The sequence below is a fragment of the Atractosteus spatula genome, chromosome 4 (assembly GCF_055471065.1).
Source record: "Atractosteus spatula isolate fAtrSpa1 chromosome 4, fAtrSpa1.hap1, whole genome shotgun sequence".
NCBI classification, from domain to species: domain Eukaryota; kingdom Metazoa; phylum Chordata; class Actinopteri; order Semionotiformes; family Lepisosteidae; genus Atractosteus; species Atractosteus spatula.
Genome location: NC_142709.1, coordinates 56022544 through 56135761, shown reverse-complemented (window position 1 = coordinate 56135761; position 113218 = coordinate 56022544). Strand labels below are relative to the sequence as shown.

General features: G+C 43.1%; 2 protein-coding genes and 3 non-coding genes across 13 annotated transcripts; all 5 read left to right on the top strand.

Moving 5' to 3' along the window:
* Positions 1-31096: 31096 nt before the first annotated feature.
* On the top strand, positions 31097-50291 carry psmd2 (proteasome 26S subunit ubiquitin receptor, non-ATPase 2). The gene is made up of 21 exons (XM_088914351.1): positions 31097-31254; positions 32090-32146; positions 32637-32801; positions 33844-33965; positions 34961-35185; positions 35895-36053; positions 37002-37146; positions 37559-37619; positions 39352-39498; positions 40448-40554; positions 40794-40921; positions 42109-42196; positions 43006-43168; positions 43408-43509; positions 44383-44528; positions 45420-45503; positions 45715-45883; positions 46923-47017; positions 47193-47319; positions 49222-49340; positions 49794-50291. Exons 1-21 carry the CDS (start codon positions 31150-31152, stop codon positions 49974-49976), a joined length of 2697 nt encoding a protein of 898 aa, XP_088770477.1. The 5' UTR covers positions 31097-31149; the 3' UTR covers positions 49977-50291.
* A 3717-nt stretch (positions 50292-54008) lies between these two features.
* eif4g1a (eukaryotic translation initiation factor 4 gamma, 1a) lies at positions 54009-109915 on the top strand. 9 transcript variants are annotated; one of them, XM_088912784.1, is made up of 34 exons: positions 54012-54036; positions 54243-54460; positions 69721-69799; positions 70683-70800; positions 71546-71632; positions 78892-79071; positions 80866-80956; positions 87459-87577; positions 92530-92622; positions 92801-92885; positions 93673-94470; positions 95769-95860; positions 95978-96173; positions 96538-96671; positions 96952-97071; positions 97925-98107; positions 98403-98600; positions 99226-99372; positions 100884-101117; positions 101484-101588; positions 102290-102452; positions 102981-103075; positions 103602-103704; positions 103993-104110; positions 104202-104500; positions 104792-104913; positions 105187-105359; positions 105698-105823; positions 106187-106268; positions 106416-106514; positions 106733-106867; positions 107329-107410; positions 107815-107955; positions 108513-109915. In XM_088912784.1, the coding sequence occupies exons 4-34, from the start codon at positions 70726-70728 to the stop codon at positions 108692-108694; spliced, it is 4857 nt and encodes a 1618-aa protein (XP_088768910.1). In that variant the 5' UTR covers positions 54012-54036; positions 54243-54460; positions 69721-69799; positions 70683-70725; the 3' UTR covers positions 108695-109915. The 9 variants fall into 9 exon arrangements, with proteins under 9 accessions (XP_088768907.1, XP_088768910.1, XP_088768906.1 ...); XM_088912780.1 differs by having other exon boundaries at positions 102978-103075; XM_088912783.1 differs by having other exon boundaries at positions 69721-69802.
* On the top strand, positions 96265-96336 carry LOC148836630 (small nucleolar RNA SNORD66). Its single transcript, XR_016091035.1, has one exon. It is a non-coding gene; the product is annotated as a small nucleolar RNA SNORD66 (small nucleolar RNA).
* LOC148836629 (small nucleolar RNA SNORD66) lies at positions 98664-98741 on the top strand. The gene has a single exon (XR_016091034.1). It is a non-coding gene; the product is annotated as a small nucleolar RNA SNORD66 (small nucleolar RNA).
* Positions 103135-103211, top strand: LOC148836628 (small nucleolar RNA SNORD66). The gene has a single exon (XR_016091033.1). It is a non-coding gene; the product is annotated as a small nucleolar RNA SNORD66 (small nucleolar RNA).
* Positions 109916-113218: the final 3303 nt, after the last annotated feature.

The following is a 113218-nucleotide window of genomic DNA, read 5'->3' as shown; positions in this document are numbered from 1 at the left end:
TTCTGAAAGAGAAAGAGGAAATGCCCGGCCCTCTTCCCAGTTCCTGAGCACACTCTTCTGATGAGGGGAGAGAGAGATGGGGGTTGGGGGGGCTCAGCAGTAACTGTGTCTCACTGTTTCTGGATTACGCATTGTGACTGAGACATTCACAGAGCGCCCTCCACAGGACAATGCAGCCACTGTACAGCACCACCGTGCCAATCCCGGTCAGCACATGCCCCGCATCTTCTCCTGTGACCCCATAACGGCAAGCCCAAATCATGCTCTGGTCATACAGGCTTATCAGTGTTCACCCACCACCATCAGTCATCCTCTGTTCCAAGTAATCAGCCGAACCAGTGCAAATGAACCAGAGCTTAGTCTCAGCGCTCGCTCATATCAATCAGTTCATCACTCAGCTGGAGGAGGGGGGACTCTCATAGCAATCTGAAAATTCACTTTAGGATAAGGACACAGTTAATACCATGTACCGCTACAGAGAAAAGTGTAAACAGTACGTTTCATGAAATTAAAATAACCACAATCCAGGACAAATGCTGGCTCACACAAACACAGTATGGGCTCTAGAGATAGTCCTTCTCATACTGTTAGTGCTGTGTTAGAATACTGATTAGAGCACACTTTACAGTTTATAACATTTTATTTCTGTGTTTAATGCACTGGGAGGTTCATGTCACAGACTAGGCCATTTTCCACAAGTCATTGAGTCGTCCCAGTGTCGCCAGCATCAATCACCACACTGCGATGTCTTTTTTGCTGCACATGTACAAATATTCCGCAGAATCAAAGAATCCAATCATCCTTAGCTCTGCTGTCAGACAACATCAGCTGACAGGTTTATTCCATGCTGAAAAAAAGAAGAAAGAGAACACAACGTTTCGGCCGTGGAGCCTGTTGTTCTTTAATGAAAAAAAAAAGTAACCTATTACTTGTTCCTTTGCAGCCTACGCATGCTGACGCAGCTACCCACCTGAACATCAGCTGACGTCAATTTCCAAATGTCTCTGACAAGGTGTCAAGTCAAAAGAGCGTCTTTCATCTCAGGAAGAGCTAAAACATGCTTATATTTCTAAATTGTTTGAAACGGCCCCAAGAATGTGAATTTTGGAAACAATCAAATCAGATTAAGTCATTTGGGGATCCTATTAAGAGACTAAAGGTATGTGCTTCTTATATATTATTATATATGCTTATAGGTCAATATAAGCCCTTAAAGTCAAATCTGTCCAGTTTAGTCTCCCAGGTGATAATGTGCCAGAAAATCCTCCGTGGTTTACAGTAATAAATTATGATAATCCACAGAATGAATGCTTTATAATAGATCATGTATTGCAGCACTACCTTTTCCCCACATATGTATGTTCTATAGTGCAATGCACCCCATATAAACATTGTAAAATACAAGTATTGTGTTTTACTTTGCAAGAAAATCTTTCTTCCAGTGGTCCCAGGATGTGTTTATGGCACTGCTCATGGAGATTGTGTTTGGCAGGAGCTCTCTGGTGCTGACAAGTGTTGCCACACGCGTCTCCCTTGTGAAGACTATATCACAAAGTCTGTTGCAATCTAGCGTACACATTCAAACAACAGCAGAGACACCAGGAGAAAGGAAGGAAGGGAGAGAGCAGGCTGTTCAGGCTGAGATGAGAGAGAAGCCCATCTCAAAGAGGGAAATGTTCTTGTCATCAGTCTTCCTCAGTGAGGTGTATTTTCCAACATACCATCGAACAAATGACTACTGCTACACAGCCCAGTAAAATGCAACACTTAAACACAGCAGATGTACTGTAACACTAATGTAACACTGACACACTGCAAAGCAAATTGCAAAACTGCTAGACACACTAACACACAGCAGAACCACCTACAACTGGCACACAAATAATGTTGCCCACAAAGGGTTGCACATCACAAAATACTCATTATCTGCCACACATCTCCTTTTCAAAAGTAACTTATCACCTTAGAAAGCCCACTGAAACACCCTGCTGCATTAACAAACACAATGACTCAGTGACACTCAACAACCATGAAACAAACAATGCCAGCCCTAAGTCTTTCTGAAGGAAAGAATAAACAAGAATTTACCTTTTTACTAATCAGCTGAAAGCTATGACAGCCACTACGTTATTATTTAGGAAACAGTCTTGAGCTGTAATCCCTGTACTGGAGCAGTGAAGCAGATCGACTACCTTCCCCATCCCTCCCTCTTCTCAACAGACTCGACTGAATAAGCAGGGAAATGAGCACTGAAGAAAAAACTGAGAGAAGGGAAGGCAGGAAGACTGGGTGAGAGAAGGAGAAAGATGGAGGGAGAAAAAAACAGATTGCAGAAGAGAGGGAGGCAGAAAAAATAAGGAAAATGAAAGTGGAGGGAAAGCGAGTGAGAAAGAATGTGATGGGGGGGGGGTAGAACTGAAGGTTAAGGGCACCTTCTGAGCCAGTTCTGGGAAAAGGTTACCACAGTTAATCATGGTATTCCCACAGTTCGTCCAAGTTTTAACCAGTTTACCAGGTTAAAAAGCTTATACTGTGCCTATAGTCATCCCTTATTGAAACATGCATTATTCCTTCCTTTGCTGTGGTTTCCTACTATTAGTGTCAAACTCTCCTTTGTCTTCACCCTGGGCTTTCCCACTTTTCAAAAAGACTGCTTGCAGGGTCTAGTCTCACAAGTGGTTTAGCTATCAGGGATGATTGCTTGGAGTGCAAGCTGATCCCTACAGTCCAGATGTCTCTAGTTTGAGCCAGGCAAGTCTGTGACCACGATTCCAAAAGCAACAATGAGGAGTTGTGGATGGACTGGACTTGATTAAGTTTTGTTTGATTTGCTTGGTGAGTACTGGGAGTTGGTGGGCAGACAGAGCTCCACTTCCTGGGGGCACTGAAGGCACCAGAAAGCTGCCATCATGACAGGCATGTAGGAGGAGAGCAGACTTCATCAACAAGTAGACACCAACCAGAAATAATGGGTGTTCCCAAAAGTAAACCCAAACAAGAGTTGAAGGCATCATTTCTGAAAAAGGGAAATAAACAACAAGTCCTTCTGCTGCTAAATCATAAAGCAAAAATATTTTACATGAACCATACAACACACAAAGACCAGTCCGCTATCATGAGAGGCACTGACCCAACCCTATTATTCCTCCTGCTCCAGTGCAGGTTAAGGCACGCAGTGGGATTCCCATGGTTGGCTCATTGTTGCATGTCGACACTCCAGATTTCAGAACATAACTAGCCCGTTTGGTACTTAGTGGCTAAATAATCGAAGGCTCTCGCCCATCTGTGTCTTGAAAGAAGCCGGGGTGTCAGTTTCAACAATACGACTGAGCAATCTTGCAGACACTCACAAATGCCTGGAGTTTTTAACTTGATTTGCAAATAAACAGCAAACACAGATGAGTCTCCGAAGCAAAAAAAAAAGTGAAAAAAGATTGCCTGTTATTCTAACTGTCAAAAATTAAAATGTGGAGACCACATCTCTACGATGTGGGGTGGGTGTCAGAACTAATGTCACTCAGGGGATTATGTGGAACTGGTGTACTAATTTAACAGCTTGCCTTTTTTGGAAGTAAAGCAGCAGACAATCATGCTAGGACCCCTTGTATAAAATGTATTAACTCACCTGGGAGTCTTTACTCAAGCTAGTACACATTTGGATGAAAGAATCCATTTGGATGAAAACATCTGTTCAAAAAAATTACATCAATGATTAATGACTGTATTTAAAGAAGCAGTGTTTAATGGACGCAAACAAATTGGTGCCTAATACTGTTGCATATGAAGCGTTCAAACACTGGTGTCTGGGATTATTGTATGCCTCACCTACAGCAGAATGGGACCTGGGTGCTTTATCAGGCATGTCCCTGTCAGGCACTGTGACACTGCCCGTCACAAGGCCCCGACTGCAGGGCACTGTGAAGTCTGGAGGCCTGCCACTACACACTGGGTAGCAAATGAATGTGTTAGTGTTTTGAAGAGGACAGCAATCCCTGTGCATTCACATTCATCTGTAATGAGGTGTTATGTAAGGAGAGGGTGGGGGGGGGGGGGGTGCTCTTCTAAATGGTTGCTTCCCTGTGCTGTCAGGAGGACAGAGAGAAGGGGGTTGTTGAGACATGCGGCAGAGATCTGGATCCATACCATCGCACCTCCGCAGAACCTGCTACCAGCCTCCCAGCAGCTGCCTTCGGTGACACACAGTCGCATTCTCAAGAGTTTTTTTTATTTTAGGGCAAAAGTGTGAAAGTAAGGGCTGCTAATGACTTCCATTCACACTGCAAAGAGGGACTAGCTAGGAAAACATGAAAAAACTGCAAATCAAAAAAGGAAACGATTCATAGCAAACCCACAGATTACCTAGTGTGAAATTCCCTTCTAAATTATTTTTATGGATTACAATTACCACAGGATACCACAGCAAAGCTTCCATCACAGATTCTGCAAACAAGTTATAGAACAGCCTTTTGAAACTTTGTGAGAAGCACAAAACTTGTGGTGAGAGTACACAGAGAGAATGTGGTAATCAAGGGATTACTGCACACCCACCACTCAAGGCATGGTGCTGGTACAATGCCAGTCCATCACACACAGAAGCACACTGGGACAATTTAGACATTTCATTCAGCCTGAGTAGAACATTTAAATTCCACACAAATGGAGCCCCAGTTCAGAATTGAACCCAAAACCAAGAGCTGTGACATACCACCATGCCACCCTTATATTGTTGTAGTTCTGCATACATATAAATGTTGGGGAATTACAATAATTTTCTATTCATTTGTATACATACAGTACATTACAGTGTATGCTAATGTAAGAAAATTCCCTTTACTAAGTAATTATTTGAATCTTAATCTTATTTTTTGTAAGCATGCGGGTTTTGCAAATATTTTTCACTTATTATGTCACTTATTCACTTATTACATTGTGATGTATATTTATGTTACTGTTCACCTCCAATAATGGCCCAGACAGTAAGAATAACTTAATATGGCTATGACATTCTCAGGGGTCTGACATGGACACAGGGCTCTCACACATGAACAGTGACAAAATCTCACAATGACACAGAACTCTCTCATGCATGTAGATTCAGAGCACTCATACTGACAGGGCTAAGAAACCTAATGCGGGAAATGACATACCAATATCCTTTTCAAAGCAACACTTCTAAAATGATTTTCACTGCATAATAAATAAATTCCTAAAAGGAATACAAACATTTTGCAGTTGAAGGAGAAATAATAGGTTCTGTACAAACCACCAAACTCCTGAGATAATGTCCCATTTGCTCTCCAGACTAAAAAGCCTCAGCTCATCCCCATCCTCTAAGTAACAAACTTTTTTTTTCAGAAGCTGAATGCAACTGATATTACGCAACACACATAATATCACCATGTCATGAACCGCTGATTGTGTGGGAGGCGGCAAAATAATCACACAGCTGAATGTTTAAAGGAAAAACAAGAGGCAAGAAACAAGACATAATTTCAATTAAATATCATGACAATGAGATGATATTGATGATGTCAGTGATATTGCATTTCACCCCCACAGTTTATGTAACAACTGAAGCAACAAAAAAAGGCTTGGGAGGGATAACAACAGCCGAGAACAATCAGCCTCAGCTGTTGGTAATTCTTAATCAATCCTGACCTCATTTCTTCACCTTAACATTATAAATATGATTTTTACATCCCTCCTCCAACCCATCTCCACCTCTGCAGCTGCCCCTTAGTCACTCCTCGTTCCGCATGGGGATCCCAGCCTCCTCATCCTATGGCCAGGAGGTTAGCCCTCAGCCAGCACACAGTAAACCTTTTAATACACCTAATTCTTGGGTTCTTGTCATTTTTGGTGAAGGTGGTACTTATGCACTTAAGACTTTCACAAGACAGTCTGAACATTCAACATTGGGCAAATGAATAAGTAAACACATACAGTATATACAAATAATTTCAAACCCTCTGACAAGGATGCATTTTATGGATGGAAGCAGTGATGCACACATATGCTCCTACACTTTTTATCTGAACATCAGCTAGTGGGGCAGGTGTCTCTCCACACACCAGAGCCCCAGCTCACTGAACCTCCACAGGAGTGCCCTGGAAGAGGCAGTTGGTGGACAGGTTTCACCAGATCCCAGACCAGTGCTCATGGGATATCTCCACTGCAGGTTGTCTGCACTGTATGTGGGCCAGTGCCAGCACCATCTACAAAACAGCTGCAGGGACATTCTATCACTATCCCCCCTACCTCTCTTACTGTTCTTGTCCTCTTACCCTTTCTTCTCTGTCTCCTCTTTCTCTTTCTCAAGTATTTCTTGTTCTTTCTCCCTATAACTTACACTCCACCTTTATCATCTCTCTCCTTGTCCTCCTGCTGTCCTCTCTTTTCGACTCTCACCATTTCTCTCCCCGACTTCCTCTTCCTACCTCGTTCTAATCATTTTCCAAGTTTGATAGCAGGTCGCAGCGGAGGAGACCCTGTTTTGTGCGGCGGGGTTTGAACTGCATAGAGGCAGCCTGCTCTCTCAATCCTCAGCCGGAAGACTTGAGAGCCCAGTCTGCTGACTACACGCGGTGCTTGTGTTTGGTTGAACAACGCTGCATTTTCACGCTCTGCTTTCTCCTTTCGAAAGAATCTCTGCAGTGCGCAGTTGGCAGAATGCTAAATAATAAGGGCGGTAAAATTCCTATCAACAAAAGCACCCAATAACAAAAGATTTTGTGCAAAACTGTTCAGGTATTCTGTTTGTAAGAGGAACATCACTGCACTTGCAAGAGCACAGAGAAAACTGAACAAAGTCCCTGTCAGTCAAACACATACACAGTCAAGGGCCAGGGTCTGTAGCTGTGGTCACACAGATCTGTAGTACTTTCTGATTGGCTTCCTATGACCCGACGTTTGGAAGTTAACATTTTAACTTGATCTCTTCTCATTGACCATATGTAGGTCAGGTTGCCAGGTCTGCAAAACTACAAAATAATTACCTACATTTTGATTCCCTGTCTGCATATATAAGCCAGATATCTTCAGCACAATACTATTTCAATAACTGAGGTGATAGTGCTGTTCAAGGCTGAAAATGAGTTACCCCAGTGAGTTTGAGTAGCAAGGGCAGAACAACACCATCTTCTCCTTCAACACCACCAAGCCTCAGCTTTCCCTGGCTGGTCTTGAGGAAGCAAAGTGTAGCAAAGATCTGTGCAACATAATTCTATCATGCATACAAAAGGAACAACTGGCATCTGTATCTTATTTCTGTACTGCACACTGCCTCAGTGTTATATCTCATTGCTCTATAAAACAATATTCTTCCATCCAATTCCAGATAAACCTTAAATAAAATGTATCTTCTAAACCTAAAATGTAGCTTCCACTCTTGGTAATAACATATGCAATAACATATCCTTATTCCACTTATATTTCAGCATACAGGTTTGGCAGCAGATCCTCAGGTAGGTAGTACTGTACTGGCACTGCACTGTCTGTCAATAGGTGAGTGTTGTAGGCACTTTATCCTCTTCTCCACTTCTATATAATTCAAAATCCACTGCGGCATAGTTAATTGTTTAAGAAATGTTTAACTCCATTAAAATTACATTTGTCTTAAATGAGTACCCATGTTAACCAGCCTATTGTGTTAGCTGTGTTAGCAGATGTTTTGTGATTTTCAAAATATTCTCTTCGCCAACCCTCCTCTGTTGAATTCTGCCTACCTACTCTGGGAATCTCTTGGCAGCTCTGTATCATGTCTAGAACAAAACTCCAAAAAGAATGCCAAGGACAGGGAAAAACCTCAAGTAAATTTACCAGAACAGTATGTGATAGTTTTAAGTGCAGGAAAGCACTTGTCATGCTGAGGAATGTCAAAAGAAAAGGGGCCTGACAGCAGGTCTGGCCAGTCAGGACTGAACCAGGTCCTGTCTGGTGTTCTTGGAGAAATTGGAGGACCCAGCAAAATCCCAAACCAATGTGTAGACCATGCAAACTCCACACAAACAAGTGCCTGAGGTTAGTATAAAATTCTGTGAGAACTCTGAAGCAATAACACCATCCATCACATCCATCATGACACCACACTACAAGTTTCTCAAATCCTGAAATGGATTGGCAAAGTCAACTGAGCAGTCTGCTTCAGAACTCACAGTGAAACAAGTGGAAACACAGAGGGTGTAGCTTTAAAGACTAAAAAGAGGAGGTATGACTTGTAGGTAAAGGATTGTGGGGGTCGGACATAAGCTCTCCAGTCACATCATTGAAGGTGATTCCTTGTAATCATTTATGAAACATTCAAGAAATGGCCTTTAAAGTCCTCAGATCAATTAAGCAACTAATAGGCAGACAAACAGGGTAGGGCAAGTGGCCTCTCTTGTTTTAAACATTTCTCACATACCATGTGGTCTGTGAAATACAGTAAATGCTTTGGTTGATTTTTATCACCCACATCCCCAAACAGGTGACAAAGCAGTAACTGCCAAAGATATCAGAGGGCACAAAGCACCCAAAGAGCTTCCTGTATTTTTTAAAAGCTCACTCACCTCAGAGAAGCACAGATCACCTAAATAGCAAAAGCACAATTAATGAGTGAAGATATGTTGAAAATTAAGTGAAATAGATCTACAGTGAGAAAGGCTGAATGTTCACTAAAAGAAGAATTACAAGTATGTTTCTGCAGTGTGTAGCAAGATGTGAGAGTGGCACATGTAATTACTTGGTCTGTACAATCCTTCAAAAAGCTATTTTGCATACATGGACAATTGTAAACATTTAGAGCTGGAATGCAAGCAGATCACATCTAATATCACGTACAGTGCAAAAGAAAACGATCTAAAAACAGAAATGCAGTCTGCAGCCATTAGAATGAGCGACTGTTTATTCTAAATGTAAACTTTTGTTTATTGAATTTGTCAGGACAAACAGTAATCTGATCTTATCAAAATGTCAGTTTTTACATCAGCAAAAATACATGACAGAAAAACAGGCAGGGGCTTCAAAGATACCCAACCCACAAATTCCCTCCCCCCCGTAGGTTGAACTCTACTGTACACAGGGGCCGTAACCGGAGATCACTGACTCAGTCCGAGCTCCTCTTTGAAATCCCCTAGCAACGGGACACTATCAGCCAATTGCTGCTGGGATTGGGCGGGTTCGATGTTGGTCAGGGTTTCATCGGCTTACAGATGTGTCAACAGTGACCCCTGTTAGCACTCAGGCTTCACTGCTGTCATCTGTGGTGATGTCAGTGTGAGCTGCAGGAGTCCTCCGTCCCCTTCCTTAGCTTTGGCCTGCCTTTAGTAAGATGAACCTTCTGTTGTGATGTTTTGAGGCATTGGCTCTGATCAAAGGATAATTGGACACAGTGCATTCTGACGGTAGCAAGACAAAATAGCACAAACTGTTTCTGAATCATCCTGAAATCAAGTCACAAACCTGATGACATTAGAAGCATACATATTTTAAAATATTTACATGGATTAAGGTAGATGAAAACAAGAATAGGACAAATTAGAGGCCAAAATCAGGTCATTTATATTTTTAACCCTTTTCATTTGTACAGTTAAAGCAGCTTGTCTGTATGAGACTTGTTTTTACTCCAGGTTGCTCCGACTGACTATTGCAAAACAACAGCCAAAGCTGAACATTGAGGAGAGGTAGTTATAGGCGTGGGATTCTTCCTCAGCACTGAGCAGCAGTACTGTATGCTCCTGTTTGTGGATGAGTGTTATGTACAGTATGTAATTGACCGTATGCTGAGGAATACAGTTGCAGTTAAATAGAATGACCACTAGAGGCTTGGACACTTTCTGGTGTTTTCATTCTCACTTGGATTCATTCAATTGTAATTAGTGGGAATGTAACACAAGGGAATTCAAAGTGGTTCCCCTCTCTTACAGATGGGAGAATCCAAAAGATGTGGCACTTGTTTGTAGTATCTCAAGTTACAATAATAATAATAATCGTACATAGCACATTCGATAAAAGTAGCTTCTCAAAGTGCTTTACAGGAAAAGTAAAAAATAGTTTTTTTTAGAATAGGAGATATCAAAATCAACACAATAATCACAAGGGATTAGAAATGCAGTACAAGGGGCAAGGAGAGACAGACACAGACACGAGTTAAAAAAAAGACTTTCTGAAGAAGAAGGTTTTGAGTCTGGATTTTGAATGTGCTTAGGTCAGGTAACTCTCTGATATCCTAGGGCAGTGGTTCTCAAACTTTTTGGACCAAGTACCACCCCTAATCCAACCAAAGCATCCAAGTACCACCTACAAGTCATCATCTCATAGGAACCCCAGAAATTCTCAATGACCAACATGAGCGTGCGTGTGCGCACACAATCACACACACACACATATAATAAATATTATAATAATAAACTTTATTTGATATAGCGCCTTTAAAGGTGGCTTCTCAAAGTGTTTTACAGGAAAAAAAACATTAACAACAACTAATAAAAAAGCACCATTTCAGTGAGAGGGGTGAGCCTGTTTAGTTGAGCAAAGCAGAGGTGAATTAATTTTTCGAGCCTTGATACAATTTTTCGAGTCTAACAGATATTAAATCGTCAGGCATTTTCTTGACGGCAAAGGTCTCGCGGTGGATGTTGTTTATCCAGTCGCATTTTATCCAGTCGAGGCCATTCTCTTCGATAAATTTATTCAGAAGCTGAAATATGTGCTCTCCTGTAGTTCCTGTTGGTAGCGGTTTACAGAACAGAAAGTCTTCATGGGACGTACCCTCAAACTCGTATCTAATGTAAACGAGCAAATTGACCAAATCGACTACAGACTCATCTAATTGCAGTGAAAAACATCTGCTCATCTTAACGCGCTCTATCAGTGTACGTTTGATATAATCCTTCATTTCAATAATTCTATGAATGACTGTGTCTTTCACGGGGAAGGGGGCAGCAGGTCGAGCTGTTTAGCAGCTTTTTCTCCACACTTAATACGTGTCAGCTCTTTTGCCAACGGTAAATAAGGTTCTTGAAAATAGTGTAGCTTACCTGCTTTAGCAATCCGCAAGCTTGCATTTTTCCGCGTTTCCGTTTTTATTTCCGTATTTATTTAAAGTTTTTATTTCATGCGCATGGGAGCGAAACACAGAGACGCTCGGTGTATTTTTCTCAAATTAGAACAGTTATTAAATATTTTTCTGGTATCACGCTTTCGTGTGCTCACAAAATTACCTGCGTTCGTAGCACGTATTTCTATGCATTCCTGTGTTTACAACGTTGGCATTGTTCCAAAATCACGCACATTCTCCTTTTTCCCTATTTGCTGGAGATACAGTAGCTTTTTTTAAATACAATTGGTCACTTGCATCCGTAGCACGCATTCCTATAGAGTCGTATAGAATTAGAGAGTATCTCTTGTGTCCACTGAAGTATTAGCACGCAATGTATCGTAGTACATAGGCTGCGTATTCGACACGTATTAAAATACAAAATATGAAAACCCGTCCCGATTTTTCAGCGCACACAACACAGTTCCAGGGTCATTTGGCGTACCACCGGGCGGCACGCCACGTACCACTGCCGGTACGCTTACCACAGTTTGAGAACCACTGTCCTAGGGGATAGAATTCCAGAGCTTTGGGGCCTCTGTCACCCACAGAGCATCAACGAACTTTGAAGACAAACAAAAGACCAGAATTGGAAAGATGAAGTTTGAGACGTAGGAAGTAAGAAGATAATAAGTCATATACACACTGGTACTAAACCATGTAGTGTTTATAGGTGAGCATGAGGATTTTGAGGTCAACATGAAATCTGATAGGAAGCCAGTGTAAGGACTCCAGGATGGGAGTAATGTGATCACTTGCATGTGACCAGTCAGGATTCTGGCTGCCAAGTTTAGGACATACTGAAGTTTGTTCAGTGTGGATTTAGATACCCCAGTGGGTAGGGCATTGCAATAGTCAGTTCTAGTGGGAAACTATGCTATGAAGCTAAGAAATCTGTTTTTAAGCTCTTTGGCTACAAGAAATGCTCAGAGTCTGGACCTAGAAATGTCTTTTTGTTGTGGGTAAATACATTGGGTGAACCACACACATTTGTCTATCCTGGGAGCAATAAGTTTGCCCCAGGCATAGCTTACCTTTAAGCACTGTTCTCTTTCTAGGAGTAGAGAATTAAGTGGAACAGAAGAATGTAGGTGCAGACTCTGGGACTTGACTTGGGTTCAAACTTAGGATGAAAACTTTTCAGACCATCTATTGATAGAATTTCTACCTATCTACAACCAGACTGTCTTACACATTGGTGGTATTTGTGGGATTCTAGTTCCCACCCTAAACCCTTTTTATTTGAGACATAGAAGTCATACTTTGTCTCAGAAGCATTTTATTTGGCTGTAGGCATTCTTACCTTTTACATCTGTAGACTATAAGAGACATTGTAAAAGCTTTATACAAGCTGTAGAGGCACAGCAAGAAACTGAAAAGACACTGCAGGAACACCCTCAGGCCGAGCAGGAATCTACGTTTACTAACAACAACCTATTACAAGGACAACAAACTGCTCCAAAGGAGACTAAAAGTGTGCAGACATATTATTTCAAAGCCCACTGAGACTGCCAACATGGTTCTGCATCTAGTTGTTAAATTACCTAACAGTCCTGATGCCAATTTAGTAGTCCCAGTGACTGTGTACAGTATAACGTAAAATGACAAATAGTGATGATAAAGCAACAGAAGCTTATCTCTTATTTTGATTTGATTTGAGACAATAGCAGAGCATCACAAGTGGCTGATGACCAGTGGGTTGTGATTAGCGACACCACACACAAGGCTTCCCTGCGTGAAAATATTAATCCGGGGTATATGCATGATCACAAAATCATTGATATCATACACCTTGCGTGCAAAATGTTACAGCCAGAACTAAACACTGCTGCAAAAGAATCTAAGAATGTAAAAAAAAAGTAGTGTGAAATTAGTCTAAAACCTGCTGAACGTAATATTTTGTTTTTTATATGTCAACCTTCACAACAAGTTGCTATAAAGTGCTTTATAGACATACTTACATTTTACATAAAGATGCAGAAGACCACTGGGTACAGAGGAGGAAAAAACAGCAAAAAAACTCCCCGGCTAGAGAAAATAAATCTCTCAGGGTCCAAGGCCCAGTGCTTGCCTTCACACCAGGCAATGAATCTTGTGATACATGCAGGCCTGTAATATTTTAACGAGAACAGGATCAACTGGTCCTTAAATTTACATTGGTGTCGGGAGTGTTTCACACGTGGAAGTCACACAGCCATGCCAAAAGAGACCGGGAACTTCCAGAGCATACAGAATGGAATAGGAAGGGTCTCTGATCAGGTGTTTTGCATCGGAGGAGTGGGGACACATCTTTGCCAAATGAAACCAGGGAGGGGCAAATGTGGAGCCTATTGATTCCAAATGACCACAAAGAGGGGCAATCGCAGAGGCTCTGGACTGTACTTTAATCAAGCTGGAGGAACTTGTCACCCACCCTGACCTTTCCAATAATAGCAAATGACCTTCCTCTTTACTGTACTGTCGCTGACTGAAACATTTTGTGGTGCCAACATTCACCAAGAAGTGCCACCAAAAAGAAGAAGAAATCGAATTTATTGCAGCGTTTAACTGGACTTTACAGATTCCCATCTCAGGGTTCATGCACCCATTATTATAAATAAGTAATAGGTTTATTCCATGCTGAAATGAGAAGAAAGACAACACAACGTGAAGCCTTCTTCAGGTTTTGTTTCTTCTCTTTTCAGCATGGAATAAACCTATTACTTGTTCCTTTGCAGCCTACGCATGCTGACGCAGCCTCCCACCTGAACTACTTCAACCACTATTAGAAATTGTCATGCATTAGAATAGCCCCTTCGCCCTTTGCAGCATGGCTGTCACTGTTTTCACAGTATTGATACAATATTGATAGCAGAGCTGCAAGCCGATTGACCCACAGCAAACTTTAGCCCAAGCGGTTCCATTAGCGAATGAAACACTGACTGCAGCCGCATGAGGATGTTCATTTTAGTGCTCAGTGAAAAGTTCCCCTTGCTCTTTCTGGAGGGGATGCTTGAACAGCGTCCAAGGAGCCCAGTTTGACCTCCACTGCAACTCACAAGAACCCTGCTCCCTCTAGAATGTTAGTCTCCTGTTCCCCACAGGCACCATATGGAACATAATCGGGTTATTAATTGTGCTTTTTAAACAGATAATGAAGATAAGAGCAAACACCCTCAGTCTAGATGCACTAATTGATTTACAACACATTCAGGGTTGTTAATTAGCACAGAGAACACTGTACTTGGCTATGGCTTATTAATAATCACATGAATTGCTTTTTATTTCTATCAGATGCAGAGCAGATTATAAAAATCTTCTCCTACTCTGCCACATGCAAGTAAATGCAAAATAATCACCTGAAAGGGGAAAATGTCACAAATCGGAGCTCTCCACCTCAATTCTAGACTATCCATGTCTGATCTGTTGTGAGCTGTGTCAATGCATTCAGAGGGAACAGAGACTGCGCACTTTCTGGGGCTCCTCTCCGTTTCTCACTATCTCCCCCCCTCTCTCTCACACATACTGTTACTCTGAGATCTCAAGGAAACAGATAATTTACACTGAACAGTAACACACTGAAACGCAACCAGCTACACATACATTGGTCTGAAAACCAGTTCATCTGGGAGGTTTGACCTGCCAGTGAGGGCACTGAAGGAGAAATTACATAGGGCTTTCTACACAGTAAAAAGGAGGCTCTATAATACAACCCCCCTGCAGTCCGCAGACTATTAAGACCTGTAATTAAACTATAACCACCTTATTACCTTAATTCTCAATACTGCCCCACCCCATCCCAATGCATTTTCCACCAACATTTCATACACATCATTATGCACAAGTATGCGCACAAGGAAGCTAAACCAATAATATACAACATTAGCCCTGGAAAAATGGCACAGAACCCACTTCAGCATCCCAAGGCACAACATTTTAGCAGCACCCGAGAGAGATCACTTGAAAACAGCTAATTGACAGAAGTCAATTTTGTTAAAATCTACAAAAGTGTTAAAACTGCTTTGACGTGTCTCGTGTTAACAAAACTCCGTTTTCTCGGCATATATTGAATTTAGGTAAAAATACTAATATTCCGGTTAGAACTTAAATGGTGTTGAAAACAACCTCAGGATTGTTAAAACCACACTGTGCGGGGTGACATTTGTTTCCACGCTACGGTCAGCGCTCTCTTGTTTTTCTGCATTGACAGTAGTACTTAAGAGGAGACCAAACCACGCTGGAAACTGAGATGAACGGGATCCTCTAGGACTACTGTGCTCGCAGCAGACGAACGGCCAAGCTGGACCGAAGGCCTTCTCTGGCTTATAATGTGTCTTCCGATGAAGACTGTAGGGCTGCGGGTGCTCACCGTGAAAAAGCACCGTCCGTCCGTCGGACCGACTGAATGCAGAAAAGAAGGCAGACGGCTTAGACTAATGACAGTAAAGCAAAAATGCGCGAGTACGTCCTGGTAAGATCTTCGCAGAAACACCCTTTATCTCAGTTTAAAATAAAAGGACTGTGTAGTTGGTTTACGTTAACAAATTTGTTTTTCTGAAAACGTTATGTTCCGCACTCCCATCATAAATAATAAGGGTAACGAAGGCAGGGACCGTTCTCTTCAAACCTCGGTAACCTAACGGGAAGAGAAGCGAAATCTTCTCACCTCAATGAATGAAACGTACTGCTGTTTCTCCTGAACTGTAACAAGTCGTTTTTATAATGCCGTCGTCCATGCGCCCACTTGAACGTTTCTGTAGAATGTACTGTGTGCATACTAAATGTAGCCAGGTGCACTACTCAGCCAAAGAAAATACAATTAATGTATTACAATGGATTGAATCGCATTCAGTTGTCATCTACTGGGTATAATCAGTATTTCATTAAAAAAATCTGCTGAATAAGATGATAATGTAGCAAATGTTTTTCATCAGTTCTGTATCATTACTATTAACTAGTTCTTATGCTACGTTACCACTTGCTACTCCTATTTCTACCACAAAACAAATAGTAGCAACAGCAAACTAACTAGCAAACAGATGAAGGATTGCGGTTAATACGATATCTGTTTTTAATTAATGTCGCAAAAGTTTAACAATTCCTCACAGGGTGAATTTAGAATTAAAAGTAAACCCAACTCAAAAGCGCAACACGTTCCTACTCGCACTTGCTGCGGCAGGCACCAACATAAATTCGCATTTCCACAACGTACAGGAATAATGGGTCTCCTTCTAACTTGAACAGGATAACTCCTTTCCCAGCGCAATTTAAAAAAAACAACAAGAAAATCATTGCATTTCCGTGTTTATCTGTAGAAGAAGAAGATGAAGAAGACGAAAAGAACACAGCGGACTCTACACCGCTAACTATGGTAATACAGCGCTGACATATTGAAAAGCCCAGAACACCCGAGTCACAGGCAAAGAGACTGAGCAGGAGCGACAGGTTCTGCCTGTTCCGCAGCACCTTGGGCGTCTCGCAGCCTTACCATTTCTGCGAGACAGGGAGAGATCAAAATGACCCAAACGTCGCCACTTACATTGTTCCGCAGGTCTTGCAGAGCCACGCTCATCGTGCACACGGGAGCAGCATGGGCGAGCAGAGCGCCGCGGGAGTCTACCTCTGCTGCGGGTGATGGTGGAGCGGAGACACTCCGCGGGCTCGCTTTGCCATCTCGCTTTAAAAGACACTGCACGGGCTGCTGGAAACCGCCATCAAGCAGCTATTTTTTAAAAAATTGACATTTAAGAACGGCGATTGCTGTTCACACGGCTGTCTTTTCACGTATGACACTAGCTATGTCCTCTTCAAAAGCTGCGCGCGTGTGGGGAGGGGGGGGATAATGATAAATCACATTTGATTCGTTATAATTACCATTGTTTCCCATTGGCAGAAATCTGCCAGATTCGTCTGTCATTTATTTTCTCTCTCTCTCTTCTTTGTGGTCAAAACTGGCAAAAATCTACCACCGCTGCAGATCGCGGTAGAGATACATAATATTGATCCTTGCCCTCCCAATCCTCTCTCTTTCACACATACTCTCTCATCTAGCCTGTTACTATGACAGACCAAAAAAAACATCTATTGTAGCTACGAGACGATTGCCTACCAGGGGCATCAGGTGTGGTCATAGGGGCGCATTAGCAATTTCGATCAGTGTAGCTACAGACCGTGTCGTTTGATTGGCTGTGTGCGTTGAGGTCCGTGAGCGCATTACAGTACCGGAGACAAGCTGGTAAAAACAGCGTCTGCAGCACGCAGTACCCCATGTGCGCTGCTATTGTGGGGGTATGGTTTACAGCGCTGGTGTTGCTCATGTTGCTTACTATTATTACATTTATTTATTTTAAATTTAAAACAACAGCATTAGTTATATGATGGATAGAATCGGGGGCACCCTTGACAGACGGAGATAGGCTACACCGTTGAAACCTGTTTTTTTTTAAACAAAAGGCTGGATGAGATCATCTGATTTATCACCTACTACCAACCTAAGGAACAAGCTGGACCAAATGTTTTCCTCTGGGTTGTTGAATATCTTACACCTCTTGTGCAGGTGTATAGACCACACAATACTGAGCACAAAGCAGAGCAGGCACAAGCACAAAAGTGTCTGGTAGCTTGTCATGTGTTTCATACAGGATTGGATGTACAGTGGTGTGAAAAAGTGTTTGCCCCCTTCCTGATTTCTTATTTTTTTGCATGTTTGTCACACTGAAATGTTTCAGATCATCAAACAAATTGAAATATTAGACAAAGATAACACAAGTAAACACAAAATGCCGTTTTTAAATGAAGGTTTTTATTATTAAGGGAAAAAAAAAAATCCAAACCTACATGGCCCTGTGTGAAAAAGTGATTGCCCCCTAAACCTAATAACTGGTTGGGCCACCCTTAGCAGCAACAACTGCAATCAAGCGTTTGCGATAACTGGCAGTGAGTCTTTTACAGCGCTGTGGAGGAATTTTGGCCCGCTCATCTTTGCAGAATTGTTGTAATTCAGCCACATTGGAGGGTTTTCGAGCCGTAACCACTTTTTTAAGGTCATGCAACAACATCTCAATTGGATTCAGGTCAGGACTTTGACTAGGCCACTCCAAAGTCTTCATTTTGTTTTTCTTAAGCCATTCAGAGGTGGACTTGCTGGTGTGTTTTGGATCATTGTCCTGCTGCAGAACCCAAGTGCGCTTCAGCTTGAGGTCACGAACAGATGGCCGGACATTCTCCTTCAGGATTTTTTGGTAGACAGCAGAATTCATGGTTCCATTTACCACAACAAGTCTTCCAGGTCCTAAAGCAGCAAAACAGCCCCAGACCATCACACTACCACCACCATATTTTACTGTTGGCATGATGTTCCTTTTCTGAAATGCTGTGTTACTTTTATGCCAGATGTAATGGGACACACACCTTCAAAAAGTTCAACTTTTGTCTCGTCACAGAGTATTTTCCCAAAAGTCTTGGGGATCATCAAGATGTTTACTGGCAAAACTGAGACGAGCCTTTATGTTCTTTTTGCTCAGCAGTGGTTTTCATCTTGGAACTCTGCCATGCAGGCCATTTTTGCCCAGTATCTTTCTTATGGTGGAGTCATGAACACTGACCTTAACTGAGGCAAGTGAAGCCTGCAGTTCTTTGGATGTTGTTGTGGGTTTTTTTCTGACCTCTTGGATGAGTTGTCGCTGCGCTCTTGGGGTAATTTTGGTCGGCCGGCCACTCCTGGGAAGGTTCACCACTGTTCCATGTTTTCGCCATTTGTGGATAATGGCTCTCACTGTGGTTCGCTGGAGTCCCAAAGCTTTAGAAATGGCTTTATAATCTTTTCCAGACTGATAAATCTCAGTTACTCTGTTTCTCATTTGTTCCTGAATTTCTTTGGATCACAGCATGATGTCTAGCTTTTGAGGATCTTTTGGTCTACTTCACTTTGTCAGGCAGGTCCTATTTAAGTGATTTCTTGATTGAGAACAGGTGTGGCAGTAATCAGGCCTGGGTGTGGCTAGAGAAATTGAACTCAGCTTTCCAAAGATGTGATAAACCACAGTTTATTTATGTTTTAACAGGGGGGGCAATCACTTTTTCACACAGGGCCATGTAGATTTGGATTTTTTTTTCCCTTAATAATAAAAACCTTCATTTAAAAACTGCATTTTGTGTTTACTTGTGTTATCTTTGTCTAATATTTCAATTTGTTTGATGATCTGAAACATTTCAGTGTGACAAACATGCAAAAAAATAAGAAATCAGGAAGGGGGCAAACACTTTTTCACACCACTGTACATGCTAATGCAGAAAGCTGAATTGTATCAGATGCAGAAATTAAACGGTGAAAAATTCCACTGTGTTTGTTGCACTCAAATTGAAAGGATTTTCTGTTGTTGAATATTGTGTATCCCTTTCATGATATGACAGACTTAAACACACATGAATGATTAAAATTTTTTGGTATATAAAGCATTCTTTGTATACATAGGAAACAAAACATTTTCTCCCACTGTTTTTTTTACAATACTAACCAGTTAACCTAATTTCTGCTTATGTCTGTTTCAGTGTGATGTTAACAGAGGGTGTGATACTCTTGTAGAAAATCACTCACATGACCAGATCATGAGATGACAAGAGTGTGAGAATGCATTTTTAGTAAGACATATACATTTCTGTACTTACGTATAATAGACATTCAAGTAAGTAGCCGCGTCAGCATGTGTAGGCTGCAAAGGAACAGGAAAAGGTTTATTCCATGCTGTAAGGAAAAGAAAAGAGATGCAATATTTTGGCTGTGGAGCCTTCTTCAGGTGTGTGACATGGGAGAGGTGACGATATCAGAAGGAGCTCTAAGATAAGCACAGACATCATGGCGACTGTGATCAGCTGGTTGGTTTTTCACGGAACATGGAGCGTTTTCCTGTAAGGGAGGCTCCCACGGTGACATCAGGAAAAGAGGATTTATAAAGGGAAGTGATAAAGGCATCGTAGGCTGGAACTTAAGGTGTGGCAGCTTGGACTCCAAATTTCTCCCTCTCCCAACAAAGAACAGAGTTCATAACTTAAGAGTTAAAATACACATTGACTTTAACATGTTACAGTCAAGCTTGTAGGTTCTGTCTGTCACATGTATGTTCTCAGACACAAGTAAATATGCACTGATTTTCACGAATTAATTATCAGACATGCAATTGGAATAATAGTTCAGCTCTCAAGAATTAGAATTTGAATAATGAAATTATACTCAACAATCCGTTGGCACAACATTCTTGACAAGTTTGAACTTTGCACTGGTAAAAAGGAGCTGGGTGGATTTGGCCATGGCAGCTTCTCTGTGCTGGGAGGCTACCAGTGCAGACAGAAGAGAAAGAAAAAACTTTTGCCTTGCCCTGCTTAGCAAGTTGCATTGGCCTGAGGCAGCTCTGTCAAAACAGTGTCCTGCTGACTTCAGTCTTTAAAAACTGTCTGTGTACAGTTTCTCTTCTTGGGATCCTCAAGGTAGACAAAAAGGGAAGCTTAGTTCATTCCATGATATATCTTTGCTCATGGATTTCTTGATTTTGAAAGAGTCTTAATTTTGTTTATCAGGCAATAATAACATTGGGTTGGGAACATAAGATCTCTTATGTTCAGGAAGAATATCCTGGGCAGAATTCAGAATTATTTACTGACTCTCTTGGCCTGGTGTCTTGGAGAAAAGTCTGGTCCTGAAATGGACTGCTTATAGTCACATGTTTGGAAAAGTCAAGCAGTTTATTTGGAGAGATTGATATAGCCGGTAGGTTAACCTGGCGAAAATGTGTTAGGTTACAGTTGACATGGGGTGACATCTCCAGGTGGTGATTGGCTGAGATTTCACAATTGGTGGATCTTCTTTTGGGTGATGTAAATTGATCTTTGATCTGTGTTTTTTGGGAAGAAAACAGCCTGGAGACTTGCTGGAGCCCTGAAATATATATCATTAAATGTATAGCATTGATACAGCTTTACAATGTCTCTTATCAGAGGGGCCTCTTTAGCCACATTCTTGTGCCTTCCATAGACAGGCACCATGCTGCTTGGTCAGGCACACAAAGATTATTAGAAATCTTTAACAACAGTTAATTCTAAGTTAAATAATAGGCCTTGTCGCTACAGCATCTATAATCAACTCAGACCCATCATTTCTGTAACACAAACAAGGAGCAACTATCTGGAGGATTACTTTTAAAGAGGAAATATGGCTGCTAATGCTGTTTGTGCACCATGGAAGAGCCATAAACCTGACTACAGTTATACTGCAGCTGCAGACTCAGGTATCCAATACATGTCTAGGGGTTGCACATCTTTAATATTTACATCAACTTGGACGTTGACCCAATTAGAACAAAGACCAGAGTTTTCTTATGAATTCCGGTTCATCTGTTCATCATGATGGCACATCTCGTGTCTGAAAGAAAATAGGAATGGCTGTCTTTGGTCTTGTTAAGGAACCTATAGTGTTTTGGTGGAGGTAGTGTAAGGGTACCGGGGGGAGGTGAGGCAGACATTAATGTCAACTTTTGGATTAGACATGTTGTCAATAATAATCAATGGCATCTCACTGCAGTTCAAGCCCTATTTCAGCAATATCAACTTGTTTTAGAATTGTGAGCAAGAGTGCTAATACCTCATAGACCTTAGAATGTTAGTAGGTATAACCATCTATACATATGAAATGCATAGCCCAGCTCTGTTGCTGAAACCAAAACCCCTGGCTTCTTTCTGTAGACATCTGGATGAAATCCTTGAATCAATTAACTGCTAAATACCTAAAGAGCTTTATGGGCCAAACGGACTCTTCCTGTTTGTAACTGTTCTTGTAATTTCATGATAGATTCTGCCTTTTTTTCAAAGTTATTACTCACAGTATGAAGAAGCTACGGGGAAAGATTTGGCAAGAATCCTGTTTCAGTGTTCAGTGCATGCAGGGTAGCTCTGCCACTCTACTGCTCTGCAATGCTATGTCTCTTGGCGTTTCTGCATGAAACCAATCTGCTTAGTGCCAAGCCGCAGTGGAAGTGCTCTGTTGGACTAGGACCAAGACATTGATTGGGACTTGGCATGGTGAACTGACTACATGTGCCAGCGAGATAAGTCGGTATCCTGACTCTGGTCAATAACTCACAGTCTTTGCTACTGAATTGTTTCTACGTGCCATTCTTTCTACTTTTTTTATAGCATCATCCTTAATCTCCTAAAAAGCCAAACATAAATACACATTTAGCCAAGACTGGAGGTGTACACTGTACAAATTACTGATTATTTATTATAATAGCCAAGAGTCAGTATTCTTATATCATATTTAAAGATCAGTTCCATAATATAACAAATCTGAACAATATGACACATTGGATGTCATATTTGCAGCAGTACTACACCTCAAAAAATAATATTGTTCATGCAAAACAAGAAGACTTCAGGCTATCCAAATCGGCAAATCTTGTTGTATTAGTACAGAACATCATGGAAAAAGATGCTGTCATCTAGTTTCCCTTAAATTTCCTTGATTATTTTCTTATAAAAATGGAATGAATAGCATACAAAATATTTTGCATACAATAGCAGGGGGCTTCTTGAATGACAGAAGGCTGATATTTAAGTAAAAATTATTAAGCACTGAAGTAGGGAATAGTTTTTCACTTGTATAGATGCCTATGAGGGAAGATTACCAGCAGTACTCAGAAATGGTAGCAAAATAGAACAACCTTGTATGCAATGAGTACACAGAGAAGACTGGTGCACAGTGTTTAATGGCATATAGGCAGAGGGCATCATGAGAACAGTTCAAGTGGCTCAAGGAGCTCTGAGCATGCAGTGTTGTGTCAGCTGTCAACTGGGATGTCTGCCTCCAATCTCCCCACCTTCAGACTGGAGAGAGAGGAAACCAGTGTTTAACTGACCCGACTTATATTCTCTGCGACCTTAAGTCTATTGATGTTCCACAAGGAGGAGATGATGTCTTTCTCTTTAGAGGCCATCCAGTAAGCTGTGAATGTCAGTTTTCACATGAATAAATCATGATTTCTGCTTAAACTATATTTAAACAGCTCTTAATAACTGTTTTGCTTTCTTTCTGGATGTCTCATTACATAACGCTGCTGTGGAAAGCCTTAGAGAGTCTGAATTTGCAATGGAATTTGGACCGTAGTACAGCATGTGGAAATATTTTGGTGCTGGTTGATGTTTAATATGAAGGAGTGAAGTTTTCTGTCACATTGCATTCCCACCTTTACAAATCTAAAACTTTCTTAAGAAATTACCTACATTTCTGTACCTGAAGATGTGTATTACCTTCTTTGTGTTTTTCTGTGACATAAATATCTCTTCCTCTCAGCAACAAGACAAAAAGCTCCTTTCAGAGTTCCATTGCGTTATCTTCTTCTACTACTTCAGAAGTTTTTAAATCATGTCCTCATGGAGGTTGAACCTTAATTTATTAACACCTTGTCCTGAAGCAGAGGATGCACTTACATGAAATTTACTGCCCAATCAATAACCAGAGACTCAGCACCAACATGGCTGCAATTACAGAGATCGTTTTTTCTTGATGGAGATCAAAGTCTGTAAACAGACACAACGATATTGTAGCGGATTGATGTCTATAATGCATAATTACTGTACATTACATTACCACCCAAGGACTTGTCTTTCCCATCTTATTCCCTCAGCCTGGTCATTCAGAGGATCTTGAACGCTGCCTGTAAACAGCCCTTGGTGTTCTCAATACACTTAATAGGATACCCCTCTCCTCACAATGAAAATAAAAAACAATCTACAACTCAACACAGACTTTACACAGAGTCTCTCCACAAGCAGCACTGAAGCATTTGGCTCTCTGAAAGATTAGCTTGTTCAATTTTTTGCCAAGGTGCAACAATAGCTTGGGCGGGTATTTCGTTTTAAAATCTTGTACCAGCCAGGAGGTGAAGTCTGCTTTCTTTCACCTCCTACAATCTTTCTTAGGTCTCTGAGAAGTGTGTACCTGTTGTCCAAGCAAATTCATGTAAATCATTCTGTGACCTCACTTTTAGTAGACCACACAAGCACCAAAACTCTGGAGCTCATTTTGCTTTGACATCAGACATGCTGCTTTCGTACTACTCATCCATCCATTTTGTAAACACTTCTTCCAATTATGGGTTGTGGGGGGAGCTAGAGCCTTTCCCAACAGGAGCAAGGGAGGATACCCCCTGGACAGGTCGCCAGTCCATCGCAGGACAGACAGACGCAGACACAAACACACACACACACTCATACCAGATCCAACTTTTCCCAGAAGCAAGTTAAACTACTACTAGTATGTTTTTGGACTGTGGAAGGAAACCAGAGCTCCCAGAGGGGATCCACCTGAACAAGAGAAAACATATGAGCTCCATGCAGATAGTATCTGAGGTCTGGAATTGAACCCAGGACCCCAGTACTGCATGGTGGCAATGCTAACCACTACACCACCATACTGCCCTTCCCTACTACCCAATCTGTGCATTTTCATCCATTTATGTCTGAATCTTTAGAGCGTCATGTTGAGTCACAGTCTAAACCAACAAACCAACAGACCACCAGGCACAGGGCACAAGACAGGAGCACCGCCTACTGTAGATGGGACTCCATCTCAGCACCTCTGACCCAGGCATTCACTCACACGTGAAGAGAGACAGAGTAACTCAGACACCATGTCTGGACTTCTGGAGTACCTCGAATGGCTTTAGCACTAAATCCTGGAAGTCTGGAGTCTTCATTCCTGCTCTCCACAGGACCTTGCCATGAGTACCAAGAAACTCACTCACTCAGACACCAGGAGTCTGCTGGCTGCCGTCACAGCACTAACCTTCCGTCTGCCTTGTTTATCACAGTTTTCTGTTTTCCCCTCCAGATGCAGGGCACAGGCCTTCGCCGGAGAGCACATTCGCCTTGAGAAGGGCCTTGCGTGCAGCTTTTAATCTGTCATCCTGAAGAGAGAACAAACAGATCTTGTTGTTTTACTTTGTGGTCTGTTCTGGTTCTCTGATGCCTTTAAATAAGCAGATGAATTACTGACAGTTAAATATGAATTGGATTTTTTCATATTTGTAAAATCAATATTAGTGCTATTAGCATAGTTCTTGCTCCTGGCTAGGAAAACTGCCCTCCCCCACACAGCCCCTGCCAGCAGCCTTGTCTTGATTGCACCAGGGGAGCCTGCGCACAGCCAGCAGACTGCCGGAGACAGTGTCAGCAACCTGGCCCTTCACCTCCACTCCAATCTGCAGTGTTGGGGAGTCTACTAAGTACAGTTTTCTTGACTACAAATTGGTGCATGATGTTGCTGTGTTCAATTAGGAGCTGTTTCTGACTTGGTTAAGGCTGTGAACAATGTATGGTCCAGCTAATTGCAGAATTTATGCAAGATAGTTTGTACTGTTTTTTATGTTCTACATTGTATTCGCATTATACAGCTTGTTGTTAGAACATTATACACTTTAAATTAGTTTGTGTGTGAGTGTTTTATACTCTGTTCATAGTGCATAGTAAGTGTGTGTTGTACTGTTTGTGTTTCTCAGCATGTTCTAAGGTGCATAGACAGTTTATGATATCTAGTGTGCATTATACAGGGTGTATTTATGTTACACTACACAATGTGGTCTTATACAGAGTTTATAATACACAGTGTTTTTCCTGGTGTGTGTTTATTTTATCCAGTGTGGTGTTATACAATTTGTCTTTATGCTATCCAGTGTGGTGTGTCATACAGAGTGTGTGTTTATGTTACCCAGTGTGGTTATACAGCATGAGTGTTTATGTTAACAGGGTGCTGTGTTATACAGTATGTGTGTTTATGTTACCCAGTGTGGTGTGTTATACAGTGTGTGTGTTTATGTTACCCAGAGTGTGAGTGTTGCACTCTCAGAGCCCTAGAGCTGTGGTAACATTTTCATCTGATGTCAGGCTGTTAGCTCTGCTGGCTGCATCTGTGACAGCTCTTGTAATACAAGCCAGCTTCTTGACAAACTGAGGTCTTTGAACAATAAATGCTTTAGTCTACAAGCATCTGTGGTTTTCTCAAAAGAGAAAAGAACTTAAAAGTAACATATTGAATGATTGGATCTTGGGATGAGATGAAACTCTTTGACTCTTTTAACTGGCCTGTAGCTGATTGATCCCTGTTCTTCATCAAGATAAGTTGTAAAAGATCACAGTTCACACAGAACTCTCTCTGTGTTTGTGACTACATTTTATCTGTACAGCACCTTCACCTGTGTTGTGTTTACATTTTTTTAAAGAAAAACAACCACCTAATCTTAAAAAATCAAAAAGAAATATTTAAGGTATTTGGATTTGGGATTCTTCAAATAGTGACCTTGCTACCTTAAAGAAAAGATCAGGTGTGAACACAGAACACATGCGGCTCACGACTCTCTTGGTCACCCTCTCTGTCGTCTCTTATAGAGGTTCTCCTTTTCTTCTTCCTTTTGTTTGTTTTGATTTGTCACATGTTACAATTTTGGTTTTTGTCTGTCTTTCTCCCTGTCTCTCTCCGTTACCTTCCGTTTCTGTCTCTCATTCTACTCTCATTCAGCCTGCGAGAACACAAAGGAGATTGGCTCAGGAACTGCAGACCAAGGGAGGCGTTGGCAGAGGAACAGTAGTACAGCACAGAGATGTTTAATTCTTGGAGGTAAAGAGCAAAGAAACCGGCCTGGTGAGTCAAGACTGTCCCAAGAGGGGTGTGGTGCAGTCTATAGGAGGACTCCCGATATAGCCCAGACAGAGACTGGGGAAACTGGACTGTGTGACATCCCTCTTCTATGCATGGCTGTCCTTCTCTGTGACACCAACACTTTCTAACGCCTACAAGGACAGCTGACCCTCAGGAATTCATCAGACCCTTGGAAGTACCTTTTCTTGCTGCAAATGCTGTTTTCGTTGTGTCTTGGTCTGATAGTAAATGTTATTGTTTTCTTAGTTCCTTAGGGAACTTAGTACATAAACACATCAGTATTAAAATAAATTAAATAAAATAGTAATGCCCTACATACAAAATTAAATGAGATGTTTCATTTTCATGCAATATTCCTGTAACATCAAACTAAGCATCCTTGATTTAGAGATCATACAAATGGGACTGAAAGGAGTCACAGTCACAAACATACGTGGAATAGCTTGATTTAATGTGTAATGGACGATATTCCTGGAGAAGACTGGGATTTATACTTTGAACATGCAAATGCAGTAAAATTGAGACCATTCCAGAGCATGTATTTGTTTTTACACGCTGGAGTTCTGCTTGTCAATCCCCGAGGTGAAAGGGAAACACTCTGAGTCTGGTATCAATGTGTTGTAATGGCTTGTTATCCTGTTTGAGGATTTCCAGTCCTGCCTGCTTCTGCTACCATCCCCACCCCCATGCCTTCCCCCTGCATCACTGCTGTCTCCCTCTGGGGCAGGCTGCTCGGCCAGTGATTGCTGTCTGTGTTCATTTGGTTGTGGGGCTGTGGTGGACATGGTGTTGCCAGGGAGATAAGCAGAGGCGTTGCCATAGTATTTCCATAGCAACTGTCTCCTGTGAATTGCCGAGAAGGGCTCTTCAGAGCTGAGGCCATGCCGGCTCCTGAGGGACAGAAGAGAGGTCTGGGGGGCAATCTGAGGAGGGGGAGGCTTCATTGGCTTAAACGATGAATCGATTCTGCTCTGAAGACACTGAGACAGTTCATCCATTTTGCTGGGCGCATCACTTTCCATTTTTCTCTACCCCAACCCCCCACCATGGTCAGCTGCAGGTCACCTGGGCACTTCTATCCATTTCCCTTGCATAGTTTGATGCAGCCAGGCCTTTCTTCAGTTAACGGAAGGGCTGTGACCTTGCTGATGATGATCTCTGTGACAATTGGGGATAAGCTGGAACAAGGAGTGAAGTGGAACCCTGTGCAAATGACCAGGCCACCAGATAAGACAAAATTATTTACTGAAAGAAAAAAGCTGCAAAATAAATAGCCCATCCAAAGAAGTGCAGGTGATTCCGATTTTTGCAGTCTTCATTTCTGAAACAGCTCCCCCCGCTGACCCCCTGAGATATAAACAAGCTATCTGTCAGCAGGACACTGCCGGGGCTGAGATCAGGGAGGGCGCCCACTCGGCCTCCGCTAGTCCTGCTGCTATAAACACCCAGAGGGCTGTAAACAACCTGCTGTGGTCCAGACGTTAAACAAAGTAACAGATATGAAGATTAATAACAAAAGAATTTACCTTCAACTTCACAGTAGTTGAGGATGAAGGTGTGTTTCATGCTTACCTGGTGGGTCTCGTGTTGCTGCTATAAGACTGTGGCTCTGTGTTTTCTGCAGGGGAGCTTCTCTCTCTTGTTTGCAATTTTCCCTTTTCCAGGTGAGTTTGCTCCTGAGTCATGTGGCTCCTTTTTTCTTCCCAAGTGGGTTTGCCATTTTGCCTGCACATTCCTAACAGATAGAACAGTTGACAGTTTCGAGCTGCAGGGCGATATGATCTGCTGGTTCACCTCACTCACTCAAAATGACAAAAACTCCCTTCAAAATATTGTAAACCTCAGCTTTAAAATCATTGGTGAGCCTTTAAGACCCCTGGTACAGCTGTATGCCCAGCAGATCCTGATGAAAGCCCGTGCCATCATCGAACACAATCGTATCCTTCACCAGTCTTTTGAACATTTGCCTTCAGGAAGCCGTTTTCACTGTCCACAGTGCAAGACAAATAAAAAAAAAATGAGCTTCATTCCAGGGGCCATCAGGCTTGCAAACAGTGACTGTAAATTATGTCTATTGGACAGAGCCCACCACCCCCACAAATGTGCATGTACTAACACCTTCCTCATACTACACACTGTTACTTTCAATCACTTCTTTTTCTGTCCTTTTGCTGTTATACCTATGTATACTTTTCCGCAGCAATGTTTTGTTTTGTCTTTGTTTTGGTCTTGTGTTGTATGTTGTACCTCTTGCTGCTAAAATTACCCTCCCCCCGGGATGAATAAAGTACTTGAATTGAATTTAATGTTCTATTAATGTTATTTTGAACTGCCTGCATGCCAATTTATAGCACTACAATAATTCTATGCCATAGGTATAGGTACAGCAGAATTTAAATTTGCAGCAAGATTTAAGGAGTGGGACTGAAGTGTTCAAACATACTCTTGTGCACTCTGATAAATGGCAGTAATTGCTATGCTGTGTTCTACGACCGCCACTAAAGGTTCTTTGTCCATTCCTCAGGCCACTCCCTCTGGCTTCACTGTGAAAGATGAGCTGGACTCTGGAGCTTGAGCATTGAAGTATTGAAGCAACAGGACCTTTCAATAATTCATCTTTGTTTTGATGGGTGTATTGTATTATTAATCAGATGGTCACTGTGGAAGCCAAGGTAGCTGTGGCTTGGAAATACAGAAACAAATTAATCCATGCTGAAAGATGCCTGGGGTCTTAATGCAATTCCTTTAAAATTATTTTTCAGTGAGGCTATGCTCTATTTTCCATGCTGCAAATGATTCCCGGCTGGATTCCTAATGGAAAAACATAGTGCCTGTTTTCAAAAAGAAGATAAAAAAATCCAAATCGTCCTGAATCACCCGGAAAAAGCTCCTGAGTGGAACGTCCACTAAACATGCCGTAATTATTAATGTTCCATGTGTGTTCACTGTGGGATCACTGAAGAGGTATTTACAGAATTTTGTTCTACTGGAATCCTATAGGAAAATATAGGAGCCCTATATTTGGGTGACCCGAACCGTGCCTGGCAAAGGATGGCAAACATTTTTCTGTACAATAAAAATAAAACATCTATAATAAGTTAAAATATGTTGAAGTAGATTATAGCTGCCTGTAGCTGCATGTCCCACCAGCAGACAGGATGATCACCTCTAGGTTAGTGTTCACTGTCACATTCACAATTACTACCCCTAGTCTGGAGCTAGTGGCATGAAACACTTTCATTTACATCTACTGTTAGTGATCCCCAGAAGTGCAGCTTAGGTGTAAGGGTGGTAAACAGAGCAGTTGAATTGATCAAAATCAGTAGTCCAGTTAAGGGAAAAGGAATCTCTAATATACTTAAAGCATTTACTGGTGTGTTTTATAAAACCTCTGGGTCAGGATCTGTTATTTCTTTATTTTGCAGCCACTTTTAATTCCACCAGGGGCAGACTCAAGTACCTTATTAGCATGTCAGATCTCAGAAGGTAAGCAAGGCTGGGTCTGATAGGATGAGATTTTGAAGGGAATCTCAATGAAAGGTGGGTTGCCGCTGTAAGTGGTGGTGGTGTAGTGGTGCACCAGCAGGTGATATTCTTAACCATAATTTCAAAAATAGCACCTCACTATGGTAACTGGGGACACTGTGCTGTAAAAGTCACCCTTGAGTTGTAATGTTATACTGATGTCTTGATTACTTGGTCATTAAAGGTTCAATGGCAGTTTTTGGTTTATACTAGTAACTCTGGTGTCCTGACTAAATTCCACAATGGGGTTACACGATCTTGCAAGAGAACCCCTTTAATTTGCCTGGTAAGCAATTGCTTTTCTCTCTTACTGATATGTTGTGTAGTGGGACTGCTGGCACTGTTGTTCAGTCGTGGATGAATTTAGTCCCTGTCTGTATATAAAGCTCATTGGGATGAAAACTAATAACTAATAACTAACATATGCTTAAAGTTCAATTTGTGTAAATATGGGATCATTGTAATATGGAACAAAATCATTGCTGCTCATTTTATCTTGAAATATGAAAACAATACACGATTAGGTTTAACCTATACAAACGAAGTAATGCTAATTAACCTGAATTTAATCATTCTAAAAATTCCAACATAAATCTTAGTAACAGCACAGTATAGGAAAAGATAAGGAGCATAGGATGCTTGTATATTTAATGTAAAATAACGGAACAACAGCTGCATCTACTGGACAAAGTGTCACTTATACTTTCCTAACATCTTTTCGTTTTTTCCCCTCGAAGCGTCCGACGGGCCAAAGAATGAGTTATGTCCTTCTTCGCTTGCCGTTCACCGCGTTTCCCATCCTGCCCCGCTCGCTGCTTGGCAGCCACAGTACCGGAGCGCCAGAGGAATAGACAGAGAGGTTGCAGCAATGGAGGAAAGCAAAAACAAAGAGAAAACTCAGCCGGAAAAGATAGAGGAGAAGGGGCAGCAGTCGGCCGGGAAGGACAAGGAGAAGAAAGAGGAACAGGAGTTGGTGAGCTGGGGGTGTCCGGGAGAATTTTTTCGGTCTTTGATTATTCGGTTAGAGTGGCAGAGAAGTGAGCGGATTATACCTGAGTCACTGTCCGTCAGCCTGATATGGTGGAGTAGGCCGAGAGAGCTTTGTCATTCGATAAAATAACACACAGCACCGACTTTCTCTGTCAGAGTGCATACTGAAACTCATGCCTTCCTGATGCCGAAAATTTAAGTTACAATTTGGAAAAAACGTCTCGGTGATCAAATGAGGTTAAACGATTAAATAAGTTTGTGTTACTAAAAACAGCCAAAACACAGCTATGATGTCTTAATTCATTTCAATGCAGCAGGTGACGGCCAGAAGTTGCGTCTGGCATTCTTCACATGCTGTGGGATCATTTCATTTTGTCCTTGTTCACATGGTAAATTCACCTGTATTAATTAGTGAAACAGTGCGGTGACAATATTCCCTGAGGCACAACACTGCGTGGAGTTCAAAAGTTTTACCGGCTGCGGGGTCTGGAATACATGATGCCGAATGCAACTTTAATTATAATGGTGATTTAAATTTAAATATCCTACACGCAATTAATGACTTCGTGTAGAACAGTCTACATCAGTTAAAACGTGAAATGAATCGGATTGCTATTGGGTCGGCATCTCATCTGTTTTTCTTTAAGTGGGCATCGATCTGCCAAGCAGTGTAATCTCAGTGGTTATGAGATTGAGCCCGGCTTCAATAAGTAAGGATTCAGGAACTGTAAGGATTCAGTGCAAGTGTGTGTGTTTATGCTTGCTTTTAGCTGGTGTAAAATGTGCCTGTAATCCCTGAGATTTTTTGTATTTTGCAGTCAGAGGAGGACAAGCAGCTGCAGGAGGAGTTGGAGATGCTGGTGGAGAGACTCAGTGTGAGTACAAATTTGAGACTTAATCCGGGAGTTTAGATAAGAATGTTGTATCGAGACATGCATTGATTTTGTTAAATCAAGTTTCATTTTCCTGTTGTAGTAATATGTTCATGTATATAATTATTTGTATGGCATCAGTGTATAATAGTTAATAAAATGTCTTCACTGCATGATTGTCAAATTAGTATAAGATTGAGTTTTTTACAGGTGAGACAAACAACATCAAAGCTTCCATCTCCTCCCAGCTTGTTTCCATTTTCCTTTTAATGTTAACCTATAGCTTTGAGTGTTTTAAATTGAAAATGTTATGCATGCTGTAGTTGCAATTTACAGTCCCCCCCACAACCCTTTGACTGTTTGCTTGTCAGAATGTTTTATCACCTGCACTCCAATGTCACTGTCGTTTTATTCTCTTTAGCATAAAGGATAATCTGATGTGTGTGTCTGGGTCTTCCAACTCACTCTTTCCCACTTCCTTGTTCTCTCCCAGGAGGAGGACACCTCCCTTTACCGCCCAGCACTCGAGGAGCTCCGGCGCCAGATCCGATCCTCTACGACCTCCATGACGTCTGTGCCCAAGCCACTCAAGTTCCTGCGGCCGCACTACGGCAAGCTGAAGGAAATCTATGAAGGGATGCCAGCAGGAGACAACAAGGTGAGCCCTGGCTGCAGCAGGCAGCTTGCTGTGTAAAATATTTGGCTGGCAAAACATGAAAAAGAACATCATAATAATTCCTTAAACATATATAACCCTTTTCTGAACACTCCACTCAAAGTGCTTTACAGCTAATGGAGACTCACGTCCACCAATGTGCAGCATCCACCTGACTGTTGAGATGGCCGCCAAAGTGTGTCAGTATGTTCACCACACATCAGCTATAAGCGAGGAGGAGAATAGAGTAATGAAGCCAGTTCACAGAAGGGGATTATTAGGAGGCCATGATTGGTAAGCGCCAGGGGGAAATTTGGCCAGGATCCCAGGGTCACACACCTACTCTGAGATTTTAAATAAATAATAAGAATCAGGACCTTGGTTTTACATCTCATCCGAAGGATGGCACCTTTTTTACAGTATAGTGTTCCTATCACATCACTATACTGAGGCATTAGGACACATCCAGTCTGTGGGGTGAGTGCTCCCTACTGGTCCTGCTAACACCTCTTCCTGCAGCAACCTCAGCTTTCCCAGGAGGTCTCCCATCTGCTTAGCTTCAGGAGTTGCCAGTTGTGAGTTGCAGGGTGATATAGTTGTGAGGGAGTGAGGTTAAGTCTGTGGGTTGTGAAGCTGCTGTGAATGCCAGAGAAAAATCTGAATATTTGGGGCATAGTGGGACTGTCATCATTGGCCTTGTGTTAGTGTAGGTGTTACTGATCTCAAAAAGCCTTGCAGTTCATGATGACTTGGTAGTCCAGAGGTTAAAAGGTGGTAGAAGGCTTGTTACCTGGAGGTCCCAAGTTTGGCACCTGGTTTTAACAGGGTCTTGCTGTTAGTCACTGTACTTCACAGGCCTGGTAGTAAGTGATGCTGTCACAAGCAACTGATATCTTTCCTTTCTTCCTGTTATTTTGGACTCAGATTTGACATTTTTAAGTATGTGAAGCAGTTATTGAAGCTAATGGCATCATCTCATTCATCGTGCTGCTGCTGCTGAGTGTTAATGTTTCTCTCTCTGTCCTTCTTTTTGTCCCTTTCACAGCGCTTCTGTGCTGATGTGGTGTCAGTCTTAGCCATGACCATGAGCGGAGACCGCGAGTGTCTGAAGTACCGGCTGCTGGGTTCCCAGGAAGAGCTGGCATCCTGGGGTCATGAATACGTCAGGTCTGTTCTGGGAAGGGGAGTGCAGGAAGCTGGCCATTTTCTGTGCCTCTACTTTATGGTGAATGTAATGTTGTTGGATATGATGATTCAATGTGAGGATAACATGGATATAAATTTATAGGAAGCCAGTGTGCTTTTCAGCATTGCTGCAGAACCTTTGTTGAAATGACTTTAAATAAGTCAAACTTTATGAATCAAACATATAACATATGTGAAATGTATCATATATGATGTGCAGTACAGAACAGGATATTAGCATCATAAGGTTGTCACAAGGCCTATGACATTACATAAGAACAATTACTAAGAAGAGGAGGCCATTTGGCATTTGGCCTTTCTTACTAATTGATCCAAGGATCTCAACAAGCTGTTTCTTGAAAATGCCAGGGTATTACCTTTGATAACAATCAGGTAGCCTGTGTATGTTTCATACTCCCATCATCCTTTCTGTCAAGAATTGTCTCCTTTTTTGCTTTACAGTACACTTCCACATAATTACCATTAAGATTGACATTAACTCATTTGTTGGTGTGCACCACTATGTGGGGGGTCAGTCGTGTTGTTTTTTTGTGTGGGATTTTGTTTTTATTAACCTTGGGCTGCTCCTCCATAGCCTGCCTCATGGGGATCAGTCTTCAGTATCGAGTATTTTTAATCATACAGATAGGTTTGAAGACGAATATCCTTTTCTCCTAAAATATTTTTGAAGTTATATTTCAGTATAGAATGAACACATTTCCTAGAATCGGGAATCAACCTCCAAAAAATTGCTGTTGAATAAATTGACAGCATGTTTATTCAGTAGACCTAACCTATTGGAGAGTAGCTTGGCTTTCAAACTTTTCTTTCATAGATGGACTAAGTGACTGTTGCATGCCTGCAAAGTCTTGATTCCAGTTTTTAGCTAGATCTGTGCCAGAATGATTGTGAGCAGGGAGATAGCAAGCTCTGATGGGCATTTACAGTGTTCGTATGTGCCTGTGGTTTTCTTTCAGGCATCTGGCGGGGGAGGTGGCGAAGGAATGGCAGGAAGTGGAGGAGAGCGACAAGGTGCAACAGGAGACATTATTGAAGCTGGTGAAGGAGATCGTGCCTTACAACATGGGCCACAACGCTGAGCACGAGGCCTGCGACCTGCTCATGGAGATTGAGCGGCTGGACATGCTAGAGCTTTACATCGATGAGAACGCCTACGCCAAGGTCTGCCTCTACCTCACCAGGTGAGCAATCCCTCCGCCCCCTTGAGTCAGGAATGCACAAACCTAGGCAGTTACCAGATTCCCTGCAGCAGAGAGAGGGTGTTTCCACTGACTGCCTCCCTGTCTTCATTGCCACACCTTAACCAGGTAAATCAAACCAGCTCAATAGTAGACATGCTTCCATTATCTCTTTGTCCCAAGGAAAAGATAGGGAATGATGCATGTCTAGTATAGTGTCACCACAAGTGACTATTAATAATATGGAAGATATCTAATTGAATGCAACATTGGTGGATAATTTGACTAGTATTTTGCACTGGAGTTCCATTTAAATATAAATTCTTCAATACTTCAGTAAATTTAAGTATTAGTAAATTTAAGTCAGTATATTAGTAAGAACTAATTTATCTGAAGGGTTTCATTCAAGAAACAGATGGCTGAGATTGTTGAATCAATTGGTATCTGCCTGTCGGATCAAATAGGCCAATTGTTTGTAACCGTACTTATGTTCATAAGCGTACTGTCCTGTTCCCTTCTTGCCAAACATACTGATTCTAATGCTTCAGTATTACAAGGTTAATCTGTCTCACTAGGTGCCAGACTGTACTGAAAGCTAATTGTAGCCATATGGTGGGAATTGCACACTCTGCCTTAGTAACAGTTGAACTTAATTGGTACATGGAGGTAACAGGTGACTGTGTGACAGAGTTGGTCTCTCCCCCTATCTCAGCTGTGTGAGCTATGTCCCTGAGCCGGAGAACTCTGCCTTGCTGAAGTGTGCCCTGAGCATCTTTCAGCGGTTCAACCGTTACCCCGAGGCGCTGCGCCTCGCACTGATGCTGAACAACATCGAGCTGGTGGAGAACATCTTCACCTCCTGCAAAGACATGTAAGTCTGGCCCTGCTCTTCCCCCTCCAGCTTCCTCCCTTCCTGCCTTCCTGGTCAGGGGAGCCGGTCTGTTGTCTAACGCTCTGGTACTACATCTGCGCCCAGTGTGTTTTTAAGTTGGCGGTGGGTTTGCTGAAGTGCAGATCTTGTAGTTTCTGGAACTGAATAAAATTGCCACTTTTTTATGGAGCCGTAATATTCAAAATTGCTTTACATTTCCCTTTGCTTCCTGTATTCCACCTTGTATAGTATAATGTACAACTTGTGCATTATAAGTAGTTACATCCAAAGATTACATGAAAAAATTCAGCAAAAGCAAAACATTGATGGTATCACTTTCTCCACATCTCTGTAAGGATTGCTGTCCTCACTCATCACATATGGATCATGCTATAATAATGCCATCGATCTCATGAAAAATTCATTCTAAAGTACAGAGAAAAGGTTTGTGAATGCCCAAAGACAAATATGGAAGTTACATAGTTTAATCATGATGGCTTTCTTGAATCCAAACCAGTCTTTTTGTTTATATTAACCAATCATGTCTCTTGAAACAAAATAAAGAAATAAGTTACCGAGGATGTGAATAAAAGTGAAAACTCCTTGTTTCATTAGCTCAGTTAAGGGAATAATAAGAAGCAGGTGTTGTAATTAGATCTTGATACAGTAGTTTAGAAGGGCCCTCCCTATATAAAGAGCACCCTATATTGGTGAAGTGATGTCTAGAGTATAGACTGAACTACTTTTTTATTAAAATCATTTACTTGAAAGAAAAATACTTCTAGTTTATTTCCTAACTTTAAAATAATAACTTTGGAGAGAGCTCAGGACAGGGGCAGCAGTCTTCTATTTGATTCAAATTGATTTGTGGGCAGCCATTGAAGATTCTCGAGTTGAGTGAGTGTGAGTGCGCTGAGATCCCTCTGACCCTGGTGTGTGCTATTCCAGTGTCATCCAGAAGCAGATGGCTTTTATGCTTGGAAGACATGGTGTCTTTTTGGAGCTGAATGAGGATGTTGAAGACTATGAGGATCTGACTGAGATCATGTCCAATGTGCAGCTCAATAGCAATTTTTTGGCCCTGGCCAGAGAGGTGAGTTGAACAAAATACGAGGAAGACAGATGTTATACCATAAAGGAAAACTATTAATAAAGGAAAAGTACCTTAAAAATTAAGATTTGACGAGCACAGGGAATGAACGTGGGAGGTATCCTGTCATATACTGTATGTACCAAAACCCTAAGACCTGGAGATAGGTGCTTTAGAAATGTATTTAAAATATTTGAATTGTGATGTCAATGTGGATAGGTTTTATATTTCTGTCACTGCTCAAATTGCCAACTCTAATATTTCTTTCCATCTGTTTGCATCTTTATGTCTGTTTGTTTGCATCTAGACATCTTGTTTTTAATCTATAAAACAGTATTGCAGGATAAAATCTTCCAAATTGTATTTTTAAAAACGTGTTTAACTCCATTCTCTTCTCTTTGTTTGTGTTTTAAAGTTGGATATTATGGAGCCCAAAGTTCCAGATGACATCTACAAAACACACTTAGAAAATAACAGTAAGTATGACTGATGTATTTGTGAGATACAAAAATTTGAGAGAATTATTTCTGTACTTCTGCTAGTTTTATCACATTATTGTTAATGAGCTTTTGAACACAAAACACAACATTGATCTAACTTCACCTCCAGTTTGTATTAATAAACATTAAAGCAGTAATTTTACGTCAGATGGGATTTGGTTTATTTTGCTCTAGTATTCTTTCGCAGAGACTGCTCCATTCACACAGGTTGCCAAGTGTGTGTGATGCCATGGGTAATGCTCCACCACTGTTTTTAAGGTGTGACATCCCAAGCACAGGGATGGGGAAAACAGAGTTGAAGATAATTCTGGTAGACTAAATTCTGTAGGACGAAACCAGTAATATTACATTTCATTAGGCTACTCTCCTTATTTACAATATGTCAAATTGGGATGGACAATTCTATTGTCTCTAGACTTTTTAGGCCACTTCAAAGCACCTGAAGGTCTGAGTTACTAGTACATTACTGATGCAAGTGTGAAGCTTTTACAGCATTGTTGTGAGTCTGGATGTTGTGTTAACGGCTGGTGAGCGAAGGTGCTAAAAAAAATCTTACCTTTAAAATACATCTTATGTCTATTTAATACACTTGATACTGCGGTTAAGTTAACATGATTTGTTTCAGTTGTTAAAGTGAAAATGACATTATGCACAGTAAGGTGTTACAGTGGACATAAGCATTTAGCAATTAATTTAAACAGTCGTTTTCTGCACAATCTAGAGCAAATGAAATATGGAGAAAGGGGTAGTTTCCTTTAGCCTAACACAGGACTAACTGTTGGATTATATTTTATGTTCATTCATTAATATAAAAATGTGTTATGTATACTGGTTTCCACCACATATGAAACTCTGTGGGTTTGATGTTGAGTGTGTGATTCAGCAATGGGCATCATGTTGCTGTAGTTTGAAATCGGGAATATAGTGTCCGAGATATTAAGATGGCACCAGAATAGCAATTGGAGAAATTTCAATTATATTTTAGCCAAATATTTTATTCCTTGAAGAATTTCAGTTTCTCCTAATTCTCTTAGATATTGTGTTATTTCACCTCCTCACCACTGGAGGTAAGGGTTTCTTTTGTGATTTTTTTCCCTACTTTTGAGTGGGGAAAGTGAGTGTTCTCAACACACTTTCAGTTTGTTGGTCCTGTCAGCAGTTAATAAAACTGTGGTTGGATTAAAGGAGACTATTTCAGTAAAGGAAAAGCACACCAGAAGCAGTTTCTGTCCTTTGTTGTACAGCTTGGGGTATTTCAAAGATGTAGTTATTCTTTGACAGTTGTTAAAAATAAGAGTCATGTTTTAAGTTGAAGTAAACATCACTTTTGTCTTGTGCCTCCTTTCAGTACAAAAAAACAGTGTATGAGGTTCAGTTTAAGCCACTCTGTTACTGTTACATGTTTTTTGTGTAAAATATAGTTACTATCCACTTGGACAACCAGACTGACTTGTATTACAGTATCATCAATGGGTTCTACACTGTAGTTATCCTATTGCCACTATTATAAATCTGTTCATCTATATCTCCTGTAAGGCATGATTTCAATATATATCTGCCAAAATTCAGGCAGTCCCTGTCATTGTGACTGCAGCCCTGTTCTCCACGGGTCTTTGCCTTTTCCTCTCCCTTTTCTCTCACTTCTTTCTCTTCCTCTTTCGTTCTTGCTGGCATGACATCCGTTTTCCTTTCTATCCCTTTGTCATAGGGTTTGGAGGCAGTGGCTCCCAGGTGGACTCTGCACGGATGAACCTGGCTTCCTCTTTCGTCAACGGTTTTGTGAATGCGGCTTTTGGGCAGGACAAGCTGCTGACGGACGATGGCAACAAGTGGCTGTACAAAAACAAGGACCATGGTGAGAGGCTGGGGCATGAGAACGGAAGGGCCCTGCCCATATCAAGTGTGGCATTTTCTGCTCTCTTCTTGCTTAAGACCAGTGCAGTCTGCCTTTGGCCCATCATGCCATTGCGGTTGTCAGTTCTCAAATTCTATTAAATCCATCAGGTTTCTTCTTGAGTTCCACTTCTTACTCGGCTTGCATCTAACAATCTTGAAGAGAGAATCCATGCTTGCTGGTAAACCTGGAACATTGTTAATTCAGTTTTGTGCTTGAAAAAGTATTATACAGGGAAGGTCAAAGAAACTAAGGACAAAATCTATATATAAACACTGAGTCAGATGGCTGTGAATAGTGTTGGAAATAGCCAATGTTAATGTCAGCAAATGTGTGTTTTTGCAATATACTCGGAAGATCTCTTCATGTACAAAACATCTACAGCCTATCTGAAATCAGAACAGAGACCAGATACATGGTCTGGGATTGAAGGAATCCCCTGCTCAGACAGGCTAATATAACTGATATTTTTAGTCTTCAACTGAGACTGTAAGGGCACCTGATCCAAGTATTCAGAAACCTGAAAGACTTTGACAAAGTCAGCCCACTAGACGTTTCCAGAATTATGGGGACACAAATGGAACTACAGGAATGTGGATTTATATTTTAGGACGGGGTGCACCTTTTTACACAAAGGGTTAGCTGACCAGCCACACTGTCAAAATTAATACCCTAGCTTCTTTCAAGCAATTGCTTCTAGCAATCAAATGAATGGGTTGATTTTTGTAAGTTTTGTTCTTGTGTGCTTTATTCATCATGAACAGGCATAATAGGTTTCTGTGAGTGATATGTGTGGAACTGTTAATGTATGATGCTGTGTGCAATTAGCTTGCAGTGCTGTGGGAAATGAGCAGCCACAACATGTGTGTTATTCTGTGCTATTACTTAGTGTTCTTCTCTCGCTGTGCAGGTATGCTGAGCGCTGCTGCCTCCTTGGGGATGATCCTGCTCTGGGACGTAGATGGAGGGCTGACACAGATAGACAAGTACCTGTACTCCTCTGAAGACTACATCAAGGTTAGGGAAATCGGGCAGTCTTCTCAGCTCCAGTAAATCAAAAGGCATCCACAGAAAAAGTGCAATATGTCTCAGGTTTTACAAGCTGAAAATGACTGAGTGTAAATTAACACCATTTGTTTAACAGTGTGCAGGATATTATAATAGTTTACTTTAATATAATCTCTCCGATTGTGCTGAAATCTTACTTCCCCTTCTCATCAGGTTTTTTGCTTCTCTCTTCCCCTCTCCCCTTGCAGTCAGGTGCCCTGCTGGCCTGTGGAATTGTGAACTCAGGGGTCAGGAATGAATGCGACCCTGCCCTTGCATTGCTGTCTGACTACGTGCTCCACAACAGCAACATCATGAGGATAGGGGCCATCTTTGGGTGAGAGCTGCCTGCTGGAGACATTCACACACTCTTATCTACACAGACTGTGCTGTGACCCTTGAGCTCAGACCTGGTGCAGGGGTATCTGGCATTGTCTGGATTTTGTTTTGGATGTGCTGTATGTAGTTTCAGTGAATTCCCCCTCTGTTTAAGATGTAGGTTTACTCTAGGGTAGGGATGGCCTACCATGATGCTGGAGAACTAAGACTTGGAAAATGTGAGTTACTAAATTGGTCAAACCTGTAGTAGTTCAGTCCAGAAAAGCCAATAATGGCACAAGGTCTTTCTGTTTTTATTTTGAATGGTTTTTAAACTACTTAATTTGAACATATTATATCCTCCAGTGGCCAAAGCTCAATTGTTCTGTTTAGAAATTGATGATTTATAGTCGACCCCTTAATCCCTCCGTTCGTGACATCATATAGTGCTCCAAGAAGGCACTGGTGGCCCTTCAGATCCAGGGCAGAAAACCACTAGGCTATATTGTTTTAATGCAGTGTAAGTCCCATCCTAAGAAGGATTTTCTTTTTGTGGTTACAATCAACTGAATAACACTGAGCTTGTTGCCAACCTGCCAACCGGTGATATGCTGAAGATTTTGTCTGTGATGTTGCAGATGTTATCTGTGAAGTTTATCTTGATCAGTACAATTATACATTTCTGTTGCTGGCCTCTTGAAGTGTATATATGCATATGAGTGTGTATTCTTAAATATTATGAAAGTATTTGTAAACAATTTTAATCAGATTTAAAACAGTCTATCAGATTACTTTATCTAGAGTTACTGATCCTGAATATATAATTACCCAGTTGCACAGTGAATTAAGTTTATATTGTATATTTTTAGCTGTTCATGTTATATGCCATTCATAAATTATGCATAGGTGAAGAAGTCAGAGTGCTTTAGAATTTAATTGATTTTCCACATGTAAAAGTAAGTTTTGTGTGGTTACCTTTCTTCCATTGTATTTAACAATTCATGCTTTTGAAGATTTTTAACACTTCAACATTTTTTAAGTTGCTTCTCGTAGTGAGCTGTTCAAGTGAACGTTGCTGGCTGTTTGTTTTTATTTCACTTGAAAGATGGTTACACAATCACTGGGCGCTTCTGAGCCGGAGGTTGGAAGCTGCAGCATAGGCTGGTGCGCGATGCTGAGCGACATGTGTGTCTGCTGTCTCAACAGGCTGGGGTTGGCATACGCTGGTTCGAACCGTGAGGATGTGCTGTCTTTGTTGCTGCCTGTTATGGGTGATTCCAAATCCAGCATGGAGGTAAGAAGCCATGCTGCCAGGGGCGTCATTACAGGATCCCACTGTACAACTACGCAGTCCATTTCAAGGTTTATTATACAAATCGATGTGATGGAATGGAAAAGAAAAAATAATGCATATGCATTGTTTTTTAAACGTTTTCTGTCTAAACTTCTGACAGATTACTGAAAACCAATATGAGGTACTAAAATCAAGGTTGTGGCTTATGTTTGTGAGCCTACAGCATGTAAAAACTGGAAGTGCTGTGCATTATAAAAAAGGTTGAAAACAAGAGGAGGGCATCTAGCCCATCTGTCAGTAGCTAATTAATCCAAGGGTCTCATCGAGCTGTTTCTTCAGAGAAGCCAGGGTATGGGCTTCAGCAATGGGTAGCTTGATCCCTACTGCCACAAGCCTTGGGGTAAAGAAGCCTTTGTTCCTGGTTTTAAATGCACTTCCACATTGTTTCCTTTTGTGTCCTCTGGTTTGTTACACTGTGAATTCTGAAGAAATCCACTGGGTTAACTTTGTCACTGCCTTAAGAAACACAAGGCCTATTCCCAAGTCACATATCTGAAGACAAGCAGCAGCTGTACAACTGCAAAGCTAAATTCACACTGGACTTCTGTTGCCAGTCTTCAGTAACACACTTTTAGTCTCAGTGGCATTTCAATTATTTTGCTCTCCGTCTAATCTTTTTAAGATCTGTTTTGATCACTGTACATCCTCTTACTGAGTCTCTTTCAATTTTGTGCTACTTCTCCCTTGCCCCTGTAGTTTCTGTCTCATGCCTTTGTGTCTCACACTCCCCCCCTTCTTCCTCTCTCCAGGTAGTGGGTGTGACGGCGCTGGCCTGTGGGATGATTGCTGTGGGCTCCTGTAACAACGATGTCACCCCCACAATTGTGCAGACCATCATGGAGAAGTCAGAGCAGGAGCTAAAGGACACCTACGCCCGCTGGTTGCCCCTGGGGTTGGGTCTCAACCACCTGGGTGAGGGGAGAGGAGGACTAGAGCTCTCTGCCGGTCTGCCTGTCTGTCTTCCTTTTTGTCTGTCGGCAGTCCCTCATCAATATCTTTTATAACTAATTGTTTCTGTCTCTTCTCTCATCCTCTCCCCCTACTTCTATGATGACTGTATGTGCCAGCAGCCACAGTGCTGGTAGTTCCTTAGCGAGGAGGCTGTTGTTGATCGTGTTATTAAGAGTTGTATCTCTCCATTTGTCTCGCAGGTAAAGGGGAGGCCATTGAGACCACGCTTGCTGCCCTGCAGGTTGTCCCAGAGCCATTCCGCAGCTTTGCCAACACACTGGTAGAAATCTGTGCCTATGCAGGTCAGTGCCCCACATGTGTAAGATAGAACACACTTCACAGCTTAGACTTAACCTACTGGGTGAGCTCCACTTACACTTTTTTCTTACACTATTTTGTGTTAGAAAATGCACTATCTGCACACTTGTGTACACAGATTAAGATATCTTAAATTAAGAGCCTGTATATATTGCAGTTTCACAGGCACTGCAGTACAGTAATTTTGAACCCTCCATCACTCGAGGTTATAAGCAAAAGCCTGCAGTTTGTAAAAACATGAAATGAATCAATAGATTCATTTTGCTGAATTTTTACAGCTGGGGATTATTCTGAATCATTCCAAGTGAAATACCTTACTCAGCAGTAAAATACCATGATCCCTTACTCTGGTTGTACCCTTCCTGTTGTGAGTGCAGATGCCAAACCACTGGTCCACACTGCTCCTATTGTAGCATACCTCATATATGTAAGCTTATTATTAATGAGTTATAAGCAGTTTCAGGCATCCCTGTGCTAGTTACTGTTTACTCATTAAATTCCAGTGACCAGCGCTCAGGTTGCAGTGATTTCCTTGCTGCTTTCATCTCAAACTGCATTATGCACAGTGACAGACTTCAGTCCTTACTGATGGGCCAGAGAGAAATTGTTCACTTTACAGTCACTGAATTAAGTGACTTTATAACAAGATTTCTGTATTTTTAAGAGTTTACATAAATTCCAGCATTTCACTCCCCTTTCTGTCCACGCCTCTGCACTCTCCTCTCATAAGAATATAAAGTTTAAAAAGGAGAGGAGATTATTCAGCCTGTCTTGCCCTTTTGATTGGTAGCTAGTAGCTGATTGTAGTTCTTTTCTTTCTGACTCTCCTTGTTCCTCCTTTCCCTCTACCTCTCCAGGCTCAGGCAATGTGCTGAAGGTGCAGCAGCTGCTCCACATCTGCAGTGAGCACTATGACAACAAGGACAAAGAGGAAGATAAGGATAAGAAAGATAAAAAGGAAAAGGAGAAGAAGGAGAGCTCTCCTGACATGGGCTCTCACCAGGTCCGGCACACAAGCCTTGCTGTCCAGCCAGCACCAGCTCTGGCCTTCTCAGCCTAACACCTAACAGCCTTTTCAGTGTAAAACCTGAAGTGAGCCGTCTCAGTGCGGCTTGTTACCCACTAGCTCTTTTGCCAAGTTGAATCGAAATCAAACCACAGAGCTCTGGCATCACCCTTGTCGTCATCATTGTTGCTGCAGTTAGGAATTATTGGTGTTCTAATTTTTTGTATGCTTCTTATTGACTTTTTAAATGTTCAGCACTATTAAAAATTCGACCTGTGCCTCATCTAAAACTGCTAATCGAATTCTTTGCTTTTTCAGAAATGAAAAGGTGGAAATAGTCCCTTAAATATTTAGTGACCAAACTTTAAGATTCCTATTCATTACTACTTTGATATTTGATATTGTTTTGTTTATAGTCTGCAGAATTTGGTCTCTCTGCTGTTTTTACCTGGTAGTTACATACATTTTGTTTCCTTCAACACCCAATAGGTGTTATGATATCTGTATTTTTTATTATTTTTTGTTTTCGTTGTTTTTTTTACCTAACCTTTAGAATTTTAAACAGTGCTTTGTTAAGGATCTTGTTTACCCAGCTACCGACATTTCATGAGTTACTGAAAATTACTGAATGCACACTATTCCACATGTATAATAAGGCAGTTTTCCTCACATACAAATGTTTTCCCATTCACACTTTAATTTGTTTTATACCAGGATAACACATGGAAAACCCTAGGAAATATTTAATCAAACGGGCATTACAAGAATTAAACCTTGTTTGTGTATACTATGTAGCAACAGTGCTTCATCTTTGGTGACAGGACGATGTCATAAGAAATATAGATGGTTGATGATTGTCTAAGTAATGCTCTCTGTGGTCCCCAACAGGGTGTTGCAGTGCTGGGAATCGCACTGATTGCAATGGGGGAGGAGATTGGGGCAGAGATGGCCCTTCGGACATTCGGACACCTGGTTAGTACCGACACTCTTACCTGCAAGAAGAAAGAATACAGTTGAAAAATCAGAGTAAAAAAGTGCTCATTTAGCGTGCCCTGTTGACTTCAGGGTGGTGATTTATATTTGATTAAAATGTTAAAATGTGTGCAGGCATTAAATTTGTTTTCCATATAAGATGAAGAAAGTGGTTTTATGCTTTGTTCTGCCCAACTCTGTGTGCCATCAGCTGCGGTATGGGGAGCCCACCCTGCGGCGGGCAGTGCCTCTGGCGCTGGCACTGATCTCCGTGTCGAATCCACGGCTCAACATCCTGGACACACTCAGCAAGTTCTCCCACGATGCTGACCCCGAGGTGTCCTACAACTCCATCTTCGCCATGGGCATGGTGGGCAGCGGTGAGTCTGGAGGGGGGCATTGCTGCCATTCATACTTCTGAGTACTTCCAAGCACCGCTGGTGTTCACAAAACAGACAGCTGTGAGGGTCTTCCGTGAGTGACACGTTGAAGACTAAGTAGTGGTAGTCTAGATATCGAGGGAACGTTTTCATAGTTTTACCTTTAGTAAACCTTTAGGTTTGATATTTAGTCTGTAATAAATGATTTTATTAGGAGAAGCATCAGAAAAGGAAATGCTTTCACCATGACATGTTTTGTTGCAAGCCAATGCCTGTGATTATTCAGCAATCTGTTTTTTAATTCTTAGCATTGATGCTAACCATTGGTGCACAGAAAAAAAGTATTGTTGGCTTGTCACTAGAGGGCGCCCCTTACAAATGCCACATGCAGTGGTTTCAGTCACAAACCACAACATGTTTTCTGGAAAAAATTTCTGAAACCACATTGTCTGAAATGGAGGTGCAAGCGTCATATTCTTATGCCTACTGTTAGACATGCAGCTTATTGTTGTGGGTTTGCTATGACAGTGTCTGGACAAATTCTTTTGGAAATGATTTTGAATTTCTCAGTTTGATAATGGCTTTTCCTGATATTTTACATTAATCAATCTTCCTTATTCCTGCAGTCTCTCTGCTTTCACTGTTTCATTACATCTGCATTAAGTCATTATTTTGGTTGGCCGGGCTTGTAAGAGCCATGAGACCTAACTCTTAGTAAATCTCTGGTATAATCATAGCTGAGTGTGCTGGAACAGTAAAAGCGGGGTAGAATGAAAGAAGGCTGGGGTGAAAAGTAGAAATTGAAATATCTGGAACATTTAAATAGCTAAACCACATTTGTAAGGGCTAAGGGATTCTTCAGAAGCATTAACTATATTCTACAAAATGTGTTAAAAAGAAACCGCATTCCTTTAACTGAGTTTTGATCTTCTGTTAATGGAAGAAGTATCAACTATATCTCCAGTTCTCTCTTTCATGATATGCACTCATACAAAATTTCCATTTCTTATCTTGTTTTGTCTGCTGTCCACACTGCCAGGAACCAACAATGCCCGTCTGGCTGCCATGCTGCGGCAGTTGGCACAGTATCATGCCAAAGACCCCAACAATCTCTTCATGGTTAGGCTGGCACAGGTGAGGGAGCTATTGTAGTTGGTACTGATCCCTGCAGCATGTGTCTGTATCCCCTTCTGAACCTGCCTGTATGTTGGTTTAAGTATGTATCTGTGTATTTGTGTGAGTCTCTCAGGCTGAGGGCCTTGGCTGCTCTGAGTTCTGAGTGTGAGGTGGTGTCATGTTGTGTTCTCAGGGTCTGACACACCTGGGTAAGGGCACCTTGACCCTGTGCCCCTATCACAGTGACCGGCAACTCATGAGCCAGGTGGCCGTGGCAGGACTGCTCACCGTCCTCATCTCCTTCCTGGATGTCAAGAACAGTAAGTGCTAAGACTGCATTAGCTCTTTTTCCATCTTGCTTAGTTTTTCCCTCTCCCCATCTGTTATCCCTTCTCTTTTTTTTCCTCCTTGTCCTTGTTTCTGCCTCTTTGTTTTTGGTGAAGTCCACAGTCCTAGAATTAGGATGATTTATGGATAAGTGGATTTTGCATCCAATTTTATATAATAGAGGTATTCTTACCTCAGCATTGTTGGATTAAATTGTTGGACATAATTCTAGTTCACTGTAGTATTAATCAGGATATTGACTAACTGCTGTGACTTGGTAGCATTTTCCAGGCAGTCATTGTGAGCATCTGTCCCTGAGTGTGTGTGTATGCACTAAAACATTATAATTTATCCTATTCAAGCAAAATGAAGCATTGAAATAATTTATCTTTAAATGTTTAACTATATATATCATCATGATGTGTATGTCAAGGCTAAAAAGTTTCTAAAAGATCCTGGAAATGTCCCGTAGTAACTTTGTGAAAAGAGTGGAAACCCTATATTTCCAGCACATCAGTAAAAACAGTTTAAATCCAGTTCTCATAGAATATGAGAAAAACTGATGAGGTGAGAATCAGAGGCTGCTTTAGAATACAAATTGCACAGGAACAAGTAGGTGCTAGTTCCGTGCTGAAAAGCAAAAAAGGACGACAAAATGTTTCAACTGTGAAGCGTCTTCAGGTGTATAAGGAGAGCATGAGAATAATGAGTGAGGAGGACAAAAGGTGTGTGAGAATGGAGAGGGACAGGCAACAAAAGGGGACTAAAGATATGAAAATCTGTGAGACATACTCCAGGGGAGCGTAGTGGGTGGAAATCTGTAAATGAATGGTGAGATTTAAAAATAAGTCAGTCGATCCATGAGAGCTGGGGGAAGTTGTGAGCCCTGTTTAAAAGTAATTTTGCAAAAGAAAGGATTGTTTCTTTAAAAACACCAGGAGCAAAGGTTCTCTTTAAACTGGGTTCACACCTTCCCCCGCACTCAACGATTGACTAATTTCCATTTCTTTGGACCTACTTTGTTGCTTTTCCCGGTCCGTGCTCACATATTCTTTCCTTTGTCCCCTTACTCATGCCTCTGTCTCAGATTCTTACATTCCCTCCTTCCCCCACACACCTAAGGAGACTCAACAGCTGAAACATTTACTTCTTCCTATTTCCTTTTCAGCATGGAAATGACCTCTTGTCTGTTCATAATAAACTTAATTCCAGCTACTTAAAAACTGCAATTTAAGTTTCCGTAAGGGTCCGTAACCCTCTAAATTGCAGTTTTAAAAATAATTCTGGTACATAAGATGTTTTACCACTTGGAGGATAATAAGCAGTACAAAATAAATAAATATCCATTCATTTTTAGGCTTTATCTAATTCAGGGTTGTGGGGGAGCCAGAGCCTATCCATGCAGACAGCTGGTGCGAGGCAGGGTACACTCTGAACTGGACACCAGTCAAACACAGGGCAGACATACATAAAACACAGACACTCACACCAGGACCTATTTTCCCAGAAGCCAACTTAATTTACCAGTATGCCTTTGGACTGTGGGAGGAAACCGAACCACGTGGAGGAAAACCATACAAACGCAGGAAGAAGATATACAAAACTTCACACACTCCAAACTAATTTCAGGTCAATCATTTATCCCAAGGTCCCTGTGCTGCAGGGCAGCAAATGCTAACTACTGTGCCACAGTGCCACCCTTACATACATGTATTAAAGATTATTTAAAATATTTTATTATATGAAGGCTACAGTAGAAATGAAACCAAATACTCTTTTAGCTGTCTATCTTGATGCTCTTGTCTCTTTTTCACCTTTCTGTTGTCGGTAGTAATTTTTTGTTGCTGAGCCTTGTCTGCAGTGCCACTCTCATGGTCCTCTCTGTCCCGTTCTAGTTATCCTGGGGAAATCCCACTATGTGTTGTACGGGTTAGTGGCAGCAATGCAGCCCCGCATGCTGGTGACGTTCGACGAGGAGCTGCGCCCGTTGGCGGTTTCTGTGCGTGTTGGACAGGTGAGTCTGGAAGGCGACCTGCAGTATGTAACCTAGTCAAGAACAGAAGTCTCAGTAACCACTTAATAAACAACCTCTGTTTGTCCATTAAATCCAGTTGAAATTATGATTGTGTTTAACTGTTATAATCAAAGCTGCAGCCCCAACTTGTGCCACATTCTTTATTAATACATTCGTTCATGATGCAGAAATTACCACTTTGTAACAATTATACAGGTAATAGCTCCCCTTTAGTGACAACACTGCTAATATTCAGTAGTTAAGCTGGTATGGATTGAAAAAGACATGGCTTCAAGTGTCTTAATAAAGATGGAATGGAATAGTGCTTCACACCTAATGTAGTCCTGAGAAGCTTGCAGTCCAGATAACTGAATGATTAGACTAGCTGCTATCCTGCAAGAGCAGACAGGCTGGTGTTGGGGTGTTAGTTTCATGTGTTTTGTGTGTCTCCAGGCGGTGGATGTGGTGGGACAAGCAGGGAAGCCCAAGGCCATCACAGGCTTCCAGACCCACACCACACCGGTGCTGCTGGCCCACGGGGAGAGAGCCGAGCTGGCCACCGAGGAGTACTTGCCCGTTACGCCCATCCTGGAAGGCTTCGTCATCCTGCGCAAGAACCCAAACTATGACGCCTAGAACTCCCTCACCCCCTATGGGGGCTCTCACTGCCCCTGGACTTGTCTCACTCTCATTCTGTTGTTTTCTGCCCCCTGGGCTAGGAGAGCCATCTCCTGAAGAAGGAGACCACAATGCTGCGAGAGGAAAACCAGCACCCACGGATAATGCGTTTTGGCAGAAGTTTATCATGTTTTTTTTTCCTTTTGTAATAAGCGCATGAAATGCCAGTCTGTTATAACCAGAATTATTTTTTTTGTTTTGTTGGTTTTGTTACAGTACTGTTAAAGGTTATGAAATAAATTTATTTCTGGTCCACTCTCTGGACTGTGAAAATTTGTTTCGGTGTGTAATTGGAGACCGTAATTGAAGGGCTGTAATGTCAACAGAAAAATTATTTAAAAAACCCTACAGAATTTTATGAATGCATTGTGGACTGTCATAAACAAGGTTTGCAGTGCACAGGCAATGTTTTGGAGTTGCAATAAAGTGCTATGTATTTTTTAGCATGGGACAAACTGTCAGTAAATCCATGTATTAAATATTCTAATAAAATTTCTTGTTCTCTAATTGCTTTCAAGCAGAGGGTTAAAAACTTTCAGTGTCCATTCAGTTCAGTAAAGTTCCCCAAGTCTAAACTTAATTTGAATACTAATTTGTTTCTGCTGTCATTCTGCATTGAAAACCTGTAGCTGTACTTATATTGATATATGCTGTGATTAGTGTTCTGAGGATTTTTCTGGTACATATGGTGTTAATTTACTATACTGCTTTTCTGCCTTGTGAACCTCCTGTTAACCAGGTGATCATTTTAATTATATTTTCCTGCTTTCTCTGTGCTGGTCACAGACGTTTTTCAGCGGAGCTTTGAGCGAAAGTTAAAATTAGAACATAATTTTGACTGCTAGATAGACTTATGTTATTTTTGTATATATTTACCAGAAGAGAAAATTCCTTGAAGTTTCAGACTGGAATGTGGAAGAATGTAATGCTCTCACATACAATAGCTGCTGGCATGCCTGTGATGTCGCACACATCTCTGGGTAGAACTGCTGTACTGCTGTGCTGAAGGTCTCGGTTCCTCTGCATCCTCTCCTGTGTACATTAGAGCAGTACTCCTGATCCTGGAGTGAAACAGCCTTGACAATTCTATAGGTAAACCACACTCCTCAGTAGCTACAATATAACTAAATTGTAATTAGGTCAATGACTCACTTTCCTCACATAATTCTGGATTTTCTTGCTCTATTCCACCCCCCCAGCAACCCTCTCCCTGTATCACTGAAAATGTGGGGGCACAGGTTTCGTGTGACTTAATCCTGTCCTGTCCACTCTCTTCTAACACCTTCGAGTTTCATGCTGTTTATCACACTGGGTGGAGTAATGGCGAGGACTTCAAACTATAAAAGGATGTGGATTCAACACCCAGGTGGGACACAGCTGGGTATTGAGAAAGGTACTTCTCTCAGATTGCTTTAGTGAAACACCCTGTTGTATTCATAGGTAGTTTGTAAATGATAGCTTGTTCTTAACCTGCCAATCAGCTTATGTTTGTGTTACCATTTCAATTCCCCTGAGCTGCCTAGCTGGGTTTTCCTAAACGAGTTGAAAGGTTTCCTCTCATTTATAACTTGTAATCAATTGATGTATGTGTCCCAGTCCTGTTGTTGTTTCCTCTGTCTGACTGACATATCAGAATCATGACTCTGGTACCCCTGAGTGGAAAGCAGTGAGGGTAAAGAACATTTTCTGGCCTGCCTGTTTACAAAATCCTCTCTACAACCCCCAGCTTTTAACAAATTACACTACACTGACACTAAAGAAACCTAAACATTTTAAATATCTATCCTTTTGCTCATTGCAAATAGTTGCAATAGTGCTCCTCCAACAGCACCTGGAGTCATAGGGAGGCCTGTAACTAAAAACTACATGTTTGTGTATAACCATGTCTTCTGTTTGCCTTGTGAACCCAAAAGTATATCGGTGCCATTTTCCGTAGCTTAGCATTATTAGGGTTAGTGCATTTTTATCTTAGGATCACCAGTCCACTCACAAACACTAGGACTGCTTAGAGATGCCAGTTAACATAGGCAGTGCGTCTTTGGGCTGCGAGAGTAAACAGAATCACCTGGAGTAATCCAACAGGGCAGCTAGGAGAAATGCAGACTTCACACGGAATCACCCCGAGCCAGAAGCAAACCCTGGAACCAGGAGCTGCAAGGCAGCAGTGCTAACCATCACGCCACTGCGACACACTCATTATATGCTGTTATGGTAGTTTAGCATTCAGAAGAACCTGGGAGATGAAAATGAATGTTCTGAACCCAAAGATCAGTTGCTCTTTAGTCAGTAATATACTTTCATTTTAGAAATTTTGAGGTTAGCTTTCCTTCAATTTAACTAAAATCGCACTGGTAAAAATTGGCTACATTGGTCAGCACAGACAAGATTACAGATGAAAGAATAACAACATTTCGGCCGTGGAGCCTTCTTCTGGTGTCAACACCTGAAGAAGGCTCCACGGCCGAAACGTTGTGGTTTCTTTCTTCTTTTTTTCAGCATGGAATAAACCAATTACTTGTTCCTTTGCAGCCTACGCGTGCTGACGCAGCTACCCACCCAAGATAACAGATGGAAAGAAGGGGATGCTGTGACTAGCAGTAGATAAGTCACCACGCTATTTCTGCTGGCCCAAACACTTTAATCATCAGTGTGAAAAGCATAAATTTGATGCTTTTTAAAAAGGCAGTGCATTGTTGTGCTCCACTGTCACCACACTGTCAACTGAAGGTGGTCATTCCACTGCGTTACAAATTGTGAATGTGCTTATCACATTTCAAGGAAAAGCAATTCCTGGTAAGGAAAAGCACATTTTTGTGTTGCTTTTATTTAGAAATAAAGAGAGGATATAGAAAGCCTGCACTCAGGTTTTGCTCTTCTGTGGTGTCAGATGTAACACGTTGTGATCAACCAATGGTTTCAAGTAACCATAAGAACTGGGACACATTCACTTCGGGTAAATCTTGGTGTGAAGTGCAGGGTGTAAAATTCAGTATTGGATTGCATACTCCTCTGTGGCAATAACTGCACGGAGTCCATAAACCTCTGATCTCACCAAACTCATTTGTTGAAATATTTTAGATACTTTGCTGTAGTAACTCAGGGGTAGTGTTCTGACTTGCAAAATACGTGCACAACTGGATTTCAACCTGGATCTTCAACCAAGACCTTAGTTGCGTTGGCTGTATGTGTATCATTGTTGAACTGCATGGTATAGCACTGGCGAGTAAGTATGGCAGTGTTTTCTTCTTTAAAATCAGATTCAATGTTTCTGTAAACTTCAGAATTCATTCTACTGGTGTTAGTTATATAATCAATTCTAGCAGCAGCTCTGCCCACCAGCTACTCTTCTATATTATATGCAGCATAGATGAGTTCCTGAGGGTTATGACTCAGGGAAAGATGGAAGGAAAAGGGGATATCATGACTAATAGTGAACAAGCCAGCAGCAGCTATTTCTTCTGGTCACTACACATTAAACCTCAGTTAACCTTCCTGATTTAAGTACCTTTCTGTGGAGAGACAAAATGAGGTTCCATTGAAAACATTCAGACACAGTCCGTGATTTAAAATAAGTTTCAGTATCAATAGTTTCATTGACTCCTCAGACATTGAAGGCTGCCCACTCTGTTGCATTAGGAAAATCTATGTGTTTGCAACAGTTGCTACACAGCCCCACCCACCTTTGCAAAAAAGACCCAGCAAGTCTAGATGCTATTATGACCTTTTCTGTGAGGTCACATTCAACATTAAACCTGCCCAAATCTCACAGGCTTGCTTGCACATGGTCAGGTAATGCCACGTATCGTTCTAGAGCAAGTGACAAAAAACAACTTTGTTCTCTAAAAAGCATTTTTCTTATTGGAACGATTGGCAGTCTTGGGTCACATGACGAGGGTGAAAAATTCCTGCCGCCCTGGTCACATGACAAGAGTGTGAGGATTCCCATTGTAATTAACCCGGAAGTCTCTCACGGTTTCCGTGAGGCTCCGTCCGGCTTTGCGGACTCAAGGAGAGAAAGGTAATGATATGGCTCTTCACTTCACTCTTTGCTAAATCTGTATCGTGTGGACACGTTGCCGTCAATCCGTGTGCATCTGCGCTTTAAACATGGAGCTCCGGCACAGAAGCTCTCATTCGGGACACATGCTCACCCAATAAGATATATTTAAAGCAGTATTGATTTATTTGATTTCTCCTTTTTTTGTTTTTCTCGTATGCTTCCAGGGGATTTAAAACACACTTCTCGCCTAGATCAGCAGCCCCCCTTTCCCCCCAAAAAAAGGTTAGGACACCCTCTTTCCCTTGGAACTGGAGCCGAAGAAGCGATTTATAGATTTGGGGGAAAAAGTGAATAGAAACGGACGAAGTACGGAGACAGAAAAGATCTTTTCTCTGTGAGCCCTTGTTCTGTCCCCTCTCTGCATGTCCTTTATTCACTTTAGGTAAGCAGTCTCTGGGTTTTATTTTCTTCTTTTTTCCTGGGAATAGCTGTTTAAATGGAGGTTTCATTCCGGCAGTAAAACCGTTAAGTCTCTGTTTGGGGGGCTCGGTTGTTTTATATATATTCGGACCTGTTTTGCTGCTGACGGGTGGGTGAATCGAGTTGCCTTCTGTGTGCATTTCGGACAGAACTGGCATTTCTGGACAGTGTTTTCGCGTAAGCTGTTTGTCGGGAGTTGGCAAACCCGATCTCTTTAAAATTGACTTCTGCAGAAACGTTTTCACAACCGGATTGGCCGTTATGTAGACGCATTTTTTCCAGTATCCCGGAGACAGTGTAGTTAAAATGTAGCTGGAAGAGCCCGTATTACTTTTTCGCTTGTGAAGCAAGAATATCATTGGGTTGCAGTGCCACAATACTGGAGCTGGACTCGGGGTAGGCCCCAAGCTTTTTAATTATTTAAAATGAAAATAAATGGAAATGTCGGGATTTATGCTCCGTAATGCTTGGGGTTTATAATGATGCCTCGCCGGCCTGTGTCACGGAATCTCTTCTTGGTGATTATTTGTTAGATTAAAATCGCTGCGTGTTTTTAAACAAGATCACTGTCTTCTTGGACTGCGTGGATTCACGCAGATTGGGTTGCTACGCTAGGCCCCCTCGATGGGAGCCCAGGCCCTTCATAGTTCGGTAAAGCTCGGCTGCTTCTTGTAAAATATGGTGGGAAGGGGAGGCAAACCACTGAAGCAGAGGGATTGAGATATAATATTTGAGTAGTTTGGAGTCGGACCTTATTGTTAAGTTTTGCGCCGGGAGTGAAAAGTCGATTTGCCCCTGTTGAGCGCTGATTGGGAGGACCGACCTACCATATGCTCGGCTGAGAGAGACGGCGTGACTTCAGTGAACCGGCTTCCTCCTACTGCTTGGACACGTACTTTAAACGGGTAGATGAGTCAGTGTTTTCGAAATTTGTTAAGGGATCGGTGTGTTTTTTTTAAAGGGTGGGTATAAGTTTTAAAAATGCTGCGTTCTCTCCGTCGGCCAGTGGGGAAACTGCCTGTCTCGACTTAAAAGGCATTGCTTGTCACTTGAGGTCGAGACATTTTTTGTCCTCTTCTAAAAATAAAATGCTGTGGGAGGATAAGCGAGTTTAATTGGGTTTGTTGTGTTTACTGTTTACAGTTAATGTTCAGGACGTTAAATTGGACTTCAAACTCATAAATAGGTACATCTTGTTGAAAGTTCGAAGGCTTCACAGCTCCTCCAGGCTCCTCGCTTCTGGCGATTTTTAAAATGTGTCTGGACGTTTTTCAGAAGTGGAAATTAAGTTTTGCCGGTTTCCATGTTATACTAGGTAAAAACGTGTTTTTTGTTTCGAAGACTATTTTTTCAAAGGGTGGCCTTGATCGCAATGTGCATTGACATTTCTGATGGTGGGAACTTATTTTTTTCATTGTTTAATGTACTTTAGGGCTTGGTTGAACCGGTTTTCTCGTTCGGTTGACGTTACAGGGTGCACGACCGGGGGTCTGCGTTATCGTGCGTACGCTGCACTGTTTACAGTCGTTTTGAATGACACTCGGTTTGAGAAAAACGGGAACGTGTTAGGACGATACATCCGCTCGGGTATGTGTGTTTATCCTTATTATTAATTGTAGTAGTATTAGGGGGCGTAAAGACGGACACGGCTGAGTTGTCATTAAAGTTGTGGCGCTTTGCTTTCCCCTTCTCTGTGAAATAGTGACACGTACCGCGTATGGAGAGACCTGTATACGTCTTTCTAAATGGCATTGCGATATCGATACGGCTCACAACCACCCTTATCCCCCGAGTTCGAGCCTTGTTTGTTTTTGTGGAGTTGGTTTCGAGAGTGAGACGGGGGAGTTATTTTCTGAAGCGGGCCCTTTTTTTCTGAAAGTCGAGTTTCCATCATGGCTGGCAGAGATGGGGGGGATGACACGTTGAGTGTGCCGAGAGGGAGGCCGGGCACTGCGGGGACCAATCCGGAACTTTTAGACTTCTCATTTTAGGACCTGGACACGATTGCTTAACGGACTCACCTTTACTGACCCTGTTGTTGGACAAAACCGTTTAGGCCTCTGTTGTTTTGCAATCCAAGAGGTAGGTTAGTTGTTTCATTACCGTAAATTCACCGAATTAAGCGAAACTAAATCGCATTTGGCGTATGAAGAGAGGTTTCTCAAGGCTGTGGATCGTTACGCAGTTTGGGTAGCAGATAAAGACATTTCCCGGGGTGTATTTTTGGGGAGTGAAAACGACACGTTGTAACACTGCCGTCCTGGTGAGAGAGCAGTGTTCAAGGCCTACATAGTAAGGTCGTGAAAAACTCGCGTATTTTAACTTAGTTCAGCATGTGATAGTGATATAAATGGGAAACGGGCCACTTCGACATGTACGGTGTCCCACCCGACTGGGGTGGGGGCCAGGAGGTGTTATTTGATGTGGTTATACGGCCGGTTTGTTTCATGTGTGAAGCCTGAGCGGCTCTGAATGATACGGGTGTGCGTGCGCGCGTTTGGAGACATGGGCAGAAGCCGGCAGCTCTGCGCGCTCTGAGCAGGAACCACGTGGTGCACCGGGAGCTGAGGCAGAAGGGAGCAGGAGAGCAGCATGGCGCTGCACAGAATTAACGGCACGCTGTAATGTCGCACCCATTTGAACCCAGCGGGGCCTACGTTAACGTTTAACACCTAGGTTCCCGTCAAAAATAACACCACTTTGACTGCTGCGACTCGCTTTTTTTTTTTCTACCGGCCTGCCAAGGCGCATGAGAAGAGTAATTTGCGAAGCATTGTGCTGCCGAACGCTTTGACCATTTTTTAATGCAGAGTAAGTCGATAATGCATCGAGGTTCAATATGCATACGTTGTAAAAAATGTGCGTTTAATCGTTAGACTTTATTTCGGAGATAAACCCCCTGTAGCTGTATGTTGCAGTTTCTCGTAGGTAGGGCATGATTTGTGCATGTTCTGAAGTAGTACTTAAACGCAAAGTACACGTTGAGGAGACTTCGCAGTGTAACCCGAGGAGTACACACAGGTGTTGCTGCAGGAAAGAAAAATGTTCTACCCGAAGTCATTTCACCGACAAGACGTGCATGCAGAGATCTGGAGGAATGTGCATTAGGGCTGGGTTCAAAATGGATGCCACTCAAACCCAGAGCACTAGTCTGTCCCTGTTGTCTTTGCGAGCAAAACATCTTCGTCAACTCACGTTTCCAGACATAGTAGTCTGGATGAGAGTGCATCAGTCTATCGATTGTGTGATAAAAAGCGATAGTCGGGATTGTTTATTGAGTTTGGTGGTGTTCGTGGAAATATTAAAGATGATTGAGTACAGAGTTTACCTCCAAGCTGCACTCAGGCTCGTGATCATGCCTCTCCTTTCTTCCTGCCTTCTGTTATTTTAAAATGTAGCTCAAAGCCCTATTGAATTAGTTTATATTGCCATTTCATTAGTGAGTGATTACCCTTTCTGACCACACTTAATAGTAACAACTTTTACTGCATGTATAAGAATTTGAAATCTGGTCTTAACCATTACTAGAAGTGTTACATAGTTAAAGACTTATCCACAGGCTTTAAAACGTTTCCAGACTTAGTTCTTGCATGGCAATGGCGTCTTCTGGGTCTCGTTTTCCCCATGTTCACACATAAATGATTAGGTTAACAAGCTTCACAATGGCAACAACCATGTTCTCAAGTAATTTACAGATAACTGCCTCTAATGATGCAAATGTCTTGTGTAATCAATTGTTCTGTATATTAAGGCAATGCCATATATGGGATTTAGAAAATAATCAGGTTAATTGATTGACCACGCGTTGTAGGGCAAGACCCAGAAGACTAGGCACTGTGGGATCAGTGCGTGAGTCCCCTGTTTTAAAGCTTGAGTTCAATCAGGACTGAATGGTCTTGATCCACTAAGGCCAGTGTGTCTGCATGCTCTCATTCCAGCTCGACTCTTCATGACTCAGCAGGTGAGTTTGGGTTTAATGGGACCAGCATAACAGTCTCTTCTGTTCTTTGGTTCCATGGCTTTGAGACCATGAGAACCTGCAGAAACACCGGCCCCCCACTCCCAAGTTAAACAATGAGTATGCTTTTTGTTGTCATTCGTGGGAATGGCCTCAGCCTCGAAGCTGAGACGTGCGCGTTGATAATGCTTTAGAAATGTGGGGAGCTGCTGGTGTCTGCCCATTTCAAGGCATGAAGCTGGCAGAGACATTACACTATGCTCCCTGTGGGGTGTGGCTGCTAGACTTCTGTCACATTTGTAAGCTTTAGCTAAGGAATATAAAATAAAATAAGTCAGTCTGGTTTATTAAATGAAACTTTGCCAGTCATTTTTAAATTGGTGTAATATTGAGGAATTTCAAGAAACTTAGAATTTTTAATGCATTTGTTTTAATACTGTTCCCATACAGAACAAAGAATAGGGAATGTTCTGTTTGCTTTACATAGGGGGTTGGGCATCTACAGTAAAGTATTTACTTTAAAATTGATTTTAAAGTAAAATCTGAAAGATGGGTAGAATGGCTTTCACTCCATTGCTGTATTTTTTTTTAGAGTTCATACATGTTACCGAGAAGATCTGGAACACAAGTAAATGAGTATCTAACGGTGAATGTGACCTGTATGTTCCATATGAGGGCTGCATGTACATCTGTCTTGAATGCAGCAGCCAGCCCAGCAGCCTTGGTATCCATGTGCTTATTGTCACTGACGGACAGGTGTAGCAGATGGCAGATTCTGATAGCATCACATGTAAGAAGCTTACAACTCCAGATTCCTGGCAGGAACTTCATTGTGTGAGGGGATGACCATGGAAACCACTCCAGGCTGGCTTTGAGGGGATGGGGGATGAGGTCTGTGGGGGAAGGTCGCTTAGCTTTCCACTTTGTCCTTATCCAAGGCGACTAGCCTGTGTTCAGGAAAACAATAGTACTGGCAGGTGCCATATAAAAGAATGAAAAATAGAAGCATAAAAGTGTATTGTAATGTTTGAAACAAGGTGCTTGTTTCTTGTTCTACTACTGGTTAATATAATAATAATTGCTTGCACTTAAATAGTGCTTTTCTGGACACTCCGCTCAAAGGACTTTACAGGTAATGGGGATGGCGACGGCAGCCATAGTGCGCCAGAACGCTCACCACACATTGGCTATCAGTGGGGAGGAGAACAGAGTAATGAAGCCAATTCATAGATGGGGATTATTTGGAGGCCATGATTGGTAAGGGCAAATGGGAAATTTGGCCATGATGCTGGGACTACACCCCTACTCTTTTTGAGAAACACACTGGGATTTTAAATGACCACAGTCTCAGGACCTCGGTTTTGCGTCTCATCCGATGGACGTTGCCTTTTTACAGTATAGTATCCCCATCACTATACTGGGGCATTAGGACCCACACTGACCACAGGGTGAGCGCCCCCTGCTTATTCTTGTCCTTATAACATATTGTATATACATTGGTGATACCCAAGCCACAGGCCAGCTAGCTTAGGCTTTCGAAGATGAGACATTTGCTTTCAGAACCCACTGACAAATCTTTCAGCTGCAGGGGATTTTTCTTTTGTATTTCTTAAGATACCTTGTTTTTTCAGGGTATCTGAGCTTTTCAGTGTCAGTGTTCAGTTGCACTTCCACTCCCATTGAGCTTGTCATCCTCCTTGAAGAACTGAGCTTGAAATAGAGGTATAGAAACTCAGGTGCAAGAGCCATCTTGGCAAGACCCTGAACAGTCAGGGAGATGTCTTGTCATTCTCATATTGCCCACTGGAAATGGAGTGTTTTCTAAAAGCAAGAAATATTTAGCTATCTCTGTATGGGAGAAGCTGAAATTGTCAAATTTGTTTCACACTAAAAGCAAGATTCAAATCAACCATATCAAACTTCCTTTATAATTTCTAGTTTGCAGATATGCAGCTTGGGACAGGACTGCAGTGTAGTGCGGACGAAGAGGGTGGAATGCCATCAGAGAGGCGTGGGAACAGTACAGTCACGCAATACCTGCAAAAAGCCGTGTCATTAACTTTCAGGGCTAGAACTTCCAAAGAATGCCTTGACCAAACCATCCTCCTGCATTGCCACATTCATTGAGCAATTGAAGCCCAGAAAGCGTTTGTGGTTTTCCGGGTTTCTTGATAGAGTGATATTTCATTAGAAACTGCACAGTGTCCTGATTGTTTGATTAAAAGAAGCCAGTCACCAGTTTTCAGTCCCTGACCCAGGTGTTAATTTAATTTATATGTGTATTTAAACCAGAAAGTGCCATTCATTTGAAATAAGGTCTTCAGTCTTTGCGGGAGTGTTTGCTGCCTCAGTGTTGGTAGAAAAAATGATTTGCCATTCTGCTTGCACTGCAGCCCACATGAGAAACACAAAAGAGGGGTTGTCTTCTTGTGTCCTGTGCGACGCAGGCTGTGCTGTCACCCAGACTGTCAATGCAACACTGCGAGCACATGCACTCCCAGCCAGCAGGGGCGCCAGCTCGGCAGCGCAGAGAGAGCTGCGCGGTGTGGCTTGCTTATCCCCAGTGGGGATTCCGGCAGGGGGGTTAGAATAACCCGGAGCGGGTGAGAAATGCTGAGAACGGAGGAGCAGCTGTGAGGCCCTGTATTGATTTAAGGAGCACTCTCTCTGGTTGGCGGGTGATTAAACTGGTTCACCTGCTGAGAGGGAGAAAGGGGAAGAATTCATTTTCTGGTTCTGTTTGTTGAGCACACTTTTAACAGCTTCATTTGATAAAACAGTAATTTTATCAAATTGGCATGTTTGTTGACCTAATTGGATACACAAGGGAAAGGATGCAGAACCTCCCTGACTGATTACCGAACCTAGCCATGCCAACTGTTTCTCTTAATCTCGGGCACACAGGTGGATTGAGTCTGGGGTTTTAAAATACTTTCTTTGGATGTTTCACAAATTTCAACCGTTACTGCGATTTCCTTGTGTTTGGAGTGCCGCGTCTGTGTGAGGAACAGAAATCCTTTGGTTGTTTGCTTTCATGGATCTGAAGTTTCCCCACCCCATGCTGATGACATGGACTGCTCAATTCCTTAGCAGCATTTTCCTGAAATATTTTGGAAATATTTCAGCCCACTTCCTGCACATGAAGCACCAGAGTGGTGCGGTTGGAGTCCTGTGTCGCAGGGCGATGCACAGCGTATTGGCATCTGTATGTACGTGCGTGTTGAGCATGTGTAATGTGTGAATGTGGTCTGCTCAAATGTCTTCCTCCTCTGGAGCTGGTGGGTGTGGATTCTGTTCTCGCATGTCTAGCTCCCTCCCCCCACTCCCTTCTTTCTTTCCGCCTCCTTTCCCCCCATCCCTCCCTCTCCCTCTCCCTGTGAGTCTGCAGTGCAGCACTGAGCCTGCGATCAGATATCGGCAGCTTCCACGTGTGCTGTCCTGCTCTCCCCCAGCATCCTGAGCGAGAGGGGAGGGCTGCCTGTCTGTGCGCTCCTGCAAGGCCCCCAACTCCTGCTCACTGTACTGTACTACAGTAGGGTCTGGCCATGTTTGGGCAATGCCCCCAGCCAGAAAGGGCATGGGAATCTCCTCAGGTTCTCCCAGGGCAGGGCGCGCCCCTGTCCGGCACCCTCGCCATGCCTCTGTCGGTCTGCAGACACCTGCCAGGCCTGCACTGAAAGGGGTTTGGAAGTGATCGTTAGGGTAAGGGCTCCACTGTGTTTCTTTAAAAAGAAAGCGAGGCTTGTGTATGTGGGTGTGTGCGTGTGTTGGGGGGGGGGGGGGGATGTGGCTGTCTTTGCTCATTTGTGCCTGTCTCGCAGACAGAAGTGGCTCTTGGAAGCAATGGAAGCCAGCGGAAGAAAATGAAAAATTACGGATCTTGTAGGCAGTGCAATACAGGGTGGGGTGTGTCAGCACAGCAGAGTGGCTTGGTATGAAGGCTGTTTTCTGTGGAGCTCTGCTGAAATGAAAAGGGGCTGAGGACACAGGTTGCAGACCAAGGACTGACTATTTTTTGCATTGTTTTGACAGACTGTCATGTGTTCAGGTGATTGTGATGCTGTTTGTGGCTAGCGTTTTCAGTAGTGATGTGCTTTGCATGCTAGTCGTAGTTGCAAGTTGTGTATCCCTAAGTAAAGCCTAACAGATCTCCGATGATTGTTCTTTTTTTCCTGAGAGTTCACACTTTAAAATATACATGTAGGGGAGCCGTTCTGCCAGTGCTGTGTATTTGGCATGCTGTCTCAGCCCTGCTGTGATGTTGTAGAGGACGGTTTGCTGTCAGGGAGCAGTTTTTCTTTACTAACAGGGAATCGGTGTTGTCTGAGAGGCTGTGGGTTGCAGTGCCTTCTGTGTGCTGTGGACATGCTAAGCTCTGCAAACTGCAGTCTGCTCCTGTGCAGGGCACTTGGTCGTTCCGAGCCCTGAAATTCTTTCTGCAAGGTGGCCTGTTCGAGATCTGATAGTTGCTAGCTTGTGTTTAGTGGTGTGCAGGTATTTCTGGGGAGTTTGTTCTCATTATGTGGCAGGGTACATGTCAATTTGTGTGTGTGTGTAGGTTGTTGAGGGAAGGCGGCTAGTGGTGTACATTTGGTTCAGCATCAACATTAGGAGCAGCCTGGAAAAAATGTGCAGATGAGGCAGCTGTTTGGAACTATCCCTCTCTTCCCTCCCCCTCTGTCCATTAGCAGTCCCTCTGAATGGGCAGTGTGGTGAGCAGGCAGATGTGGTCCCTCCCCCAGCCCCTGCTGTGCCCACTCAGCACAAACTTTCTCTCTGGGCTTCTGCCTCCCAGCCTCGCGACATACAACTGCAACGCCTTTAAAAGGCGCAGGCTGCCTGGTTTCTCCATCTCTTCCTCCCCCAGTTTTCCCTAGGCATTTACAGTCCAGCAGAACCTCGCTTTCAACAGGTCGATAAGGGGTCAGTGCAGTGAGTGAAGGAGCAGGATGTGCTGGCTGGCTTTGTCTCGTTTGTAACCTTCAGTTTTGAGTGCTTAACAGAGGAAAGGGAGTCTGAAATTGCTTTTAAGCAGAGAATTGATGTGGTAGACTGCTGTATGGATGCTGCCTTTTAAAAAGTAGCATTAACAGTGACATATCTGGGTGTGCAGCCATTTGTGATTGTCAGCAGCTTAGTTTGCAACAGTAGGATCTTAAAGGAGATGCCACTGGAAATGGAGCAGTTCCCAGTTTGAAGCCAAGCTTTTCAGCGCTACCTGTTTGCACTGCTCCTCTCCCTAGGTAAGTGTGTGGTGACCCATGACTCAGTTGTAGAGGTTATGTTCTGCAGAAAAGGAGTTGTTGCAGTGAAGGGGGTGCATACATATCTGCTGTGTGCCTAACGTGCTGCCACAGCTGGCTGTGCTGTTTGGAAAGTCTCAGAATGCAGTATTTATATATCTACATAAGGTGTTTATGTATTAACCTAGATACGTTTCACTCTTCCCCCTTTCCTTCTGTTTGCAGGAGTTAATGCTTTTCTACATGTTGTCTTTTTACCTTGGAAGACTTACCGTGACTCAGTCTAATAAATTGTCCACTCTAATAAGCCAGTGCTTCTGAAGTTCTGATGAAAATAATATTTTATTAATAAGAGCTACACATAATGCACTTGCTCATCCCCGTTTGGGAAATGTCCCGAAGTAGTCTTGCAGTGACACTGTGGCCATGTGACTGGGAGGCCGCAGCACTGTTTAGTCCAGCCTCCACTGGAGACTGTTCCTCTCGGACCTGAGTGCTCAGCTCTGTCCTTCACAGCAGCACCTAGCTGAATCATATGGGGCTGACTCATGGCTATCATGTGGACTTTGGGGTGTTTTGTGCTTGTTGTAGCTTTAGGTGAAGAGTCCCCTGGTCTAGTTGCTGGGGAGGATGCTGCTCTTTCATAAACAGATCAATATAGATTAGACTCCTTAATCCCCCACCCCTCCCCGCCTGAGCTGTGTGATAATCAGAGTTCGATTACAATTATCAGACTTACCTTCTTTGTCCAGTTCCCTGTCCCAAAGCCTGAAGTATGTAGTGTTTATTGAATTATTGAAAGGCTCAGTCAGCGAGATACAAGTAGAAATCTATCTTTGATTAGGTCAGGTCTTTTATTCTGTAGGAAATTTAGACTTATAGAGAATGAAAAGGATAGGAGTCGTCATTTTAAAGGAAGCCATCTGCTAGGGTAAGACAGTGCTGGGTCATTCTGTGACCTCTGATTGTTTGCAGTCCCAGTTAGTGCAGCTGAGGTCCTCCTTGTTCTATGGCCATATGTAACCTGGCTTTTGTAGTCAGTGTTAATCCCATGAGAGATGGGACAAACTGCCCAGTCATGTTAAGTGTGCTGAATCACTAAGGTCATTCAAGAAGACTCTGCAGGGTTCTGGGATCAATACACTACTGACATGTGGATGAGCATAATAGACCAAATGTCTGCCTCTCATTTTTCAACCTGAAGATTAATTGCTTGAGGGTGTTTGGTGGAGTTGTTGGGTTTCACCAGAGGTTTTGGTGTTGCAGGCTCCATCTTAGAGCTTAGCACATGCTTAGAGCATGTGAACTGACTCTGATCAAGTCATGGGGATTGTCCCGTTAAGATAAGGAAATGTACTTTAAAGGTCACTCCTGTTTCCTGACTGTGTATCGTCTTGCTCAGGCATGCTATAATTTAGGGTTTGAGTTAGGGGAGGCTGAAATATGTCAAGTCTGTATGCAGCGCATGTAGAGTGAATATCCTTATTTTCTGAATAACCCTCTGGAAGCTGTTAGTAATTTAAGTGCATAAACGTTCCTACTTCTTGATCTGTTGGTGCTTGCTTATTTTTCAGCAGGCATCAATAACAGTTCTACTTTTCTTGCACTTCACGAAATTCTCATGTTCTTGATCGTTAAAATGTGTGAAGGCTTTAAAGCCCATTAAAAGTAGGTCTGCTAGGGCCAGACTGGAAGGGGAGTTTTGAAAATAAGTCTATGAGTGTAGACATGTCGCGATATGATACCAACATCCAAGAATCTTTGCTGGTCTAGGGATGGACAAAAATTGGGTATACTTATTTCAGAAGCAAGAACATTTTGTGGCTTACCTCGGAATTCCTGGGAATCCTGTTAGAATACCCCTTAGGAAGCGGACACTTCTGATCATGGATGTCAGGCCCTCGCGGGTGCAGAGGTTTCCTGCACCCCTGGATGATAGGGAGTTGGGTCTCCTGGCCTTCTGCCCAGGGTGAACTGGCAGCTGTGTAGCCAGTGTAGGACAGCTCTGATGGGGGGGACACTGCTTTCCTTCAGAGTGTGATTATACAGATAGTTATTCCCTGCAGTGTTTTCTGTAATCACTTTCCTTGACAGATTCGGTAGCTAGTTTTCTGATTCATATTTTGTTAATTCTTTCTCAGAGTAAGCCTACTGACAAAAGTAAGAAAACTTAATCGTAACAGTACGAATATCAGGTTCCTTTAGCAGTCTTGCCCCTTGAGTGGCTTTGACAGACACTTCCGGTCGGCAGCAGTAGCCTAGTGTGGATTCAGCTTTGCAGTTGTACAGATGCCGCTTGTCATGATGTGATGTTCCCCTAAATTATCGCGTGGAGAATCAAATCCCCGCACCGCAGAGAGCAGTCAAGCTTGGCGTGTTGGGTTGATTGTGTCTGCCGAGCATGTCTGTTCACTATGGTGCATTAGGGAAGATTGTGGGAGGGTGCCCTCCTGATATTGCAGCCTCTCTGTAAGGACTGGGGGCATGACCTCCATGAGAGACTACAGCAATCTGCTAAATGCTGTAGGCTGGTTTTGTTGCGTCTTCCCATGGGTAGTTGGGATTTGGAGTTGGATTTTACATTCTGTTGGCTGCCCTTGCCTCACATAGCAAGGGATAGTTTTCAAATGAGCACTAAAGCTGCAATGTCCTCTTTTGGAACAGAAGTGGCTTGTGTCCTGCTCAGTGCTCAGTGGATGTGTGATTAAACGCAGTCGGGATTAGGCTCCAGCTGGAAGAGAAGTAGCTCACCTGAGGGAGCGAGACAATGTTCTAGCTGCCCCTGTCGATGGACAAGGAAGGTATTCCATGATGTCCGGCAGCGGTACCCAAAAGTGAAATCTTAACATGCGCTAGCGCTTAATCCTGAAACATCTCGTGCTTTTTCACCCTGGTTTTTGAAAATGGAAACCCTGGTAATGTTACAAAACCAGCAGGAAAAACTTTCTCATTATAGCAAGTTTTAAATTGGCGTCTAGAAAGATTTGCAGGATGCTTTTTATTGCTTTACTGTTTCCTCACAAGGAAAACATTTGGGAACTGTTGTGGTTTTCAACTTAAGTAGGACTCTAGCATTTCAAGTTGTTCCTTTAAAATGTTTTGTAAGGAGGAGTGTTTACTTTTTTTTGCAGTTTTGAGCTTTAAAGCAGCAGGATGACAGACTTCAGAAATGTCTTGCTGTCCTGCCAGCCTGATCTAAATGGTCTCATGCAAACAGCTTCAGTTTCAAATTTGTGCTGTCAAAGGTGGCACAGAGGCATGAAGCAACAAATACCATTTCTAAAAAAATCACAATTTGAGTTATTTATATAGGTTTTGCAGGGGACTTCTCCTGGTTTATTAGTCCTAATACTTTGCCCTTGACAGCATAGCTCGGTAGAGAGATCACTCCCTGCAGGAAGCAACATAATTCATCTTTTCCAAGATGTGATTGGATTTCAGCCTGGTCCTGGGCATTTGATCACACAATAGTTAGGGAGCTATTCATGTGAAGGACAGTGGTGGACTGGAGTACTGGGCAGATGTAGAGTACATGAGGCGGACAGGTGTGTGGCAATTCAAGAGCAAGATCTAGCTCATAGGAAAAAACGAAAAAAGGGAGGTAGATGTTGGCATTATCTGTGTCCACACTCTTGACTCCACCCAGACCCTCCTCTCTCAGTTCTAATCTAGCCTGTGACAGTGTTTTAGCAGCTCTGTTAGCCGCAGAACAGCTGGGGAATTTGGGGTGGTGTGTGAGAGATTTATACTTTTTCGTCTATATGCAACTAGTTTTCCTTCAGACAGATCTGTAGATGTGACTGAGTTCTGTTCCCAAAGGTTTAGATTCCAGTTTTCTCTCCAAGAGCTCTTGATTTCTACAAGCTGGCTTTAAAAGGAAGCAGGACAGCCTTTACATACCTAGTTGTATCTGTCACAGACAAGACGCTGTATATGTGAAGGGCGGGTTATATCTTCTGAACCACTGGTTGCTGGGTGGACTTTGCATTACTTTCTTCTCAAAGGGTGCTGTTAGGCTTCAGTACAGTGTGCTGGGGGGTCAGAGGCACAGTGCTAATTCCCATTAACATGAAGTTGAAGCCTTTTAATCTTTAACAGTGGAAAGAGCATGCAGGTGCAGGGTTTCAGTCGAGAGACTTGTAACCCCTGTTGACCTGCTGTCCTGAGGTGGTCGGATCTTCAGGGTTTTCTCCAGTGAAGTCTAGCTGAAGGGCAGCAAGAGGCTGAATTTCAGTTTGTTACATTGTTCAGCTGTTCCTGTGTACACTTGTATTCAGCTTGGTTTTAGTTGGATTAGGTCAAGTCAGAATTTCACACAATGTTGTGAAGAGCCCGATTAAGCATTTGTCCATCTATGGAGCAGGCATTCTGCTGTATAAGCTGTATGTAGTGTCCTCTGCTGGGAAAGTTAAATTGATTTTTGTATAATGGAGAACCTGATACGGCAATTTCCGTCAAGACTTTTCAGTGAAATAGTTTCACAGTACAGAAATACATAAACCATGCAGCTTTGTAAAAGCAATGCCTTAGCAACTTATTTCTGCTGTGTACTTGTTAAAGGGTAATTAGACCAACATTGTATCGATATATTACTGCAGCTGCTTCAGTTTCAAAGAAAGAAACCATCATTCTTCTTAGGCTGTGTTAATACCCACTCTCCTTTCACTTGTGGCTGCAGTGAGATGGGGGTTGCACTCTGCTGGCAGTTGTGTGTGGGCCCTGGGGTGGTGTGCTCGTGCTCATTGGCATGCTTTTCTGGGTAGTGGTTTCCCTCAGATGCTAAACCTTTTTTTTCTGAATGAAAGCCCCTAAATAGCAGTTGCTGAAAAGCCTTAGCGTACAGTAGAGTCTTAAAAGTTGCCTTTGTTTGTTGTGGGGGAGGGTAAATGCCTGTGCCTTGGGGATGGAGCTGGAGGCCGTTAAGCTCAATTCACCTCCGTTCAGTGGATTTTCCCAGCAGCAGACTCATCCTGCATGTGTATTTGTTGGGTGGAGCTGCAGTGCTGGGGATGGGTTGAAGTGTTTCCATGTAATTTATGGCCAACAGCAGGGGAACTTCATAGAGGTACATGAGTTCAGCCTGCAGGTGTCATCCCTGTGCAGCCTGAGGGAGTGTATTGTTTTTTGTAATCATTGACTCTGAATTCTGTCTTTGTACACAGTGGTGTGGAGCTGTAGTTGGGGCTCTGGATTTGTGACTGGAAAGTTGTTGGTCCCAGTCCTGCACTGGGTGTAGCTTTTGTACCCTTGAGCAAGGCACTGCACTTGCATAGTGCAGCAGCATCCATATCACTCTGCAACTCACAACTAAATTGATTTTAATGACTACATAGAGTCAGGACCTCGGTTTTATGCCTCATCCAAAAGATAGCACCTTTTTCCAGTATAGTGTTTCTGTCACGATACTGGGGCTTTAGGACCCACATAGACTGCAGGGTGAGTGCCCTCTGCTGGCCCCACTAACCTCTTCCAGCAGCAACCTTAGCTTTCCCCAGGAGGTCTCACATCCAGGTACTGACCAGGTCATACCTGCTTAGATTCAGTGAGTTGAGATTAGCTGGAGAGTTACTAGGAAGAGCAGTGGGTTTGTGGAACAGCTGTTTCACCCTGCAGCCTTTCCCACACTGCAAGAATTAAACAGCTGGTGTCTCTTATATGCCTTGTGAGACTGGGTGATTGTGGGTTGAAAGATGTACCTTTGCTCATACCTGTGCACAACCCTAATTATTTGACAGTTCTAGTTGAGATGTGTATCCAAATGGGCATGCATTTGTCAGCGCAGTTTTACAGTTGTAGTTTGTGGCTAATGAGCTTGTTTTTAGACAATGCCACAATGCACACTATTCACCATGACCTATGGCAAGGTACTTGTATGGCCTTATGTAGAAGACAAAAGAACTACTCTGGAAGATATTGAAATGCTTTTTAGCTCATTGCCAGCAAACCTGCTGTGAGCATGAAGCTGCTGGTGCTGATGGAAGAAGTCTGCTGCTCTAACACTGCTGCACTGCTGTCTTCCAGGGTGACCAGAAGAGAGATCCCAGCGTTGGCACACCTCCTCTGCCCGCAATCCCCAGCTGTGGGAGCTTCTACGTTCCAGGTTGTACGTGTATTTCTGAACCTGTTTCCTTCCATTATTTTTTTTCTCCAAGATTGCAAAGGATGACTGGGTTCTGATTTGCTCTCACAAGACCAGATTTTTTGAGGGTGGTTCTTGTTTGGTTGGTAAACCTCACTAATGAGCTCTAGAATTGCTATTTGTATTTGTACAGTATATTCTTTTGCTGTTGAACCAATAGTGACATAGGACACTTGCAAGAACAAATCTGCATTCATCTGAAAACATTTTTAATTAGCCTTAAATCTGCTGCTTTTAAGAGTATGTAATACATTTTGCAGTAAGAGTGTGAAATCTCTGTGTTTTCTGACATTTAGGATTTCCTGATTCAATATTTATGGTTTTTGTCAGACATAAGATAAGATCACTTTATTGGCCATATACAATGTCTTGTAGTAGGAATTTGTCTTTTTTTACATTCTCCAACTTGCTCTCCATGTGACACGCAGACTGGGAGAGAAGCTTGGGGTCAGAGCACAGGGTCAGCCATTTATATGGTGCCCCTGGAGCAGTTGGGGTTAAGGGCCTTGCTCAGGCGCCCAAAAAAGTATAGATACGAACCGGCAACCTTCCAGCCACAGGTGCAGATCCACACCACTTCACATTCTTCTGCCAATATAGTAAATGCATACTGATATGGTCATACTGGAACATTATAAAGCAGGGTTAGATTTTATTGACTGAAAATGGTGAAACCTCATAGTTAAGTGCTGTTTTTAATTTATTTAAGAGAATGAATTATTGAATCATGATTATCTATGGTTATTACTCTTTAGAGTTCTACATCTGTTCTGAATGTGCTACACAAGTGAGCTTTCTAAAACATTTTTAAAGGTGACTATTTTTCCTTTCTCTTTCCCTGTAGGTTTCCACGCAGGTCTGAGGCTCCCTATGCAGCACCACATGAAATGAATAAAGCACCACAGCCTATAGCAGGACCCCCCACAGTCCCCCATCCCGCCCCCTCTCCTGGCCTTTCTCAGGTAACTGTACACTTACTCCAGGACAGACCTAATACATCAGCGTTGGTGCATGAGCCAGCAGCAGGCACTGAATATTTAATGCTTGTTACCTTATTTTAAGTATTTGTATATACAGTCTTGGAGTTAGGATTCATTGGCTAATATATTAGGAACTAGCACTGGATGTTTGTTGGTCCTTACAGAATCTCAGACTGTAAGGTGATTTGCGTTGCTGCTTCACAGCCCCTGTGTCCTGTTTGATTCTGACTTGGTGCATCTGCCTGTGATGTCTGGGGTTGTATCATTTGCCCATGTTCAGAGGCCTTTTCCCCAGTGAATTTCTTCCCACCTTTCAAAGCCATGCTTTAAAAGGTGAAGGCTGATTCGCAGCTCCATTGTCTGTTTTCCATTTTAAGGGTGTTTACACTCTTGGAAAGGTTTGTTCTCAATACAGCAGGTGATAGCAGTTGTACGGATCTCAATGATCTTTAGGAAGGGGTTTATGCCCACCTCATTTGTTGCCTCTGATATGAACCAGCACTAGTAGGTTTGGCTTAGTCTGACCCTTGTGCAAAATTAGGTAAGCAGCATGAGCAGGAACAGCACTTTACAAGTCTGTGAAATATTAACAACTCCATCTCATCCTGGTTTTCTAATAGTGATGGTCTGTGAGACTGAACAGGCTGTTCAACAGGTTCTGTTTTTTTTAATGAAGCCCAATTTTTAGAAACTCTCTTGTCCTCTCTTACTCTTCCCTCTCCTCCAGCAACCTTTTCCTTCGGGACAGCCTTCTGCTCCTGTCGTGTTCGCTACCCCCCCGACACAGATGAACACCCCTCCACAACCTCGCCAGGTATGCCCACCTTACTCATCTGGCAGCAGTCTCCCTGTAGTGCCCCTTGCAGGAAGGGCAGTGACTGCTAAGTTCAGATAAAAGAACTTGTGTTTTTAAAGTTTTTATAGAATTCTCAATATTTAACTTTTATTTATATTTTATTTCTGCAGTCAGTCTGCTAATTGATCACGGCAGTATTTATTCAGTTACATTTGTGCTATATAATGAAAATCAGTTTTGTGATCTTTGATCATATGTGACTGTCTTCTATGGATCCTGTACCTGGTCCTAGGACATGTGCATTCCACTGTAAAGGCCATAGTCGTTCTCTTGCCGTCTAGTCCCATGCTTAATTAGCATCCTCTGGCATTCCTACTTCCCCCTCCACATCATGGATGAAGAGAGACTGTTTCTTTGTCTCGTGCACGTGCTGCAGTGATACAAAACTCTAGATCTTGGTTTTCTTGATCTTGCATAGCATATGCTGTAATTCTTGTCACTTCTGGAAGATGGTGTGTGGGGGGGTATTCTGCAGATGGTAGAATTGTTTTGCTTTCCATGTGTAAGGATTGTACTTCATTAGATACTTTTGGGTTCGCCCCTTCATTAAACTCGATGGTGCCGTTTGCAGGCCTCTTGCATGGCCTTGGGGGGAGGGTTGTGAAGTGCCTCTTGTGGCTTCCTCTCACATGACTCCCCTGGCATTAATGGTAATTGTCCCCTTCCTCTCAGCATTATCGTAGCTTTTTTTGGAAAAGCTGTTGAATTCCTTCAAAAGACCCTTTTGATCGGGCCTTGGGACGCTGTTTCTAAATAGTGATGCGGCCATCTTCTGAACCTCCCTGCTGCTGAGCCTCTGCTTTTCCCTTCTGTGTGCATGCATGAGTGCAAGGGGCAACACCCTGGCCTGGTGCTTCCAGGTCTCTCTGTGTGCCAGTTTGCACGTGTTTTTAAAATGTCTGTTTTAACTCTTTACCTGGCTCTCTCCTGTGTTCTTTGACTGTCTCTCTTGCTCTCTCTCTAGTTTGCTGCAGGTCCTCGTGCTTTACATCAGCAGGTACTAACGCTAATCCTCTGTGTCTGTGTGTGTTGGGCAGGGGGCCCAGAGGAGAATGGCCCTCGGTGTCTGCACTTGACAGGGGGTGGGGTGGAGGTAGGATGCAAAATGCAGGTCGAGCGGTCAGCCCTGAAGCTGAGGTGTGTGCGTCTTCAGAAAATTTCATCCTGGAGCTGGGGTTGACTCATTTGTCGTGCTTTTAGTCTTCAGATCCTTTCAAAACTAGACTAAAAGATCTTTCCTCAAAAACTTTTCTCAAGATCTTTCCCCGAGGCAGAGGAAGTAAGGCTTGACAATATAGTGCTTTGGCGGAAAAAGGTTTGTATTAGCATTGCGCTTTTCTTTCACCAAAGTTAATGGGACCAATTCAGGGCATTCTGATTATCCCCCATAGCTTTGTCTCTCTCTGTGGTGAAAACGTGCTGTGAGAGGCATGAGATGAATGGAGCCTCGCGCTCCGTGCCTGCCTTCATCAGGCGGTATTAATAGCAGCTGTAGGCTGTAATGAGGGCATGTTGCAGGCTGGCCTAATAACGGCAGCAAGAGGCGCTACTCTTCGCTTGTGGCAAGGCACTCCTGATGAAAACTGGGAGCTGAGCAGTTTACTCCCATTTAACTCACTCACTACCTCTGCCAGCCCTGTCATGCATTTTTTTTTTCATTTCTAACCCCCTAACACAATTACACTGATATACAGAATGAAGCATATTGTTTGAAAGGATTTCTCTCTAGCGTTATTGGATTTGATTTAGGTGTATTTTAGGCATTTTTTTTTCAATGCAGGTTTACGTCAGGGGGTAGCTGCTTAAGAAACCATTGTTTCCATTTAAAACATACTTCCAGAAGACGTTTAAAGCTTTTGCTCACATGTGAAATTTTTCAGTTTTTCTCCAGTTCCACGAAAATACAACAAGTAAAAAAAGACCAAATTACGTCAGAATGGCCTTTCCCTCTAGTTTTATTGCATCAGACTTGTCAGTATATAGGAATCGGATTGTTCAGCGAACTGAAAATCGGTGTCCGGCCATAATCTCCATCCACATTAGAGATGGTTGCAGTACTTGGGCCGTCATCCTTATTGTTAATAGCTGTTTGCTATGTTGGAAAGCTGCACCCCATAATGTGCTCTTGTGGCGTGTGACTTAGTCTTGTTTTTAAAGTTTGCCAAAGAAAGCTAGCCAAGGTGGACTGCGGGAATTGTGTGGAACCATTACCTTTAAAACACCCAAGCTCATGGGACCCTTCTTGTTTTGGAGGTGAAATGGCTACTTGAGTGGAAAAAATACTAGTATTAGTATTCATTGCATTTCAAGAGTGGGATTATACTGTCACTTTGGCCCCACTATTGAAAGATTTACAATTAAGAATATGCTACCGTCTAGAGAAGTACTGTCAAGCAAGCTTCTGATAGATGGGTCTGCTGCATGTGTGGGTAATGTGCTCCAGCCTCAACTAGTGTTGGAGGTCAGTTTTGGTAGTATTGTTGGAGCAGTTGTTCACTGAGCATGCTAGTTTGCGCAGGAGTAACTGCAAGTGAGAGAATCTGAAATCCTGCTCCTAGTTCATAGTTTTTGCAGTGCAGTCTGTTTATAAGAGTTACCAGCTACCCTTCCTGACAGCACTCTGACCATGGACTGATAAGAAAAAAACTAAATCATTGGAAAATGTCTGGACAATTTTTTTTACTAATGTGAAGTGTCTTTTGGTCCACCACACTGCCTTTTTTGCATTTGCAAAATGCAAAAGTTTTGCAGTTTTGCATCTGGCTGGTACAGTAATCGCCTCAAAAGCCCCTGATATGCAATTGAGAAATAACTAATTTGCAATTTTGATTATATGTTCAAAGTCAGAAGAATTGAGTTAAAGCAAATGAGCCACTTGTCAAAAGAAAAGCTATCTTAAAAATTGTTTGCTTCCTTCATTTTATTAGTCCGCTTATGGGAGTTATATGGTCAAAGATATCTTTAGAAGCAGGCTGCACTGTAAATTTCCTTCATGACTTAACAGGTGCCAGGAGTTATGACATTTATAAACATTTTTACAGGTGATCTTTTCTCATTGGGTAGCCATTTGACCTTGAAAATGAGCAAGGCGGCAGTATGAAGAGGGGAGTGGGGGGTGTCTCAACCTTGGGGTTTCTGTGAGGCATGTGCCAGGACACCCGGGGTCCTTTGTGGTAGAGGGGTGTGGTGGCGTTGGAGGTGGCAAGGGGCTGGAACTGTCTGTCCTGCATGCTGCTTGTTGAAATAATGGGCTGTTAAGGGGGGGTGGGGGTACTCTGTGGACATTGCTTTCTCTGTGCTCTCACAGCTGATGGGTAATGTCTTTTCTTTTCCTGCTTTCTCTTTCTTCTGTTGCTTCCTCTTGTGTGTGTTTGTGCTGCCGAAGGGAGGATTCAGATCCCTGCAGGTAAAGGGCCTTTCTCACTCCCCTCCCCCACACACCCATCAGGGCAGGAGGGTGAGGTTGACATGCCTCAGGGGTCACAGTGCTATTGCCGCCTTCTGTGAGCCCCAGCAACCCCCGATGCCTTTAAGGAAAGGGCTTCTCTTTGGTCCACCTTGTGAATTTATTTCCCCATTCTTTTTTACTCTTGGATTTTACCACTATTTGGAAATCATTAAGGATTTGTACAAGGTCTAATGAGCAATAGCATGCCAAAAATGTTAAAAATAGGTTGCGAGTCGCTGGCTTCCAGGTCACATAGTGTCTGACACATGAAGACAGTGTTCTTTATAGAAATAGAGAATTGAGACTAACAAACTTGCATCAAAACTTAACAGTGAAATAACATTTCACAGACCTACCAGGACCTTGAGTAATGAGCTGGAACTACACAGTCTGTGTCTGCTTCATCATTTTCACCATCCTTCTCTATGCTTTTTGCTTTCGGCTGCATTTTTTCATTATGATCCACTGGATATAATTTACTTCCTGTGACTTCACAAAATGTTACCTAAATTGTTGCACATTTTTTGTGATAATTTCATTCCATTATAATAGCTTCACAGTTTACTACTTAAATAGTAATTGTCAGCCTCATCTTCAGTACTGGTTCAAACCATTGGATTCTGATCCTCAAATATAGAATCAATACATTCTACAGTTCAAAGAATTTTACACAGTTTGCATCTGAATTTCATGGCATGTGATTTTGGTTTTGGGCCTCCAGTGGCACAATGTTACTTGTTCATTAGTCCATTATTCCACTGACATTCATGGGCTGACCCTCAAATCAGTCCAAATATCGCTCGCTTATTGACCTAGAACTGGACTGTCTTCTGGTCCTGAAGGGCCAGTATGCCTGTGGGTGTTCTAGCCTTCTTTAAAGCAGTAGCACCTGAAGAGCTAAAAAGTTAAATTAGTCCATTTAAGCTAGTAACCAGCTGAGAGACACTGCCTCTCCAGATCCAGGATTAGACAGCCCTGCTCAAGAAGACTGCCAGGAATCAACTTAGAGAATCTAATGAATCATCTTCATTAAATCAATGCATTTTCCAGGTCCATTTTTCAGTGATACCATCAAGTGAAGTGAAATGTCCTAAAAGTGTTAAAATAGGTTACAAATGAGAAGTGGCCATTTGGTGCATCTAATGTTGGTTGTTACTAGTAATCGATCTGTCAAGTTTTGCATTTGGCTAGGACCTGTCAATAAAACCAATATGCATAGCAGGTTGCATCTGCAGAAATACCTGTTAGTCAGGTGAAGCATTTCCCCTCATGCTGCAGTTCAAAAGGTGCAGCTTGCAAGTTAGGAGTCATAACCTTAGTCAGGGTGTCATTCTGGCTCACTCCTAGAAAACACCTTTTCAGGTCTTTGCAGGGGGGCCTGTGGTGTGAGCTGTTCCTAGTGGCACCTAAGGCATAGCTGGTCAGATTGAAATCAGAATGCCATTACCTCATATACAAAGAATTTGAAGGTTTTTTTCCCAGCATGTAGAAGGTGGGAGTCCCTGGCGCACTACTCTTTTTTGCTGAGTGTCTGGGAGGTGAGCTGGCTGCTTCCACACTATGCAGGTGGTTAGTGCCCTGTCAGGGTGTCAGAGAGCCCAGCCCCCCTATCCACAGTGTGTTCAGCTGGCACCACTGCTCCTCTCCAGAAAGCTTTTTACTTGGGTTTATTTCTGCACCATCTGCTTGATGTCTAGTTCATGTTACTTTCCTGACTAATGACGTTACTCCCTATTACCTGCTAGCCTGAAGTAAAGAGAAGGGGGAGAGGGTTATCCTATAGCGAAATGGGAGACCCATGTCAATATCCAGTTGCAGGCCTTATTGGCTGAGAAATGCCAGAAAGCATTTCAGATACCTGTTGCCTGCAACTACAGCACATTATTGGCCAGCTTTTAAAGAGACCTTCAGCTGATATCTACTGCACCTATTAATGAAGGGATATGACTTGAATTATTCCTTGTTTCTGTTGAGTATGATAGCTTTATATGCTTGTGCTTAATCAGTAGTTGGGATCCTTACAAGGAATTATGAACATCTGTTATAAAGATGTAAAGCAGTTTCCAGTGTGATACATTGGCTGTACTTATGTTGGCTTAACTGTTTGTCAAATTAATTGGAATACTCAGTCATGCTTAGAAGTGGTACACATGTCCTAGTGATTTTTAACTTGAGACCGGATCCTGGAACATGTACCTACAGTGAGTGATATGCTGAAAAGGCCTGGTAAAGCTTGTGGAACTCTTTAAGGAACTTATTTTGATCTGTTTTTTGTGGTAGTAGATGGTAGCCTGACTCACGGAAAAACTGTAAAGGAACCTTGTGGGGTTCTGATATTGCGTTATAGATTGGCCTCAGAACTTTAAAAGTTCTCAGGTATATGAGGTGTTGGATTTTCCTGTACTGTAGCTCTCTGATGTTCAGCATTAGTGCTGAAAATAAGGAAGAAGAATGCACTGGCGTCTTCTTGGAGTAAACCTGGGTCACACTGCCAGGGGCGCCCTTTGGAGCGGTTCGGGGTGCCGTGCAGGTGCCAGCTGTGGATATTCAGACACCAATGAAAAATCCTGCTGCACAGCAGTAGATTTATAGTGGAGACTGGAAGAGCATTTCACCAGTCAACTAATATAGGAGTTAGCTCAAACCAGGAGCAGCAAGCCATTTATTATGAATACATAAATTGCTTTTAAGTTTAATCTTAGTACTATTAGCATTTGTACATAAACTGGCACTTGATGGAGTAAGGAATTCCTACTTACTCCAAGAGGAAGGGGGGGGAAGCTTAAACATTTGCAGACGTGGCTATTAGACTTAATGAAATTTCTCCCTTTGTCAAGTGTTATAAAACATCAGCAATAGCACTGGATCAGGTAGAAAGGTCCTGTGCTGGTCTGTCTCTACCCTGTGACACGTGCAAGGTGCGCACAACTCTGATTAACCATGGTGCAGCATGAAACGGACCAGTTTCTTTACTGAGTCAATTTAGCACCCTTTCATGTTTCTCTAGTTGTCGGTAAGCAAAATGAGACTGATGAAGCCTTCATGGGGTAAAGGTTAAGTACCGATGGCTTGTCTCAGCTGAGCTCTGTGGCTCCCTCTCTCTGTTCCAAGTTTGCTTACCAACAGGTAACTGTGATGAACAAGACATCTCCAGTAAAGGCATCTCAGAGGAATTGTTGGTACACTTGTGCCTTTGTTGGATATTTTTCTCATTTATTTCTCTGTGCTTTGGTCAGTAAGCAGGCTAAATAAGTCCTCTCTACCTGGCTCTCAAGCCTGTGTTCAAAGCTGATCTGTTTTCTGTGCTTTAATTATGTACTTGGATGCAGTAGTAAGATAAGGATGTTGCCTTAGGGTCCTAACACAAGCTTCTAGAGCTTGTCAATAATTTCTTACTGGCAAAACGTAATCTGCCACAAATACTTAGAAAATGCCCCTTTAGACTTCTGTCCGAACAGTGTGAAATGGAGAAGATTTTTGGTATAATTCACAAGGACTAAAAACTTCTCTGATTTAGAGATGATGGGGCAGTGCCTCTCTAAATATGATAAAGCTGTAGGAAAGGAATGGACAGTCTTCTCCAGTGTCCCCTTCTCTACTCTGCTGGATGACTTGTTTAGCTGTTTTATAGAGGTAACAAATTTCTGGTCTGGGTTTCTCTTTTAACCAAGGCGTTTCTTTATCCATGATATGTTTGCTCTGGTACGCTTGGCATATTTGTTGCCTAACTCCTCCTCTCCCCGTCCTTGTCTCCCCCTCTGTCCTGCAGCCGTACTACGCTAACCGGCCGGCCATGCCCAACAGCGCGACCCGTGTGCCGCCCAGCAGCGCGCCTCGGGCCGTGGGCCCCCACGTCTATCCGACTGGCTCCCAGATGATGATGCTCCCACCACAGCAAATCCCCTTCCCCAACCAGCAGGGCGCTGCCTACTTCATCCAGTCGGGACAGGTGAACACCCGCTCTGCCTTTCCACTGTGTCACAGCAGCAGCTACTGTACCGGCATGGGGTGGGGGGTGTCTGAGGCAAGCTTCCCACCCCACCAGTTTCATGGTTGCCCCAGAAATAAAAAGCAACACCGATCAGCTGTTCACCTGTCCTGCCACCAACCAGACGGCCTCAGAGCATATCGAAACGCGAGCAGCAGTTCAGACGGTTTAGATGGTATCTTAAACCGTGCAGTGGCAATGTTGAGATATTGGTAACTGGGAGGGAAAAAAAACAGAATTAAGATGGTTCTTTTTATTTTCAAGTATTGTCAGGGTAAAACCTAATTTTAGAAAAAAATTAGTCTACAGCTGTTTCTGAAGAGTACAAAGTGGAACTTTTGTAGTTGTAATACTTATGCTGTTTTGCTTCATTATTTGAGCTTTAATTACTGAAATACATTTTTAAATTTTGTTCACCAGTAAGAAACTTACCTGCCTGCAGGGTGATATAGCATTTTTGGTTTCATTCGCTCATTACATCAACTGCATTGTCTTTTTTTAAAGGAATTTATGATGCAGTAATATGTGCAATTCAGATTTATATATATAATTATTTATAGAGTTTTGTATTTGTAAAGAAATTCACATAGGAAACTCCTCAAATTTTGTTTTTGAATCTCTATGCTTTAAGTCCAGAAAAACAAAAAATAAAGAATTCAGAGTTAGTGGGTTAAATTTGATTAGATTCCACAAAGTGGAGGTCTGTAACTCCAGGGGTAGACTTACCTCCCCATGCAGAACAAGTGTCAGCCTGGAGGCTGCTATTAGTTCTTGTCCCAGGTCATTAGCTGATCAGTAACTGCAGTTTACTGTGTGTGTACATGGTTGTCCAAGTGTTCCAGGGGTCAGCTAGCTGGAGGGTTTTACTAAATGTGCACATATAGATGCACATACAGTCTGGCCCCTTATTGTATAGAGTTATAGGATAGTTTCTTTTTTGCTGAGTTGAGTTCCAGTTCAGTGGCGTTGTACTGACACAATAGGCCATGCCCCACTGCTGGCCTGTCCAGGGCTTTCTTCATTGTGCTGTGGTTCAGTACAGCCGGGTGGAGTCTGCCGGCTCAGACGACAGTTGCCTTTTCTCTCTGTGGAGCAGAGCTCGTGCCGGACCGGACCCACTGCACCCTGTCACCTGGATCCTGGCAGTCCAAGGCCTGTTCATTTCCTAGATTGCAGTTTTGTTTAGTTGTCTGGTGTTGGCTAAGTGTTTTGACTTTGTAACAGAAAGACTTATCAGATATTTGGATGTCACAGAAGAGTGTGGGTGTTCAGTTTCTGTGTGGACTTTGCATGTTCTGTTGCATTCACTTGAGTTTTTTCCAGGTGTTCTGGTGACCACCAGCTTCCCGAAGGCAGGCAGGCTAGGTTTAATTGGATAAACTAAATTGTCTCTTTTCAGGGCGAGGGTTTCAATGGGTTTTTGTTCTTGGAAAGCTTACTTCTAGTCTAAGCTCTACTGGCTGTGGGACTACAGAAAAAATCAGTCAAATCAATATGATTAGCTTAATGGCCTCCTCTTATTTATGTCTCTTGATTCTAGTATGGAGGATGCTTGTATTTCTAGTAAGTTGGAAAGTAGAAGGATCAGGAACCAGCTCTGATTGGTGTTGCTTTTTCTTGGGGTATTAACCAAAACGTTGAAAATGGTACTGGCTGCTGAGAGGGGTTTTTGCCCACAAACTCATTACACTCATTTACTCATTACACTCATTCTGATTGAGAACCCAGTGTTAATCTTTCTCATCTTCTCAACAGTACCGACCGCAGTACGTGACCACAACGCAGCCTTACCCAGTGGCCCCCGGGACACCAGGCTTCTACCCAGGATCCAGCCCTGCAGAATATGGTACTTATGGTAAGAGGCTCTGTCTGGGCCTCACACATAGATCAGATCAGAACTGCTGGGCACGGAATGCAGTGCAATGCCGCCAAGGGATGGATTTTATTGACCTGGCATTCCTACTTGTGGCAGATTTGTAAAAGAAAATGTGTGAAAAGGGTGAAATCTTGTGAATTTGCAATATCCCAGAAATTGCACTCCTTCATGTAAGACTTACCCTCCAGGTGGTAAGGGCATCAGCACATGCCAAGCTCATCCTGTTAATGGGACCTGTCATCAGTCAAATTAAATGTGCTTAAGGTGCTCATGCATGACAAATCTTTACACAGAACAGGTCTGAAGCTAGAATTAGACTGACTTGGGAACTGAAAGGAGCACCTGGTCAGCACTGCTTCATCCTGTAAGCTAAAGCTCAGTCACTTCAATAAACCTCCCTTCAGTTCCCTGCCCACAGGTTTGTTTTCTGTTTTTATTTCTATTTAATTATGCAGATATTTATTGCCATCATTGCCGTGATTTGACATCTGCACATGCTCTTAGCAGCTGATGAGAAACACAGACAGGACAAACTTCTGTAATCCTGTATAGTTCAAATATACTTTTAACCAGCTTGGCTCGGGTTTTTAGCTTGTTAGTGTTGGTGCATCAGGTTTCAGAATTACACTGTGTGGCGTGGTGACAGCTAGGTAAGATGAGACTCCAGCTGCACCTTGCTTTTACCATTTGTAGGCTGCTGGTCAGTTTAAAGTCAACTTTAATGCCAAACCAACCTTTTGGGTGGTTAGGAATTTTTCTTGTAGTGCACTTAAAATAAAATATACATAAAGGATAGAAAAAATAATGAATAACATGCACAATTCATATACAAATACAATACATTACAGTGAACATACAAATGTTTTTATTAATTAGTAATGCAGAATACTGCCCTAGCTGTCTGGAATATCATAAAGGGCTTGTGCAAAATTACCAAGACATTTATATCGGTGTTGAGTTCAGATCTTTTGAGACTACTGGTTACAAGTAACATGTTACAGACAATTGAAATTAGAATAACATTTCTACTTAACCTTTGTGCATGAGCCTGCAAGCGTCAGTCCTGAAATGGCTTGTGCACTGTCCCTGGCTGAGTGTTCAGTGGTGCTGCAGGTGTTGGGTAGAGTAGGTAAAGCCATTACAGGTAGGGCCTGTGTCATGCATAGGGAGAAGCTCAGTAGTCCTGGTTATTTTACATGTTTTTTCAATCCTCATTCCCACACAGACTTAAACCTTCCCCATGCTTTCTTTTAAAAACATTTTTTACGGTTTGTGGTAGGTAGATACAAAGGAGGGTGAAGTCTCTGAATGTCTTACAGACTGCTCTGCCTGTGTGATGTGACTTTGCCTCAGTCGTTGTGCGTCACTGGGCTGAAGGAAGCTCTTTTCCAGAGCCGGTGTGTAGTAGTGGAAAAGTGACGCGGTCTCGTTGGTTTGAATCACAAGGAGAGGAAGGGCTGTGTAACTGTGTTCCTGTTGGCAGGGCCCCAACTAAGAGTGTGGTCAGTAGCAGTAGTCACAAGGATGTTCCCGTGGCTCAATGTTAGAAATTATTTCCCATTGAAATATAAACCCGTTTTCAAATGTTTCTGGCACTGCAGTATAAAAGACTCTTAAGAGCTCAGGCTTATTAGATTATTTTTGATCTGGAGCCACACTACGAGTCGCCCCAGTGTCCTGCTTTCATCTTTTGACGGAATGACATTCGGGGGGTGGGGTTTATTGTCCAGCTCAGCTTGGAGCCGGGAGTCGTACTTCTCTGGGACACGACGGCGGGAGTGGTGAGTGAGCCGAGGGTGAGTCCCCTTCTAGCGTTTTGGGCAAGTCTTACTCCTGTGTCTGTGGCTGCCAGGCGTTTTGGCACTCGGGCCCGCTTTCCTTTCAGGCGTTGCTGGGCTCTGTTAATATCCGTAGGTCCCACCTTCATTGTAACTAAAGTGGTCATTAAGGTGAGGAAAAGACACTGTAATTCAATTTAAAATTAGTTTGGTTAGTTCCCAGAAAAGATTAGTATTGTAAATGCTGTGTAGAGTTGCAGAGGGTTTATGATATCCGGGATATTAAAGCACTGGCTGGTTGACAATCCCGGACTCTGTGCCCAGAATGGAATGTGGAGAAGGGAGTTTTCGCCAGTGTGATGGGTGTGGTCTGGATTCCCGAGTCCCAAGCTGTCTGGGGCTGGAGCTAGAGGAGTTCGCCCTCCCTCTCTGTCTGTGCTCCGCTGCACGGCCAGAGCCTGGCTTATTTTCTCCACACGCGAGAGAGCGGTAGCGGTGGGACAGATCTGGGGAGAAAGCAGCAGCCCTTTCCCTGATGGAGAGCCTCTGCTCGTGCCGCGTTGCTGTGCGTAGGAGCCGCTGTCTTGACAGAGCAGAGCAGGGTTGAAGTCTGTTGGGAAGATGTTGGTACAGATCCCCGAGTAGGGTGAAGGATCAGTCAGACTTAGACTCATAATCATCCAGTTATTTGATATCTGAAGACTTTTGCTTTTGTGTGCCTAAATAATAATAATAATAATTGCTTACACTTATATACCGCTTTTCTGGACACTCCACTCAAAGCGCTTTACAGGTAATGGGGACTCCCCTCCACCACCACCAATGTGCAGCATCCACCTGGATGATGCGACGGCAGCCATAGTGCGCCAGAACGCTCACCACACATCAGCTATCAGTGGGGAGGAGAGCAGAGTGATGTAGCCAATTCATAGATGGGGATTATTAGGAGGCCATGATTGGTAAGGGCCAATGGGAAATTTGGCCAGGACACCGGGGTTACACCCAAACTCTTTTCGAGAAATGCCCTGGGATTTTTAATGACCACAGAGAGTCAGGACCTCGGTTTTACGTCTCATCCGAAGGACGGCACCTGTTTACAGTATAGTGTCCCCCTCACTATACTGTGGCATTAGGACCCACATGGACCGCAGGGTGAGCGCCCCCTGCTGGCCCCACTAACACCACTTCCAGCAGCAACCTTAGTTTTTCCCAGGAGGTCTCCCATCCAGGTACTGACCAGGCTCACACCTGCTTAGTTTCAGTGGGTTGCCAGTTGTGAGTTGCAGGGTGATATGGCTGCTGAATTTTTAACTGAAGAAGCAAGAATGGAGTTGGCCATTTTGTGAGGCTTTTTCTCTATTTGTTTATCAACATATCAAAGGTATCGTCGTATGCCCTGTGAAAACGTGGATAGTTACTCTTTTGATTTTAATAGACAAGCTAATATGCTCACGACTCTAATGCCATGTTGGATCCTGTGGTGCACTGGTGAAAAGAAACAGCATGCGACCAGTAGGTGGCAGTAGAGGCTTTTTTGTGCTGCCAGGGGATTTCACCAGACTCCCCATATATGTTGTGGCTCTATATCTACATGTAGGTTATGCTGTTAGCATATTGACTAAGGGCTATAGAGGATATAGCCCTTCCAGTTGAATCAATCACCATAGTGAGACCAGCTCTTATTTTTCCATCGATCCGTCTAATTAATAATTAAATAACAAGCAACCTGTGGTCGAATCTGGCAGTTCATTGAATGAAAAAGCCTGTAGACTTCACATCGTTTATTTAAATGGAATGTGCTTTCCTGGGCTGGACTTTATCATGACTCTGGTTTCTGGAGTGACAGCAAGCTCTTAATGACTGAGTTAATTATGGATGCAGTTGGCCTAGTAAGTTATTTCCTCCCTAGATCTGGGAATTCCTGGGTTAGCAGGGTAGTGTTGATGGTTTGCATAGGGCAGGCCTGGCCTACTCTTGATTTGTAATTTAACGATCCTGGTGCAAGGTGGGTAGTTTCCCCATTGGAGTGGCCGGTTTGTTACGTGAGCTGTGGGAAGATCAGCCTTGCCGTAGCCAGATGTATTACTCGGGTGTGGAATTTCGCAGGTGAGACTCCTTGGCTGTCAGCAGGGGCCGTTCCCTGCCCCCCAGCCTGGCCTTTGTTTCTATTTTAGCACACAAATTACTGTCTGTGGCACGGTGTGGGGAGAGAAATGCAGAGATGCGGAGATAAATCATTTGAGTCATTAAGTCAGCGTTTCCGCAGTTGGAGTATTCATACAGACCTGAAGTCTGCAGGTCTAGCTCAGAAGGCTGAGGGGAATGACAGACGATGCTCGTTTTCTAGGAAGCTTAATTTGTTGGAATGTGGTCTTGATGAGCTACAGGCTCTGTGTTGCGAAGGCCTTTGCTGCTCATAGTTTAAAAATAACCCAAGCATGGAGTATTGTGGGTCCTGCTTAAAAAAGGAAGCTAAAATTCATCTGGGCCTGACCTGACAGCCTTGTGAATTCTTTTGATAAATCTGCTTTGCTACAGTGCTTAGGATGGGAGGTTTCAAGGTGCTGCATTTCCCTTGGATAGTTTTGGGTTTGGGATTTTTTTCCCTTAATTCCCTTTTGTTGAGGTTTAAAGCCCCCAGGAACCAGAGGAGTGAGTCCCAGACCTTCTAGTCGTTTACAGCATGGGTTGCGATACAGGCTGCACGGTTTTGATATATTGAATCATTTCATTCTGTGGTCACATTCTGTGATTGAGCCACAGTCCGCTTGCTTGTCATACTGGGGAATGGCAATTCTGATCCAGAGGAAAGATCACCACCCTCTGCTTCACCAGCAGCAACTGGCCTTCCTTAATAGTCTGTCACCACAGTATTCTCCAGGCCCAACCTTGCTTGGCATCCAGGATCGGAGCAGACCAGACTATAATATTTCTGTCAGGGCCGGCAACCAGCCACTGCTGAAGGGATTTAGAGCTTCTGGTCACAGGTTATCCGTCAGCCTGACGGCAGGGAGCCATTTCGCTCCGCTTCCTCCCCCTGTTTTTATCCCCTATCCCCTCTTCTGTCCCCATTTTCTCTTTCTCTGGTCTTCCTTCTCTTTCCATCCCTCTCCCTCCCTCTCCGTTGGTTCACATGGAGTGGTTTATGACTATATTTAGTCTGTGCTCTTCCAAGTCAACAATGCAGGCACAGTAATGTGAGTCAGAGCTGAAATGCGTTTCACAGCAGCCATTGCAGAGTGAGAGAGGGAGAGAAAGGGGAGAGGAGAAAGGTGAATCGGCAGGAAATGGAGTGATCCACCTGCTTCACACCGAGGGAAGGTAAGACTGTGCGGGGTCACGCAGGGCCACTTGCATTTTTTCCTGTTTTATTAATTTGTGTCCAACCTCCCCCCCCCCTCCTTTACAAAGTAAGACTGCTGATTGCTGCTGCGTCTGGCTCTGCCTGGCTGTAGCGATGGCGTTTTCAAATTGTCGCAATGCTTGGCTTTGGCAGTGGAAGACAATATCTAACTGAAGAGCAGCGTCTTTTTATTTGTCTCCCACGTTTCCTTGTTTGTACCTAATTCTCACTCTGTTCTGCGGTTGCTCATCCAGTGTTTTGAGTGGGGTTTACATGCCCCCCTCCCCTCCTGCTGGGGTCTGTGGTGACTGGGGTGGGCATGACAGAGTGGGGGGGGGGGGGGTATTGAATCCAAAGGTCTCCACAGGAATGTAGAATATAATTAAGAATTATAGAATAGAATATGGCATTTCTGTAGGCACAGTTTCCCCCTTGTTGCTTTTAAAATACTTTGTCCTATAAAAAGTGACTTTCACCCTCCATTAAAATTCCTTAAGTGAGCCAAGGTCCTTATGAATTAAAAGAAAGCCTGTGGTCAAGAGAAGTTCAGAAGTCTTGTTCGATTTAAACAGTTGCTGTTTTAAGGATATTACCATCTTAATGAGCAAATTGCCAGTTTCATGGGTGCAGTAACACCATGTCTTGCAATTCATTGCCATTGATCATTGATTATCATTGAATCATTATGATCTTTGTTTTGTGAAGGAACAGTTTTGAGTTGATTTGTAGCAGAGTTTGTGTTTGAAGTGTTTGAAGCTTTGCAATAGTGTGAGCTGGAGCTCCTGGTGTCAGTGCAATGATTATGGGGAGGTTCTTCCTTATTCGGGGGTGGGTGTATGGATTGGGATGGGTCAGTATCAAACACGTGCCTCATCTCGCCTAAGAGTTTGAAGTTGTTGATTAGGATTGTGAGAAGGTAACTGAGTGAGACTTGTAGATTATTAATGTGGCTGTGCCTGTGTGGGTTTGAGTAAAAAGGTATGAGTTCTAAAATGTTGCCCTGGTCAAAATAATCTCATGCTTAAATAAGATGTTGAGTTTGCCTTCTGGTCTTTTAAAGTTCTTTGGATTTCTGATAAAGGACCTGTCCAGAGGAGATAGTTAAGGACAGAACTGAAATGTCTGTGTGCAACTGAAGACAATTTCTTCTCCTGCTGCACTGGCTCCATCATTCACCAAGTGCACGTGTCTGAACCTCAGCAGGATTCCACCAGACAACACGGGATAGGGATGTGCACACTTGATCTACTGTACAGCACTACAGTATTTGTTCCTCTTATTTCTGTAGTACCTGTGAAGGCAAAGTGTATTTTATCAATTGCTAAATAAGTGTTTTTTTTTCCCTTTGCAGCTGGAGCTTATTACCCAGCCCAGGGTGTGTCACAGTATCCCCCCACTGTGCAGGCCTCAACCGTCATGATGAATCCTGGCCCTGGCCAACAGGCCCCCCCGAAACGGGAACGCAAGCAGGTACTGCAGTCAAAAATCTGGCTCCTCTATCGCTCGTTTGGACATGGTACTGCCTGTGGCCTTCGTGTGTAACTGTAGTGCTGACCTGTTGGTGGTGGGGGTGAGCCGGCTATCAGGAGCAGGAGGTTTGGGTTCATTCCAGTCCATTCAAAGCCTTGTCATGTCTGTTAGGGCTAGATGAGGCGTCTCTCGGTTCCTGAGAGCGCGTCTGGTCCTTCCGTGTCCTGTGCTAATCCTGAATCACAGAGGGGTGGCTAACATGGTTGCATAATGGCGTAACAGTTTTGCCCAGCTGGCTTAAGGCTCTTGGGTTTGATTCTGGCTTGGGCGGCATTCTGCGTGGAGTGAATTTCGATGCTTTCAAAAGATGCTTGCTAGGTTAATAGGTTTTGTCTATTATGGTTATAATCTAAATTGTCACGAGTTGCCATGACCTTAACCAGGACTAGGTGGCTTTCTGAGGATGGATGCATCTTAACTGGGGGATTCAGGATACAAATGTGATAGGTGGAGAGTCTTGAAAAACTTATTAAAATTAATTTGAGCTTTCTAAATCCTTTCCTCAATACACCAATGTCTTCCATTATCACTTCCAGCTGGAGCCTCAGATATTGTGTTATCTAAATAGTTTTCAGTATTTGTTTAGATTGGAGCAAAAACCGAACCTGATTATGGGAAGGTTGTGAGGAGCTATAGTGAAGTAGCTAATGACCCAGGCCTGTGCTGTTAGCTATCTCGTACTACCATACAGGACAGGTATGTGTGAACAGTTAATGTAAGTGTGTGTAAGATAGAATTCATTTTTTTCCCATCTTCGTGCTGCCTCTTACCAAGTTGTAGAAAGTGCCACTCTGCTGTAAATGAATTTTACTGCTGATTGCAAGCCTTTGATGAAAATAGATCACAACCCTCTTATATCAAATGTCTCCGATTTGACACTTTTGTCTTCATTTCTGTTCCTCTTCCTTTTGAGTGCAGTGCACCAGATTACACTCAATGAATGCTGTGCAGTTTCTGTGTATAGGATTTTAAGGTGCTTATAAAGATATAATCACTGTGAGAAATATAAAAATATAACTAGTTCAATTTCTAAGTGTTCTTGGTACCATTGTTACCCCTTAACATTTAGTGTGTCTTAATGGTGCACAGGTCACTGCTGTGTCATGTTGGTAAGGTGGAAGTTGAAATGCGAAAACCTTTCTTAAATAGATTAATTATACTGTTTGTCAGGAATATTAGCTGTAAGCAAATACAATTGCAAGCACACCTTTTTTTAACATTGCCACCAGAGCTGCCAATGCTATAGCATGCTCCAGTCTGTCACAAAATCATATGAGCTGCAGCTATCTTCCTCACTCTACAAACCAAACCCTAGGACTAGAAAATGAAGTAGTAAATCACGTTACTAGCCCTTCTGGCTAGCTTCTGTTTTTTGTAACTCAGGTTCTTAAGCTCAAATCTTGTTCACTTATTGAACAGCAGTTTTCTTTACCTGGATATGCAGATGAAACCATGAAAGGATTGTCTCGATACTGCAATTCACATGATGTGGGAATGTTTTTCGGAGCATGGATCTGGGTGCTGGACTAACGAGGAGTAGGAGTTATTTAAACAAGAATCAAATTCCCCACAAGATACGTAAGCTTTGGATTTAAAACATCTGCCTACATTTTTTACAGCTGAGTCTTCTGCCACATTAAAAATTGGAAAGGAAGTCTACCTCCTGTTACACTTTGATATGAAATTTCAGATGGGATAATGTATTGTTCTGTGCAGTTGTGACTTGTTTACACAAACTAAGCGTCATTGTGCTGCGAACACACAAGCTCAAAACTGAATACCTGTTGCACCGTGACCCTGCATTTATTTACGTCGTCTAAATGCAGCTAGATAGATTTTGAATGAATGAATACCTGTTTTCTTGTCTTGAATGCAATTGTTTTCACAATTTCCTTTAAGGTAGTGCAATAATTGCAAGTCAAGTGTTTTTTTAAATTTACTCTTCTGCTCAGGTTAGGCTTGTTCCTCCTACAGATTCTTTTGCTTCTTTTTGGACTTTGTTTTGCAGAAGCAATATTTTGTGAAAGAGCTCCCTCTTAGTTTGCAATCGCAACACTTCTGGGTCCATTTCCAAATTTAGCAATAGCCGTGCAGCGGCAGCGCAAGTGGACTTTGGATGCCAAAACATCGCTTTTGTCTTGTTTGTGCCGTCATGCCGGAGTACCGACTGTCTACACTAATGTAGAACACAGGGCTGCAGGTTTTCTGTCGACGTTTGGACGTAATCCCTGGACGATTTTTTCAGAGGAGGAATGGAAAATGCAAGTCAGGCTATGGACGCTGCGCAGCAGTGTGAAGAGTGAGTCATCGTGTTCGCAGAGAAGAAGGCCTGCTTTATTTCCTACGGTGAGAGAAGAGGGAAGGCGACGGAGCAGCCCAGCTCTGCTGTGGATCGTGGAAATGTTCCGATCGAAGCAGGATGTGTCCCAGGGGAGGGCTGGGCCTCTGCTTTGGTGGAGCTGAGCTGTGTTACACCAAGGACCTGGTCATAAAAGAAGATCGCAGACGGTTTTTGTAATTTTTTTGTTTTCCGCTTAGTCTTGGCTGCCTTCCAGAAAAGTGAAGGCCATGTCAGCACAGCCAGTCTCAATCCACGTGGCTCTTAATCTTTTTCTCTGTCGCACTCTCTCCGTCACTTACTCTCTCCGCTGCTTTGATACCGGAAGCCTGCTGCAGCGCTCTGCCTGGTAGGATTCCGTCTTGCCTGTCTTTGCATGGACAGAAAAAAACGCATTTTTTTAACACGCTCGCCTCCCCGAGAGGGAGCGCACATTAGCCTTGCTTAGCTTGAAAACGGTGCGTGGGTGAAGTAGCCAGAGATTTGGCATTCCAGAGCTAGTCTGTCTGGGGGGGGGGGGGGCGGTGTGCAGGCAGGGGTTGCGAAACTGCGTTCACTGGCACAGGAAGGGGCCTAACCACCGCTCAGCCAATCCCAAGATGCTCTGCAAGGCCTGCAAAAGCTGCCGTTTTAATATACAAACACCACTTTTTTCTGCCTAAGATTTTGTATTGGTGGCAGTATGGTCCTGTTGGGAATAAGACATCTGCTTCATCACAGAAGAACTGATTTTTTTTCAGCTGATGGATCTTTCTCTGCATCTTTTCTCCTGCTGTAGTGTAGTGGGGGCATTTTTCTAGCGCAGCGAAGATGAGTGCAGGCTTTGGATCTCTTGCAGAGGTCTTGTAGAGACATCTGTATACAAATTGCAAACAAGGTTCAGTTGTTCCCTATTCCATCTCACAACAACCACGTTGGAACAAAATTATCAGGGAGGATAATTTTTTGATGTCACATAGCCATAAAAGTTATGTAGCAACCAGTGAATTAAGAGCGTCCTTGTTAAGGCAATTTTAAGAACTTTTAACAAAATTGAAAACACCCGTTTTGCTCTGCAAGCTAGTTAACTGAGTGCAATAATGCTACCAGCTCACATTGTGAAACATAGCTAGATGAGTGTATTGTATGTTTTCAGCAGTTGTGAGGACCATTTACTACAGTAAGAGAAAATATTTTTCTAGATGCATTCTCCTGTCCTCTGTCAGATTTTTTAGTAAGGGGCTTTTCCAAGCTTCAGGCAAGAACCTCTGGTAGTACATTACTCGCCAAAGTCATTTTCTCTCCACACATCCTAAAATCACTTAATAGGTTAGTAAGTGTTTTACATCATGAGACAATGGCACTTTAACATTGCTAAGTATTAGTGTTTTGTATCGCTGGATAATATAAAAGTCTCAGCATGGAATTCCTCACTTGAGGACCTGATCATTGATCATTCCTGTTTAAGCACATTTTAATGTGTACATTATTACTGAGGAGCAGAGGACCTTTTTGAAGACCTTTTAAATTACAGCAGTCATGTTTCCGATTGAAGTCACAGATTAGAGAAAAAAGCTTCCTGACAGCCAGAAACGTCACTCAACGCAAAGAAAGCAGTACCTGTTTTTTTTAATTGCACTTTTGTGCAGGTGTTTTGCAACTATGATTTACATTCAAGCTACACTCCATAAATCTGTTTATGCCAGTGTTGAATACAATGTCACATGGAAACAAGTGTACGTGCGGGTGGTACATCCGGTTCAGACTGCATACAATGCTTTTCCTCTTGTTTCATTGCCGAGGAAGTTTAATTTTGACTCGGCAATCTCCTGTGCTATAATTTTAACATTAATTCTGGAGTAATTTTGGTTTGTGGAAACTTATGTCCCTATAAAAAGGATCATCCTTTTCTATAGATGTGTATTTGTATGTATTGTTTTCAGGAAGTGGGGTATATCGGTGAAGAAAGTTTCAAAGGAAAGTAGATTACTGGACTGCTAGTTGAAAGAGCTTGCTCTGTGGTGCAGACCTGTTAGGACTGAAATCTGAATATGCTCATCTGTCATGGCTGAAGGACAATGTGTGGTTCTTTTCACATTTTAAAATCTGTTTGATTTGCTTATCACAGTAATTAGTTTTAACTAGTTTACTGTATTATAACTAAAGAGCAGTAAAGCACTTTAATAATGATAAAATACCAGCGTATTTCCACAAACTGTGGAAAGTATGGTATAGAAGGAAGAGGAAACCTCTGTATTGCAATGAAGATTTTCATATGGCCTGTTGTGACCCTGTTTGAGCTGAGCAAGGACTACATTTCTGATGTTAAGGTCCACACCACAGCGTTGCCTTGGCTTCAGCACCCGTGAAGTGTCGCATGGTTGTTGAAGTTTGTGGACTTGCCTTCAAAGTCTTGTCACTGGAAATGGCTAGGTGGTTAGGTAGACATGAGCAGATGCGTGGAGCGGCTGTCTGCACATTGATGCCACAGGCCATCTCCTGCAGCTCCACTGTGCATCCAAGACAAGTGTGTGATGCATGTTCATCTCTGCTGTTCCCTTTGTTGTGCACACAGATTAGAATAAGAGACCCCAACCAGGGAGGCCGAGACATCACGGAAGAGATCATGTCGGGAGGCAGGACGACCTCCACACCCACTCCTCCCCAGGTAAGGGACAGCTTTTTAGAACTAAAATTTCTTATTCTTGCATTCTTGATGTTGTGTGATTTCGTAAGGCTACACAGGCAGCAATAAAAACATCTGTTGCACATGGAGATAAAATATTAGTTCAGGCACATAACTGTGTTGAATACAAGTAAAATATACGTTTTTTTGTCTTCCTCAGTCAGTAGTTTCGGGATCCGAGGGTGGAAATGCAGCCCAAGCTAATGGAGAAAACATTGCGCCTGTTTCCGTGGTGATACGACCAGGTGAGAGGGGTGAGGGCAGGTGTTGGGGAGCCCTTGGCTGTGCTGTTGGGGGTTAGTGAACAGTGCAGAGCTGTCTGATTGGGGATCAGCTATCTTCCGGAATGGTTGTGTAGCTGGCGGCCTACTGAACTGTGGTTTAAATATGAAATGATTGCTGCTCATTTGCAGACAAAAACCACAAGGCAATTTGACCTCTACTTGTATTTTATATATTTTAATATATTAAAGCACTGGGTGATTAAAATAGTGCAAAATAGTTTTACATAAGCTGTTTTACTGTAGGAATGCATTCATACAAAACAAACGGTTTCATTGGCAAATCTGTTAGCAGTAATGTGCTTGTGCTGGGGATTCTTTTTCTAGACGGTGCTCTTAACTTGGTTACATATTACTTACTGATGTTTCTGCATTTGCTTTTCCCAAAAGTTGGGTGTGGATGTGACCAAAAGGTACTAATTGGAGATCTATTTTAAAAGGAAGTTTCTTCAGAAGAAGTCCACTGGGTTGATTGTCCTTACTATTGATTATGAATATTCGAATATCGTCCCCTTGATTGGCCTTACCATTGACTATGAATATTCGAATATCGTGCCCTAGGAAAGTTTGATACATAGTTGGAATAATCATTTCCTGTGTTCTGAAGCTTTAGGCTTTCTGCCATGTACTGAAGAGGAAAAGCCATTGTCAGGAGCCAGCAATTCCAAAAGACAAAATACTGATGTGCCACCTCCAAAGAAGCAAAGATTAATAAACGCAGAAAATGACCTTTTCTTCATTATCTTTTCAGATGACAGACAAAAACCTGCTACTCCTGCTGCTACAACGATAGCCTCCAAGCCCAGAGAGCTGGGCAAGACTGAAGCAGCACCAGCCCCTACGGCACCCCCTACTGCTGAGACTAAGTCAGATACGGACACTAAAGCAGCCCTCATAGACACCGCTCCCGAGCCCCTGGGGGAGACCCTGGCTGACACTACTGCCCCAACTGCCCTCCCCACCAGTGACCGTGTGGACTCTCCCCCTGTAACAAACACTGCAGCCCCAGATAACGTTCTGCACACAGAGTACCCCGTCGCCATGGAGATGGAGAAGAAAGTACAGGAGGAGGAAATGGAAATGGAGGTGGAGGTGGTGCACAAACCAGAGCAGAAAGCGACAGTGGCCACCCAACCCATAGAAACTGCCCCCCTTCTGGAAGACGCAGCCATGGAGCAGATTTCTGCAACCAATGGACTGAGCACAGCAGAGCCCGCTGTCCCCGAGGAGCTCCCTGCTGTGTCCCAGAAGGCCCCTGCTGCCCCGGCCTGTGAGCCCCCTGTGGACTCGCCCATTGCTCAGCCTGAGGAGCTGAAACCGCTCGCCAATGGGCTCGCTGCTCCTAGCGCACAGGATCCCGAGGAGGCGCCTGAGGAAGCTCCCGAGTGTGACATTAGCCCCATCGCGGAGCCAGAGGTGGCTCAACCGCAGGAAGCTCCTGTTGTCACAGCAACACCTGTGCCCCAGCTACCACCAACACAAGCTGAGGAGAGGGGAGACACCCCTCCGCCCCAGCCCAGCTTCACACCTGGGGAGACTTCTGTGCAAGGTGAGGGTGGCTCCGGCAGTAGGTTTAGATCTAATATCTAGCTGAGATGGCTTCCACGTGTTTGTAAGCTTTCTTAGATTCTTGTTTGTTGTGAATGTCGCTGACTGTCGTGATGCCATGCTATCGTGTTACTGTCAGCCAGTAATGGCGACGCTCTGGCTTCACAAGTACTTGAGCAGTAAGTGTGTGTGGAGGCAGTGTAAGTCACTCTGGAGGTTTCAGTGTGCGGTTTTGCTGTAGATTTTCACGACAAAGACCACAGCACAGCAGCTTGATTCGGGTGTTGACCTGTATAAACCATTTTGTGTGTTTTCTTAATTTGGACTAAACCTGTGTAGAGATTAAGATGCTAACGTTTAACAATTATAACAGTTTAAATGTTTAACCTGCAGCAGAACATGCAGTGGACCTCCAAAAACGCAAATGTGGGCTGGTGGTGGTTTGTTCATGTATAGTTCATTCAGTGGTATGTTTTATTGGCTCTCCTTTCAAAATGCTTTATAAATGGTGAGGACTGCTTTTGACCATAGTTTCTGTCCTGATTTAGTTTTGATTTCTGCAAGATCAAGTATCTGCTCAGTCAGCAGTGTGCCAATTTATTCTTCAGCTTAATAAAATACTTTAAACAGGTGACTCTAGTTCACTCTAGGTGACAAGTTCATTGACTGCTCTTCATTTCAATGCTCCCAGAGAGTTGCTGGTCTTATAAAAGACCCTAGAGGAGTGATCACTGAACTAAAATGTAGATGGGCTGTTGGCTCTTGAAAGGAAAGTGATGCTCATATCTGTTCACTCCTGTGTTGATCTGGTTCTGACCCAGCAGTGGTGTCTTGTTAGTGGCACAGTGTCTGATTGGGACTGGGGAGACTTGGTACACTACACTAATGAATTGCCTCTGTGCATTCTTGAAGAGTTCCAGCAGGCTGAACTGTTGCACTACTTTGGATTTTGTACTGCGTTATATTTGTTGTTGGCAGCTTTCAGTTTTTCTTGAACTTCTAGTTACAAAGAGTACCAAGACTAATCTTCCATCAAATCCACAAGGTGATGACATTGTGTGTAGTGTGCACCCTTGGGCCGATACTCTTCCAGCCTCACTTGTGAGCTTCATTGATATTGATTGCAACTTTTGTCACAGTGAGGATAAGAAACCAGTCCTCTTTTGAGCCTCATCCCTCTTCTTTTCTATATATTTTCCCATTTCTCCCTTTCCACTTTCCTTGATCCTACCCTTTTCTCTCACTCCTGGTTTGCTACCCTCCCAGTGTACAGCGTGTGACTGATGTTTTGTCTTTCAGCTGCTGCTGTTTTGGTGCCAAAGAAGAAGAGGAAACTGAAGGATCTGAATAAAAAAGAGGCAGTGGGAGATCTCCTGGATGCCTTTAAGGAGGTGAGTGTTGTTGTGTCTAAGGTGCTATGTCAGCTCCCCTTATTCTGTTTTTTTTCTAAATGTATGCAATAATTTCTGAGTTATATTGGTGATCTTCACTCTTCCTCTGTTTCTCAGGAGCAGGTGAAGGAGAATCGCTCTGAGCCAGAACAGGCACAGCAGGCTGTTGCCCCTCCTGAGAATGAGGCATCTCGCCCCTCCCATGCTGAAGAGACTGAGGAGACCTGGGAAGAGAAGGAAGATAAGCTGGACACGGAGAACATTGAACCTGAGCCTGTCAAACCTGGAGACCAGAAGTACCAGTACAAAGAAGGTAAGTGCCCATTCCATCTCTCCCTCAGGCCAGCCTACCAGGCATAGAGTTTTCTTTCTGCATCGATTCGACTGAATTTGTTAGTTGTCTGCTCCAGTGACGTTGTTAATGCCATAGTGTCTGGGCCACTGACTTCTACTGATGGAGATGAGGTACTGAGGAGCTGCTGAACTACAACATGCTGTCAGTTTCTGCTGGCTATTGTTCAAAAGAGCTTAGTTATGTAACCTCTGCTAGCTGCTGGATAGAAATAAATTTTGCAGGGCCTTTATCACGGTACTAAAAAAACTGCATACAATGTGAACAATAACTTGAGACACAGATGACTGTTGCATTTCTCACGTTAACTCTTTTCCTCTTACAGAGCAATGGAAGCCCATTAATCCTGAGGAGAAGAAGAAATATGACCGAGAGTTCTTGCTGGGCTTCCAGTTTATTTGTGCTAGCATGCAGAAGCCTGAGGGCCTGCCACACATCAGCGATGTTGTGCTGGACAAGGTAAGATACTGCCTGGACCTGCAGCACAGTATAGTATCTTGGGTCCCAAATATAAAGTTTCTGTTTGTATGTACATGAAGCCATTTACAGTGTACAATATCAGTTCTGAAATTGGTATGCGAGGAAAATGGCCTCCCAATAACACAGCTATGATCGAAATGTACAGTTCAGGCTATTGCTTATCTTCTACCATGTTGCTTCTGTAATAAACCTTTATTTCAGCAAGAGAACAGAACAGCATTATTTTAACCCAGCCCTCTCTCCTACTCTCTCCCTCCAGGCCAACAAGACCCCTCTCCGCCCCCTGGACCCCAGCCGGTTGACAGGGATGAACTGCGGTCCTGACTTCACCCCCTCCTTTGCCAACTTGGGCAGGCAACCCATGGGGGGACGTGGCCCGGTGAGTCGCAGGGAGCACCCCTCTTCTAGGGGCATCCTCTCTCCCAGCATGTGCCGACCCAGCTGTTCGGATTTGAAGGAGGTTCATGGTGTTACTGTGCAACACTTCTCAAGACTACCAGACTTCCATAGCTAATGATTGTTACGGGGGCACAGTGTTTATAATGTTTACAAACATGTGGGGACCATAGTGTGTGCTGTTACCACTTCCTCATAACCAGTAGCTGGTCCTGCATTATGTTCATGGTCTTTACTGCACTGTATACAACACAGATGCAACCCACTTTTTAAATGTTTCATATGTGCACACTAGCCTAGGTATTAAACTTGATGATGGACATGCCAGGTTTAATTTGACTTTGATCTAATTTTAGGTTAATTACTTATTTAGCATATCATCAACATTATCTGCACTTCTGCTTTATTTGTGATGCGTGGCACCTAACTGATTCCGCACACTAGCACTGAATAATACAGGGGCCTCTGACCTTGGTGCTAGAAACCACCAGTCCAGTAGGTATCTATACATCTAAAAATTGGGATTTACTGTAAACTATTGATGAATTAAGCAAACCGTTTGCACTTGAAGGCTGAAGGTACTTAAACCTTCTTCGTTGAATACATTCTTCAAAATCTGTAAAAAAGTTAAAACCTACTAGGCTGAGATTCTATAGGCCCTACAATATCACTGGTATAATCCTGAAAGTTAACACATCTGAAGTCTTTCAATGGGAAAATGCATATGCAGTTGGCACATTTTCCTTTGGTCCTGGTGACCACTATCCAGTCAAGGTGGAATGAAAGTTGCTCTGTGACTTTTCTGACTGGTCCCCTCTCCTTGCCCTGTTCACCAGCCCTCTGGAATGGGGCCACGCCGCTCTCAGCAGGGCCAAAGGAAAGAGCCACGAAAGATCATCGCCAGTGTGTCCCTCACCGATGACGTACAGCTCAACAAGGCAGAGAAGGCCTGGAAACCAGCTGTGAAGAAGATAAGCAAGGAAAAGGAAGAGGATGAACCTGAGACTGCCAAGACGCAGGTACTTGAAGACCCTGGACAAAGCCACTGCGTAGATGGATTCACCAAACCTTGGCGATTTGGCTGTTCCTGTTAGTGCTTCTGTGTCTAGTGATGGAGAAGAACTTGTAGTGATGGAGAAGGTGGTCTAGCTTTCACCTGCTTTGAGTCAGAACCACTAACACATTGTTAAATACAAATTCTTTGCCTTATTTCCATGTTTTATTTCAAATTGCAGTTAGCTCAAAATAGGTTGTTTTGCTCCTTGCCCCCCCCCTCACCCTTTGTCCTCTGTCTTTGCTACTTCTCCCTCTCAGGAGCTGTTCCGCAGGGTGCGCAGTATCCTGAATAAGCTGACTCCCCAGATGTTCCAGCAGCTGATGAAGCAGGTGACAGAGCTGACCATTGACACAGAGGAGCGCCTCAAGGGTGTGATTGACCTGATCTTCGAGAAGGCCATCTCTGAGCCCAACTTCTCTGTTGCATATGCCAACATGTGCCGCTGCCTTATTGCGGTGAGTGAAGGGAAAAGTGGCCTGGGGGGGCATGCTTGTGTAGGGTAATAGCTCCTAGTGCTGCTCTACTGATGATCTGTTGTTTAGTGCCATAGTGTCTGGGCCACTGATCTCTACTGATGGAGATGAGGAACTGAGGAGCCACACAAATCGGTGCTAATTACAGTACAGGCCTGCAAGGTTTCAGAAGTGCTTTAAAACCTTTTGGTTCATTTTGTTCTTGACGTCTAGTCTTCCCAATATTGTTGAATTTAGCCAGTAGGTCTTTTTTGATTCAGTCACGGTCTTCATGCCAGAGGGTGCATTCATCTCCCAGGCTGAGTTGACTGTTCATTTGTACCTTTTTGCCTGGGTTGGGGGTTAGAGACTTGAGGAGGCAGACAAGAGATATTGCTATTGCTGTAACGGCTCGTGGTGCTCTGATGTCCTCTCAGACCACAAAGACATGCCGACCAGGTTAATTGGCACCCCCGTTGAGGGTGTAGAATCGCCTTCTACACTCCAGGTCACCATGACCTTACCAGGTGTAAGTAGCTTTCTGATGTACGGATGCTTGATGGGGGGAGAGGCAGTACTTCAAGTTCATCCTTTTCATCTAGTTTCATTCTTTCACCTCTCCCTCCAGCTGAAAGTCCCCACAGCTGACAAGCCACAGGCGACTGTGAATTTCCGCAAGCTGCTGCTGAACCGCTGCCAGAAAGAGTTTGAAAAGGACAAAGACGATGATGAAGTCTTCGAGAAGAAGCAGAAGGAACTGGATGCAGCTTCAGGGGTAAGTAATCTCGGGAGGGCAGTGTTTCAGTTGGTTGCCTCATTTGATGCACAGATAGCTTACTAACAGGATGGTGAAAAAAGCTTGTCCTGTGAAGATAAATGGCATAATTTAGTTCTCATGGCTGTATGTCTCATTGTCTCATACCAGGCTCACCCAGCACATGCCTCCTTGCAGTGCTTTGAACTGGCAAATTGTTCAAGATCAGTGTAAAAACTTTCCTGTTGATTTGCCAAGCTGTACAGTCTGCTGACTTGGAGAGCTTGTTCTGAATACAGAGCTCCATCACCACACGTCTCATGGGATGTTCCTCCCTTTAAATGCAGTCTTTTACTGTTCCCTTAATTTCTACTGTTCAGAAAAAATAGGGAAAAGTATTCTGTACCCTTTTTTATATCCTAAATTACTCAATCTGACACTAAAGATACTTTGCAAAAGAGAACTAAAATGAGAAGAGTGAAGGTACATTATAACCACAGAAAATATGAGGCTATAGTGAGGCTGGCAGGAATGCCATTCAATGGTTTGTCGACAAAAACGCTGAAATTTCGCAGATGTTATTAATTGAGAAGGAATCGCTCTTTCTCTTCTGAGGTTAAGCGATATGCTTGCTTTTATGATGGGTTTTAATCTGCTTTTTACTCAGGCATGTTGGTGCTTGCTGACCTATTGTAATTGCACACCTGTGAACAGGTGTGTTGTGGAAGTGTGTAATGAAATGGTTTTTTTCCAGACACGATTAGTTGCTTTGTCTAATTGGCCATTGTCTTGCTGAGGTACAGCCGTGCTCTGCAAGGACTGGCTGGATGTGTTTGGCTGTTCGGCAGGGTGCAGTTCTCAACACGCATTCCTACTGAGAGGCTTTCAGGTGTGATGAAAAGCCTGGCAGAGGGAAGCCAGGGAAGTTCTCATTTCTGGAGCAGTGTTTCTCACCCTTTTTTCCTTTTTGCTGAGGCTAAAAACAAAACGGAAGAAAAAAGTCTTGACTTCACCTAATATAACTGTGCCTCTCTGGCCTAGTCTGTAAGGTCCTGTCAGAGACTGGTGCCCATCTGTGGGACCAGGGACAAAACACTTGTCAGGTCTGTGTTGCAGACATGTTCAGTTTGAGAACCAGTGTAACTTGGTCAGTCAACCATGTCAGAAGGGTTTCAAACCGTTCATACTGTATTTGGAAAGACTTAAATTAAGGATACACTTGATACAGTAAAACTGCTTCTTATCTGACAAGTCCAAGCGGTAAAGCTAAAGCCACTTCAGGCTTTTAGACCAGCTAGCAGCAGTGCATCTAGAGAAATTGATTATTTCCAGTGGTAAACTGTTCTGATTTGATGTTATCAATTCACCAGTGTGATATCAAGGCTTGTTGAAAGATTGAAGGAGAAATGATGTGTTCAGTGTCTATATTGATTGTTGCTCCACACACCACCCCGGCCCAGAGGAAATTGTAGTTCTAGGTGGTAGTTGAGGCTCGGTCACTGAGAATGTCCTTAATGTTTTTGTGTGTGCAGGAGGAGAGGCAGCATCTGCGCGAGGAGCTGGATGATGCCAAGGACAAGGCTCGGCGGCGGTCACTGGGCAACATCAAGTTCATCGGGGAGCTGTTCAAGCTGAAGATGCTGACGGAGCCCATCATGCACGACTGCATCGTCAAGCTACTGAAGAACCACGACGAGGAGTCGCTGGAGTGCCTGTGCCGCCTTCTCTCTACCATTGGCAAGGACCTCGATTTTGAGAAGGCCAAGGTATTTGCAGCGATTAAACCTCCGGGATGCTATCTGTAACAGTCTGAAGCTCACTGTATTCCTTTTGAGAAAGGGCCAGATCCATTTTAGGCTTGTTAATATCGGGAGGCCGACTGCAAGCAGGATTCCCACGGGTGGCAAAGTGCTGCTCTGGTAGTCAGCCAGGGTTCTCCTGGCTTTCTGCAAAGCAGCCACCCCTGTGAATTGCTGGGTGCCTGTCTGTATGCCTTTAGTGATGTGCTTTAAGACATTTCAAATCAGTACTTGGAACACATTGCTGTGTCCATCCAGGCAATCTCACTCACTTCTAAAAAGACTGGGATGCTGCTGACCATGAACCTCGTTGACTCTCTCTTCTCTTCTCAGCCCCGCATGGATCAGTACTTCAACCAGATGGAGAAGATCATCAAGGAGCGGAAGACATCTTCCCGAATCCGGTTCATGCTACAGGATGTCCTGGACTTGAGAAGGGTAACTGCTCCACATTCCCTTCTTTGTGCTCGTTTTCTCCCCCCCCTCCCATCAATCAAAAAGCCACAGCTCCAGCAAAGAAAGCCGATCATGGTCAGTGTGGTATAAAAATGTTTGCACCTATGTTTTTACTGTATTATTTGAAGTTAATTCAGTTTTAGTCCAAGTTTTTGTCAATTAACTGGTGGTAACTTTTCTCATTTTCCATTACCACCTTACTCAGGAAGACTACCATTGTGGTGCCTTTACATCATCATGTTTTGTTAAAATACCGCTATCTTCTGCTTCAGCTGTTAAAGCATTTATTGGCTTGTTAATGACTTATCTTTTATCTAATCAGGAAGAGGCTGTAGGGCTTGCACTGTTGATTTTTTTTTGCTACAAAGTGAACGCAGGAAGGCAGCAGTTTCAGTTGCCTTTTCTGTCTTCTGAATCACTGGTTGGGAATGAAAGGCTGTAGAGGCAGATGGATTTCTGGGCTTTGCTGCTTCTGTCAGGTTGCACCTGAGGAAGGCTGCCATTCTTGGTCACTTGTGCTTCAGAACAATCCTTCCTCCCTCATTGCTCACTTGAGCTTGTGCATATATCCCTCAAGAAATGGGAAGTTTCCCTGCATATTACCTTCTCATTCTGTTTTGTTTTGCATTGCTTGTCAGTGTTATGTATTCTGCTCTCTTACCCTTACGTGTTTTTCTGCCCAGAATAACTGGGTGCCCAGGAGAGGAGACCAGGGGCCCAAGACGATCGACCAGATCCACAAGGAGGCGGAGTTGGAGGAGCACCGTGAGCAGATAAAAGTCCAGCAGCAGCTCATGTCCAAGAAGGACAGCCGCCGCGGGGGCCCTGGGGGGCCACATCCATCAGGTGGGTGGTGGGGACCCCTTAGCTCCACAGGAGCACAGTCATGTATCCATACTTTCCAATGAGGGCTGACTGCCCCCTTTCTGCATTAATGTGAGCTTCATACGGTGTATGAGACTCTGGGGTTTTTTCTGTTGTTACCAGAACAGAAACTGTAACAGATGGTTCACCCTCAGGTTTGTTACTACCTCCTACAGGTGTTTTCTTACATTGGTTTTTGGTACAGGAAAGTAAATGAAAAGGTGGTTTAACACAGTGGGTAGGCAGTCTTGCTTATAGTACAAAGCTTTGATTTGCCAGTCCTTAGATTGTGATGGTTTCAGTAGTAACTAAAATGTCAGAAATAGAAGCTGACACCTTTACTTATGTTCACGTCAGCCTAAAGCTTTACATTTTCAATTTATTCAGCAAAGCTTCAATTGAGTTTTTTTTCGTTAAGATTTTGTAAAACTTGGTGTATTGTTAGTAGAAATTCAAGTGCGATTTGATTTCTGAGCTTGCCCATCTCTTCCTTCCCCCTTCCTCCAGCAGGACGCAGCGCCCAGCCGCAGGATGAGGGCTGGAACACTGTCCCCATCTCCAAGAACAGGCCCATCGACACCAGCCGGCTCAGCAAGATTACCAAGGTGAGCCACCGGCGCGCGCTGTAACACTCTAGCATGTGCGGTGCTTGAATCTGGGGCTGCTCCAGTGATGATCTCTTGTTAGTGCCACAGTGTCTGGGCCACTGACCTCTTGTGATGGAGATGAGGTACTGAGGGGCAGTTTGTCAGCTTCCGCTCTGCTGAACGAATCCCACTTTGAAAAGAGCACAGGCGCACATTTGGCTGTTTTGACCTGGGTCCCATTCCAGTTCTGTAGAGTTCCCAACTATAGAGAGCATTTACAAGAGTCGCCGAGAGTGGCCTGGCCTTATTGCCCCTTTCCAGAAGCTGTCAAACAAAAGGATCAGGCCACCGGTATGATATAAAATCTGTAGCCTTTGAATAATTTGATTTCAGGAACGTACAAAAGCGTAGCAGTGTTGTATTTTGTGGAAAGCCAGCAAACGCAGGGACATTTGTCGATTAATCCTCCAGAGTAGATGTGGGTGACTGAGGCTTGTTTGCATCACCTGTTCTTACCCTTCTGTACTTCCCCAATATTATGTAGCCTGGAGCAATGGACTTCAATAACCAGCTGCTGGCTCCAGGGGGCAGACTGAGCTGGGGCAAAGGCAGCAGCGGAGGCTCTGGGTCCAAGCCTGCTGAGCAATGTAAGTAGACCCCTAGAGCAGTGCTGCTCCATCAGTATTAGATCGTTAGATTCATATAATGTTAATTGCATTTTCTCTTAAGGTAGTGTAGAATTAGCTTTATACTTAAAAGTTATACGTGTAAAGAAATTATATAAGGTGCTCTTGTTCTAGCTATGTCTAAAAGTAATTTTAGAAACATTTTACAAGAATTCAGATTATCGGAATTCAGAAAGGGGTTTGGGAAAAGTCATACCAGTGTTTTGTAATTCTGATGGTTCTTGTTGACTGCAATTCCTGCCTACACAGCTTCCGACACAGGACGTCCTGCTACCAGTACACTGAACCGATTTTCAGCTTTACAGCAGTCTTCGATGCCTTCGGGCACGGTGTCTGGAGACAACGAATCGAGAAGAGTTCCTCAGAGGTGAGACCACCTTCTTGTCCAAGATAAGACTGTATTATTCCGTTCCTCCCTCAACATCTTCACTGACCCTCTCTCCCTCCCTCTTGCTCAGGAGCAGCTCCAGTAGAGACCGCGGGGAGCGCAGCGACAGGTTCGACCGCTCGGAACGCTTCGAACGCGGGGAGCGGGATCGGGATCGGTTCGACCGCCGCGAGAGCGACAGGGAGAAGGCGTCCGAGAGGGGTGACAGGAACAGACCCCCCATCACCAAGAGGAGTTACAGCAAAGAGACAGAGGACCGCAGCCGGGAGAGGGAGCACCGCGGCCCTGCTGACCCCTTGCGCAGAGTCGCCAGCATGACAGACGACCGGGACCGGGGCAGCCGGGAGAGGGCCAGGAGCAAGGAGAGCGGTGAGAGACGGGGGGGGGCTAACCGTAACCTAACCCTTTTCTGCTCCTCTGGGCACTGGCAAGTATTTGAGGAAGGTGAAGAGGATGCTATCGGTGCTATTTATAATATATTCAAAAGTACCTGTATATAAGAAAATGCACATCTTTATAGACATGGTGACCAGGCTTGTTCAGTATAGGAATGTGAGGAAAAATTGCTTTTGCTTCTGGTATTGGCAGCAGCTAAGAAACCTTGAAGCCTGCGTTCCTCTTCAATGGCTTGTCAACAAGTACATTTCTTTCTGGTTGCAGTGAAAAGGGAGCCCGCTTCTGCCCCTGCGCCTGCGCCTGCCAAGCCCGCACTCAGCGAGGACGAGCTGGAAAAGAAATCGAAGGCTATCATTGAGGAGTATCTGCACATCAACGACATGAAGGTGGGACAGGGGTGGTGTCACTGGGTGTGTGGAAGTTGGTAGCCCAAAAACATGCAGCATGAGCCCCACTGTTTAGAAATGGAAAAGTTTAATGTTCTATAGGATGGATTGGACAACCTTTACTTTGCCATGTGATCAAGGGGTTACTAAATATCAGTAAGCTTTAAAGCTTTGTAAGAAGGTGATTTTTGTCTCAGACTGTGCTGAAGGCACTTTTGGGCATGTAGAGGGTGAGAGTTCCTTATTTTGAACACCTCTCTTCCTCCTTCACAGGAAGCTGTGCAGTGTGTCCAGGAAATGAACTCGGTATCCTTGCTCTTCATTTTTGTGCGGAATGGCATTGAGTCGACGCTGGAGCGCAGCACCATTGCACGGGAGCACATGGGTCTGCTGCTGTACCAGTTGGTCAAGGCAGGGACCATGCCCATTGAGCAGTACTTCAAGGGGTAAGGCCCGTTTCATGCCATGCTATCTCTTTTCCTCTTGCCTTTCTGCTTTTCCAAACCCACTCCCAGTGAGCCTTCCACAGTGGACGTTTGCTTGGGTAAGCAGTTGGAGACAATTTAACCACATCCTCGTTCAGATAGCCACTAACAGGTATTGGGACAAGTGGTTTCTATTAATTTAAGTTTGATTTTAACCTATTTCCTTAAATAAAGATGTGTGAATGCATGCATAGGCCTGTACGAAAGAGCTCTAGAATCTGCAGGCTACTTCTGTGGGACAGTTGTGGGTTATTCCTTTTGTTGTGGGACAGTTGTGAACTTGCAAGTTTTGTCTTTAGACTGCAGGAGATCCTGGAAGTGGCAGAGGACATGGCTATTGATATCCCACACATCTGGTTATACCTGGCTGAGATCATCACCCCCATGCTGCATGAGGGGGGCATTCCCATGGACCTGCTTTTCAAGTGAGTCTTAGAACACTTGGTCCTGCACGCAGATCCAAAATGAGCTGTGCTGTTATAATAGGGCTTTTTCAGAAAATATATATTAACATGAAAAGATGAAGTCCCAGCAACTTGGAACATTAATCTCTGCTACTCGTGTAGCAGACATTCCAAGTTGATAACCAGGAATTTCCATCAGAGCGTGCCAGTGCTGTTGTCATTGATAATAGGACCTTGGTTTCATTATATCACTATTAAGGTTCACTATCTTAATGAGGGAGATTACAGAGAGACTGTAGCAGAGCCAGAGCTTAAAAATAAGCCCTTTTCCTTAACTGCTGCTTCTCCTAACCAGAAGACTGACCTTGTCTTTGTTTCTTATAGAGAAGTATCGAAGCCTCTTGTTCCCCTTGGGAAGGCTGGACTCTTGTTAGTTGAGATCTTGTCCTTGCTGTGCAAAGAAATGGTGAGTGCAGTAGTATGTTGATTTTGGTGTGCCTCTGCATGTGAATGAAGATCAGAGTTCAAATTCACAGCAGGGATGGACGCTGACACCCAACCCTGCCAAATTATCTGGCGGGTTCTTTTACTAATGTCTCGTCTCCCCACTCAGAGCCATAAAAAAGCCGGAGCTCTCTGGAGAGAAGCAGGGCTAAGCTGGAAGGACTTTCTGCCAGAGGATGAGGACGTCAATAAGTTTGTAACGGAAAAGGTGAGAGGGAGACCATTTCTTTCCAATAGAGTATGTACCTGAACATAGGCCTGGTTTTTATATCACTCATCCTGCTGTCAGGGTATATCTTTCTTCCTGGTTTGTGTCAATGCAATAAAATGCAGCGAGTGTGTGTGTGAGAATGTCTCAAAGATGCACATTCATTGGAAATATCCTGCTATCTTCTTACTTAGAGGTCTACATCCTTCTCTTTCCAGAAAGTGGAATTCACTTTGGGAGACGACTCTGAGAAGATGAGCAAAAAGGAGCTGACTTCAGAGGAGCTGTGCCGACAGCTGGAGAGGCTGATTAAGGAGAAGGCGGACAACCAAAGAATTTATGACTGGGTTGAGGTGTGTGAAGCTGAGTTGAAAAAACCTGCCATAAAGCTGTCTGCACACATACAAGCTTTCATGTTGCCTTCATATTGGGGCTACCGGTGTACAGTGCAGCTTCCCAGTACTCCTGGTGAAACCCTGACCCCAGGCTAACACAGCACAGGTCATCGTGAAATAGAGAACATCAAGTACACATTGAAAATTGAGTAGAGTATAAAACTTATTTTTCCCCAAACGGGACTCAGTCATACTTCAGTGTCAGTAATTTGGTAGCTAGTTAACACCAGCTCAGATGTACAGACACCTTCTCCCATAATAGGCAGGAATTCACCTCATCAATCTGAGAGTTGAGATCAAGCCATGGAGGATCTTATCTGTTGTTCGATTCTAAGTAATCAATATAATCCAGGCTAGGGTATTGCATCGGAGAGCCTTTTTCTCCTATTGTGAAATCAGCCTCTTTTCTCTTTGTACAGGCTAATCTGGATGAGCAGCAAGTTTCTTCCAACATGTTCATCAGAGCAGTGATGACATCAGTGTGTCAGTCAGCCATCATCTGTGAGTATCTACTTAGATGTTTGAAAAGTTAAAATGGCTGTACAGGCCTAAAGCATGAATAATACAATACTCCTTCTTTATGTCTCAAGAGCAGTGTGACTTGACATCTGTGGCCTGAGTGGTCAGTGAGTGGGTGACTAAGTTAACATTAGTCCTGCACACCTGTTTCACAGTAAAAGCAGTTAAAGATGTGGCCTGCTTCCCCAAACCTTATTAATTTTCACAGAGGTTTTTGGGCTTTGCGAGTCAGGCTTTATCAGACTGTAGCTCAGTTTTGTTGTGACTTCTGTTGAAGCAGTCTGTTGGAACTGCAGCCTGTACATGCACTGAGAGCTAGATTTTAGAGTTAATGGAGGTCGCATTTGAAGAGTGCAGTTTTAATGGCTCCTCTTCTCCCTTCACAGATGAGAACCCGTACAAAGTGGATACTGAGCAGATCACGCAGAGAGCCAAGCTGCTGCAGAAGTACCTCACAGACGAGCAGAAGGAGCTGCAGGCTCTCTATGCGCTCCAGGCCTTGATGGTGAAGCTGGAGCAGCCAGCGAGTGAGTGTTGGGGGGGTTTGGGGAAGGTTGTTCTGTGTCTGTCTTCAGTCTGTTTCTCCCAAGCCCTCCCATCTAAAATAGTGCAAAAACTGGCAGCTAGAAGCAGAAAAGACCGACTACCTTTATGGAGATATTCAAATTCTCTGCCCCCAACACCTGTTGGATACAAAGTAACATGGCAAGGTAACTGTGGACTAACTAAAGGACAGTATTGCCCCTTGATGCCAACAGTTTCATCCCAATGTTCTTCCAAACTGGGCCAGGATGTGATCACAGGAGTTTGCTGCAGATTGGATAATGTTGTCCTTATGGCACACATTAGGCTGCAAGTAATGAGTTTCTCATTTCTTTTAAGCAATAGCTGACATGCTGAATGTCCGCAAATTGAAGGGCGAATTTGCTTTATAGGTTGAACAGTTCTGGGTTCTACTCCATTTTGCACCCTCATGGTGTTCTTTTTTCTTTTCCTTGTAAAGAGGCAGCAGTTTTCTCTGTGGAAAGTGGGGGTGTCACCGTTTTAAACCCAGTTTCTGATATCGGGTCTTTCCCCCTTTCAGATCTGCTGCGGATGTTCTTTGACACGTTGTATGATGAAGACGTAATAAAGGAGGAGGCCTTCTACAAGTGGGAGTCGAGTAAAGACCCAGCGGAGCAGCTGGGCAAGGGTGTTGCTCTCAAGTCCGTCACTGCCTTCTTCACATGGCTCCGTGAGGCTGAGGACGAGTCTGACAACAGCTAGGCTCCCTGGCGCCCTCTGCAGAGTAGGAGGGCCGGAGCAGGGCAAGAGGGAGAGGCAGAGGACTTTTTCAAAAGTGGCTTACATTAACAGTTTGGTGAAGAAACAATCCTTCTCCGGCACAAATTGGACAGCTGGAGAGATCCAATAGATCGGCATACGATCATTTAATTTTTTTAGTTTTTTTTTTCTGGCGAATGTCTTTAACAAACAAAATAAAATGAAAACAATTTAAAGAGGATGACAAAACAGACTGTGGGGGTGCAATTCCTTCAGTGTATCAAGAGTTTTATCTTTTGTTTTAAAGCATCTCGACATTTCATTATGTCTGATAAAATCCTGAACAGAAATCGAATCAACTAAGGCTGCTCTTTTCAGTATATGTGGCGCTCTAATACTTATGTAGGTGGTTATTATATTTTTTTTAGGTGTAGGATGATTGGAGTGCGTTTTTTTAATATAAAGGAAAATTAAAAATGCAAAAAAAGGGGAAGGGGACAGTCGATGTTGCTGGGACTTTCCAGGAAGGAGATGGGAATGCGCCTGGAGAAGCAGGAACTTGGATTCCATGTGACAGCGTAATTGTGGGCGTGGCTGAGACAGGACTGGACATGTGATTTGCCAGGAGGCTCCGCCCACTATCCTTTCTCACAACTGCCCCTTTTGTTTTTTTTTTCCGCCTACACTTAACAAATGGGCAGGGGGGAGGGGGGCAGGGGGCTCAACAGCCTTGAACAAGCCTGTAGTGGATTTTAAAGATACAGAGAATCATTGTTAAAAAAAACTTGAAGATATATAGAAGTAAATCTTAAAAATAAACAGTACAGAAGCTTGAGACATTTCTGCTGGTGTAAAGTGGAAATATTTCATGACCGTTCTGTAAATATATTAATTTTTTTTCCTCATGTTTTATTTTTCTTGTTTTCCAGAAATAAAAGAAAATGTAATGCCATGAAATGTTTTATTTCCTTCCTGTGCTTTTTTTCCCTCCTTTAAAAAAAGGCAACGTGGCAGATTTTCCTGTATTTATAATTTTTTTTCCCTCCCTGAGTTACCGGAAGGTGCTTGTAATTATCCACCTGAATTCATTGATTACAGTTTAATTGAAATTTGTAAATACTTTTTTGCTTTATTAAGTATTTAATTAAAAAGATTAATGCCTCTTTTCACATCAGAAACTGGAAAAGATAAAGAACATTGCAAATAAAAGACTATCAAGTTGCAGTACAGTGTGGAAGCCCTCATTTCCTTATCTTTTGAAGGTTGGTCAGTAGACTAATTGTGATGCACTGGTAAGAGATGCTAAGTGCTTGTATGCACCTTTATTTCAGTGCTGTTAATTGTTTTTAAACTCATACACTTGCTTAACAAAATATTAGGAACTCCATTTGAACTGAAAATTGACCCATTGGTGCGAGGGCAAGGTGTGATTTTCATGTGGTTCATATGGTGTTGCCTACTGAGTGTTAATAGCCTGGTCCTGACAGGTACCGAGATTCGACTTTTAAAAAGTCCACTTAAAACCTTTCTAGCTGGTTGAGCTGTTTTGGGAACTGTATCCAAACAGTGAATGCCCTGAAGATGGTCCTTGGGGGGGCATGGTGTCTCATTCTGTTCCTATGCCAGTGTTACTTGAGTGATTTTGATGTAGTGTAAAGTTTTTTTAAACAATTGATTCAAAAACCTTTGATTGCTCCAGTAGAAGCAGACGGCTTGTGGGTGCTGTTTCAGCTGCTGTCCTGATGGAGTTACTGTGGAGGACTTCTAGAGCCAGCAGCACCCCTGTCCTTGTATTTTCTAGGCCAGAGGATCCTCTTTCTCGATCCCTGGGTCTCCAGCATCTGATGGTTTCTATCCCAGCTAAGCTATGTTACAATATTGAACCCCTTTCCTTAATCAACTTTCTTCTTTTCAAGTGCTTCCTATCCCTGGTCCTGGGTGTCCCCAGTTTTTTTTTCCAGCTTTCCTAATTGCAATGATTTGTTTCCTGTTTCAGGAGTGTTACATTTGGCTTCATCTCTCAAGACATTGAATGGGTTTGTAATTGGTATTTGTCCTCACTACTCATTTGTGACTTTCAGTATTGCCCTCATGTTGCCTGTAATGTAACCAAATGGCACTGCACAGAAGGAGAAATGCCTTGTTGGAACTCGGCAATGCTTAATTGTCATTTCCACCTTTGTTCAACTTAAACGGACAGTTTAATTGTTTTACACAAAAATAAAAGTGAAGTCTTAAGTTGTGATGAGCCTGCACAAAAGATCTGTTTGGTGAAGTCATTGGAGAAATTTTTTTAAGGCTGTTTTTTAAACAGTTTTGAACAGTTTTTGAAAGCAAAAACAGCACAGGGGTAAGTCTAAATGAGCAGGCAATTACTTTTAAACACGTCGGTTGGCACCAGTGATTCACTTGGAGTTGGGAGTCATTTTTCTGCTCATGTTGCGGATGTGGTATTTGTTTACACTTATGATGTGTTCCAGTGCAAGCCAAGAGGCTCACAAAATTGCAAGAATAAGTTTACTGCTTGACTAAGAAAATGGTCAATATGGCCAAAGTTGCTGATTGGAGACCTTTTGCGAATCTGTTCATTGTTGGAGCAAAACATTGACAGTGAGAGCTAGCATTAGGCTTTTGGTAATCTTTGGTCTCTAACCAGTTTAGCATACACTCTTCTGAGCATGAAGATCAATGTTCTTTATGCTGTGTAAAGTCATCAGGATTAATGACCCCAGGCCATTCGTATCTACTGTACATAGTTATGGATGGGGTAGCATGGTAGTGCAGTGGTGAGCTCCTTGGTTCAGTTATGGACCTGGGATGCTATCTGCTTGGGGTTTGCATGTTCTCCTCATGTTCATTTTGGTTTCCTTTTGAGGATCCAATTTCTTCCTATAGTCCACAGACGTACTGATGGGTTAATTGCCTTCTGGAGAAATTATCCCTGATGTGATTGTGTTTTGTGTCTGTGTATCCTGCAATAAACTAGTATCTGGAATCTTGTGCTGATTGCTTGCTGAAATAGACTTCAGCTCCCCAATGACCTGTATTGGATAAAGTGGTTAGAAAATTAATGGATTGATAATGATGGGATTGTCATGGAAAATGTGAAGCTTTTTTCCACGATGGAATGCATTGCTCTCTCCTCCCCCTGTCTGCATTAATTTGGGATCCTACTGAAGGAGTTTGGATTGTTCATCTGACAGATGGAGCTTTGCCATGCCTGATAGCAGGGTTACCAGGCCTGGTCCTGCAGGGCCCCAGTTCAATACATCTACAGATGGAAGAATAGTAACCACTACTGCAACTGATTTGTTAGTGAAATCAAAATCTAAATATTCTTGTGTCCTCAAGGACCAGAGTTCTCTTAATTGAACAGTTGGCTTGTTTAATTCATCAATATCCACGTGTTTCTAATCTTTGGAAACAGGCAGCCTGTAATACTGACCTGCATTTGAGCTCTTGCCTACTTAAGTGAGAGACCGTTGCTTTTTATAGAGTGACCTGCACTTGGATGAGTGAACCTGAGACCAGAGAAATGGATCATCTCTCCAAGACCTTACTGCTAGTCCTCAGGTGCCCAATATGTTACAGGTCCCAGAGCCACAGTTGCTCAAAAACCATAGCACTCTATGATAAACCAGGCCTGTTGTTTTCAGTAAATCATACGATTACAAATATCTGATTGAGATTATTCCACCTGTTGAGCTTGTTTAAAAATGGGGCATGCTTTTTTAATACTGTAACTGATAGTCCATCGGCTTACAATAAATAAAAATTGGTCAGATCTGATTTTTCTGGTGGTGGATAGCAAAGAACCAAGTGATCCTAAGTTCAGGAAAGCTGTTCAAAAAAGGGAAAATAATTTCAGACAAGGGTTCATTGTCGTATGTAGCAGTACTCTGTCCCTGGCTTATTGAGGATTCTTCTCATTAAAGGCATTTCCTGGTCTAACAATTTCTTTTTAATCTAATGATATTCTTATTTAAAATTTAGAACTAGACAGTCAAGGTGAGTGATTTATCTGCGGTGACGAGGCCGGTTTGCTAGAAGCTTGAACAAGTGCAAAAGTCATGTACTCTAACAGCTGCACTGTCTATTTAATTGCTCACTAAAGTGATTGAAAAACCAGCAGACATGGAGTTCTGCCAGAATGAAGGCTGCAGGTCTCGGCTCTCCAGCCTTCCTGTAAGAGGGCTGTGACTGAGACTGTAACTGTCATAGCAGGACCAGGGCTGAGTTCCCATCTACTTCGCAAGCATTTTGGCATTTTAACCAGATACAAGTCCAGCACAACAGGAGAAAAACAGAGAAACAGTATGAAGAACATGCGCTTTATTTAACTTGAACATGATTTTAGAATTCAGGTAGAATGGAGAAACCGTCTCCACTGCTAAGAAAGTTTCCCAAATAATATTTAGGCCCATCATCTGTTTGTGATTCACACATGTGTATTGCAACCAAATGCATTTTTACATTAAAAAAACTTGGTAAATGAAAGTGCACATCTAATTTCTTCTTTGGGATGTG

Excerpts from the sequence above, each read along its gene's own strand:
- psmd2 (XM_088914351.1), top strand. The coding sequence starts at position 31,150 with ATGGAGGAAAGCAAAAACAAAGAGAAAACTCAGCCGGAAAAGATAGAG. Across the intron at positions 39,499-40,447 it reads GTACAAAAACAAGGACCATG|GTATGCTGAGCGCTGCTGCC; the intron begins GTGAGAGGCTGG and ends CTCGCTGTGCAG. Across the intron at positions 45,504-45,714 it reads TTCGGACATTCGGACACCTG|CTGCGGTATGGGGAGCCCAC; the intron begins GTTAGTACCGAC and ends GTGTGCCATCAG.
- eif4g1a (XM_088912777.1), top strand. The coding sequence starts at position 70,726 with ATGAATAAAGCACCACAGCCTATAGCAGGACCCCCCACAGTCCCCCAT. Across the intron at positions 96,672-96,951 it reads GCGATGTTGTGCTGGACAAG|GCCAACAAGACCCCTCTCCG; the intron begins GTAAGATACTGC and ends CTCTCCCTCCAG. Across the intron at positions 104,111-104,201 it reads TCGAGAAGAGTTCCTCAGAG|GAGCAGCTCCAGTAGAGACC; the intron begins GTGAGACCACCT and ends CCTCTTGCTCAG.